Source organism: Anolis carolinensis, chromosome 3 (genome assembly GCF_035594765.1).
Source record: "Anolis carolinensis isolate JA03-04 chromosome 3, rAnoCar3.1.pri, whole genome shotgun sequence".
Classification (NCBI taxonomy): Eukaryota; Metazoa; Chordata; class Lepidosauria; order Squamata; family Dactyloidae; genus Anolis; species Anolis carolinensis.
Window position 1 is genome coordinate 288,332,869 of NC_085843.1, and position 140,035 is coordinate 288,472,903.

General features: G+C 50.8%; 6 protein-coding genes across 12 annotated transcripts; all 6 read left to right on the plus strand.

The window, feature by feature from the left end:
- Positions 1-1,597: 1,597 nt before the first annotated feature.
- Positions 1,598-14,421, plus strand: lsg1 (large 60S subunit nuclear export GTPase 1). 2 transcript variants are annotated; one of them, XM_062977561.1, is made up of 14 exons: positions 1,598-1,788; positions 4,897-5,023; positions 5,112-5,232; positions 5,445-5,531; positions 6,887-6,973; positions 8,154-8,214; positions 8,463-8,639; positions 9,360-9,758; positions 10,022-10,123; positions 10,436-10,578; positions 12,131-12,255; positions 12,492-12,571; positions 13,668-13,844; positions 14,060-14,421. In XM_062977561.1, exons 1-14 carry the CDS (start codon positions 1,681-1,683, stop codon positions 14,147-14,149), a joined length of 1,884 nt encoding a protein of 627 aa, XP_062833631.1. In that variant the 5' UTR covers positions 1,598-1,680; the 3' UTR covers positions 14,150-14,421. The 2 variants fall into 2 exon arrangements, with proteins under 2 accessions (XP_062833631.1, XP_062833630.1); XM_062977560.1 differs by having other exon boundaries at positions 1,601-1,788; positions 13,964-14,421.
- A 9,470-nt stretch (positions 14,422-23,891) lies between these two features.
- Positions 23,892-77,483, plus strand: atp13a3 (ATPase 13A3). Of its 6 annotated transcripts, none has more exons than XM_062977530.1 (33): positions 23,892-24,051; positions 41,560-41,663; positions 43,450-43,623; positions 45,354-45,542; positions 46,670-46,740; positions 47,805-47,885; positions 49,323-49,392; positions 50,284-50,418; positions 51,045-51,117; positions 51,546-51,677; positions 51,770-51,949; positions 52,042-52,199; positions 53,349-53,537; positions 55,392-55,453; positions 55,613-55,763; positions 58,643-58,759; positions 60,515-60,532; positions 60,651-60,804; positions 60,915-61,035; positions 61,826-61,950; positions 62,947-63,125; positions 64,240-64,374; positions 64,695-64,774; positions 65,776-65,818; positions 65,928-66,037; positions 67,179-67,275; positions 68,246-68,318; positions 68,506-68,689; positions 69,813-70,009; positions 70,393-70,481; positions 72,257-72,337; positions 74,167-74,283; positions 74,704-77,483. In XM_062977530.1, exons 2-33 carry the CDS (start codon positions 41,616-41,618, stop codon positions 74,902-74,904), a joined length of 3,834 nt encoding a protein of 1,277 aa, XP_062833600.1. In that variant the 5' UTR covers positions 23,892-24,051; positions 41,560-41,615; the 3' UTR covers positions 74,905-77,483. The 6 variants fall into 6 exon arrangements, with proteins under 6 accessions (XP_062833600.1, XP_062833601.1, XP_062833599.1 ...); XM_062977531.1 differs by having other exon boundaries at positions 23,904-24,051; positions 41,565-41,663; XM_062977527.1 differs by lacking the exon at positions 23,892-24,051 and adding an exon at positions 34,340-34,561 and having other exon boundaries at positions 41,565-41,663.
- An 18,204-nt stretch (positions 77,484-95,687) lies between these two features.
- On the plus strand, positions 95,688-103,082 carry LOC134298059 (leucine-rich repeat-containing protein 15-like). The gene is made up of 2 exons (XM_062977562.1): positions 95,688-95,767; positions 99,171-103,082. The coding sequence occupies exon 2, from the start codon at positions 99,176-99,178 to the stop codon at positions 100,997-100,999; it is 1,824 nt and encodes a 607-aa protein (XP_062833632.1). The 5' UTR covers positions 95,688-95,767; positions 99,171-99,175; the 3' UTR covers positions 101,000-103,082.
- Positions 103,083-106,662: 3,580 nt separating this feature from the next.
- Positions 106,663-110,836, plus strand: LOC100555566 (carboxypeptidase N subunit 2). Its single transcript, XM_016997643.2, has 2 exons — positions 106,663-107,073; positions 108,516-110,836. The coding sequence occupies exons 1-2, from the start codon at positions 107,023-107,025 to the stop codon at positions 110,187-110,189; spliced, it is 1,725 nt and encodes a 574-aa protein (XP_016853132.2). The 5' UTR covers positions 106,663-107,022; the 3' UTR covers positions 110,190-110,836.
- Positions 110,837-115,522: 4,686 nt separating this feature from the next.
- On the plus strand, positions 115,523-124,379 carry LOC103280897 (carboxypeptidase N subunit 2). Its single transcript, XM_008121231.3, has 2 exons — positions 115,523-115,660; positions 121,059-124,379. Exon 2 carries the CDS (start codon positions 121,142-121,144, stop codon positions 122,408-122,410), a length of 1,269 nt encoding a protein of 422 aa, XP_008119438.2. The 5' UTR covers positions 115,523-115,660; positions 121,059-121,141; the 3' UTR covers positions 122,411-124,379.
- A 2,370-nt stretch (positions 124,380-126,749) lies between these two features.
- On the plus strand, positions 126,750-131,956 carry LOC134298060 (uncharacterized). The gene is made up of 2 exons (XM_062977563.1): positions 126,750-128,378; positions 131,585-131,956. Exons 1-2 carry the CDS (start codon positions 126,750-126,752, stop codon positions 131,690-131,692), a joined length of 1,737 nt encoding a protein of 578 aa, XP_062833633.1. The 3' UTR covers positions 131,693-131,956.
- The last annotated feature ends 8,079 nt before the right edge of the window (positions 131,957-140,035 follow it).

The window sequence follows — 140,035 nt, forward strand, 5'->3', positions numbered from 1 at the left end:
GTTTCTTGTTTGAAGGCTAGCGATTTTAGTCGCCCTCCTCTGGATGCTTTCCAGCTTGTTGACAGAGGAGGGCGACTAAAATGATTAAGGGTCTGGAGAACAAGAATCCCTATGAGGAGAGGCTTAAAGAGCTGGGCATGTTTAGCCTGCAGAAGAGACGGCTGAGAGGAGACATGATGAGGGCCATGTACAAATACGTGAAGGGAAGTCAGAGGGAGGAGGGAGGGAGCTTGTTTTCTGCTGCCCTGCAGAATAGGACGCAAGGGAACAAGGGCTTCAAACTACAGGAAAGGAGATTCCACCTGAACATCAGGAAGAACTTCCTCACTGTGAGAAGGGCTGTTCAGCAGTGGAACTCTCTCCCCGGGGCCGTGGTGGAGGCTCCTTCTTTGGAGGCTTTTAAGCAGAGGCTGGATGGCCATCTGTCAGGAGTGCTTTGAATGCTTCTTAGCAGGGGGTTGGATTGGATGGCCCATGAGGTCTCTTCCAACTCTACGATTCTATGATTCTATGATGAAGGAGAACCCACCACGCAAAGGTTCCTCAGTGGCTTCTGCTTCGACTTCGTGATTTATATTCTGGAAATTATTGGCTTCTTTTCTCACCAGGCTTAACCCACAGCTTGGATCTCACTATCCAATGCGGCTCTAAATTGCTCGTTAACATCTCCAACAGACAAGAGTTCTTCCTCTGGGTTGTTCTATGTCTTTCGGGCTGTCTGGCCATGTTCCAGAAGTATTTTTCCTGACGTTTCGCCCACATCTATGGCAGGCATCCTCAGAGGTTGTGAGGCATGGATGAAATCGGCAAGGAAGGTAAATATCTATCTGTGGAGAGTCCAGGGTGTGACAAGAGTTCTTTGTCAGTTCATGGTTTCCTCCTTCCAACAGAAAGGAGGAAACCATGAAAATGAACAAAATCTGGCTACCAGTATTAAAAAACTCAAAAATCAGAACAGTAGATGGAAAGCAACACTCTGAGGACAGCGGAGCCCCAAGGACGGCTAATGACTCTGAACAAAGGATGCCCCCCAGGCAAGAGACAAACCTTTCCAATGCTAATCAGGGTGATTAACTGCAACATTCGCTCTGGCCTCCAACTGATAAGAGTTTTTCTCTCACCCTGGACTTTCCATAGATATATATAAACCTTCCTTGCTTAATTTCTCCATACCTCACAACCTCTGAGGATGCCTGCCATAGATATGGGCGAAACGTCAGGAGAGAATACTTCTGGAACATGGCCACACAGCCCCGAAAACATACAACAATCCTGTGATCCCAGCCATGGAAGCCTTCGACAACACAGTTCTTTCTTTCTCCCTCCCTGGACATCATTCCACAGGGATATATATAAACCCCACTTGCCTAGTTCCCAACAGACCTCGCAACCTCTGAGGATGCCTGCCATAGATGTGGGCGAAACGTCGGGAGAGAATGCTTCTGGAACATGGTAATCTCACCGCAACCTTGTGTTATGAAACACAGCCATGGCGAGGGTCGGGCGCCCCCTGGCGGGCACTTCGGGGCAGAAACTGAGTCCCGGGACTCAGGCGCACGAGGGAGCGATTCCGCCCGGAGCCTTAAGAGCGACGCACAGGACGCGCGCCCTCCGATTGGCCGAGCGGCTCCGCCGCCGCCGCGTGCTCCGGGAAAGCGGTCCCCTTCCTCGGGCAGCAACATGGGCAAGAAGAAGAGCGCGGCGTCGGCGGCGGGGCCGGGCCTGGGCAGGGCGCTCCTCCGGGAGCGGGGACAGGGCCGCGGGGGAAGGCGGGACGCCGCCGGATGGGTGAGAGAGCGGGCTCAGGCCTCGGCTTGGCTTCTGGGGCGGAGAAGACGGCAGGGAGCCCAGGCAAGGCCCCGCTTGGGCCCTCCCTCCTACCAGGGGTTTTGGACTCCAACTCCCATCATTCCTAACAGCCGGCAGGCTGTTAGGAATGATGGGAGTTGGAGTCCAAAACCCCTGGTAGGAGGGAGGGCCCAAGCGGGGCCTTGCCTGGGATCTGTGAGCTTAAGTTAGGAAGCAGGAGGCTGGATGGCCGTCTGTCGGGGCTGCTTTGAACGTGCTTTTCCTGCATGAAGGCAGAAAAGGGTTGGACTAGATGGCCCATATGGTCTCTCCCAACTTTATGACATGGCTTCAGTCCAGGTTGCTTGAGGCTTCCTCACTCAGAAGTGTTAACCCAGGTGTGCACAAACTTCCAGGTGGCCGTCCAGGTGTTTGGGGCTCCAAGTCCCAGAAGCCCCAATTGTCAGCTTATCCAGTGGTCAGGAATTCTGGGAGCTGATGTCCAAAATGCCTGGAGGGCTTCAGGTGGAAGAGACCTGCTCCTACCTGTGGCCAGAGATTCAGGGAGTTTAATAATAATAATAATAATAATAATAATAATAATAATAATACAGTAGAGTCTCACTTATCCAATGTAAATGGGCTGGCAGAATGTTGGATAAGCGAATATAATAATAATAATAATAATAAAACTTTATTTATACCCCGCCACCATCTCCCCAACAGGGACTCGGGGCGGCTAACATGGGGCCATGCCCAGAGTAATACAATATAACAAAATATAAAACAACATAACATAGCACCATTAAAAATTCAATAAATGCATATGTTGGATAATAAGGAGAGATTAAGGAAAAGCCTATTAAACATCATATTAGGTTATGATTTTACAAACTAAGCACCAAAACATCATGTTATACAACAAATTTGGCAGAAAAAGTAGTTCAATGTGCAGTAATGCTATGTAGTAATTACTGTATTTACGAATTTAGCACCAAAATATCACGATATATTGAAAACATTGACTACAAAAATGCGTTGGATAATCCAGAATGTTGGATAAGTGAGACTCTACTGTAATAATAAAACTTTATTTATATACCGCCCTATCTCCCGGATGGGATTCAGGGCGGTTTCCAATAATAAAAACAATAATAAATAATAATAATAAAACTTTATTTATACCCCGCCACCATCTCCCCAACGGGGACTCGGGGCGGCTTACATGGGGCCATGCCCAAGACAATACAATAAACCATAACATAATACAATTAAATAATACATTACATAAAATAAACAGTACAACATAAGATCAAAACAGCAATATAACACGAGCGGGCCCCATGAATACTACATTTAAAAACTAGATTAAAAATTAAAACTCTGGGTGAGAAAGGGATCAGAATAAAACCTCGAGGGACGGGACATCAGATAGTGAACCAGTCTAGAGGATAAATATCGGGGGGGAGTAGCATAGAACATTTACTCTCCGAAAGCACAACGGAAGAGCCATGTTTTTAAATCTTTCCTGAAGGCTAAAAGGGTGGGGGCTTGCCTGATTTCAATGGGCAGCGAGTTCCACAAGCGAGGGGCCACCGCAGAGAAGGCCCTCTCCCTTGTTCCTACAAGGCGAGCCTGAGATATAGGTAGTGGCGACAGGAGGGCCTCCCCCGATGATCGGAGAGGTCGGGCAGGTTTATGATAGGAGATACGGTCACGAAGGTAGGCGGGTCCCAAACCGTTTAGGGCTTTATAAATGATGGTCTGCACCTTGAATTGGGACCGGAAGATGAACGGCAGCCAGTGGAGCTCCTTAAACAGGGGAGTAGATCTCTCCCTGTAACTCGCCCCCGTTATTAGTCTGGCTGCCGAACGTTGGACCAGCTGTAACTTCCGGGCCGTCTTCAAGGGAAGCCCCACGTAGAGCGCATTACAGTAGTCCAGTCTAGAGGTAACTAAGGCATGCACCACCGTGGTCAAGTCAGACTTCACGAGGTATGGTCGCAGTTGGCGCACAAGTTTGAGTTGTGCAAAAGCCCTCCCGGCCACCGCCGACACCTGCGCTTCAAGCGTCAGCGCTGAATCCAGGAGGACCCCCAAACTGCGGACCTGTGATTTCAGGGGGAGTGCAACCCCGTCCAGCACAGGTTGCCACCCAATACCCCGATCCGACGAGCGACTGACCAGGAGGGCCTCTGTCTTGTCAAAAACAAGACAAACATTACATAACAAACATAATAACACATTATTAAGCAAAGTAAAAATACAATTATAGAAATAAATAACACTTACATGACCTGATCAAGGGGACGGGAACCATAAACCCAATATATTAAAATGTATCATTTTAAGTTAGAGAAATCTTGTGCAATATATTCAGGCCCAGAAATCAGTGGTATAATAATAAATTTATTTTTGAAGTCTAAAGCAGCTTGTGAGCCACAATTGTAAAACCCCAGTTCGGAAGATAGGCCACTTCCAAGAAACTGGAGGAAAAGGTTTGGTGATTGACCAGCCTTTCCTGCCTTCCTGTGGCAAACTCCATATAAACACCTGACAGGAACATACAAACATTCCTTTTGCAGGCTCTGAAGATTGCTTGTTGACTTTGTGCCATTTCTGAAGGGAAGAAAGGCCATTGATTGCTGTATCTTGATGTAGTTTATGAGACCCAACCTGCTTTGTTTCTCTCCTGTTTGGATTATGAATCTGACTCTCTGGTGCTTTGCTTGCGGGTAAACAGAGGAGGGGCATTTGCTGTGGAGTGGCCAGCTTTTCCACGCAAATAATAATAATAATAATAATAATAATAAGTTTATTTATATCCCACAACCATCTCCCCCAGAGGGGACTTGGGACAGCTCACAGAAATATCAGATACAAAACAAAACAATGTAAAGTACATCAATAAACAATAACATACATCAATTATAATATTTAAACATTAACCAAAAAATTGAAACACACTTACTAAAAACAGTGAGGTTATCATGGTAGATTAGCAAAGTGCACATTATAAGTAGCAAATCTGAGTGACTTGCCCTCAAGCCCAATGGGGTCCGTTGGCTTTAATGGCGGGAAGTGCAGCTGTGTGTCCTTCCTTTGCAGCTCCACACGAGTGACTTAAACGATGGCTACGACTGGGGGCGCCTCAACCTCCAGTCCGTCACGGAGCAGAACTCTCTGGATGAATTCCTGGCTACCGCGGAATTGGCAGGAACAGAGTTTGCGGCAGGTGAGCTATTGGCAAGGATGTCCTTCTCCACCTGGGGCACAAACCCAGCTTCCCACCGACATTTGTCGTTGTTTCTGTTGTTCTGCAGAGAAATTGAACATCAAGATAGTTTCTCCTGAGGCTCGGACTGGCCTGCTAACAGCAGAAGAGGCACAAAAGATCCAGGAGCTTCAGGAGCAACACAAGCAATTCCTCTGCATCCCACGGAGGTGAGTCTGGCAGCCCAGGCTCCTTCTGAGACTGCACGTTTTGTGTGACCACTGTGTTCTCCAGTATATTGGTCACGATAAACTTTACAAGTCCCTCTAATTCTTACCTCTCACGTTGGATGCATTGGCTGCTTTGCTAGCTGCTCTTTTGAGAACATCTGTAACCCTTTCCTGGCATGACATCCTTTTTGTTTTGCGCTTGGTTGCTCTAGGCCACACTGGAACAAGCAGACCAGCCCTGAAATGCTGAGCCAGGCGGAGAGGGACAGCTTCCTGGAGTGGAGGAGGCAGCTGGTTCGGTGAGTTTATTTATTTGGCCTTATTATTAATTATTATTGGCCTTATTTGGCCTTATTATTATTATTATTATTATTATTATTTATTTGGCCTTATTTATTATTTACCTGGTGGTTTATTTATTTGGCCTTGTGCTTCCTGGCCCACTGCAAGGGAGAGTGGCGTCTATCCATCCTTGATGAAACTGGGTCAGGATACAAGCCTGAGAGGTGCTGGCTCTGCAGAGATCCAGCATGCCTTGTGTCCAGGGGTGATCGTAGTCCTCCAACGTCAGGATAGCATTGATTGCCCACCTTGTGAGTGTAGGCTCCATAGGATGGAATGGTGAGCCTGAAGGAAACAAGTCTTGTGTTTTAGTCTTTTAGTAGAGACTTTGTACTAGCTCAATGGACATTCTTCTGTGGAGAGGAAAAAAGGCTGATTCAGTTACACGAACCGCCCCCCTCAAGACCTTGTTCCCCTCTGAAGAAAGAGAATTATTTTCAAGTGACTCTAAAAACCATCCAAGAGGAGTTCAGGCAGACATGGAGTGAATGTGACTTCACAATGGGGAGGGCCCTGTTCCTCCTTTCCTCCCTCTGTGGTGTGTTTGTGTGCGAGGTCGGGGTTCCAGGCGGGTGTCTTTGGAAGAGAGGGGCCAGCTCTTGAATTTATTTATTTATTTATTTACAGTATTTATATTCCGCCCTTCTCACCCCGAACGGGACTCAGGGCGGATCACAATGTACTTATATGGCAAACATTCAATGCCATTAGACAAACAACAGACAGACAGACACAGAGGCTGTTTAACTTCCCAGCTTCTGGCTTTATGAGGGTATGCTTGATTCCGGCCACAGGAGGAGCTGCTGCTTCATCATCCACTTTTTTGATGGAGTACTTCTTCATACGGTGTTGTAAATCAGTTAAATTAGCCTCCCCGCATAAGTGGTCCCTAAATTTTCCTACTTGACAGATGCAACTGTCTTTCGGGTTGCTTAGGTCAACAATGAGCAGGGCTATTTTTTATTTTAATGGTTGGGTGTTTACTCCAACATGGGCTGGCCTCGAACTCATGACTTCTTGGTCATAGTGACTTATTGCAGCTGGCTACTAACCAGCCTGCACCACAGCCCGGCCTCCAGCTGTGCCCAGTGGACTCTTCTCTTGTCTTAATGGAGGGACAGAGCCCTGCTCCACTGGACTATGATTGGTCCTGGTCCTGAATATTTTCCTTGCTGGGAGTTAAGGCAGTGCGGAATGTTTTAGAGAGAGAAGATAGAAGGCAGCGATGCAGGTCACAGCTCCTGGTGCAGTGGCGTCATGGTTGCTCATCAAATGCTCCATTGCTGAGGTTTCCCTCCCTTGTTTCTTCCAGGTTGGAGGAAGAACAGAAGCTCCTTTTGACTCCCTTTGAGCGAAATTTGGATTTTTGGCGCCAGCTGTGGCGGGTCTTGGAAAGAAGGTAATGCTCCGTGGCAGCTTTTGGTGTGCGGCTGTCCTTGCGCTGAGGCTGCTGTGGCTGCTCTTGCTGATGGAGGAGCTGCAGTGGGGTTTCCAGAGGCCCTGAGGGTCGGGCAGGAGGGACAGCAAGGAGAACGTGTTTTGAGGAGACCATGGCTGGCAGTGAAAGGACCTGGAGGGAAGAGCTCTGCATTCAAAAAGGTTAATGAGGGTTAAGTTTTGATGTCCACTTTCTGAAGGCTTTAGGTGTGCTACATTTGTTTCAAATTGTGAGTTGTTTTAAGTTCTATATTTGAGGGGGTCAGGTGAGTAGAATATAAACGTATAGATTGGTTGTAAAAATAACTTCGTAAGTAGAAAACTGGAGGGTCCTGGGAAGAAGGAGGACTCTGGGATTGCTGTGTCGCAGTGGACATCTCTCCCCATGTTGTACTCATTGCATATTATTATTGATGATGATGATGATGGTGCTAATTAATGTAGTACCCTCCTCTTCCTGCAACTTGAGGTGGGATACAACATCATTAAAACAACAGATAAGATGCTATTAAAAGACATACAACAAGATACAGAGTTAAAATACAAATTCAAATCCACTGATAAAGTGCAGATTACAATTCACAACTTAAAATTGACCGGGTCGGCCTCCTGCCGGAAGAGATGGGTGGTCAATTGTGTCTTAAATTCCAACAGGTAATCTCGCTGTGGGATCTTTTCCTTTGGCAGGTGGTTCCACAGTCTTGGGGTGTCTGATGCTGGGAGACGGTCGCCAGTTGGGTTCCGTCTGGTTGAAGTAAACATCCTTAAAAGGACCTCAGAGTCCGAGGGGGCCACGGGTTGTACGGGATGGAAGGCGGTCCTGTAGGGAACTTGGACCCCAATGCAGGGCTTTAAAGGTCAAAACCAACATTTTGCACTTTGCTTTGTACTTTGGCAGCCCGTGGAGTGGCATTAGGAAAGGGGTGATAGGCTCACTGTGGGACCAATCTGGCTGCAGCATTTTGACCTGATTGGAGTTTCCGAACTGGGTCCAGAGGGAGCCCAATGTAAAGTGCATTGCAGAAGTCCAGCCTTGAGGCTGCCTGTGTCGCTGCATTTGCTGCCCCAGAGGCTCTTTGCAGAAGCAGTGGCAAGGGAATGAATGAATGAACACAGGGCTACCTTTCCCTTTCCCTTTGCAGTGACGTTGTGGTCCAGATAGTGGATGCCCGGAACCCCCTCCTCTTCAGGTGCAGAGACCTGGTAGGTGTGGCCCCCGAGTGGGGTTTATGTGGGGCAGCGGCTTCACCGCAGGCACTGGAAGGCTTTTGGCCACCCCTCACCTAAACGCTGCCTTTAGGACAGATTTCCATTCTTTCTCCAGCCCCCTCTCCTTGGAAAAGCCATGGGGCTGAGTGGGGGTGGGCCTTGTGGGGGCTCCCCGCCACCTTCCCTTTCCCTGCTGGCACTTCCCTGCAGCCAGTGATGGCACTTGCTCTTGCCGCTTGTAGGAAAGCTACGCCAAGGAAATCAGCCCCGAGAAGGAGAACCTCATCCTGCTGAACAAGGCTGACCTGCTGAGCGAGGAGCAGCGCGCTGCCTGGGCCCAGTTCTTTGAAGAGGAGGGGGTCAGGGTGGTCTTCTGGTCGGCCCTGGCCGAGGGCAAAAGGCTGGCTGCGCTCTCTAAGGTAACCGGGGGGGGGGGGGGGTTGTCCCTTAGGCCAAGGATGGCACCGGCGGGGGTGGGGGAGGCGAGATTGGCACCTTCCTTGCAGGCAGTTCTCACTGGCTCTCCTATATAGTGACCCCCACCCCCACATACGCTTGCATCTGTAAAAAGTCATTCTAGGGTCTTAAGACTTCAGAACAGTTCAAGCCCATGTAATGATATGGTTGGCAGTTTCCCCCGAGAGCCCTCTAGTCCAAGCCTGCTAGTGCTGTTGCCGAAAACTATCCCTGAAAGGTGGGCCAGGCCACCTCTGTTCAAAACCTCCAGCAAAGGAGACCCCACAGCCTTCCAAGGTGCTCTTAGCACCGGGGTCTTCTTCCTCCCAGAACTGAACACGGCGGGACTCCTGCTTCCCTCGCCTGGGACACTGGACTCTGGTTGCCTCAAACTGTATTGGATTTTTTAAATTGCTGTCGCATGACACAGCTGACTGATGTGCAGCTTGAGCAGGCCTTGAAACACTGCACCCCTGCACATAGAGGGCACACCAGCCCTCAAATGCTCAAGCCCCCACTCTGGCCATTCCGTAGAAGTTCATTCACAGAATGGCAGCATTGTTCCCTCAGTCACTTGCTCAGACCAAGGTCTCTGGGTGAGAGGAACAGGTTGAAAAAGGCCCTGCATTTTGCCTCGGGGGAGCCGTGCCCCACAATATTTGTGTCCCGCTTTCTTTGTGCAGGGAACGGAGGCGGCGGAGGGATCAGAGAAGGAGGCTTCCTGGCCGGAGGAGGACCAGACCCCGAGCAGCCATTCCGAGAGTGACCCGGACTCTTCCTCAGCGCAAGAGGGCACCTCGGAGGAAGAGAGCGACGCTTACGAGGACTGCGAGGAGGACTTGGAGGGAGAGGAGGCCTGGCGGACGTGCTCCGAGGACGAGGGGGGCGGGGCCACAGGCGACGGGGCCTGGCGGAAGAACGGGATGGGGGGCCTTGAGACCCCCACAGGGCCGGCCCCCCCTCTGCAGTGCCCCCCCAGAAACAGCAGCCACTTAGTGCAGCGAGAGGAGCTCCTGCAGGTCTTCCGATCGGTCCATGAAGGGAAGAGGACCATCAGAGACGGGGAGGTGACCGTTGGGCTGGTGAGTCAAAGGGTGCCAGTCCAGCGGAACCAGCTTCCTTTATGGGCGCTGGCGGAGGGCGCCCCACATCTGCCTCCACATGGGGCCTGGGGGGCGTTGGGGGGCGGGGCTCAAGGTTCCCCTCAAAAGGGAGCAGATTGCAAGTAGGAGCTGGCCAAGGTCCCTGACCCCGCTACCTGTTCTGGCATGTCCTGGTCTGGCTGAGGAGAGGATGAGTGTTCCTCTCTCCCCCCTCCCTCTCCCCCTCCCTCCCTCCCTCTCAGGTGGGCTACCCCAATGTTGGAAAGAGCTCCACCATCAACACCATCCTGGGGAAGAAGAAGGTCTCCGTCTCGGCCACCCCGGGGCACACAAAGCACTTCCAGGTACGCCCAGGGTTGCAGGGCAGGCAGCTGGTGGGTCCTGTGTTGCTGCCAGGGTGCCCTCGCTGGCAAAGGGTGGCCAAGAGGGCCTGTGCCTCCCCAGTTAAGAGCAGCCTTTCTGCAAGAGCTGCTGTTCCCGGGCAGCAAGGCTGAATCCAGCTCATTTGGGGCAGTGATCACCCCTCCCCAGACCCCAGCTCGGACGCCCTCCGGGGTGAGGTATGCTGAGGAAAGGCCGGCCTTGCACAGAGGAGGTCCCAATGCAATGGCTCGGTGCCTGGAAGGTTCACCTTTAAGTTGTTGCTGTTGTTGCAGACGCTGTACGTGGAGCCCGGCCTGTGCCTGTGCGACTGTCCCGGCCTGGTGATGCCCTCGTTTGTCTCCACGAAGGCCGAGATGATTTGCAGCGGGATCCTGCCCATAGACCAGATGAGGGACCACGTCCCCCCGGTCTCCCTCATATCCTTTTCCTGGGCACATTCCTGTGGGGAGCAGGGCTCAGGTCAGGGGCCGGGCTGATCCTGATTATCCTTCGTGGCAGGGGGTCGGACTAGATGGCTCCTGTGGTCTCTTCCAGCTCTTCTATTCTATGATGATTCCATGATGCCTGCCTTCTTGCTCAGGGTTTGTCCAAGCCTGGCAGAGGGGGCCGAAGGGAGGGAAGGGAAGGGTGGCCAGGGATGCTCTAGCCGTGGAATCCTGCCCTGTCTGGACTGTCGATGGTCTGAGGTGTCCCTTCCATCTGCCTGTGTGTCTGTGTTCAATGCCTGTGGTGGAAAGCATTGATAGGGAGGGGCTGCCGCTTGCGTATGAGGATGAGGAGAGCTTGATGCAAGAGGGAAAGGGCGGTGGGTGCAGGAGGCAGGACCTCTGGAAGGGGCAGAAGCCAACCTGTGTCCTGGGAGGAAGGAGGGGGCGGAAAGGGTTTGCTTACACTGTCAGCTGCTTATTGGCCAAATGGAGAGGGCTGGCCTTCAGTGTTGAGGGCCTGGGAGCAAGGGTCAGGTCAGCTGGGCCAAGGGGATGTGGTGGTCGACATGGGAGAGGCCCATCAGAGTGGATGTGAGGGGAAGGGGTGGGTCTTCAAGGTGCCATGGAAAGCGCTGGAGAAGGGACCCCGGCCTTGGACATCCTGGGGACTTGGGGAGGTTGGACTGGAGGGAAAAGAGAATGTTGTATTGAGTGCAGGCTGCAGGGCTCAGTGCAGGCCATCATCTGGCGCTGGTTCACCCCGTGAAGGCTGGGCCTGCATTGCTTTGCCAGACAGGAATCTTGAAGCAGTTCGTGGAATCTTATAGCTGTACTTCAGACTGACTTAGGAAGTGGCGTGATGGGAGCCCTGGACCAGTGAGACCGTGTCTGTGTGGGTGGGCTGGGGGATACGGTGCTGGACCCAGGGAAGGGGGGCCAATGGGGGGCACTGGCCTCTTGCACCGGGTCTTGGGCCAGCCATTTCCGTAATCCTTCTTTTCAGCCCAGGGCTGCTGAAAAGCCTCCCGCCCCTGCCTTCCCCTGTGTGGACAGTCATGCAGGCCGCCCCATGGAGCTCTTTCAAGAAGTGCAAAGAAGAATATATAGGCAGGGAATGGGGTGGGATTTGACTCTGGCCACCCTCCTCAAGGCAGGCCCCTGGGTTCCTGCTGTGCCTGCAGTGCAAGTGCTTCGGCTGTGTGTCTGTTTGGGGAATGATCCAGAGCCCGCCCAGCTGTGGACTGGGTCAAGCCACGGGACCGTGCTTTCCAGGCCAAGAAGGGCTCTCCTTAGCGGCCCTTGCGCTGGGCTTCTCCCTGAATACCTGCAGATATCTAAAGCAGGCCCTGGTGCTTGGCCTTGTGTCTTGGGGGCTTCTGTGGGGATGGATGGAGGTGGGACTCATTGCAAACGGACCGTGGAGGGAAGAGGGGGGTTTGTCTGGTCTTGTGGAGCCCCCAATTCTCTCCTGTCTTGGGAAGTCCCCGGCTTGCCCTGATCACGTCCATAGACATCTTGGGTCCTTCCTTGACGCGCCAACGTCTGCCAGCGCATCCCCCGTTCTGTCCTGGAGGCAACTTACGGCATCAACATCGTCCGGCCCAGAGAAGGCGAGGAGCCTGACCGGCCACCCACCTCAGAGGAGCTGCTGACCGCCTACGGATGTGAGTGGCTGCCCGGCAAGGCCGGGGTGTGCATGTGTGCGGGCCCCGTCCCTTGGCCCTTGTTCCCTTAGCCCTCGAAAGGCCAAGCGTCTCTGCCTGTTTGGGGCTGAAGCTCCCCCTTTGGCCTGGAGAAGGGCAGGCGGCTCCCCTTTGACCCTGGAGAGTGTCCTTCTCTGATCTGCCTCTTCCTTCCTTTCTGCTGTCCTTCCCTCCCCACTGCCCTTCGCCGGCCACAGACATGAGGGGGTTCATGACTGACCACGGGCAGCCGGATCAGCCCCGCTCGGCTCGCTATGTGCTGAAGGACTACGTCACGGTAAGTGTCCAGGAGATTTCTGAGCATCGCAGCCGTGTTGACATGGTGATAAGATCCCTCCTGGCGCTGGATGGGAATGAAGAGGTGGTTCAGGCGAAGAGCGAGGGCCGCAGGGAAGAGCAGGGCAGGAAGCAGTGCCAGGACACAGCAACGGGGCCTCCTTGCCCTTCCCTCCATGTGCCCAGCCCAAGGATCGCTGCTCCATAGAATGACCATTGACCAGCCTGGAAACTCAATGGGGTACTGGGATGTCAGGGGCCACAATCCCTGGCCTTTGCCTGCGCTGCCTGGCTCTTCTGGGAGAGGAAGCCCAAAATGCACAAGAGACAAAGAGTGAGAAGGAGGAGGAGGAGGAGGGCTGGCGCATAAAGCCATGTCTTGGGTGGTTTAAAAGGATGTGGGTTTGGTTGTTGGACGCCCTGTGCCGGGTGAGCGGGGCCTCCCAAGGGAATTCTTAGGATCCTAGAGTTGGGAAGGACCCCCAGGGCTCTGCACCTCAGCCCCCTTCTGCCAGGCAGTATTACACAGTTGTGGACCTCTGAAGACAGCTGCCCAGCCTCTGCGTAAATGCCCCAGAGAAGGAGGCTCCTCCAGACCCTGAGGCAGAAGCATATTCCGCTGTGTGGACAGCCAGGGTGTGCTTCCTAATATTTAGAGGGAGTCATTTGATCTTGCAATTTGAGCCCCTTGATTGACTTCATTGCCTTTGGGTGGTCTAAAGGCAATGAAGTCGATCAAGGGGCTCAAACTGCAGCAAACAACCATTCTTCCTCCTCCTCCTCAGTGTGACCTTTCAGATGTTTAGCTCTCCTGCCCCTTCTCTCAGCCTTGTTTTCTCCAATCATAACATGGCCAGTTCCCTCAGCTGCATCTTGTGGACCAGGCGGTGGCTCTGGTTCCTTGTGCTGACTGTGGGAGGTGAGGAAGGAGGAGCAGGAGGCACGCAGGAGCTGCTCCTCCTCTGGTGGCTTTGCAGCTGGAGCCAATGAGATTATCTTCTGCTCCTGCTGCTTATGGCTTATGGAATGAGAGTTGGGGGGGGGGGAGTTGAGCTGGCAAAGGTGGCCCCCACCAACCCCTTGGCTGCCTTTTCCAGGGCAAGCTGCTTTACTGCCACCCGCCTCCCGGAACAGACGCCCAGGAGTTCCAGCGCTGGCACAAGAGAGGCAGCCCGGCCCCCAAGGCCCCTCCCCCCGAGACAAGGACACGGCCGGGCCGGAGCCAGAGGGCCACGCAGATGGACAATGGAGTGGACGCAGACTTCTTCCACCGGGTAAGGGCTCCCTGGGGGTTGGGAAGAGAGGGCCAGGTGTGCTGTGAAGCGCCCTGTTAGCGTGGTGGACTACCGCTCCCTTTGGGGCCCTGACCCCGCAATGCCTCTCCCCCCCCCAGGAGGAGATCCGTGCCTTCACGCGGGGCAGCCACTCGGCGCTGGGCTCCCAAGGAGGACTCTCCGGCCAGGGGGGACTGCCCCCCTCCAGCGCCAAGGACGGCGGCCCAGGGAAGCCCTGGAAGAAGCACGGCAACAGGAACAAGAAGGAGAAGCTCCGCCGCGTCACCAGGCACCTGCAGGCCTGAGAAGGTTGGACTCGTGGGCGAGCGGAGGAGCAGCGGGGCCGGTCCATCTGCCTCTGGGGAGCGCCCTGTTCAGTCGTGGCAGCCCCCTCCCTCCCTCCCTCCCTCTGCACCTCCTCCCTCCCATCCCTGGACTGCTCTGGGGGGGGGGGGGTTGGAGGCTGTGGCTCGGGGGTCCCCTTGGGCTCTGATCCAGGCCCTGGTCCAAGGAAGCTGCTGTGCAACGCAAGAGACCAATCATTACTCCCCCGGGGAATAAAGTTTTGTTACCTTTCTCTCTGCCCTCTTTTTCTCAGCCCATGCTTCCTGCCAGGCCTGCCCCCCTCCCCTGCCCCCTCCAGCCTGCCCCACAGCCTCCTCGTCCCTCTCCCCACAATGGTGGCCCTTGGAGCCCTGAGGACTGGCGGGTGGGCAGGTGAGCGGTGGTCTAGTTTCTGGGGACAGTAGTGATGCACCCGTTCCGTTCTGCAACAAGACCCACTTGCGCTCTGCTGCCAGTCCATGCCCAGCCTCCGGGCTGCCTGCTTCCTTGGCATGACTTGGGCGTTTGGAGGAGACCCCAGCAATCCCTTTGGCCTCTGCAGGTGGGCCAGGGGCAGCCATGGCACCCTTGAGGAGGGGCTGCTTCAGCCAAACGCCCACCGAAAGAGGGGCCCAGGCGGAGAGCACACTGGGGTCCCTGGGGGCAGGCAGCAGGGAGTTTTCTCTTGGGATCAATGGGCAAAAAGTCTGGAAATCTGTGGGAAAGTGCCTTTGAGGTTAATCCTTGTGCAAACCCCCCAGGCTGGAGAAATGCAATTCCACTGCCGCAACTGGGAATGAGCAACCAGTCCTTGTGCCTCTTTTCCAGTTGGGAAATAAATGTGTCTTTCCAGGGAGATCCTGCCCGCACGCCAGTTGCAGGGGAAATGTCTCATAAAGACAAGAAGGGATATTTTTGAGCGTTCCGAGGTCAGTTTGAAGCTACACTGAAAACAATGTTTGTTCAGAAATTGGTTTTAAATAGAAAAGATTTAGTCACCTCTTGTGAGATGTTCAGACCGATATCTGAGGAAGGAAAACCTGACTCGACAGGGGAGTCTTTGTGCTATCAGCGCCCATTGTTACTGCAATTGCCATGACCCAGCAGGCTTGTGAGGCCGTGATTGAATCCATCCCCTTGAGCAGTTTATCATGTCAAGGGCTGTTGATGAAATGCCAGAAGATGTTGGAGGCCAACTAGTCTCCCAGTTGCACTTTGAGAAGTTGGCTTTGCAAATGGATGAGTTGTGCTCACCAGGTAATGTAGCAGTTGGTACTGATGGCTTATGTTAGATGAATGACGGCAAACGCGAGGAAATGCTAAAGGAAAACAATGTTTGAAGAAGGAAAGAGATAGTTCAATGAGAATGACACCCCTCTGGAGAACCTTCTGGCATGTCTTGCTGCTTCTGTGACCGGGAGATACAGAGGATTTGCTGCACATTTGAAAGGTTTTGTGCTAGAAGTATTCTGTATCCAATGTGTAGTTCACTGACAACTGGCTTCAAAAACACTCACATTAGTCTCTACAGATTGTAATAAAAGCAGTAGATCACATGAGATGGACTGCAATTCAAGACGGCCTGTTTCCACGGCTTTGCGAGAACAATACCAGAGACTGCATGTTTATTATCACCGACAGAAGTGTGCTGTCTGCCCAAAGGGAACGGCGTTTCTCATTTTGTTGCTTTGTGGGACTCTCCTGAGACATGGGACGTGGTGTGACCTGTGTGGTCCCTTCAAGAAGCGCGACTTGTGAAGCAACAACCACAGGGCAAGCAGGGATGGCGACCTTTTCCAAGCAAGGAGAGAAGAGCAGGGTCCCCTGGAAAAGCCAAGCGGTGTGCCTCCAATGCCGGAAGATGGGAATTGGCCCCTCTTCCCTCTCTGCAGCACTTCAAGATGAACTGGAAGGTAACGTGGACCACGGGAAGCGGATCGATCGTGGTAAGGAGGCTTGTTTCTGGGATCTGCTGGACAGGGATGGTCTGGTTTGGGTGGTGGCTCCATTCCCGGTCAAGGCCTCAGGCATTTCTTTGCAAGAAGCGCTGATACAGCATCAGAGCAGACAGAATCGCCTTCGGTTGAGAAAAATTCCATTTTGGATCAGGAATACAATGTCTCAAAACTTTCCACTGCTTTGTGATAAAGCAACATTGTTTTCCATGGCATTTCCTGCTTTGTATTTAGTAGACTCGGGTTTCAGTCGTGTGAATTATTTACTCCGCCAAATGCAGAATCACCTTGAGAGAATGGACAGGTGGTCTTTGGTTTGCGCTCATAGCAATAGAACTGGATATAAAAGAAGCACAAAGGTTGTATTGATAGAGAAATAAAATAGAATGTTTTGTTTAATTATTGTATTTTGTATAAATTATAACGAATGTAACAAAACATAGTGACCCCTGCCCAGAGCAGGCCCTAGGTAATTTTCAAATGTAAGCGAACAGAATTTTGGCGCCCACCCCCCAAACCAATCACTGAAAAATAAAAGCATTGGATAAATGAAAATGTTGGATAATGAGGTATTAAGGAAAAGCCTATTAAACATCAAATTACATTAAGATTTTACAAATTAAGCACCAAAACATCATGTTTTAAAAGAAATCAACAGAAAAAGCAGCCTCGACTGCGCCCCCGTATGTTTTGCGCCCCAAGCGACCGCTTAATTCGCCTCATTGTTGGACCGGCTCTGCCCCTGCCATAGGTAGGATGGGGGGCCACAGGAGGGGAAAGGCTGCCTGAAACTATGATGCACTCTGACTCCCATCTGTTAATAAGCTTGCCATGCAGTTACCATGTCACAGCAGGCTGGCATTATATTCCCCTTACATATCGATCAGTAACATCAAACATACCACAGATATGCTATATTATTTAATTTTAAAACCAAATTCCTTTTTTAAAATGGCAGGACCTTGGTGAGGGTCCAGGTGGGGCCAACATCTGCAAGGACTGCATGGCTATTGAGATGTCTGCAGTGAATCCGGACTACGGGGGAAGGGGGTCAGCCAAGCGTCCAGTGCCCGTTGTTTGTGTTCCTTGGGGAGAGACCCAACAGGTTTGGGATGTCTGATTAGCTCCCTTTTCTTTAGGAAAAACAGTAGGGGATGGACGATGGAAAACACACCCGTTATTGGACAGATGAGAGAGCCGGGCCAGAACTAAGAAGGGATGTGCCCATGCCTTTGTGGCCACTGACCCCGTCCTGGAGGGTTGTGCCCGCCTCCCTCATCCTCTGGACGAGGCTCCAAATTTTTATTATTTATTTATGTCCATCATTCCTACCCCGCCCTTCTCACCTGAGGGGACTCAGGGCGGCTTACAAAACTGGCAAAGTGTGTTAAAGCACTGAGTTGCTGAACTGCAGACCGAAAGGTCGCAGGTTGAAATCCCGGGTGCAGAGTGAGCGCCCCCTGTTAGCTCCAGCTTCTGCCAACCTAAGAGTTCGAAAACATACCAATGTGAGTAGATCAATAGGTACCGCTCCGGCAGGAAGGTAACGGTACTCCATGCAGTCATGCCAGTGGCCACATGACCTTGGAGGTGTCTATGAGCAACGCCAGTTCTTCGGCTTAGAAATGGAGATGAGCACCAACCCCCAAAGTCAGACATGGCTGGACTTAATGTCAGGGGAAACCTTTACCTTACCATAATACAATAAATAGAACAGTTTAAACAGTACAAGGTGCTTATGTCAAATGGGTCCCATGTGGTCCTCCTTGCTACTGGTACCTGTCCTGCAGGGACTCTCTCTCTGTGTGTGTGTGTGTGTCTATGCACATGTGCATGCAGTGTGTGTGCAACTGAGATGCCCCCCCCCCCCTCGGCATCTTTTCTTTTCAAACAGGCCATAAAGGCCGGATAACATCTCTTTCCAAAGGGCAGGGCCCGCCTGGCTCTCAATGGGCCTTATCAGCTCTGCTCCGCGTTGGCCGTGGTCTGAGCCCCGCAAGGCCAGCCGGCCATCCACCCCCCCTCCCCAGTGGCCTCCGCAGCCTTGGCCATTGTGTCCTGAGGCAGGGCCCACCCGGAGGACAATGGGGCCGTGGGGAAGCCAGGGTGGGGCGCCCAGACCCCTGCCCCCTCCCTGTTCCCTTGCAGGCACACACATGCTGACCAGTAGCACCAGCAAGAGCCAGGCAGAGGGACCGTCCCCTGCACAGGGCCCAGTGGGACAATGGTGGCCGGAGGGGGCACAGGCTTCCTAGAAGACCCCCGCCCACCCGCCCGCTGCCGCCCGCCTGTCCTGCTCCGGCTGCTCTCGGGCTTCCTTCTGATAAGAGAGGGGCCGGAGCCAGAGGGAGGGCTGCTTCCAGGGAGACAATGCCCCCGACGGCCCCTCCGCCCTTTGCCCTCTATGGGGAGGAGGCTTTGGGGGGAGAGGGAGAGCAAGGCCCCCAAACACTGGGTCTGGGCTGGGGGGGGGGGGTGTCCCCCGAATCTCTTAAAAAGTGCCGCTTTACAGTCGGCAAAGCAACCAGGCCTTTCCTGCTCTCAAGCTTTACCCTTGAAAAACTAAAACAAGGTAGAAATACAGGGAACGGGGAGTTTGTTTGTTTGTTTATTTACTTATTTGCATCACTTTTACCCTGCTCTTCTCACCCGTAGGGACTCAGGGCGGCTTACAACAGTCGGCAATTTACATTGCCCAGAACACATTCAATAAAACAATAACAAAATCAATAAACATTACAATACCACATCAATTAAAAACTCTCTTAAAACATGAATTATAAAATTTTAAAATGCATATTTATTTCCCTGGGGTGCCTCCAAAATGGAGGGACAGGAGGGCTGCTTTTCTAGTTTCCCAGGCCGTGCCGGCCACACTTTTGGGGGGGGGGGGGTCTCATCATGGCCCGTAGTACCCTCTGCCCCGCAGCCTCCCTTTGCCCAGTCCTTACACCAGGAACTCTGTCCCAAGCCCTCCGTGTACGAGGCCGGTGCTGGCCGTGGGGCAGGGGAGGGTCCCGGGGGCTCACAGGGGGCAGGGGCCTGTCGCAAGGGGACGGCATCACAGCAGGGGCCGGAGGGGCAGCTGTGCTCTGGACTGGACAGACGGACGTGGTCAAGACCTCCAAGCCCTCACCTGCCTGCAGCCCCTGAGGCGGATGAAAGGACGGCCGGGGGAGCGGCCCCACAACTGAGAACCTTCCCTGTCGCCGGTTCAAAAGAGTTTCTGCACTGATCTGCTTGATAGAAATAAGAATAATGAAGGTACACCAGAGTTATTTTATTATTAGTATAATATTGTATTACATTATGATATTATTATAGATGTAGATGCTGGATGGCCATCTGTCGGGGGAGCTTCAATTGTGCCTTTTCTACATGTACATACAATATATTATTAGCATAGTATAATATAAACATTAAATTACTATATTGTACTATATCATTATATGGTAAGATTATTAGTAATATTACATTTAATATTATATACATATATAATTAACATATATTATTATCAGTATAATATTGTATGACATTATAATATTATTATAGATGTAGATGCTGGATGGCCATCTATTGGGGGAGCTTCGATTGTGCCTTTCCTGCATGTACATACAATATATTATTAGCATAGCACAATGTAAGCATTAAATTACTATATTGTACTATATCATTATATGGTAAGATTATTAGTAATATTACATTTAATATTATATACTGTATATACAGTAATTAACATTATTATATTATTATTAGTATAATACTGTATTACATTATAATATTATTATAGATGTAGATGCTGGATGGCCATCTGTTGGGGAAGCTTCGATGGTGCCTTTTCTACATGTACATACAATATATTATTAGCATAGCATAATATAAGCATTAAATCAATATATTGTACTATATCATTATATGATAGGATCATTAGTAATATTACATTTCATTATATATATATATATATATATATATATATATATGTAATTAACATAATTATATTATATTATTATTAGTATAATATTGTATTACATTATGATATTATTATAGATGTAGATGCTGGATGGCCATCTGTCGAGGGAGCTTCGATTGTGCCTTTTCTACATGTACATACAATATATTATTAGCATAGCATAATATAAGCATTAAATCAATATATTGTACTATATCATTATATGGTAAGATCATTAGTAATATTACATTTAATATTATATATATACAGTACAGTCTCACTGATATTTTGGTGCTAAATTCGTAAATACAGTAATTACTACATAGCATTACTGCGTTTTGAACTACTTTTTCTGTCAAATTTGTTGTAAAACGTGATGTTTTGGTGCTCAATTTGTAAAATCATAACCTATTTTGATGTTTAATAGGCTTTTTCTTAATCTCTCCTCATTATCCAACATATTTGCTTATCCAACGTTCTGCCGGCCCGTTTATGTTGGATAAGTGAGACTCTACTGTATATATATATATATACTAGCTGTGCCCGGCCACGCGTTGCTGTGGCTTTGTCTGGTGGTGTTGGTGAGAAATTGTTGAGCTAGTGGTGGTATTGAATGTGTGTTGTATGGTTGTCTTTATGTTTAGTATGCACACTGAAGTGGATTATACGGCAATGTGGAGTCAAGATAATCCAGTTCAAAGCAGATAATATAAGATTCTAAATGGGTTATATAGCTGTGTGGAAGAGCCTTGAGTCTACACTGCCATATAATCCAGTTAAAATCTGATAACCTGTGGAAGAGGCCTAAATGAGGCCTAACTGTGCCTGTCCCCTGGGCTGAGGAGGTCGCTAGGAGACCAAGTGGGCGGAGCTTAGCCTTCAAACTGGCAGCAATTGGATAAAAACAATTATTCCTCTCCCTCTAATTAGGAATTTATTTTTCTTTTCTTTTTGTTGTATCAACCTAGAGGCATGGATGAGGGGTTGTGATGTCAATTTTCGAGGTTGTGGGGTGTTTACTTTTGTTGTTTTGTCCGCTGTCCTGATGCCATCACTCTTTTATATATATAGACTAGCTGAGCCCGGCCACGCGTTGCTGTGGCAAAGTCTGGTGGTATGGGAAATAAAGTATTGAGGAATTGGTGGTAGTTAAGGAAAAGGGTCCCCTGGGCAGAGTGCGTTGCTAGGAGACCAAGTGAGCGGAGCTTAGCCTTTTAACTGGCAGCAATTGGATAAAAACAATTATTGCTCTCCCTCTAATTAGGACTTTATTTTTCTTTTCTTTTTGTTGTATCAACCTAGAGCCATGGATGAGGGGTTGTGCTGTCAATTTTTGAGGTTGTGGGGTGTTTACTTTTGTTGTTTTGTCCGCTGCCGTGATGCCATCACTCTTTTATATATATAGATAGTATAATTAACATATATTATTATTAGTATAATACTGTATTACATTATAATATTATTATAGATGTAGATGCTGGATGGCCATCTGTCGAGGGAGCTTCGATGGTGCCTTTCCTACATGTACATACAATATATTATTAGCATAGCACAATGTAAGCATTAAATTACTATATTGTACTATATCATTGTATGGTAAGATTATTAGTAATATTACATTATAATATTATTATAGATGTAGATGCTGGATGGCCATCTGTCGAGGGAGCTTCGATGGTGCCTTTCCTACATGTACATACAATATATTATTAGCATAGCACAATGTAAGCATTAAATTACTATATTGTACTATATCATTGTATGGTAAGATTATTAGTAATATTACATTATAATATTATTATAGATGTAGATGCTGGATGGCCATCTGTCGAGGGAGCTTCGAAGGTGCCTTTCCTACATGTACATACAATATATTATTAGCATAGCACAATGTAAGCATTAAATTACTATATTGTACTATATCATTGTATGGTAAGATTATTAGTAATATTACATTATAATATTATTATAGATGTAGATGCTGGATGGCCATCTGTCGAGGGAGCTTCGATGGTGCCTTTCCTACATGTACATACAATATATTATTAGCATAGCACAATGTAAGCATTAAATTACTATATTGTACTATATCATTGTATGGTAAGATTATTAGTAATATTACATTATAATATTATTATAGATGTAGATGCTGGATGGCCATCTGTCGAGGGAGCTTCGATGGTGCCTTTCCTACATGTACATACAATATATTATTAGCATAGCACAATGTAAGCATTAAATTACTATATTGTACTATATCATTGTATGGTAAGATTATTAGTAATATTACATTATAATATTATTATAGATGTAGATGCTGGATGGCCATCTGTCGAGGGAGCTTCGAAGGTGCCTTTCCTACATGTACATACAATATATTATTAGCATAGCACAATGTAAGCATTAAATTACTATATTGTACTATATCATTGTATGGTAAGATTATTAGTAATATTACATTATAATATTATTATAGATGTAGATGCTGGATGGCCATCTGTCGAGGGAGCTTCGATGGTGCCTTTCCTACATGTACATACAATATATTATTAGCATAGCACAATGTAAGCATTAAATTACTATATTGTACTATATCATTGTATGGTAAGATTATTAGTAATATTACATTATAATATTATTATAGATGTAGATGCTGGATGGCCATCTGTCGAGGGAGCTTCGATGGTGCCTTTCCTACATGTACATACAATATATTATTAGCATAGCACAATGTAAGCATTAAATTACTATACTGTACTATATCATTGTATGGTAAGATTATTAGTAATATTACATTATAATATTATTATAGATGTAGATGCTGGATGGCCATCTGTCGAGGGAGCTTCGATGGTGCCTTTCCTACATGTACATACAATATATTATTAGCATAGCACAATGTAAGCATTAAATTACTATATTGTACTATATCATTATATGGTAAGATTATTAGTAATATTACATTATAATATTATTATAGATGTAGATGCTGGATGGCCATCTGTCGAGGGAGCTTCGATGGTGCCTTTCCTACATGTACATACAATATATTATTAGCATAGCACAATGTAAGCATTAAATTACTCTATTGTACTATATCATTGTATGGTAAGATTATTAGTAATATTACATTATAATATTATTATAGATGTAGATGCTGGATGGCCATCTGTCGAGGGAGCTTCGATGGTGCCTTTCCTACATGTACATACAATATATTATTAGCATAGCACAATGTAAGCATTAAATTACTATACTGTACTATATCATTATATGGTAAGATTATTAGTAATATTACATTATAATATTATTATAGATGTAGATGCTGGATGGCCATCTGTCGAGGGAGCTTCGATGGTGCCTTTCCTACATGTACATACAATATATTATTAGCATAGCACAATGTAAGCATTAAATTACTATATTGTACTATATCATTGTATGGTAAGATTATTAGTAATATTACATTATAATATTATTATAGATGTAGATGCTGGATGGCCATCTGTCGAGGGAGCTTCGATGGTGCCTTTCCTACATGTACATACAATATATTATTAGCATAGCACAATGTAAGCATTAAATTACTATACTGTACTATATCATTATATGGTAAGATTATTAGTAATATTACATTATAATATTATTATAGATGTAGATGCTGGATGGCCATCTGTCGAGGGAGCTTCGATGGTGCCTTTCCTGGATGAAGGCAGAGAGAAGGGGGTTGGACTCTTCTGCGTTTCACCCCTCGTGACGTCTCTTTACCGCGCCGGCGGGGAGAGGGGGCGGGGCTACGGAGTGGGCGGGGCCAAGCGGGGCGCCCTGTCCGGCTTCTCCTCCTCCCGCGTGACGTCACTCCCCTGCGCCGGCAGAGAGAGAGGGCCGGGGTCCGCCGGTTGTCCGGGCGACGGCGGGGAGGGCGGCGAAGGCCCTGACGGAAAGGAGCGGAGGGAAAAGCGGAGGAGCCGGGACCCCGGTGAGGAGAAAGAAGGGCAGAAAGAGGGAGGGAGGAGGGAAAGACGAGCGGCCACGTGGCCAAAGGGCGGCGGGAGGAAGGCATGAGGAATATAATCTAGGCCTGGGCCAATTTGGGCCTTCCCTCCCTCCGGGTGTTTTGGACTCCAACTCCCACCATTCCTCACAGCCTCAGGCCCCTTCCTTTTGCCCCTCAGCCGCTTAAGCGGCTGAGGGGCAAAAGGAAAGGGCCTGAGGCTGTGAGGAATGGTGGGAGTTGGAGTCCAAAACCACTTAAGGGAGGGAGGGCCCAAGTTGGCCCAGGCGCCCTTTTCTACTGCTTGGGATAGGCCTCACTTGGAAACTAGGCCTCAATGGAGCCTTGGGTTCACTTGACAGGACAGAAGCGAGGTTGGCTTTAGCCTATAAAGCCCCAAATGGTGGTGCAATGGGTTAATAATAATAATAATATTATAATAATTTTATTTTTATATCCCACCTCCATCTCCCCGGGGGGATTCGGGGCAGCTTACATGGGGCCAAAGCCCGGGAAAATAAAATAACAAACATAAAACAACATAAAATAACAGAAACCCCCGTGCAAAAAAATAATAATTAAAAACTAACATAAAAGTAGTTTTGCCTGCCTGCATCAATAGGGGAATAGCGTCTAGATCCAGGGAAGTCCTGCTCCCCCTTATTCTATTCTGCCTTGGTCAGACCACTTTACCTGGAATCACACTGTGTCCAATTTTGGGCACCACAGTTGAAGGGAGATGTTGACAAGCTGGAAAGTGTCCAGAGGAGGGCGACTAAAATGATTAAGGGTTTGGAGAACAAGCCCTATGAGGAGCGGCTTAAAGAGCTGGGCATGTTTAGCCTGCAGAAGAGAAGGCTGAGAGGAGACATGATAGCCATGTACAAATACGTGAGGGGAAGTCATAGGGAGGAGGGAGGGAGCTTGTTTTCTGCTGCCCTGCAGACTAGGACACGGAACAATGGCTTCAAACTACAGGAAAGGAGATTCCACCTGAACATCAGGAAGAACTTCCTCACTGTGAGAAGGGCTGTTCGACAGTGGAACTCTCTCCCCGGGGCCGTGGTGGAGGCTCCTTCCTTGGAGGCTTTTAAGCAGAGGCTGGATGGCCATCTGTCGGGGGTGCTTTGAATGCGATTTCCTGCTTCTTAGCAGGGGGTTGGACTAGATGGCCCATGTGGTCTCTTCCAACTCTACTATTCTATGATTCTATGATTCTAAGTAAAATAACAGATCATTAGTAAAACAAGTTAAAACACAGCAATAGAATCATAAAAATGAACTGGGCAAAAGTGCGCTAAGTGAGTTTTGTATACAAGAGGTAGTTGAAAGGGCTATAAGATCACGGGAGAGCACCTTGAAGTGGGGATGAATAATAATAATAATAATATAATAATAATAATTTTATTTTTGTACCCCGCCACCATCTCCCCAGAGGGATTCAGGGCGGCTTACAGATATAAAACCAGCATACGGTAATATCAAATACAAAAACACACAGATAAATTTAAAAGGCATTAAAAAATCACGATCATTATAAAACCCTGTGTCTATATCGGCGAGATTAACAATGCAAAGATGCAACCGATCAAGAAGGAATCGCTGGTATGAAATTTATCATACAAATGGGCAGTACTTATCCAGAGGCCTGTGTGAAGAGCCAAGTTTTGTGCCAGGTGAACTGCTGACCCAAAGGTGGCATTGCTGACCTGAAAGTTAGCAGTCCGAATCCGCGAGACAGGGTGAGCTCTTGTCTGTCAGCTCTAGCTTGCGGGGACACAAGACAAGCCTCTCAGCAGAATGATGACACAGCCAGGCAATGTCCCCTGGGCAATGTCTCTGTACACGGCCAATTCTCTCACACCAGAAGCGACTTGCAGTATGGTTCCATGTAGCTTCTGACACAATAAGAAAAAAGCCCTTAACAGTTTGGGCCCAGCCTATTTGAGGAACTGTGTCTCCTCCTAATATAATAATAATAATAATAATAATAATAATAATAATATTATGGCTTTTTACTAGAACTTTTAATCTATGTTAATGTTATCAATATTTGTATGTATGTATTTTTATCCTTTACAATTTTATCTTGTAAATCGCATCTTGGATGGAGGGCGATTAATAAGTAATTAGATGATGATGATGATAATGTAATAATGTTTATTTATACCCTGCCTCCATCTCTCCTGAAGGGGACTCGGGGCGGCTTACAGATAATACCAGATAAAAACAATAACAATATACAATGTAGGTAAAGGTAAAGGTTTCCCCTGACGTTAAGTCCAGTCATGACCGACTCTGGGGGTTGATGCTCATCTCCATTTCTAAGCCGAAGAGCTGGCGTTGTCCATAGACACCTCCAAGGTCATGTGGCCATAGGCATGACTGCATGGAGCGCCATTACCTTCCCGCCGGGGCGGGTACCTATTGATCTACTCACATTGGCATGTTTTCGAACTGCTAGGTTGGCAGGAGCTGGAGCTAACAGCGGCCGCTCATGCTGCTCCTGGGTTTTGAACCTGGGACCTTTCGGTCTCCAGCTCAGTGCTTTAACACACTTCACCACCGGGGCTCCAATATACAATATACAATACATCAATAAACAAAAAACATACACAAATTATAAAATTTTAAACATTAACCTATAGAAATAAAAAAACACTTAATAAAATATGGAATTAAAAACAGCAAGGTTATGATAATAGACTAAGTAAAGTGCACATTATAAAAGTTGTACCAACCCACATCAGCCCTGAGATTATCAAGAGAGGCCCTCCTCTCAGTCCCACTGCCATCGCAAGTGCAGTTAGTGGGAACGAGAGAAAGGGCCTTGCTTCTCAGTGGTGGCTCCGCGGCTCTGGAACCCCCTCCCCAAAGAGGTGTGATCGGCCCTCTCGCTGCTGGCCTTTCGTGCACAGATCGAAACCTCCCTCTGGAAGCAGACCTTTCCAGATAACCCAAAATAAGAAATGACCAGGTTGCTACAGGAAAGGCATATCAATGAAGGCTATCTCGGACTGACGTTTATATAATCTAAAGAAGTGAAGCTTTAGGATTTTTAATACAATAGAGTCTCACTTATCCAAGCTTCACGCATCCAAGGTTCTCTATTATCCAAAGCAGTCTGTCTTTTAGTAGCCATTGTTTTTGTAGTAAATATTGTAATGTTTTGGTGCCAAATTCGTAAATACAGTAATTACTACATAACATTACTGTGTACTGCTTTTTCTGTCAATTTCTTGTAAAACATGGTGTTTTGGTGTTTAATTTGTAAAATCAGAATGTAATTCTATGTTTGATAGGCTTTTTTCTTAATCCCTTCTTATTATCCAAGATTTTCTCTTATCCAGTGTTCTGCCGGCCCATTTATCTTGGATAAGTGGCTCTACTGTATGTTTTTTATGGATGACCTCAGTGGCCTGAGGCCCAGGGAATATTAGTTGATAATGTTGTATTTACAGTATTAAGTTCGTTGTGTATTGTTTTTGTAATTGTGTTTATTTAATCAGTTATCAGTTAAGGAGCCGCAGTGGCGCAATGGGTTAAACTCTTGTGCTGTCTGAACTGGGTAACTGGGTAACTGACCTGAAGGTTAGCGGTTTGAATCCGTGAGAGGGGATGAGCTCCCGTCTGTCAGCTTTAGCTTGCGGGGACATGAGAGAAGCCTCCAAGCAACACATCCCCTGGGCAATGTCTCTGTAGGTGGCCAATTCTCTCACACCAGAAACGACTTTCAGTATGTTCTCAAGTCACTTCTGACATGACAGAAAAATCAGTTACTTTGCTGCTTTGAGTCCCACCCATGGGAGAAAAGCGGGAGAAAAATAAATAAATAATGATATTAGTAATAATAATTCCACCTGATCACAACTGTTCAGCAGTGGAACTCTCTGCTCTGGAGTCTGGTGGAGGCTCCTTCCTTGGAAACTTTTAAACAGAGGCTGGATGGCCATCGGTCGGGTGCTTTGATTGTGCTTTTCCTGCATGGCTCATGTGGTCTCTACCAACTCTGTTATTCTGATTCTATTATTCTAGGCTGCATCCAAGGAGGAAGGCCTATGGAAGGGGCTCCAGTCTCTGTTGTTGCTGCTCTGGGCAGATCTTCCCACCTAAAATAATGCAGCTCCCAGTGTTCTGGGCAAAACAAATATCAAGACAGACAAGTGGGAAGGGGTCCAGAGGAGGGCCCCTGAAAAGGCCTGCCTTCGGGAAGCCATGGGTCCCTTTGAGCTGGGTCTGTTTATCCTCTGTTTAAAAGCCTCCAAGGAGGGAGCCTCCACCAGACTCCAGGGCAGAGAGTTCCACTACTGAACAGCTCTTCTTACAGTCAGAATGTTCTTCCTAAGGTTCAGGTCAAATTTCCTTTTCTGAACCCATCCTGACAGTAGGAGCTGTTGTTTTCTTGGGGTCTGGCGGAGCCACCTTCCTTCTCAGGAAGCAGAGAAGGAAGGCCATCTCTCAGGAGGTCTTGGATGGTGCCTTCTTTCTCAGCAGAAGGGCACCCGGCTGGTCCTGGGGATCCCTCGCCTTCTGTGCCTCTGTGTATGCCTTCCTTCCTTCCTTCCTGGGCCAGACGCCAAGGGGTCCCTTCTGCAGAGGCCACCGAAATGGGAGGGGTCTGGTGCTAGAGGAAGGGAGGTCACAGCAGCAGGAGGGCCTGCCGTGGTTCTGCGTGTGAATTTATTTGTAAGTCAGAACAGGGACATAAGTCAGGACAAGTGTAACTCCAGCCAAATATAATTTTTTTTAGCTTTGGATAGCATAGGGAAGGGTGAACACCTCTGTATGGTTTCCTTTGCTGTCTGAGCCCCTGTTCAGAAGATTTCACCTCACTTCTGTCCCCTGAGAACTGGATTTTGGAAAATATGGCTTGTTATGGAAACAAAGATTGGTGATAAGGCGTCAGTGGAGACCCCTTGGCCCCTGATGATAACTTCTAGGAGTGGATTTCTTTTCCTTCAGAGGGGGAGTTTTCTCTCACTCCTGTTGTCTCAACCCCATTTTTAAATAGGAGTGGTCTCTAAGTTGGATGCTTGTAACTCAGGGACTGCCTGTAATTTGATCCCATGGCTCTGAGTCCTGGTCTCCAGGGCAGCAGAAAACAAGCCTGCTCCCTCTTCCTTATGGCAGCCTTTCAGGTATTCAAATATTTTGAGCTTAGCCTCTTTCCCTCTGGACTGTGATGCCCACTGCTGGCATTATTATTATTATTATTATTATTGTTGTTGTTGTTGTTGTTTTATTTATTTGTATCCCACTTTATCTCCCCAAAGAGGTTTCAAAGCGGCATCTCTGCAGCAGCCCCTTGGATCTCTCTAGCTGACCGGCAGGGCCACTGCACCTCACTCTGTCTTCCTCCTTGGCTGCCAGTAGCCCAAATGTGCGCTGAGGCTTTCCCCTGTTGGATGGAGCCGGGCCTCTCTCAGGGCTGGTCAGAAGGGAGCAAACTGTCCTGGGAAGGTGTCCACGTCTTGTGACCTCTTGAGGTTCCAAGGCAACTGCCGGCTCTAGAAGGGAAAGCGAGACCCAACAGTCTTACTTCAAGCATCATCATCTTACTGGCCCCAGAAGTGTCCACTTGAGGCTCCTGCTTTGCCGGACCCACGGCCACAGGCCTCAGAGGCTAGTCCTGCCTGCTTTGTGTATGTACGACTGAGACACAGAGGCTGCTTGCACTTTGCTCCACTAACAAACCGGAGACAATCGCCATGACATCATGGCTCAATGAATACCTGGAAATTTTACAAGTGTAGCCAGCCAGCAGCAGCTTCACAAAGCCCTCCTCCTCCTCTCAATGGCCGGTTTATCATTTCCCATCTTGAGCTTTCTGCTCATACTGCCAGCTTTTGTTCCAGCCTTGCGGTCCATTGTATCTAGCAAGCACCCATCTAAAACAGTATTTACATTTGCAGAAACTACATTCTTTCTGCAGTTATATATTTCATGGATTGCTCCCAGCTGTTCCCCTTTCCCTTGGTTTCTCGATCACGCCTCAGTCAACTATGTCTCGGTCTGAAGCAACTGCCTTGTGGAAGATTTCAGGGGATGGAAAAGGTTTTTCTCCCTGATCTTTGTCCGGCCTAATTTACTGGTGCACTCCTGCCTTCAAAACCACTGCCTCCTCTTCACCCCCCCCCCCCCCCCAAATAACTCAGTTTGAAGCCCTCCTGATCAGGTTTGTGAGACTTTTAGTCACCCGTCCCTGCAGCCAGCCCAGTCCGTTGCCAGAAGCCCTTCTTCATGAAACCTCAGGCAATGGGCCAGGAAGCCAAACTGGATCTAGTGGCATCATCTGCAGAACCAGTTCATAGAATCATAGAGTTGGAAGAGTCTGCATGGGCCATTTAGTCCACCCCCTTCTTCCATGCTGGAAAAGCACAATCAAAGCACCCCTGACAGATGGCCATCCAGCCATTTGTTTAAAAGCCTCCAAGGAAAGAGCTTTCCTTACACTCTGAAGCAGAGAGTTCCATGGCTGAGCAGCTCTTCTTACGGTCAAGAAGTTATTTCTAATGTTCAGGTGAAATCTCTTTTCTTGCCATTTGAACCCATGGCTCCACTGAGTCCTAGTCTCCAGGGCAGCAGAAAACAAGGCTTTCTTCCTCTTCCTTGGGACAACCTTTCAAATAGAGAAACACGGCGACCATGTTTCAGCCTTCTCTTCTGCAGGCCAAACAGACCCAGCTCTTTAAGCCTCTCCTCAGAGGGATTCATGGTCTCCAGACCTTTGACCCTTTTAGTCACCCTCCTCTGGACACCTTCCATCTTAGAGTCAATGTCTTTCTTGAATTGTGGGGCCCAGAAGTAGACACAGTATTATTCCAGGTGAGGTCTAAATAAGGCGGAATAAAGAGGCACCATGACTTCTTTCAATCTGGACACCACACCTATTTATGCAGGCCACAATCCCATTGGCTTTTTTAGCTGCTGCATCACACTCTTGGCTCATGTTCAGCTTGTTCCCCACGAAGACTCCAAGATCTTTGTCACATGGATTGTTGTCAAGCCAAGTGTCACCCATCCTGTTTCTGCATTTCGTTTTTTTTTTTGCCTAAGTGGGCTAGCTTACATTTGTCCTTTTTGAAATTCATCTTGTTAGTTTTGACCAATCAGCCCTCTACTCTGTTAAGGTCATTCCGAATTCTGACCCTGTCCTCTGGAGTATTGGCTCTCCCTCCTTGGAGTCATCTGCAAACTTGATCAGGAGGTCCTCTAGACCTTCATCCCAGTCATTCATAAAGATGCTGAACACTACTGGACCCAGGACCTAACTCTCCTTATGTCACTCTACTCGTCACTTCTTTCCAGGGTGACGAGGAGGAACCATTGGAGAGAAGCACTCTTTGAGTTCGCTCACTTCACAAATTCCCAGTCCAGCTCATGTTTTACTAGTTTATTTGCAAGAAGACCATGGGGGACCTTGTCAAATGCCTTCCTGAAATCCATCCCTTGTTCTTTCCCTTCTTGGTTCATGCCCATCAATTGGGAAGAGAGGTTAAATGACTGCCTGTGCATGAAGGCCCTTCATCCTGCTAGGCAGAGCCTGGTCGCCCCTTGTGCTCTGCTCTGCAGAGGCCTGAAAGGAAGGGGCAGCGGTCAGTGGGTGCCACAAGTCCGAGCAAGTTTGCTGTTTCCAGCCTATCATTGCTGCTTGACTGCCTGACTCGGTGACGGGTGAATGGGCTTTGATGACTCTGTACGTGGTTGTGGGAATCACCGCAGTTAAGAAAGTGGCTGTGTGTTTGACTCCGAGGGTGGCATCCTCCGGTGACTCATCCTGCCGCCTGCAGAGCGCTGCTGTTGCCCTTGGCTCAAGGTCAAGGCGGAACAGCGGCTGCCGCTGGCAAAGGCCTGCCTGGCCGCTCTCCTCTGGCCCCACTGGGACTGACCGCCACAGAGGAGGAGGAGGAGAGAGAGCCACGTTTGGCCCTGCCTCTTTTGCCAGTCTGTGGGCCAGGAGTCCACAGGGATGGCTGCTCCTTTTTCTACCTTTTGTGAAGGTTAGACAGAGCCAGGTTGGTTTGCCCTGCGTTGTGTTGCAGCCACGCTCTTGGACTTCTCTGCAGCTCTTGAGCCTCGGAGGGCCCTTCTGTGTGCTTGGAGAGGCTGGATAGATTCTCCTATATTCATAAGCCAGGCCGAGGGAGCAAAGCCTGGACTGCTGTCTGTCCATTTCTTTGAAGGAAGTCCCTGCGTGAAACATGCACACTACTCGGAGGACAGACCTCCATATCCCCCCGTGCCTCGATGGAGGGAAGTCCTAGCCCCACTATCTTCTTCTGCTTGGGTCAGACCTCACCTGGAATAACAACAACAACAACATTTTTGTATCCTGCCTCCATCTCCCCATGGGGACGCAGGGCAGCTTACACAGGGCCAAGCAAATACAATACATGTGGACTCAACAGCTTAAAACTTATAAAATAAAATAAAAACAGAAAATACAATATGATAGCAATAAAAACCAGTTTAAAACATAGGATAACAAGACAATAAAATAAATAAATAAAATAAAATGGTGGCGGTCTAGACAAAAGTGCAAACAATCTGTATTATAGTGCCATTTGAGGCATAGATGGACAAAGTACTCAATGTTCTCAACAAGAATTGGGTGAGGCTGGATTTCAAGTTTCTTCCAGGAGAGAATAATACAAAGTGTGAGATGTCATAAAGTTCGTTCAAGTTATGTTCATGGGGCTAGGTTATTTGAAAGCGTACTGGAAGAGCCAAGTTTTTAACTCTTTTTAAAACGATAGGGTGGGAGCTTGCCTGATCTCCCTAGGAAGGGATTTCCAGATCCAGGGGCCACTGCAGAGAAGGCCCGCTCCCTCGTCCCAACAAGTTGAGCTTGTGATGGTGGAAGCGAGAGAAGGGCCTCCCCGGATGAACAAAGAGATTGTGCAGGTTCGTAGGGGGAAACATGATCGCGAAGGTAGGCAGGTCCTGAACCATTTAGAGCTTTATAAGTAAGAACCTGCACCTTGAAGTGAGAGTGGGTTATAATTGGCAGCCAGTGGAGCTTCTTGAACAGGGGGGTTGACCGCTCCCTGTAATTCGCTCCCGTTAGCAGTCTGGCTGCTGATCGTTGGACCAATTGTAGTTTCCGGGCCATCTTCAAGGGCAGCCCCATGTAAAGTGCATTGTAATAATCCAATCTGGAGGTGACTTGGGCGTGGAGCAGCGTGGCCAAATCAGACTTCACAAGGTACAGCTGCAGCTTGCGCATGTGTTTTAGTGTCCCTGTGTCCAGTTCTGGGCAAAGCAGTTTGAGCTGGAAGGTGTCCAGAGAAGAGTGGCTAAAATGATAAAAGGTTTGGAAACCAAGTCCTGTGAGGAAGGGCCGATGGAGCTGAATATGTTTAGCTTGGAGGAGACAAGGCTGAGAAGAAGGGATACCAGAGCCAGGTTTCAGTATTGGAAAGGATGCAACATCGAGGAGGAGGAATGGGCCAGCTTGTGACTGGGACAGGGTGGAGCCATGGATTCAAATGGCAGGGAAAGCAATGTGAAGAGTGTCCTCACAGTCAGAGTTGTTTAGCAAATGGGACTAGATGGGCATCTGTTGGGAGTGCTTTGACTGTGTCTCTGTTCTTAACAGAAGGGGGCTGGACTGGATGGCCCTTGGTGCCTCTCCCTCCCTTACTGCCCCAGTCCTTCCACGTATTTCAGGTAAAGGTGATGCAGGTGTCCTCTCTGTGAAGCTGGCCGAGGCCGGTGACCCTTGTCCCCTGTCCCTTGTGTTGCCTTGGGCTTTGAGGCACAAGTGCGGACGCCAGGGGCCGGCCATGCGCTGCTCCTGCTGCTTCTGGGAGGTGTTTCTGGCCCTTCCTGGCCGGGCAGCTCCTCATGTTCAAGAATAGCTCTGCGGAGCAGGAGCAGAAGAGGCGGGCAATAAGCGCACTCCGTCTGTGAAGGGCTGGCGCCTCTTCCCCCTTTTTAGTGCCTGGCATTATGTGTTTACTCCGCTGTGAGCACAAAGACGCCCATTGTGTGCGCAAGGAAGGGCTGGTCTGCCCGGCAGCCCTCAAATGTTTTCTTCAGCCGAGGAGATAACATCAGGGCCCTGCCTGCACAGGGGGGCAGGGGCCGGGACCCCCGCATCCACACAAAGCCCCTGGAAGAATAGCGTGTGCTGCACCAGCCGCCTGGGGCCGCCACACATCCTCCCTCCAGCCCCATGCATGCGCGGGACCATTGTTCCCTTGGGGTGTTCTTTCCAAAAAAGAAACTCCGAGGTGAAGGGTGCCAAGTGCTCTTGAGATAAGGCCGCTCGAGCTGTTCTCTTAGTATTTTTTCAAAAAATAATAATATTGAGACAAAATAGTTCATTGGCAGGACTTCCGTGGCAGATAGGGTGCTGGCCATGGAGGCAATAAAAGGCAGCCCAGAGGAGGAGAAGGCGGAGGAGAAGGAAGAGGAGGAGGAGGAGAGGGAAGGAGAGGAAGGAGGAGAGCCCCGGGGCAGAAGCACAGCCGCTGGCCTCCTCTCAGGACAGGTGCCTTCACTGGGGGATCTGCTGGGGGGTGGGTGGTATGGGGCTGCAGGGGGACGTGACCCCAGCAAAATAGTGGGAGCAAGGCTTCCCTTCCTTGGGGGGAGGCACCGGGTTCCAAGCCTGCAAGTCCAAGAGGGAGGCTGATGGTGATGGCGGTCAGAGCTTGGTGGATTCTGGGTCTTGTGAGTGACCTGGCTGCACAGGCGGAAGCACCTCGCCAAAGTCGGGCAGCAGTGATGCTTCCAGAGAGATGTTCTTTGAGGAACTTTAGAGAAGGATTGAGATTTGTTTGCTTCTTTTTCACGTCAACCGCGATGGGGGCAAATCTCAGCTGCTAATTAGAGAAATATTATTAAAAGCAGAAATGTGGTTATAGGATACTGTCTAAAGAGAGTAGAACAATAAGGGGTAAAAATCAACAAATGAGCATGAGTTTCGTAGATTAGTTTCTGTAGTTTTGCGTATGTAGTATGCACATGTTAATGCAGGTATGTGCTAGGTTTGTGTATTTGCTTGATGTAGTTTTGTTGTCTGTTGTGACTAGTCAGATAGCTTTGTGGTTTTAGTGATATATAAAAATTAGCTTTTTTGTATCATTACTGATTTATGTTATGTTTTCTTTCTATTAATAAGAACAACAGTAATAATAATAATGATGATGATTATTATTATTTATACCCCGCCACCATTTCCCATAGGGACTCGGCGTTGCTGATTTATGAATAAAAACTAGAGACAAAAATGGAGCCAAATTGCTGAAGTCCAGCGGGTGGGTCATGGCTTTCTCCCAAAGTGCAGCCGCCTAGGAAAAAACTGATTCAGCCAGTTTTTGTTTTGATCTTCTATCTCCCTGGCTGCTAATTTCCGAGCTGAGAATTCTGTTTTCCAGAAACTTGTTACTTGTGAGTCTGCAGGAATATTAGGGATAGAATGAAACCATTTTTAATGACCAAGTGTTTTCTCCAGCAGATTATGAATGTTTAAGGAGAAATGACTAAAGGCATGTGAGGGTTGGAGAGAGAGAAGGGGACAAGAGAGCCATGTTAACCTATTTGAAGGGATCTCCCATTGAGGAGGAGGAAGGGACACACGTGCTTTCTGCTGCTCCAGAGACTAGGACTTAATGGAGCCATGGGTTCATATGACAGGAAAAGGGATTCCTCCTAAACATGGATGAGGAACTTCCCAACAAAGAGCTATTGGACCATAGAATCCGCTGCCTCCTTAGAGTCTGACGAAGCTTCCTTTGCTAGAGGATTTTAAACAGGGGCTGAATGGCCATCTATTAGGAGGGCTCGGGTGGCATCTTCCTTCCTGGAAGAAGGAGGATTGGATTGGATGGCCCTGGAGATCTCTTCCATTCTATGGATTTGTTGCCAGTGCCTCTTGAGTCTTGGAAGACGATGTTCTGACCCTTGTGCGTGAAAGTGGTCATGGTGGGGAGTGGCTCTATGGCAGTGGCTGTCTGGTTGCCCCCCAGGGAGCCTTGTTGTGCCCCTTCTCCGCTACCTCCCGGGCGGGCGTTTCCCCTGGTCTCCCACCTTTGGAGAAATTGGCCTCCTGCAACCCCTGAGCAGGTGGGTGTATCCTGACAGAGGCCCCCACTCCCTTAGGGCCTTTTGCCCTTTCTGGGTAATAACCTTTTCCATGTATTTGTGATAGAACCAATTAGAAAATGACATTTACAACCCAGGAACAAAAATCGCGTTACATAGTGTTATCTGTGTCAAGTGGCAAAAAGCCCAAACTTGCCCTCAACTTGTACAAGAAGTTGACTCTCGTACCCGAGAACACACAGTCCTCAGCGCCCCGTCTTTCCTCTGCTCTGGCTCGTTCTGCAGGTGGAGACCCCCCTCCGCCTTGGCTGTGCAGCCCCCTTGCTCTCTGTGTCTTTGAGGGTCTTTGCGGCCTCCGTGACCCTTCCTCTGGTGCTGCTTTGAACATAGGTGCCACTGAGCTACAGGCCATCTGTGGGATTGTGGGTCTGCCATTTCTCAGCCTATTCCCCGCTCAAGCAGATCTGACTGTTAGGAAGCGGTTGCTACTGCTAGGTGGATTTTAAGTGACTAAAGCCAAAGAATGCTCCTTACCCATGGTTCCTCTTCACCCTGGAAATAAGTGACAGTGGAGTGCCATTAGTGGTTCTGGTCAACATCTTTATTAATGACTTGGATGAAGATTTAGAGGGCATGTGTACCTATCAAGTTTGCAGATGACACCCAATTGGGAGAGAGAGCTAATCCTCAAGAGGATAAGATCAGAATTCAAAATGACCTTAACAGTTTAGAGAGCTGAATGGCCAAAACTAACACAAGGAGAAGTGTAGGATACTTGACTTAGGCAGAAAAGGTGAAATGCAAAGCTGCAGGATAGGTGACGCCTGGCTCCATGTGGGAAAGATCTTGGAATCTTCATGGGAAACATGCTGAACATGAGCCCATGGTGTGATGCTGTAGCTTTAAAAGCCCATGGGATTTTGGGCTGCATCCAAAGGTGTCTGTCTTGTGTCCAGATCGAGGGAAGAATTCATGGAGCCTCTCTCTTCTGTTATGGTCAGACCTCTTTACCTGGAATTACGCCAATTCCAGGCACCAATTCCAGGCACCACAGTTTAAAAGAGATATTGACAAGCTGGAGGGTTCTCCGAGGATGAGGACAATTAAAATATTTTTAACAAAGAAATTCATTGTGTCAGGAGTGACTTGAGAAACTGCAAGGCACTTCTGGTGTGAGATAATTGGCCGTCTGCAAGGAGGTGGTCCAGGGGACTCCCAGATGTTTTACCATCCTGTGGGAGGCTTCTCTCATGCCCAGAGGACGACGACTAAAATGATCAAGGGTCTGGAGAACAAGCCCTATGAGGAGCAGCTGAAAGAGCTGGGCATGTTTAACCTGCAGAAGAGAAGGCTGAGAGGAGACATGATAGCCATGTACAAATATGTGAGGGGAGGTCATAGGGAGGAGGGAGCAAGCTTGTTTGCTGCTGCCCTGGAGACTAGGACGCAATGGAACAATGGCTTCAAACTACAGGAAAGGAGATTCCGTCTGAACATCAGGAAGAACTTCCTCACTGTGAGAAGGGCTGTTCGGCAGTGGAACTCTCCCCCGGGCTGTGGTGGAATCCTTGGAGGCTTTTAAGCAGAAGCTGGATGACTATCTGTCAGGAGTGCTTTGAATGGGATTTCCTGCTTCTTGGCAAGGAGTTGGACTGGATGGCCCATGAGGTCTTTTCCTACTCTATGATTCTATGTCCCCGCATGGGAAGCTGGAGCTGACAAACGGGAGCTCACCCTGTTCCCCGGATTCGAACCGCTGAGCTTTTGGTCAGCAGTCCTGCCAGCACAAGGGTTGAAGCCATTGCGCCACTGGGGGATGAAAGGTCTGGAGGCCCCTTAAAGATCTGAGGATGTTTAGCCTGCAGAAGAGAAGGCTGAGAGGAGACATGAGGGGAGCCATGGATAAATACGTGAGAGGGTGTCATAAGGAAGAGGGAGGGGGCTTGTGTCCAGCTGCCCTAGCTGGATGGCCATCTGTCAGGGGAGCTTAGATTGTGCTTTTCCTGCATGGCTAGATGTCCCATGCGGTCTCCTCTAATTCTAGCATTCAATGAAAGCTGGCCAGGCACTTCTGTTTGAAGTCCTTCAGGGTTCCCCACCCTCTCTTGACAAACTCTTAACTATTTTAATTGTTTTATTATTTTATTGTATTATGATATACTGGTAGTGATACTGCCAGTTGTGTAAGCCGCCCCGAGTCCCCTGTGGAGAAGGGCGGGGTAGAAATATCAGAAATAAATAAATAATAAATTAAGAATAGAAGTGTTCTTTCTGGTGTTTGGGAGAATCTCTTTTCTTGCCTTTTCTGAGGCCCTGATGGTTGTGCCTTTCCTTTGTTATGGAAGGCCCCGTGCCCCGAGGGGAGGGAGAAAGGGGCAGGGAGGCGGCTGTTTTGCTAAGGTTTGTGAGAACTGGCCAGAGGCGCCTGGCCGGCCGCTTTCAGGGACAGAGCGCTGGGTGGACGGCGGACGCCCGCTGGGCTCCAGTCCCGCTTCGGAGCCCTTCCTTGTGTTCTCAAGTGGCTGCCCCAGAGAAAATGTTCAAGTATTCCACGTGCATTTCGCTCATGTGGTGCCTGTATTCCTGCGTGTGCATCGAAACCGCCTGAGCGCGGATGGGGCAGGAGGAGGGAGGGCACCAGAAGTTTCTCTGTATGTTCCTCAGAGCAGAGTGGAAAAGTATGCAACATGCTCATTTTGTGGCCTGGCGCCACAGTGGCTGAAAGGCGGCTGCATTTGAGTCTCTTTTGTGGAGAGATAAAATGGTGTATAAATGATAACACTGACAACAACAGTCATAATGTGGTTGCATGGCTCCCCTGAGGGCTCAGAGATGCCACTCATTCCCCATTCATCGTGGTCCGTTGAAACCACGAATCTGCTGGGGGGAGTTTGGAGGGTTTGGTGGTGCAGGCCATGCGCCCTGTGCGGGTGGGAGCCTGCTTTCCTCCTTGTCATCAGAGAAGTTATTGATATAAAGAGTTGGATGGACAGGATGTAGGTCGTTGATTTGTCTGGAAAATGAGCATGAAAACAAGTTTAGAAAGAGAAAAAATAAAAAAGAATTGGTTCAAGGTGACGTGGAAGCCGTTTATAAGATATACATATAAGTATGTGCCGAAGTAATAGCAAATTAAAAGCACCCTCAGATGAAATTTTGCCTCGATGATTAGTTTAACAAAGGCAAGGGGAGGAAAAAAGTCAGCTGTGGGCAGTTGAGTGGCTGGATCAGAGCCTGAAGGTTGTGCATAATGGGCCAGATGGGGCCGCTGAAGTGAAGATGGATCTCAGTAAGAAGGAGGCTGTGTGCATTGATGGCCCTTGGGTTTAGAAATTGAGTAACTTTCCTGTTTTGAGCGGTGCTGTGCGGTTAAACTACGAGTCCCCTCGGTCCCAAGTGGAGTAAGTGGACTCCTCAAAGTCCAGCAGAGTCTCCTTTCTTCCTTGTCTGGAAGTTTTTCAGCAGAGGCTGGCCATCTGTTGGGAGGGCTTGGACGGTGCCTTCCTGTCAGGCAGAAGGGTTGGACTGGGTGGCCCTTGGGGTCTCCTACAACTCCATGATCCTGTAAGAGGGTTTGGCCCCGGGTCTGACCCGCAGCAGAGGGGTGGCCTCACCAAGTAACGGACATAGCATACAACACACAATGCCCTCCCCAGGGTTGTTTTATTCGGGAATACAGAAAGAGCAGAAACAATACAAAGAAGGCAGACTTTTATAATATGTATTGCTTAATCTAAACAACTGCCTAACTCCCTACAACAGTGATGGCCAACCTATGACACGCGTGTCAGCACTGACACGCCTAGCCATTTTTGCTGACACACTGCCGCATGCAGACTGATTGGATGACTAATGTCTTTGTGGCCAAATTTGGTGTGATTTGGTCCAGTGGTTTTGTTGTTTACTCCATAGGAATTATGCACATTACATTCTATTATATTCTATATATATATATCATTCTATTATTATTCTATTATTATTGTAGTATATTATTATATTATTACTATTATATTATTATTATATTATTCATTATTCATGACTACATTGAAACTACAATAGAGAGAAATTAGCGTGGAAGCTGCAAGAGGTACCATAGATGTTTGTACATGGAAATAATGGTAGTAAAAGTTTTTGATTTATTAAATACAGTTATATATTACAATTATATATTTTTGTTATTTAAACTATACATATTGTGAAATTATGGTTTTTTTCTCGAAGTGACACACCACCCAAGTCATGCTAGGTTTTTTGGTGAATTTTGACACACCAAGCGCAAAAGGTTGCCCATCATTGTCCTACAACATACTACAAAAGTCAGTCATGCAAGCACACACAGCTACGTTGACATGCACGTCCTAATCTACAAATGCATAACTGCGGGGACAGTTCTACCAAGCGAACACTCCTTGCCTGTGGACTTTTGCCCCTTATTATCCTCCTCCCTGCAGATAATACCATATAGCCACCACCCTTCCCACTTTTAATAGCATTCCCCAGAGCTGGACCCCTTCAGCCTGCGGCCCTCCAGGTGTTGGGGCCTCCAGCCCCCAGAAGCCCCCATGGCTGGCTTGTGCCATGGTCAGGAGTCCAAAACACCCACAAGGTTGGAGAGGCCTCTCGGATGTGCTCCACTGCGGTTGTGAAGAGGTGATGCGCACACCCCAACCTTCCTTGAGGTTGGCCAAGGACTTCTCCTCCATCGGCACGCCCAGATTGTCCACCTTAGTGAGCTCACGGATCCTCGTTAGCCATTAAAAAGAAGTTTGCCCTGGTTTGCCTTGTTGAGAATGTGCATGAGCTCCCAGTGTGGAAATGCCTTTCTCGGTGTTTCTGTTTTTTAAACATTCTTGGACTTTGACCTGAGCCTGGAGGCCAGGATTCAGAGGCCTGCTCAGCTGTGGAAGCCCACTGGGTGGCCTTGGGCAGGTCACACTCTCTCAGCCCCAGAACAACCCCAAGAAAACCAGGCGATGGGCTTGCCTTAAGAGGGCCAGAGCTGCAGAGCAGTTTGAACGGTGGGCTGTGACTGGGGAGCAGGGCTAAAATCCTCGCTAGGTCATGGGAGTATATTGGGGGTCCTTGGGCAGGTCACACTCTCAGCCCCAGAGGAAGGCTAACACAAGGAAGACACTGTGATGGGTTCGCTTTGCGGCTGCCGTAAGTTGGACATGACTTGAAGGCACCCAGCAGCCGGTATAAGAGCCCCCAGTCCTTCTGTGTAAGACCATTTTAATGCAGATTTTACTTGTCAAACCAGCCGCCTCTTGAACACTGGAACTTTGCTGGTGGCAACCGGCACTGAAGCTGACATTTAGGATCATTTTATGCACATTGGGTTTGGGGATGCAGTGACACTCCAGGGCAACGTGGGAAGACAAATGGGCTGGCTGTCTATGTGCAAAGCGTGTCTTAGGGCTCCGTCTCCCCTCTTGTCTCCAGTGCAGGACCCTGCTGTGTCTGACGCCCGGGACACGGCCTGCTTTGCCCCACGGAAGATGGAGAACGAGGAGAAGGTCATCAACAAAGGCGAGGAGGACGAGATGGTAATTGCTCTGTGATCTCCCCCCCCCCATTATCCTGGGAAAGCGTCTCCCGCAGGAAGTGGTCAAGCAGGGAGGGACAGCAGGGCCAAGCCCTCATGACGCCGCTCTAATCAAACGCAGGCCGGAGGGCCAAGCCGAGGCCAGGGGCCTGTGTCCGCTCTCAGGCCTGAGGGCCTGGCCTCCCTGCAGCGCAGCCGCGTGGGCCCTTCTCCGTGTTGTTGTCCAGTCCCGTGTTCAGAGCTCCATCTGAGCAGCAGTGGCCTCCCCTCTGGCAGCGGATTGCACAAGCTCATCATGTGGAGAAGCACTTGAAATGCTAATCTGTTGGGGAGGCAGCAAAGGAAAGCAGCGGAAAATATTTGGGGCATCTCTGGAAAAGCGTGCCTGAAGGTGGTGGGACACCGTCATGCATGTTCAGGAGAGAGTGGGTGAAAAGAGGGGCCTTCTTCTGTCTTGCTATGTGCAGATCCGGGGGCAAGCAGCGGGAAGAGTGCAGGGAGTCTCCGCCTGATGAGGTCGTCCAGTTAGCTTCCAGAGAGAGGTGGGGATGGCTGTGGGTTGGATGGGTCCTAAACATGGAATAGGCAAAACGCAGAGAGAAGGGGCTCATAATGACCCTGTGGGGGGGGGGGGGGGAGGGCACATCCACAGGGTGCAAGGAGGCAGGAAGGGCAAGCAGGACAGCTGCGCTGCACAAATCAGTGCACAAATCTTCCCTTCATGCGGCTCTTGTGCTCTCTGCCCAGAGAGGGTCCCCCAACGCGTTGCTCTCTCAGGGTCAGGCTGAGCCCTCCCTGTTGCTCTGGAGGTGGTGGCAGTGGCTGTCTTTCATTGTGATGTGGCCCTGGTTGCCACTGGAGCTGGCACGAGGACAGTGATCCGCATCTGCCCCGGCACCTGCTCCGTGTTCCTTCCGCCCTTCCTGTCAGGCTGGACCCCCGCTGCGTCCGCTTCCTTGATGCCGTGCTACAAGTGCTGGTCAATACACCAGCCATGGTCCTGAAGCTTGGCTGCTTCCCTGCCAGATCTACACTCTTGTTTTCCTCGTTTGTCATTTAGATATTTAACTGGTGTTGGGTGCAGATTGCCAGGAAAGGCCAAATTGTCAGGTGCTTCCTGAATGGACAGGCCATCCTGCAACTGGGTTCTGGAGTGTGATCCTGGTGGAGGGGCCGATTGCTTTGTAAAGGTGACAAAGGGGGATGCCTCCATCTCTCCCGTCATCTGGGTCTTTGGGACCTCGGTTGGGATCCACAGCCACAGAGACCCATACGGGCCTTCTCCCCTCTCGCCAGAGCCATGGCTCTGGAATTTGCTGCTTTGCCCACCCCAGAGCCACTCTCTCTTGACACATCAATGGGACTGAATTTGTCTTCTGGTTTGGAAAGCATGCAACAACCTTTGCGATGCCTGCTCTGTTTGGGCTCTGAGAAATAAAAAATAGTTCAAGACTTGTCCTGACCTGTCAGTTTCCACCTCTGCATTTAAAACATACATCATATTGGTACAAATGGTTTTTAATGTGTTTTATTTATTTATTTATTTATTACATCACTTCTACCCCACCCTTCTCACCCATCAGGGGACTCAGGGCGGCTAATGTGTGTCTTTTTTAAAGGTGTGTTTTTGAATAGTCTTCTTTTTATCTATGGGGGTTACCAGAGTTGTACCCTGCTTTGAGGGGAGGTGGGTGGTGGTGGTGATGATGATGACGATGAAGCTGGTTCCAGGGTGCCCTGTCAAAGGTGCCATGGCGCCCCTCCCTGACTGACCTTCTTTCCTGCAGAAACTCTGTGGCTACAGCTTCTGCCGGTGGAGGCTGGCGCTGGTGGCGCTGGGGATGGTGCTGACGGGGGGCTTCCTGCTGCTGCTGCTCTACTGGATGCCCGAGTGGCGCGTGAAGGCCACGTGCAGGAGGGCCCCACTCCGAGGCTGCCAGGTGGTGCTCCTCAGGACCACGGTGAGCTCTGGGGACAAAGGGGGGCTGGGGGAGGGCGGGTCAAGCGTCTCAATCAGCAGATCCACACCAGCACAGTTCCTGAAAGACCAGTGTTATGAGTTTAGAAACATTTGGGTAGACAAGTCCGTTATAACCTGGCCCATATCCACATTAAAACTTGCCCTGTCACTTTATAGTTTGATTTCCGTTCAGATTTATCTTCCCTGCTTGTCGTGTCTATTTGATGGATGTTCTGTTCTGTAATAGACACTCCCTTCATCAGTTTGACTGTCGCCCAGACTGTGGTCCTATATTGGACCTTTTAACGCCTCGGATGATTGTTTAATATTTTAATTATGTCTATTTTAAATCATGACTTGTTAATTTGCTTTTTTAAATGCATTCTTTGATGTCTTAACTGTTGTTTTTATGACATTATATTATTGTATTGGGCTTGCCCCCGTGTGAGCCACTCCGAGTCCCCATTGGGGAGATGGAGGCGGCATACAAAAATAATAATAATAATAATAATAATAATAATTGTTGTTGTTGTTGTTGTATGACACAGCAAACAAGATAGATACGCTGGATTTTATTTCACAAAATAACAAGTTGAAGACTTCCCAAGTGTCTAGGACTGTGTGATGTATTTTCGGATGATGCGTGCAGATCCCAGTAGGGTAGCGTTTTGCAGTTGGCAGATCGTAATTATCATAATTAATTATTATTATTATTATTATTATTATTATTATTATTATTATTATTATTTAATTATTATTATTTTATTGTATGACACAGCAAACAAGATAGATATGCTGGATTTTTTATTAATTTATTATTATTATTATTATTATTATTATTATTTTATTATGACACAGCAAACAAGATAGATATGCTGGATTTCATATCACAAAATCACAAGTCGAACACTTCCCAAGTGTCTAGGACTGTGTGATGTATTTTCGGAAGATGCGCGCAGATCCCAGCAGGATTATATTATTGTTATTATTATTATTATTATTATTATTATTAATATATTAATATATTATTATATTTATTATTATTATTGTTGTTATTATTATTTGGTATCTGTAGCAGATTAGAACTCAGCATAGCCAGAGCTATAGATAAGCATATGGTAAGAGCTTAATTTTACTTTTGCAGGTGATAATAGCATATCTGATTTAAAAAAGTAGATAGACCAAAGAAAGTGACCGAAGTGGGTTGCTGTGAGTTTTCCGGGCTTTATGGCCATGTTCCAGCAGCATTGTCTCCTGACGTTTTACTGCTGGAACATGGTCACACAACCCAAAAAACTCACAGCAGCCGAGTGATTCTGACCACGAAAACCTTCGACAACACCAAGTGACCTAACTTGGGCAGAAGAGGCCCGAATGTTGACTCTTCATCTCTGTGTCTGAGGGTCCCCTCTCTTTCTTATTGCTCTAGATCAGGCATGGGCCAACTTTGGCCCTACCTCCGGGAGTTTTGGACTTCAACTCCCACCATTCCTCACAGCCTCAGGCCCTTTCCTTTTGCCCCTCAGCCGCTTAAGCGGCTGAGGGGCAAAAGGAAGGGGCCTGAGGCTGTGAGGAATGGTGGGAGTTGAAGTCCAAAACCCCTGGAGAGAGGGAGGGCCTAAGTTGGCCCATGCCTGCTCTAAATACAGGTACATCCCACAATGTTTGCCAATTTCTGCTTTACCTGAGGATGTGGGGGCCCATTTCTGAAACTCCTCCCTCTCCCCTAAGGATGAGTTCCAGACATGGTTTTGCGCGAAGGTGCGCACCGTGCTCTCTTTGGGGCTCCATCCACTGCAGACCCCAAAATACGCGCCGGAGAAGGTGGCCAACGGCTGCAGCGAACACCTGTACGTCACTCCCTCCGACGAGAGCAGGACCGACCTGGGCAGCAGCGGCCCCAAGGCCCACCTGCAGGAGGTACCGGTGGGGGGCCCAGGGGAAAGGAAGTGGGGCTTGTTATGGGGAAAAGACCCTCCCCCCCAATAATTTTGGGGTGCCTTCTCCCATAGAGGCCAAAGTGGAAACCAAGCCTTCATGACAGACCCCGTGGGTTAAAGTTGTATATACTAGTGGATTCATTTTGTATTGTGCTGTGTGTTTATTTTATGCATTGTTTTTAGCACTTTGTGCCACATACAAACCGCTGGGAGTCCCTTCGGGGAGATGGAGACAGAGTACAAAAATAAAGTTATTATTATTATAAAGCCCTTTATTTATTTGCTACATTTATATGCCGCCCTTCTCACCCCGAAGGGGACTCAGAGCGGCTTACAAATTAAATTTACATACAATATTATATTACAGTAGAGTCTCACTTATCCAACACTCGCTTATCCAACGTTCTGGATTATCCAACGCATTTTTGTGGTCAATGTTTTCAATACGTCGTGATATTTTGGTGCTAAATTCGTAAAAACAGTAATTACTACATAGCATTACTGCGTATTGAACTACTTTTTCTGTCAAATTTGTTGTCTAACATGATGTTTTGGTGCTTAATTTGTAAAATCATAACCTAATTTGATGTTTAATAGGCTTTTCCTTAATGTCTCCTTATTATCCAACATATTCGCTTATCCAGCGTTCTGCCGGCCCGTTTATGTTGGATAAGTGAGACTCTACTGTATTAGCATAGTACAATACTGGCAATAAATTACTATATTGTACTATATCATTATATGGTAATACTATTAGTAATATTACATGTAAAATATAATATATAATTAATATTTAATGTGTTATTAGTATTATATCGTATTACAGTATTATAATATCAATATTATATGTATATACAATATATTATAATTATTATAATGTTATAATGGGGGAGTGATGCTCCTCCAGTCTCCGTCTGGGCTGAACTGCATTGAGGGACTGGCCTCTGGTCAGGCAACCAGGCTTGCTGTTTCCAGGGCAGAGCGGCAATGAGGCTGCATGCCCTTTCTCACAAACCCCAGCAGCTTGGCGTGGATTTACCAAGAACACCAGCCATGGGACACGTTTGGCCGTGATCTAATTGCTTGTGTGTTTGTGTGCCTTCACAGATCCGGTGCTTCACCCACCACAGCATGAAGTATTTCTGGAATGATGCGGCCCAGAACTTTGGCCCCATAAAGTAAGCACTTGGTACCAAATTGGAATTTAAAGGAAGAAATGGATGCCCTGCCTTTTGTTTCTCTTCCTGAGTTTGAGGGGCTCGTAGAGTTGAGGGGGGGGGGGCTGCCTAGTCGCAGGAGCAGCTGTCTGGTATAGCAAGTGAAATAGACATTTATTTACTACTATTTATTTATTTACTACATTTATATCCCACTCTTCTCACCCCGAAGGGGACTCAGAGCAGCTTACAAATCAAATGAACATACAATATATTATTAGCATAGCACAATATAAGCATTAAATTACTATATTGTACTATATCATTATATGGCAATATTATTAGTAATTTTACATTTAATATATAATATACTAACTGTGCCCGGCCACGCGTTACTGTGGCGTTGTCTGGTGGTGTTGGTGAGAAATGGTTGAGGTAGTGGTGGTACTGAATGTCTGTTGTATGGTTGTTTTTATGTTTAGTATGCACACTGAAGTGGATTATATGGCAGTGTGGAGTCAAGATAATCCAGTTCAAAGCAGATAATATAAGATTCTAAATGGGTTATATAGCTGTGTGGAAGGGCCTTGAGTCTACACTGCCATATAATCCAGTTAAAATCTGATAATCTGTGGAAGAGGCCTAAGTGAGGCCTAACTGTGCCTGTCCCCTGGGCTGAGTAGGTTGCTAGGAGACCAAGTGGGCGGAGCTTAGCCTTCTAACTGGCAGCAATTGGATAAAAACTATTATTCCTCTCCCTGTAATTAGGACTTTATTTTTCTTTTCTTTTTGTTGTATCAACCTAGAGCCGTGAATGATGGGTTGTGTTGTCAAATTTCGAGGTTGGGGGGCCTGTAGTTTTGTTGTTTTGTCCGCTGCCCTGATGCCATCACTCTTTTATATATGTAGATAATTAATATTATTACATTGTATTATTAGTAGTATAATATTGTATTCCAACACGGAGCGTGAAGACCCAAGGAAGCCTGCTGTTCCTTACCTCAAAGGCAAAGGCAAAGGAATGGAGCCTTCTCTTCTGAGGCGTGTTTCCTCTAATATGCTCCCTCCCTCCCTCCCTCCCTCAGGGGCTTGGATGAGTCCACTTTCTGTTCGTCCATCCATAAGGAGCACAGCAGAGGGCTGACCAAGGGGATGCAGGATTACAGGTAGGTCATTTGGGGGGGACATGTTGAGCTCATGGGCTTATTAACAAAAGACCCTCCCCATGAATGTATAGCAGAGTAACTTATTAGCAGCAGCGTGACCCAGCGCCAGTAGCCCAAAGTGATAGAAAGAACAAAAACATACAGACCAATGCCAGCTCTTTCTTTGGAGGCTTTTCTTTGTAGCAAAATAATATGGTTGCACTATTTACAAGGAAGTTCTTTATACTTCCTTCTTTGCTTCCACGCTGGGCTTCTTTCTCATGCAGATAAACAGCTTTGCTCTCACAGAGCCTCCTCTCACAACGAACTTACACAGGAGCTTTACACACAGCAGCCTTCACACTGAAGATTCTCACACTGGGTCTCCTCACATTGGAGCCTACTAACACTGATTGAGGCCTACTCGCACTCATTGAGGCCTACTCACACACTAGGGCATACTAACAGGAACACCTGCTTATACTGAACTGCAGCTTTTGCTGAGTCATTGCATCCATTTAATCCTTTCAGTGCTTGACTCATATTTTTGTAATTAAAGATACTGGTGCTGCTCTTCCTCCTGGAAGCGGCCAAAGCCCCCAGCCACCCTTTCTAACACGTGGCGGTGGCAGAATCCTGCTCCAAGAGGGCTCTCCACATTCACCTGCCTTCTGCCTGTGTGCTCTGTATCCTCAAGCACAAATCTAGTCATTTAGTTTGAAGAATCAACCCAAAAATCCTGGGTCGGTTTCTCCAGGGGTCGATGTTAGTTCTGTGCCTTAAAGCTTACCAATACAGGGACCCTTTCCTTGAGTGGAGCGCAAGCGTAGCCCATCCTGCCGGAACCTCAAAGGGATTCTGACCCATTTGGAGAGTCACAACAAGCCTTTTAATGTCCTGGGTGGGAAAAAGTGGCGGCAGCCGGGGACAGCTGGCCTTTGGGTCAACATTGGTGCTTCCCTCTGAGGAATGACCCTCGCCTTATCCAAGGGTGCATCACAATCCATAATTGAGACCCCAATGCCTGTGGCTGTAATCCCCAGAGGCTTCGCTCCTGCCTTTTCTTCTTGACCTATGGATAAGCCAGCCCAGGTTTTTTGGGTTGATGTCCTTCTCTGGTTCTCTCACCTGGATTCCTCCCTCGGGATGAAGGCCACCCTCACCAGAGACCCTGGAGATAGAGCTTATGAGTTCTCAGGGGGGTGGGCAGGGTGCACGGCCCTTGCGGCCCCTTCCATCTCCGGGATCCTGGGCTCCTTGGAGTGTGGCCGTGGGGAGGGGTCTGCAGGGGGAGTGGTGGGGGTCCTGGCCATCTCCCCCCCCCGCTTCCCTGCCACCCTCCTCCTCAGGCTCCTTGTTACGGCTTGGCTTTGCTTGTCCCTCAGCAGGAAGGTAGTCGTAGCTCAGAGCCGGCAAACAACATGTAAATGCTTTTGTTTTCATCACCTTTTGATACAGAAAATTGTTCTATGGAGTAAATGAAATTGCCGTGAAAGTGCCTTCCATTTTTAAACTTTTGATTAAAGAGGTAAGGACCTTTTATTTGCGTGTGAGAGAGAGTGGGAGTGCGAATAGGGAGGGGGGGCCTTTGGCGCTTGGGGCCTGGGCTCTGCTGCTTGCGAAGAGGGCTGGCTGTGCTCCGGCCTGGGATCTGAGGGAGGGGTGTGAGCAGCGCAGCGCAAGGCAGCGGGGGGCTTTGGAGGGATTCCGCTGCCTTTCCCGCTTTGCGCCCCGGGGGCCCTTTTGGCACAGCAATATTTCCCCTTTGCATGATTTCCCTGCTGGCTACTTTTAATTGTTTTCCAGTTTTTGGTAGTGTTTTTTTGTTAAGGGTTGTGGCTGTTGTTTGTAAACTAACTCATTGTGAAAAGCTGTGTGTACATTTATCTATTTACTTATTTATTTATTTACAGCATTTATATTCCGCCCTTCTTTCTCACCCCGAAGGGGACTCAGGGCGGATCACATTACACATATAGGCAAACATTAAATGCCTTAACATAGAACAAAGACAAGACAAACATAGGCTCCGAGCGGGCCTCGAACTCATGACCTCCTGGTCAGAGTGATTCATTGCAGCTGGCTTGCTCTCCAGCCTGCGCCACAGAAATGAGAAATGCGTGGGTTTTAGCCACTTGAATGTGGGCTGCTGGGCGTTGCAGCGGGGCTCCTCCAGAAGGCAGCAGCAAGGCGGGGGGGGGGGCGCTCTGGGGCGGCTTTGGTGGGTCTGCTGCTTCCCCCACGGGAGGACCCTCACGGGCTGCTGCCCGAGGCGCTCTCTCAGGCCTCGCCCCCCCCCCCCGGGTGCTGCAAAGGGAGGGGGGGGAGCCGGCGCGCCCTCCGTCGGAAGGTCCATCTCCTGACCGGTTTTGTCTTTCTCTCTCTCTCCTGCCCCCCTCCCCCTCCGTCCGCCCCCCAGGTTCTCAATCCTTTTTACATTTTCCAGCTGTTCAGTGTGATCTTGTGGAGCACGGATGAATATTACTACTACGCAGCCGCCATTGTGGTCATGTCTCTGATATCCGTGGTGAGCTCCCTGTACACCATCCGGAAGGTAGGTCGTGGGTGCAGCTCCGGGCCTCGTTCCCCCTTCGTCTCCTCCCTCTCCCCCACAGGTGCCACCTTGCCTTTGCCTCTCTCATGGGCGGCAGGTGGGGTCTGTCTTCCCCACCCCTTGTCCTTAGAGTGACATCCCTTAAGCCCCTCCCACGGGAGGAAGCTGAGGCACACGCCCAGGATCCTAAAAGGCACCCTTGGCATCTTGATTCTGGCTGCCCCTGCCCCTGAGTGCCAGCCTGTAGTGGGATCAGAGTGCGGCAAGGGCCTACCATTCACAAGGCCACCATCCCTGCTGCTTGGGGGGAGGTGTCACCCAGAAAGAGTCCTGCTTCCAGTTCTGGTCTGGAGTCAGAGGTGGGGCTGACAAAGAGCAAGACGGACAACCCCCCAGAGGCATGCCTGGCACCGCTCCCCCCTCAGCATCACATCCCCAAGGGGAGGCTTTGCTCCGTGGGAGGAGGGTGACTCCCTCCCAACCACCTGAGAAAGAGTGCCTTTGTCCTGAACGTTGTTCCAGAGAGCTCTGCGGGGCAGGGGTGGCTAGTGGTCAGTGACCTCTTGTGCCGATCTGGCTGGTCAAGTGCGTCTCTTTCCTTCTCCTTCCCTCTGCCCTTCCCTCAGCAATACCGGATGCTCCATGACATGGTGGCTGCGCACAGCATCATCCGAGTGTCGGTCAGCAGAGCCAGTCAAGGTGAGCGAGGGGCAGCGAGGGGTGGGAGCGGTGGGGGTTCATCCGGAGGGAAAGTGGGCCCTTGGGGGCGTCTGTATGGAGTCCTTTGGAAATTGCAGTCCCTCCCAGGAAAGGGACACCCTCTGGCCCCTTCCGCACGCTGCATTGGGAAGACTGACCAGTCTCTTTCTGAGAGGATACGTGGGCATGAACCAGGCACTGCACATGAGAATGCACAGACACCAGCGTCAGGACACGTGGGCCTCCCTGCCTCCTCTCAGACCCCAGAACAGCAGTCCCTGTGGGTTTGGGGCACTCGGCTAACTCTGGCCGTGAGGCCCCACAAGGCCCTCCAGACTTCTGTTCTGTGCTCAAACTGGTTTTTTTAAAAAGTCGTGTCATCTGTGTGGGTCATTTTCCATATTTGAATACCTGGTTCTGCCCTCCAGGTGTGGAAGAGATCCTTTCCACGGACCTTGTGCCTGGCGACGTCATCGTGGTCCCTCTGAACGGGATGGTCATGCCCTGCGATGCGGTCCTGGTCAGCGGGACGTGCATCGTCAACGAGAGCATGCTGACTGGTGAGGGAATGGCGACTCCCCTTGGATGTCCGAGCCAGTGGCGTGGGCCTCGTGACCGGGAGTGACCGACCGACCTTCCTTCCTTCCTTCAGGCGAAAGTGTTCCGGTCACCAAGATCAACCTGCCCAACCCCTCGGACGACCCTCGGGCCGCGACGGATGAAGTGTACAGCCCCGAAGGGCACCGCCGGCACACGCTCTTCTGCGGCACCACCGTCATCCAGACCCGCTTCTACTCTGGGGAGGTCGTGAGGGCCGTCGTTGTCCGGACGGGTAAATCTGTGCGGAGGCATTGTGGCTGCAGGGGAGCCACTCCCCTCCCGCTCCCCTCCCTCAGCACCTGAACTCCCCTCCTTGCTCTCCAGGCTTCAGCACTTCCAAAGGGCAGCTCATCCGCTCCATCTTGTACCCAAAGCCCATGGACTTCAAGCTCTACCGCGACGCCTACATGTTCCTGCTCTGCCTGGTTGCAGTGGCAGCGGTGGGGTTCCTCTACACGGTGGTCATCAGCATCCTTCACCAGGTAGGGGTTCCCCAATCACATTCCTCTTCAAGCCCTGCAGCTGACAGGTTCCCTGGAGGCGGCCACTGCCGCTTGCCCTCCCCTTTGGGGCCTCTCCTGACCCTTGGGATCCAGCCTCTGTGCAGAGGGACAGGGAAGCTGCCCGGGAGGGATGTGCAAACCTTCTTCTTTGGCCGGACAGTAAAGAAGCCTTCTCTGGAGGTCTTGAAACAGAGGCTGGATGGCTGTCTGTCAAGAGGGCTTGGGTAGTGCATTCCTTCCTGGCAGAAGGGGGCTGGGGGCTGGGCTGGGTGGCCCTTGGGGTCCCCTTCAACTGCCCCTCCTCACAGCCTTTGCGCTGGGGCTGGGCTTGGCCTGAGAACAGCATGGCAGAGGCCTCAGAGCAGGTGCCAGTCGCCCTGCAGGGAAGGGGTAGCTTGCCCTTTCACTCCCTTGGGCTCGGGACCCCCTCCCTCACCACGAGAAATGGGCAGTGGATCCACGGAGGGTCCAGTTGACCTCCCGAAAGCACAAAATGCAAGGCACCGGTGCTCCTGAACCTCTAGTTCTATTTTCTCAGTGCTACACAGATTAGGATGGAGAGGGGCTGCGATCTGTTTAGAAGAGGGTGGGCAAAGGGTGACCTGCAGCTCATGTCTCTCCCCCCCTCCCCTCCCCCCCCCCCCCCCCCCCAGGCCCCATAGCTCTAACCTTTTTTTCTCCAGAATCCCTATACTTTCGGGATCATCAGAAATCTGGTCCTGAGAGCAGATCCTGACAGCCTTTCTCCCACTTTTGGTCAAACACAAAAATGAATGATAGAAAACGGTCCCGTGATGGTCCCGTGTGTCCGCTAGGGGGCGTGGGAGGTCTTTCCCGCATTCTGGGCCAGTTCAAGCCCCGGAGGGGCCTTCTTGCGACTCTGAAATTTCCTCCAAAATGTTTGTTGTTCTAGTTTTTTATGTGGAAGCAGCTGCCGCCCTCCAGCCCCTCTCCTAGGGGGTCAGTATTCACCCTCCATTTGCGGCCTCTGGAGTTCTCTGGGGACCCCTGGCTGGGGTTGGGGGCAGCCACACCCGCTGGCGAGGGCGGGGGACATGCTTGGCCCCTTCCCCTTCTTCCTGGGGGCCCCGGCACCCCTCCTGAGCTCTGTGCCTGGCGTGTGGGCAGGTTCCGGCCGAGATCATCGTCATCGAGTCCCTGGACATCATCACCATCACGGTCCCTCCGGCGCTCCCTGCGGCCATGACGGCGGGCATCGTCTACGCGCAGCGGAGGCTCAAGAGAGTGGGCATCTTCTGCATCAGCCCCCAGAGGATCAACATCTGCGGGCAGCTCAACCTGGTCTGCTTTGACAAGGTGCCCCCTCTTCCTCCTCTCTTTGTGGCGGGGGGAGGGCCTCTCGTGGCCCCCGATCTGGGGAGGGGCCAGTTTGTGGGCAGCAGGGGGGCCTTGGGGTGGCCTGTTTGGCCCACTGCCCTGCCCTCCCCAATGCAGGAAGCAGCAGGGGGCAGAGTTCAGGGTGACCATGGACAGGGGGTCAAATGCCCCCTCCCTTGAAGGTCCCTTAAGGCCACTGGTGGGCATGGAAGGCGGGCAGGGGCAGCCCTGATGAAGGGAGGGAAACTCTTTCTAAAATGTTGAGCTGGCTTTTAAGAAGAAGGTATTTAAGATCGAGTCAGACGGTGCTGTGATTTTAGCTTTAAATATGTTTTTAAGCAGTTTCATAGATATTAACTGCTAGTTTTTAGTAGCATTGCTGTTTAATTCTCTTTTAAAGTTTGTAAATTGGTGGATTTTAATTTCCCTGAAATGCTTTTAATGTCAGAAAAAAGCAGGGTTATAATAATAATAATAATAATAATAATACAGTAGAGTCTCACTTATCCAAGATTCGCTAATCCAAGGTTCTGGATTATCCAATGCATTTTTGTAGTCAATGTTTTCAATATATCGTGATATTTTGGTGCTAAATTCGTAAATACAGTAATTACAACATAACATCACTGCATATTGAGCTACTTTTTATGTCAAATTTGTTGTCTAACATGATGTTTTGGTGCTCAGTTTGTAAAATCATAACCTAATTTGATGTTTAATAGGCTTTTCCTTAATCCCTCCTTCTTATCCAAGATATTTGCTTATCCAAGGTTCTGCCGGCCCGTTTAGCTTGGATAGGTGAGACTCTACTGAAATAGTAACTAGGTTATTTATTTCGTGTCAAAAGCATTGTACGACAAATACATTTCAAAATGATGGGGGGGGGGGAAAGGAAATCACAGGCAACTAAATAGTTTTGGACCAAAAGCGGGCAACAGCAACCGCATTGTCCGTAGCTTTAAACAACTCCTCCTCCGTGCATGAGGCAGGGCATTGTGGGCAAGCATACATATGCGGAGTTGTTTGTTCAGCTCCACAGTCACACAAGGTGGAAGATTCCTCCAGGTAGTGCCATCTTGCCAGGTTCCCTTTTGATCTGCCCACTCCACTTCTGAGTCTGTTCAGGGACTTCCAAGTTGCCCATTCTTGGTTTGCCCCGGGAGGAAGGAAGACCCTCATGGGGGGCCATCCAGTTAGAATTGCCAGGTTTAGCTACCCAGAGGGACACCCTTGCTGTTGCTGGAGGAACATCAAGAGGAGTGGTGGTTCTCATGAAGCCCTTCCTTGATTTGGGTCTGGTGGGAGGAGGCTGATAGTCATGCAGTGGGTGGCTTTCACAGTGTTCGACCTTTTTTCTCTCACCGTTAGCAGCAACTTCTCGTCGCACGTCAGGAGGGGCAATGCCAGCTAACTTGTGGAGTTTATCTACAGGTGTCGGTTTAAGGCATCCTGTGATGATTCTGCATGTTTCGTTCAGTGCTATGTCCACCTGCTTTGCATGGGCAGACTTGTGCCAAACAGGACAGGCATACTCTGCAGTTGAGAAAGACAGGGCCAAGGCTGATGTTCTTATTACTTGTGGGTCTGCACCCCATGCGCTGCCAGTCAGTAACTAGGTAATTTGTGAGATTTCTGAGTTCAGTTTGCTTTTATTGTAACTGGTCTTTTAAATTCCGTTTATGAGCTCGTTCCACTAGAATGGAGGGTGGGCATTTTTCCACGGCTCTCCATCTTGGGAAGTTGGCACACCTGGGATGCTACAAACAACTCAGTGAAGCAACTAGAAACTGAGGCTTTTGCTTTTGAACTCCATTCCTTGCTCCCCATCACCAGACAGGAACCCTGACCGAAGACGGGCTCGACCTTTGGGGGATCCATCGGGTGGAGAACTCCAGGTAAGTCCCGGGAGACTTGGTCCACACGTGCATTTCCCCCTTTTCCAACCTGGGGCCATTGGTCTTTCCTGTGAAGAGTGGACATGACATGGCAGGGAATTAGCCTTGTAGAGGGTCTTGGGTGTTGTGTTCCATCGTCCACTTTCCCTCCTCCCACAGTTTCCTTCCGCCGGAGGAGCAGCCCTGCAGCCAGGCCCTGGTCAAGACTCCCTTTGTGGCCTGCATGGCCACCTGCCACTCCCTCACCAAGATCGAGGGGCTGCTCTCGGGGGACCCCCTCGACCTCAAGATGTTCGGAGCCACCGGATGGGTGAGTGGCCAGTGGCACCAGGCGGGAAGGAGGGGTCACGGAGCAAGGATGGACGGTCACTATAGCACAGGCATGGACCAACTTGGGCCCTCGTTTTGGACTTCAACTCCCACCATTCCTAACAGCCTCAGGCCCCTTCCTTTCTCCCCCCAGCCGCTTATGCGGCTGGGGGGAGAAAGGAAGGGGCCTGAGGCTGTTGGGAATGGTGGGAGTTGAAGTCCAAAACGTTTGGAGGGAGGGCTCTAGGAAAAAGAGGTGCCAAAAAGACAGCAGGCAAGCCCCACAGGGTTCCCCCCTTCCCCAATGGCCCTGTGTTTAAAAGGAGAATGCTTCTTAGCTTCCAACACAGAGTTCCAGGGTGTTGCACCTCAGGTAGTTTCACCTTTCTGAACACACCAGGCTGAACACAGATTGAAGTCTTTTATAGTTTATTAGGAAATAGGAAGTAAATAGTCCTTAAAAAGCAAAAGATTAAAAAGATCCAAAAGATTGTTGCAAACCAAGACTATAAAGAACGAGCTGTGCCCGGCCACGCGTTACTGTGGCGAAGTTTGGTGGTATGGGAAATAAAGTATTGAGGAATTGGTGGTAGTTAAGGTCAAGGGTAAAGGTTTTTCCCTGACATTAAGTCCAGTCGTGTCTGAGTCTGGGGGTTGGTGCTCATCTTGAGTCTACACTGCCATATAATCCAATTGAAATCAGATAATCTGTATTTTATAGGCAGTGTGGAAGAGGCCTGATTGAAGTGGCCCTGGGCTGAGTGGGTTGCTAGGAGACCAAGTGGGTGGAGCTTAGCCTTCTAACTGGCAGCAATTGGATAAAAACAATTATTCCTCTCCCTCTAATTAGGACTTTATTTTTCTTTTCTTTTTGTTGTATCAACCTAGAGGCGTGGATGAGGGGTTGTGCTGCCAAGTTTAGTGTTTCTGGGATGTCTAGTTTTGTTGTTTTGTCCTAGGCTGAAATTCCATTACCCTTTTATATAGATAATCCAAGAAACCCTTAGGCATAAAACAAGGTTCCATTAGTACATGAAATAGTCCCATGAACTTGAATACACAAAGCTGCAGGATAATCCGAGAAAACAAGAGCTGCTTCTAACTCAAACTTCTCTCAGCACACCCTTTAATATTCCCTGCATAGCATGAACACATTTCTTTGGCCTCTGACCTCTTTCTTGTTTGCTATTCTGACACTCCTGTGAACCCAAAATTCCAAACGGCCAGCTCTATCCAGAGATGCCGTTTCGTCAAGGCCAGACAGCTCATTAGCAGCAGCCTCTGTCTGCATGCTATCTAACTAAGAGCTATCCTCCCTTTGTACCTGGCTAGCTTCCGTATCAACTCCAATATCATCAACACCATTCCCACTCTGCCATTCAGGAACAGGGCATCAAAGCACCTTGGGATTTATCCAGACCCCTTTAGAGCCAGCTGGCAGCCATCATGCAGTCTTGCCGCTGCAAATTCCACAGTTTCAACCTGCAGTTTGCGGTTAATACATTTTTTTATTTATTGACTTTGTTTACATTACATTTTGTTTACCATATATATTGAAGTATAAGCCGACCCGAATATAAGCCGAGGCACCTAATTTTACCACAAAAAAACTGGGAAAACATTGACTCCAGTATAAGCCAAGGGTGGTAAAATTCAGAAATAAAAATAGAGACCAATAAATTTACATTAATTGAGGCATCAGTAGGTTAAATGTTTTTGAATATTTACATAAAGCTCAAATTTAAGATAAGACTGTCCAACTCTGATCAAATCATTATTCTCATCTTCTTCAATGTAAATATGCTTATGTATCCTTTTAATAATAATAGAGTAAAATAATACATGTAATAATAAATAATACAAGTAATAATAAATAGAGTAAAATAATGAATGCAATAATAATAATAATAAGATCAGAGTGAAATAATAAATGAATTATTAATAATAATAAAAATAGAGTAAAGTAAATGTAATAGTAGCAACAATAACACAGAAAAATAATAAATGTAATAATAGCAATAGTAATAGAGAAAAATAATCAATGTGCCATATATTCTCGAGTATAAACTGACCCAAATATAAGCCAACCAGGACCCTCTTAGCCAATCAGGCTAAGAAGGCTGAGAGGAGACATGATAAGCCGCCCTGAGTCCCCTCGGGTGAGAAGGGCGAGGTATAAATGTTGCAAATAAATAAATAAATGTACAAATACGTGAAGGGAAGTCATAGGGAGGAGGGGGCAGGCTTGTTTTCTGCTGCCCTGCAGACTAGGATGCGGAACAATGGCTTCAAACTACAGGAAAGGAAGGAGATTCCACCTGAACATCAGGAAGAACTTCCTCGCTGTGAGGGCTGTTTGGCAGTGGAACTCTCTGCCCCGGACTGTGGTGGAGGCTCCTTCTTTGGAGGCTTTTAAGCAGAGGCTGGATGGCCATCTGTCGGGGGTGCTTTGAACGTGATCTCCGGCTTCTTGGCAGGGGGTTGGACTGGATGGCCCGTGAGGTCTCTTCCAACTCTACTATTCTATGATTCTCACCCGACTTTAAGCTGAGGGGGCTTTTTCAGTCTTAAAAAAAGGGCTGAAAAACTAGGCTTATACTCGAGTATATACAGTACAGTACATTACAACCAGGATTCAGGGCATCTCACATATTAAGAGCTGAAACATGCAAAAAGTTCAGAGTAAAAATGATAAACCACTTTGGAGCACAGACTTCAAAATAATACAAAGCAAGTTTGCGTTGCTCTCTTCCTGAAGAAGGAGGGCCCGGGAGCCTTGGGGGGGGGGCACTGCTGGTGGGGCTGGTCCTGGGGCCGAGGGGAGCGCAGGCCGGTTTCCATGCGCCACTCACGCTCTGCCCGCACCCGCCTTTCCCGCAGATCCTGGAGGAAGCGACGGAGGAGGAGACCGCCCTCCACAACCAGATCATGCCCACCGTGGTCCGGCCGCCCAAGCAGCTCCTCCAGGAGCCCAAGCCTGCGGCCGACGCAGAGATGGTAAGTCGGAGCCCACAACCTTGCCATTGCATCTAACGCGCACCTTCATTTTCACAACCTTGAAACCAAAAAAAGTATTTGCTGGTGAATGTAATGCTCAGCAGCAAAAAGTGATTTTGTTATCATTGGGCCAAAAAAGGTGCGCATTACAGTTGTTTTCTGCTTATAATTCCAAAAGTGTTGGAACACCAAAGCTTTCTACAGTAGAAAATAAACATTGGGGTTTCTTGGTGCAATGAAAAGGCTTCCTTTCTGCTGCCCTGGAGACTAGGACGCAAAGGAACAAGAGCTTCAAACTGCAGGAAAAGGAAGGAGGTTCCACCTGAACATGAGGAAGAACTTCCTGACGTTGTGTGTGTGTGAGAGAGCTGTTCAGCAGTGGAACTCTCTGCTCCGGAGTGTGGCAGAGGCTCCTTCTTTGGAGGCTTTGAAGCAGAGGTTGGCTTTAAATGCAATTTGCCTGCTTCTTGGCAGAATGGGGCTGGGCTGGGTGGCCCTCCGGGTCTCTTCCAACTCTAGGGTTCTAGGATTCCATGGGTGCTCCTATGCTATTGAATGAATGCACTTATTTAACTTCCCTGTCTCAGTGCCATTGGGTCATGGGGGCTGTAGTTCGGGGTCATGGGGGCTGCCAAATAATGCTGATGCCCCACCAAACTACAAATCCCAGCACTGCATAGCATTAAACCATGGCCATTAAATGAGAGATGAGGTCCCTCAAAGAGGAGCATCTGAGGTAGCTTCTCCTTTTGCTTTGGCTTAGCACTGAAATAACCATATAATGCAAATCTAGTGCGCACCCTAATTTTGGGTGGGAAGGTCATTTAGCCAAAAAAGTTGAGCATTAGATTCAAGTATATAAGGCCTTTTAGCCCACGTTTCCTGGGAGAGCATGTCTTGGGTGGATCCAAAGGTTCAATGGTGTCACATAGCGGCAGGGGCGCAAAGGAAACCCCAGAGAGAGATGAAGGGAAGCCACAGCACTGGGCCGAGAGGTGTAACCTATGGAAGAGATCTAGCGAGGGGCCGTGGGTTGGAGACCAGGGTCCAGATTGTGGCTCAGGGGAACTTCTGTGCGTCCCACTCTCTCAGCCTCAGAGGAAGGCAAAGGCAAGCTATTGAATAGCTAAGAAACAGCTGGGAAACTGGAGAGTGGTGGCTTCAGTCCTGGACCTGGACTCCGGGTTCAGCTCAGCCCCGGCAGTGCACTTTCTGGCCTTGGAAAGTCACACTCTCTCAGCCCTGAGGGCAAAGAGATCTGGCTGAGAGGACCCCAGGAAGAGGGTGCCATAATGTGAGATGGGCCTAGGGCGCAAAGGGACCCACTGCAAGGTCAAGGGCCGGCTGGGTTTGGGGCTGAGCCGTACTTCATTGGGACAAAGGGTGGCAGTGGCCTGGCTGAGGGGCCCTCAGTGGCCCTCGGGGCCTGGAGAGTTCTCCTTCTGTTCCCGGGGAAGGAGCTTCTTCTTGCTCTTGGGGCTGAGCCACGAGGCCATGGGTGCCGTCCCCATTCAGCCTGCGCAACCCGAGGCTACAACGCCATTCTGGCTCACATGGGGAGGTGTTCTTGTGCAAAGTGCTGTGTGGGCGTCTGTTGGGGGTGCTTGGATTGTGTACCCTAACTGGACTGGATGCCCTGCATGGTCCCCTTCAGCCCTGTGTTTTCGGTGATGCTATGAACTGGGGAGGCGATGGGGAGGCCTTTCTGCCCCACACTGCCTCTCCCTCTGAGTCTCCTTTCCCCTCTCTCTGCAGGAGCTCTTTGAACTCTCGGTGAGTACCTTCTTCCCCCCCCCCCCTTGTGCCTCCTTCCTCAATTTCCCTGGTGCTTGACCTGACTGCCCCCCCCCTCCTCTTCCTCCTCCTCCGGCCGCCTCTGACCCTCCTCCAGGCCGGCTACGAGATCGGGATCGTGCGGCAGTTCCCCTTCTCCTCGGCTCTGCAGCGGATGTGTGTGGTGGCCAGGGCCCTGGGGCAGAAGCGCATGGACGCCTACGTGAAGGGGGCCCCGGAGGTGGTGGCCGGGCTCTGCAAGCAGGAAACAGGTGTGTGTGTGTGTGGGGGGGGGGATGGGGAGAGGGAGTGGAAGGAAACCGGGGAGGGGTGCTCAGGTGCCGCCTTTTGTGACCAACCTGTCCTCTTCTGCTCGTGCCAGTCCCCCGAGACTTCGAGCGCGTCTTGGAAGAATACACCAGGCAAGGCTTCCGGGTCATTGCTCTCGCCCATCGGAAGTTGGAGTCCAGGCTGACCTGGCACAAGGTCCTGAACGTGGGCAGGTGAGTTGGCGCCAGGGGCACCTGAGGGCCCACAAGGCACTTCCCGCAGCCCCCTGTCCACTCTGTGGGTTGGCCCCAGAGAACGGGGTCCTCGTGTGGCACCAGGAAGCAGGGGCCCCCTTTGACTCTCAGGGCTCTGCCTGTGAGACCCAGTCCACCTGACATCTCACCACGTCACTTTCGGCCCTTGTTTTGGGGAGGTTTTGAGGCGAGAGAGAGTCAGGAGGACAAGGGCCTGGCAAATGGGAGTGAAACTGCAACGTGGTTGAGTGGTTTTCTTCAGCCTGGGGCCATTTGTAGGTGGGAGGAGTTTTGTATGGGACGTTGAGCTCACTTTGAATGACTTCCTGAAAACTTCAGGGGTCAGGTTTTGCTTGACCTGCCGGACCCAGACCTTCGGGGTTGGGATGAATTCCTGGCGGCCTGATGGTGACCTGGTGGACGTCTCTGTCTGAGAGCCCAGGGGGAGTGTCCTGAGCTTTGGGAAGGGGAAGGGGCTTCCTTGTCCGCTTCCGCACAGACCCCTCCCGGTTGGTCAGTCCCCCGGCAGCACGCTGGGCCCCCTCTGCTCCATGGGGCTCCTTCCGTGGCCTCGCCTGCGGTGGGGCATCTCCTTTGGCCCCCGGCCTGCCTCCCTCTGAGCTCTCACTGAAGTTTCTCTGCCTGGTGTGCAGTAGTCCCCTGAGGGCCCTCCTTGCCCCACACTTCGCACCTGGACCCATCTTTGTGGGCTCAGGGCTGACTTCCCTCTGCGTGGCCATTTCCCTAAGAGAGCCCCTGTTCTCTGCAGAGACACCATTGAGGCCAACATGGACTTCCTGGGGCTCATCGTGATGCAGAACAAGCTCAAGCCGGAGACCCCCTCCGTCCTGGAAGACCTGCACAGGGCCAACATCCGCACCGTGATGGTCACAGGTCGGTGGAGGCGGGAAGGCCGAGTGGTCCCTGGGGAGGGGGCGGGGAGGGGGCTCTGGGAAGGACGGGTCAGGAAGGGGCTCCTCCCGGCCCTCCTTGGCATGATGCACCACAGGGACTGAAATCCTTGGCTAATGGGGCAAGTGGGGCAGCAAAAGGGGCCTCCACGCTGGGCATCACGGCCTTGGCAGGATTGTGGAGCCCAATGGGCACAGAGGCCTCCTGGCTTCCAGTCCCGGTCCTGCTGCGTTTAGCCTGCAAATTGTGTCCTTGGTTTTGGCCCGGCGTCCTGTGGGTCGGGGTGAATTCTTCATCTCAACCGTCAGCGGCATGAGGTCATTCGGTTTCCTTTGTCGGCCACAAACCGGAATCACGGGATCATGGAGTTGGAAGCGAGGAAGGCTATGATGGAATGGGGTTTGGTTTCCAGTTCCATGTGGCTTTGCATTCTGAAATGATTAGCAGGCAATATTGGGGGCTGCTTGTAATCCATGTAATCAGTTTTAATCCATGTTTTTATTAGTTCTTGTCATTTGTTTTTATTGGCTAATGTTTAAATTTTTATAATTGTGCATGTCTTTTGTCTATTGTTGTGTTTTATATTGCTATTGTTTTTATTCGGGCTTGGCCCCATGTAAGCCGCCCTGAGTCCTCTTTGGGGAGATAGAGGCGGGGTATAAAAATAAAGTTGTTATTATTATTATTATTATTATTATTATTAAACATTTGTACCCAGAGGTTGGCCAGGGCAGAATAGTCCCAGGCCACAAGGGAAGAGCGGTGCTGCTCCGTTTTGGGCTGGGGTTTGGGCCTGGGTTTCGGAGGGACAAAGAAGCCCCTCTTGACCTCTTTGGAGGCATCTGAGGGAAAGCAGGGGGGCAGGGGGGAAACTGGGGGGGTGGTCAGAACCCGTTTAGAGGAGAGTTCTGCTGGGCTCAATGGGGGGGGGGCATCCTGGCTGGCCTGACACCTCCCTCCCTTCTCTTCCCTCTTCAGGGGACAACCTGCTGACGGCCATCTCTGTGGCCAGGGACTGCGGCATGATCCGGCCCCAGGACAAGGTCATCGTGGCCGAGGGGCTGCCCCCCAGGGATGGGCAGCCGGCCAGGGTCAACTGGCATTATGCCGATGCCTTGCCCAGGGGCCCCGACCCCCCGCCCACCATCGACACAGAGGTCAGTCCTTGCAGGGCCTGCTGGCTTGGGAGCGGGGAGGGGGTGGGGGTAGTGGTGTGGGGCTCTGCACTGGCTCCCTCCCCTGCCGTAATGGAGGGTGGGGAGAAGAGGGGGGGGCTCTCATTTCCTTCCAGAGAAGGATGTGGAGCGGAAGGGGAGGGGCATGAATGGTGTCTGCATGGAAGTATCATCAAGCATTCTTGTTGTTGTTGTTGCTGCTGTTATTTCTAAAAAGAGACCCAAAGCGGCTAAAACTAAAAGCAACACAAGTATAAGCCTAGTTTTTCAGCCCTTTTTTAGTACTGAAAAAGCCCCCCTCGGCTTATGCTTGGGTGAGGGTTCTGGTCGGCTTATAGTCGAGTATATATGGGAAGGGTTGCCATGATCCTTCCTTGAAGTCCCGCTCCTTTCTCAATCCCTGGAGGGAGGAGGCAGAGGAGTGAGTGACCAGAGGACTGACCGTCTTGGCCTGGCTACTGCTGCTGCTGCCCAAATGCCCCCCCCCCCAGTCCTGCAGCAGTGTGAGGCACATGCTTCCTGTGTTGTGCCAAATGTTTCAGTCCTTAGTGGGCTATGAAGCTCGTCACATAAGCTGAGGATGAGCAACTGGGACAGCCGGGGGGGGGGGGGGGAGCTGCCATTCTCCTTTTCACGGGGGGCTTTTGCACAGATACCAGGCCCGGCTGCTGGTGGGCATGTCCTGCGCCTGGCAGGGGTTGGGCTGGATGGCCGTCTTTCAAGCAGAGGCCCTGCTGTGGGGCCCCCGCCTGCTTTCATCCCCTTAGGCCATACTGACTGGGGCTGAGGGGAGTTAGTGGGGGTCCAGGAGCCGCTGGAGGGGCTGCTGCCCTTTGGAGTCACTTGAGAGCATGAGGCCAAGATGGCTTGAGACGGAGCCCCGACCCCTGGGGCAGGCGTTTCCCTCCTGCTGGCCCTTTGTCTACCCCCCCCCTTGCCCCTTCCCGCCCCTCCTTCCGGCCAGAGGAGGACCCCCTGCTTTGACCCTGCGCTTCCTGCTTCCTCTGGGAAGGAAGTGAGCCAAGGCCAGGCTGCTTTCCTGAAGGAGAGCGGAGGGAGGCCCTGACCCGGCCGCTGTGCGTCCCCTTCCCTCCAGGACGTCCCCATCAAGACCGTGGCCCAGGGAGACGGCTTGGAGGACCTCCTTCCGGCGGCAGCCAGGTTCCACTTCGCCATGAACGGGAAGTCCTTCGCCGCCATCCAGGAGCACTTCCCGGATCTCGTCCCCAAGGTCCGTGCAGGGTTGGCTGGGAAGGAGGGAGGGAGGGAGGCCAGTGGGGCAGATGCCAGGAGGGGTGGGCAGGACTCGGGAAGGGGGGCAGCCAGGCAGGAACAGGTGGAGTGGCACCCCCCCCCCCCCCCCCACCCCAAATATCTGATGCCTCAGGTGCAGAAAGAGCAACAAAGCGGACTTGTTTGTTTCGCTCTCTGTGGAGAAAAACCCCAGAGATGTCTTGCTTCCTCCCAGGATGAGCGAGGTGGGGGGGTGTCTCCTGGGGGGCTTCTGGGGCTCCCCCCGGACTCTGCTAAGAGCTCTGCTGTGTCTTCCAGCTTGTGCTGCATGGCACGGTCTTTGCTCGCATGGCGCCGGACCAGAAAACCCAGCTGGTGGAGGCTTTGCAAAGCGTGGAGTAAGTATCTCCCCTCCTGCTGATTCTGCCGTCTGTCGGGTCAGGCGGTGCCCTCCTGCCGGCAGAGGGGGTTGGGATGGATGGCCCTTGGGATCTCTCCTGGCTGTGGGATCCAGTGCTTCTGCTCCGTTGGGCTTGCTGCCTTTGCCCTGGGCCACCTGGTCAAGCGTCCACTCCGAAATCTGGGGGTTTCAGTATTCATGAGGCAACGCTGTGGAGGGCGCTTTGCAGATAGGCGCTTTTCCAGCAAACTGCTGCCAGCACATTGAATCCCCTTTGTGGGGGGGCCAAAGAGGCCTCTGCTGCTCCTCTCCTGAGGCAGGCTGCCCCTCTGTGGGGATTGGTGGGGTCCTCACGTCTTGTGTTATGAGAAAAGGGGCAAGAACACTGCCCGGGTGCCCCTGGCTGCAGGTGGGAGCAACCTGCCCTTCTCTTTGGCAGAACATGGCCCCCCCCCCTCCCTCCTTTTCATGGCAATCATTCATACCCCCCCACCACCCCCCACCCCAAATGTGAGGCCCTGGAGGTGTGTTGTTTCTTGCTGGGAGGGCAATATTATTTCCACCTGAGACAACACTTCAGTAACTGGAATGTCCCAGAAATGTGCCGAAGTGCTGCTGATATTCTCTCTCCTTCTCCTGTGCGCACAGGCATGGCTCACCCCCCCCCCCCCCCCGGGGCTTGTGCATTGGGCTCAGGGCCTCCTCTCTGCTTGGCTGTGTTTTGCATTGCATTGCTCCCACCCATCAGCAGCATACAGGCCCGGGCCCCTTTGTCACCCCCTTTTCCTCACTCTCTGCTGGGGGCTCAAAGATGAAAGGCTGTGCCCTCCCTAATTACAGGCCTGGCTTCTCCTTCTCTCTCTCTCTCTCTGTCTCCTGGATCCACGTCTGCACCATTGTTCCCTGCTCTTTGGGAGGGGCTCAGGGGTGGGTGTGGGGCCAAGGGGGGTGAATGTGGGCCCTGACTGTCCCCTAACGAATGCCTTGTGCTTCTTGCAGCTACTACGTGGGCATGTGTGGCGACGGAGCCAACGACTGCGGGGTGAGTGCTGCTCCTTAGCGGCAGGCCGGTTCCCCTGGGGCCAAGACCCCGAGGACGAGAGTAATGCTCCCTCTTTTCTCCCCCTGTTTCTCCCTCCTGCGATCGCTAGGCCCTGAAGCGGGCGCACGGCGGGATTTCCCTCTCGGAGCTGGAGGCCTCCGTGGCGTCGCCCTTCACCTCCCGGACCCCCAGCATCGCCTGCGTCCCCAACCTGATCCGGTAGGGCCTCCTGAGCGCCTCCTGGGCCACCCCCAGGCCTTCCCTGCCCCAGAAAGAGGCCATTGGAGGCAGGAAAGCTTGATTACAGAAGCCGAGGCCCAGGCTGACACAGCAAGCCATTGCCAGACCTGGCAGCCTCTGAAAAGTTACAGGATTTAGTGTTGGCACATTGGAACATTTCCAGGGCATTCACCCCATTGCTCCCAAGGCCTCGTTCTCTACACTCTTTGTGATCTTTTTCCTCATTGTTCAAGCAGGCGAAACATGTCTCATTCCCCCATTTTGCAAAGGAAAGGCCTTGGATAGCGAGTTGCTCCCAAAGCAAATCTTCTGCTCTTCCTGTCCTGCGATCTGCAGGCGTCTCATTAGTGAACTTGCAGTTCGCATCAGCCCACAGCTTCTACCATCTACTCACATTCCCATGAGCAACGTATACCTTTGTGAAAGGCACATAGCCATGCAGCTAATGGTGAATAACACCGCGCTCTGCAACAGAGCTTTCCAAACTCTGTGTTGGGACACATGCGTGTGTCGGCTGTAGTGTGTAGTCATATCATCCAAACATCATGAGAAAGGATATACATCTTGGAAATGTATGTACGGTATTATCTTGCAAATGGTATATTTTTAAAAATAGATGAAAGGTTTTCATGAGATAGGTTGTGTTCCCGTACACGTTGTCATTACGATATTTTATTTATTTATTTTTTAAACTTATATGCCGCCACTCCCCTAGGGCTCAGGGCGGCTTACAAGAACAGGCTAAAATCAACAATTTAAATATGGGTGTCCGTGTCTCTTATTAGGGGCAGGCTTCATATCTGGTTTGCAGCTGTGCTGCAAAATGATGCATGTCTAAACAATGTGTCACCAACAAGGCCATGTTTGGAAAGCTCTGCTCTGTTCCAGGCTACATATTACCTCTCAGGCATGAAGCAACCATAGCATAGGACAGCATGAATGTGTACAGCATGGCAGAAGGCGTGTAGGTGTAGGACCCTGGCCGTTTCCTCCTGGAACGTGGCACTTCCTCTTCCGCAGAGGATGCTCCCGTGTGGGCCTGCGGGGCCTCTCCCTGCCTCTGGGCTCCGAGGGGCAAGTGGGGGGCACCTCTGGATTTGGCCTCGCTTTGTTTCCGCAGGGAGGGCCGCGCAGCTCTCATCACTTCCTTCTGCGTCTTCAAATTCATGGCTCTGTACAGCATCATCCAGTATGTCAGCGTCACCCTCCTCTACTCGGTGAGTGGTTTGCAAGCGGCCCTTTGCTGCAGAGTTAAACGTGGGTGGCATCTGCAAGGGCAGCAGGAGACCCTCCCCGGCCCCTCTCCCTCTTGTTGGCGCCGGCGCAAGGGGCTCCTGTTCTGATGTATAATGAGAGCCCAGTTGCATGCAGCAACACTGATGCCTCTGCCAGCCTTCTCTGCCTTTCTTGTGACACATGGTTTGTGTAGTAAATTCATAAGGAGAACTTCACTGCCTTGTTGAAGGAGGTCCCTACACCAGGCATGAGCCACCTTTGCTCTTTCCTCCGGGTGTTTTGGACTTCAACTCCCACAATTCCTAACAACTGGTAGTCTGTTTGTGGAAGTTGAAGTCCAAAACACCCGGAGGAAAGGCCGAAGATGGCCCATACCTGATCTACACATGCAAACTGACATTGTTTTTATTGCCATGGCTCAATACTATGGGGTACGGGAGTTATAGTTTGGTGAGTGGCATCAGTACTCTTGGGCAGAGAAGGCTACAAACCTTGTAATGCGTATACTCCCAGGATGCCCAGCATGGAGCCATGGCAGTGAATTAAGTGAGTGGCAGTGAGTGAAGTCAGATGCATCCCAGGTTGCCCCCTTTGCCCTCCTTGGCCTCTCAGTTCGGCCACAAAGGCTGGGAAGGAGAGGACAGAGCGGCATCCTCTTCAGGCCAGCCGGCCATCTCCATGGGCTCATGACCCCTTGGTTCAGTTCAGTGCAGTCCCTTTGACCCAGGCTTGCCACCCCCCCCCCCAATGCTACCCTCTGCCTTGTATGTGTTTGTTAACGTCTTTGTTTTAGATTTAGTTTTGCAGTATGTTGCAGTGTTTAGTCAGATAGCTGCTTAGCTTTAGTTATTTGTATCATGAAAATCTGCTTCGTTATTGTTATTATTTCTTTATATTTGAATTAAAATCAGTCTTAAAAACAAAGGTCACACATGGGCGCTTCCCTTCCAGATCCAGAGCAACCTGGGAGATTTCCAGTTCCTCTTCATTGACCTCGCCATCATCCTGGTGGTGGTCTTCACCAGTGAGTACTGCCCCCGCCCCTTCCGGCTGTTAGGAATGTGTGGGAGTTGAAGTCCAGAACACCTGGGGGCAATGCTGAAGTGGGCCGGTGCCTGGAGTAGACGTGGGCAAGTCTCGTGAGCCGATGGCTGCGAGGAAGGTGCGTCCCCTCTGCCTCATGGCTCTGCTGCCCTCCCCTCTTCCCGCAGTGAGCCTGAACCCGGCCTGGAAGGAGCTGGTGCCGCGCCGGCCGCCCTCCGGCCTCATTTCGGGGCCCCTGCTCTGCTCCGTCCTCTCCCAGATCCTCATCTCGCTCGGCTTCCAGACCCTGGGCTTCCTCTGGGTCCGGCGGCAGCCCTGGTACCAGCCCTGGACCCCTCTCCTCTCGGCAGAGTAAGTGGAACAAGGGGGTGCATGGTGGTCGTGTGCATGTGGGTGGGTGGGGGTCCTTTAGCAAGGCTTTGGCCTTCAGGTGGGGTTGGTGGAGCCCTCGTCCCAAGGGCCGTCCAAGGGGGCCTCCTTCTGTGTCCTTGCAACCGATCTACGGAGGATTCCAGCTCGTCGTTATGATATTCATATCATAGAATATATCAATATAATAATATTGTTATTGTTTATGTTAGGGTGTTTTAACACAGTTTTGGCTTTTTATGATGCTCTCAGTTTTATTTAATTTGTTTGTTTAAGTAAAATTAGGTTGTGTTATATTGTTGAATGTGTTTTTTGATGTATTCTCAGCATGGTTTTCCTTCCGGCAATGGAATGTTTGCCTATGTGTTGGAAACGGCCCAGAGTCCCTTCAGGGAGATAGATAGGGCGGTATACAAATAAAGTTGTTTATTGTTATTATTATTATTGTAGTGTAGGCTTGTTGTGAAACCGAGAGCCAGTGGGGCCACTTCTCGCCAGTTTTGAACTGCAGGCCCCTGTGTCTGGGTGTATGTGTATAGTGTTGGGTGGAGAAACGGAGCATGTGCAGAGTGACTCCACTTGGCTGTGAGCCGATCTTTGCTCTTCCTTCCCATTCCTTCCTTGGCACTTGGCTGATTGATCGGCTTTGTTTATATATCTCCTCCCAACACACAAGGGAGCCAAAGGCAATCAATACATGCAGAGATTTATCTTTTCAAAAGCATATTAAAATCCTCTTTAAAAACAGTCTCAAATTCCTCTTTGAGAACAAATAATCAAGGCAGAGCAATTTCCAACATCAAAGACCAGGTGGCACAACAAGGTTTTTGCTTCCCGCTGGGGAGAATATTGCTTGTTTTTAAAATAACGGGCCTGCTGTCCTAAATGCCTCGGAGGAAGGAGGGTGGCTTGAAAAGATGCAAGGGATCATTGTCCCTCTCAACCGGATGGGCCTCCTAATAAGTTCAGTGGACGTACAAGTGAAAATGGCCCTTTGGGGGGGATGATGCGGGAGGCACAGTCACAGTAACAACCACAGTAATGATCTCTTTGGTTGTACAGACGTTAAAAGCCGCCTCCCCTTTTACACCCTTGTGCCTTGCAGCCCGTGCGGCAGCGTGCCCGGCGTGCCCCTCCTGGCCAACGTGTCCTCGCAGGGCAATGCCACCCCCTCCCACGATGAGCACAACATCCGCAACTACGAGAACACCACCGTCTTCTTCATCTCCAGCTTCCAGTACCTGATCGTGGCCGTGGCCTTCTCCAAAGGGAGGCCCTTCCGCCAGCCCTCCCACAAGAACTGTACGTTCCCTCTGCTTGGCGGCAGCAGGGCATTGCTTTGGGGGCCGCCTTGGAAATGGTTGCCATCTTGGGCGTCCCCGGGAAAGAGGAGGGAAATGGGGAGGTGGCGGCCAGTGGGGAGTGGGGCCCTCTCCGCACCTGTCTCCTGCTTCCCGATGTGACGTCGGCAGGCCTTGGCCTCTGGGGAGGGTCGGAATCCCATGTTCCCGCCTGGCTGAAGGTGCCAGACTACGTGGCCTTTGGGGACCCCTTTGGATGCAGAGGGGGCCCCTGTGCTGCTGGGAGAAGGGTCTCCCGGGGCCTCTTGTGCCATTGGGTGGGACGTGGGTGGGAGAGAGAGCGTCAGAGCCCCCCTCCACATCTCTCGCTCTCTCTCCTTGCAGATCTTTTTGTGGTCTCGGTCACCATCCTGAGCGCCGTCATCCTCATCATCCTGCTGGGCCTGGTGGGCCCCATCGACACCTTCCTGGAGGTAAGGGGGAACAGGCCTGTAGTGGGGGGGGGGGGTGGTTAGGGGTTCAAACCCACCCTGAAAATTTTCAGGTTGAAAAATAACCTGGTTTGCTCATGAATTTTAACTGGTTAACCATATCCCCATGCTAAGTCTATGAGACTCACAAAATTAAGAGTCCCTCCAGGCACTATCTCAAGCAGATATTGACAGGTCTGAACCCGGGGGGGGGGTGGGGTGGGCGGGCGGGTCAGGGGTTCACCCCCCCCCCCACCCGAAATTTTCAAAACCCCTCCCGAAATTTTTTCTGGCTATGGCCCTGAGGGGGAAGGGGCCACGCTGGTGCTGTGCCCTCCCCTCCTCATGCCTGCCCCATCTTTGCTCCCCTATCTTTGTGGTTTGCTCCCTCCCACTGTCCAGAGCAAGCCCACTCCTCTCCTTCCTCCACCGCTCACCTCCGCCTTCGGGGCCTGAGTGGCCGTGCTTTGGGGCGTCTGGGGAGAATGGGGAAGAGGTGGCTGACACTGGGGGGGTCTCTGCCCAGGAGCCCAAAGCCCACTCCTCTCCAGGTGCAGGGGGTCCCTTCTGTGGGTGAGAGACCCTCTTGCAGGAAGACACCCCCAGCCCCTTTCCCTTCCTAACTGGGGAAGCAAGGGTTGCTGTTCTTTGGGGGCCCACCTCCTCCCCCCACTTCTAGTCCAGATCAGAGGCCTGGAGAGGGCTTGAGAAGCAGGCGCATACAAAGAACCCCCCCTCTCTCCCTCCCTCCCCCAACGAAGGAAGAATGCTGAAGGCACGAACCACAGACCACTAAGAGCACTCCAGAGGCCCGGCAGACACGTGTCTTTAATAAGAGGGGAATGAGTCATGTCTGCCCCTCAAGGAGCCCTCAAGGAGCCTCCTGCTGCCATATTCCTGCCTGGGATTGAGAGAGAGAGAGAGAGAGAGAGAGGTGCCTCTTTCTTGTTTGCTCTCTGACACTGCCCCCCCCCCCTTGAGTCTTTATGGGCAGGATCCCCTGATGCGTCCCCTCCAGCCCCCCACTTAGGCAGAAAAAGTGAAATGCAAAGAGACAGAAGGGGGGACAATGTCTGGCTCGACAGCAGGTTGCATGAAAGAGTCCTCGTGGAGAGGAAGGGTGATGTGAGCCAGCTGTCATGCAGCAGCTAAAAAAGCCCGTGGGATGTTGGCCTGTGTCAACAGGAGTTGAGTGCCTAAGTCCAGGGATGGAAGTCCTGCTCCCACTCTCTTCTCTTCTCTTCTCTTCTCTTCTCTTCTCTTCTCTTCTTCCTTGGTCAAACCACGTTACCTGGAATCCCACTGTGTCCCCTTCTGGGCACCGCAGTGGACGGGAGAGGTTGATTCTAAGCTGGGATGTGTCCAGGGGAGGGAGACTCAAAGGGTCAAGGGTCTGGAGAACAAGCCCTATGAGAAGCAGCTGGAAGAGCTGGGCAGGTTCAGAGAAGGCTGAGAGAGAGGAGACATGAGGAGGGCCAGGGATCAAGGTGGGAGGGGAAGTCACAGGGAGTAGGGAGAAAGAAGGCTTCCTTTCTGCTGCCCTGGAGACTAGGACGCCATGGAGCAACGGCCTCAAACTTCAGGAAAGGAAGGAGATTCCACCTGAACATGAGGAAGAATTTCCTCACTGTGAGAGAGAGATCTGTTCAGCAGTGGAACTCTCTCTCTCTCTGCCCCGGAGGGAATGTGGGGTTGCCTCTGGCGCATGTGGCGAAGGAAGGAAGGCTGCCCCCCCCCCACGCCCTTCTGTGTGTTGACGGTGTGCCTTTGTGTTGCAGCTGGTCTGCCTGCCCTCCCACTGGCGGGTCAACATCCTCCTCCTCGCCGTCGCCAACGCCTTCGTCTCCATCCTGGTGGAGGTGAGTGGAGGGTCTCTTCCGCGCAGAAGGCGGGCCTACAGTCGGGGCTGCGGGGGGGGGGGGCATTCGGGTTGAAGAGCTGTCCAGTCAAGCGCTTAAGGCTCCTCTTCTTGGGAATCAGACTCGGGTTCAGAAGAGTCGCCATCCCCACATTTTCTGGATCCTCCCCAAGGCCCTCGGTTGCCCTTATGGGGTCCCACAACCCCCATTTTGGGGAAAGGGTCTCTGCTGATGCTTTCTCTCTATTCCTTGTTGCAACGACAAGCCACATTTCCCAAAATCCCATTCTCACAGGGATAGAAAGTGAGGGAAAACCTTCTGAGCAGAGGCACAGACAGCAGAAGAAACCCCACAGGGTGTGTGTGTGTGTGTGTGTGTGTGTGTGTGTGTGTGTGTGTGTATATATATATATATATATATATATATATATATATATAATATTTTATACTGCTGCCCCCAGTTATTAAAGATGTTTTATTTAAAAGCTATCACCAGAGGTAAAGATGTTTATAATGCGGCCACCAGATGTTAAGGGGATTATCAAATCTTGCCACCACTATTGGAAGATATAGCCACTAGCTACTTAGAGAGGAGACTTTTTAAATTTTATTTTTCTTCTTTCTCCTTGTTTGCTTTAGATGGTAATATAGATGACAGAAGCTTAGATGGTAGAAAGAACAATAACACGTTTATTCAGGCACAAGCTTAATGGTTACAGTAACTTCTCTTTAGAGGCACTTGGACTAACCGTTGCAAAGCTATATTGAGGTGTTTCAAATTCCCTAAAATATCACTTCCTTCTCTACTGCTTTAAACTGCAGTCACCCTGTGAATTTCAATCACAGATTATCTGTTCCTTATCTGGAAACAGACTACTTTAAAATAAGCCAGCAAACTTATTTTAAACTGACTCAAATAAGCACTTGAATCTCCCTGATTCTTCAGCTGAGAATCAGTCTTAACTGTACCTCAGGAGGGCACAGACTACCTTAAAATAAATCACCAAATTATTTTAAATTGTCTCAAAATGACCAATTGAGTCTCCCTGATCCCCTTAACTTAGGATCGGTCTTCCCTGTGCTTCCACAGAGCACAGACTAACTGCTTTTTCTTCAAACCTGCACTTTTCCACCAAAACGGCAGTTGGCTCCGCCCACTTCTCCATGTCAACCAACTCATGAGTGCAGAGTAACTGAAATATTGACCCTTTTAAAACGCAATTAAACATGACATCTGTAAACTAAAAAATTCACACTTCGTTACACACATAAACAATCTTAATTAAAATAATTAAAAACAACAGAGTAAAAACATCATTAAAAACCCATCCAGCAACACCAACAACCAGTCAGCCAGGCCGTGGTGGGCCTGATCAGATTGGAGAGAGCAGGGCAAGGACTTGTGTAAAGGCAGGCTCTAGGGCCGGCCGGGCCGGGGGTAAAGGGCTGAGGAAACCCAATCAGTAAACGAGGGCTGGGCGGGTGTGAACAGGGACTAAAACCATCGCTCACCCAAAGGCACGCGGGAACATCCAGGGGTTCAAGTCCTTGCGGAAGGTGGGCAGAGTGGGGGATCATATCATCAAACCTACAGAACCTCTCCTGTTTGTAACTTTGGGGGTGCCTGTATTCTGAAAGTCCCTTCCTGGGAGCCCTCAGAGATTTTGCTAAATTGCAGTCCAAAAACCCATCTTTTGGGAAGGAAGGGAGGGTGGGATGAAGGCCTCCCCCTCACGTGGTCCTTTTCGGGGCTTCATCGGTGAGTGTGTGAGACGTGTTCTGAGTGACACCTGCCGTCTTCTTGGTTCCCCCCCCAACCGGACCGCGCAGAGCCTCCTCCTGGAGACGCTCCTCTGGAGGGTCCTCTTCAGCCGGGACAAGCAAGGGGAGCACCGCCTAGCGCCCTCCTCCTCCTCCTCTTCCTCCTCTTCCTCTCACCCGCCACAGGTTGGAACGCTGTGCTTTTCTCTCTCTCCTTCTTGCATGCTGCTGCGCATGTTGCTGCTGAGGCCCCTTGGGTTTTGCTCCTCTGCTGCGGGTGGGCATCTCCCAGTTCCTTCTCTCTCCTGTCCTGGCCCAGTTCCCAAATGCTTGGTCCTTGAGAGTCACCCCCCCCCCCCATGAGGTAGGATGGGCTGGGAGGGTCCCCAGGAGTCAGGCTCCTCCCCGGCTGAGTCGCATGCTGCAAGTGACAAGGATGGAGGGGCCGGTCCTTCCACGGCAGCCAGGCAGCTGCTTTGCATGCGTCGAGGGCCTGGCTGCGGGGTCCGGGGTGCCGTGCAGGCGAGGGGTGGGCTTCCCGCTGGCCCAGGGCCCCAAAGCGCCGCTTCCACCCTCCATGCTCTCTCTCTCTCTCTCTCTCCGTAGGAGACCCTGGGCCGGTGGCGCTGGTGCGCCCTCCCTGCGCTGCTGCGCTCCCGGCGGAAGCCCCCCAAGTCCAGGTACGCCCACTTGGCCCAGGAGCTGCTGGTGGACCCCGAGTGGCCCCCCAAACCCTCCACCACCACCGAGGCCAAGGCCCCCGGCCACCAGAACGGGTCCTCCTGCCACGTCATCACCGTCACGTAGCACACGCCGGCTCCCCTCCGCCCTCGGCTCCTGCGGCCTTCAAGGACCCGTCCCGAGCGTCTGGCCTGGACTGACCAGCCGCTTCCCTGTGGAGGGAGAACCCTTGGCGGCCCTTCGGTCTCTCTTTCCGTTGGATTCCCAGCCCTTCGCTCCCCCTTCGAGGCCCACGTCCAGGCTGCACTTTGGGACACACGGTTCTGGGCCAGAGGGAGCCTCGGCCGCATGGACACTCAGGAGCACCCTGCCTGGGGGTGGGCGAGGGGCCAGTCTGCTCTGCCCTTTGGAACTGGACACGGCGCTTCACCCCAAGTAACAGCAGGGCGGTCGGCGGCCAAAGCGAAGCCCGCTCTGTCCCTCCGGCTCTGTCCCCCCCTTTGCTCCCCCTTTGTCTGGGTGGGGCTCTGGGGGAGCCATGCTCAGGACCCCCTCCCTCCCTCCCTCCCTCTCTGTGGGGGGCACACACCCACCCCCTTGAAAGCCTCTCCGTGGGGGGTCTGCCAAGCGCACAGCCCTCTGGGCCAGCTCTCCTTGCCTCTTGGCCACCGGCTGTGCCTCTGAGGGAGGGGCCCCTTCGCCCACCCTTCTTGCTGGCTCTGCTGAAGGGTGCAAATGGGATGTGTGTGTGGGGGGGGGGGGCAAAGTCAGTGTGGGGGTGGGGTATGCATATCACGCGCAGCCTCTGCAGACTGCTGGGTCTGGATCTGAAGAGGGACCAAGCTCTGTAGGTCCACAAGGGGAGGGCGGGGGGGGGCCTATCCAGGGCTCTTGTTTTTTTTTGGGGGGAGGGGTCACAGTAGTGTAAGCACCAGCTGGTGGAGATGGGCAGAGGAGCCCCTGCCAAGAAGGCCCCACAAAGCGGCCACAAGCGTTCTCTCACTTTGTACCTCGATAGAAGGAGGGACTCGGCTGCCTTCCTTCTGCAGGAGATTGCAGAGCCCCCCCCCTTGCACAGCAATGCTATGGGGGGGGGGAAGGGGGGAGGAGGGATGGGGTCCCTACTTCTTTGGTGCCCCCATACCAGCCCCCACGGCCCCCTCCCCTGCTGCCCAGAACACCTGGCCAGAAAATCGACACCCATGAAGCTATGCACCCTGTGACCTCCACACTGTGACCCGCACAGCCCTGGGCCCCTTGCGCTGGCGCATGACCTGCCTTCCTGCGTGCGCCTGGGCCCAGACGCCGGCCTTGATGGGGCTCTATTGGGGGGGGGGGCTGTGGCCTTTCCCTCCCCACTCCCAAATCAGACGCACACAGAGCCCCCCCCCCCAAAATGCCAGAGCTGGGCCAGTTGTGTCCCTCCAGGCCCTGCCCAGCTCTGCCCCCCCCCCCGTGGCCTTTGACCCTGAGTGGGCCTGACGGGCACCTTGCCTTTGGCGGGACCCCCACTCACTCCCTTGGAACGCATGAGGTTGGGGGGGGTCCAGCGCTTGACCGGGGCCCCTCTGCCTGACCGCGGCCCCCTCCCCTTGACCACTGGGGTCCCCGTTAAATTATTCGCCTCCTTCCGACCCCCAGTTCCCCAAACGTTCTCCTTCGGGCATGTTGGGATTGTAAATACGGCCGGTGGAATATTGTTACTACTATTATAAATATAATTTTAAGATATTTTTTATTATTTATGTGCATCCGCAAAGGACTGGCGTGCTCGAGGAAGGAGCCGCGGTTAAATTATACTTTTTTAAAATGAAGAGCCAGATTTTTTTTAGAGGATCGTCTGTCTGTCTGTCCCTCAGGGTTGTTTTCTCAAGAGCTCCGCCTCCCCCTCGTGGCCCCAAAGCAGGTCGTGGCCCTTGTGGGACCGGGGTCTGGGGGGGGGTATGTGGACCGGCCCCTCCCTCTCTGGCCTTTGGGGCCACGCGTCCTACTGACAGGTATTTATGCGCAGCAAGGGATGGGATGCCATGCGCTGACGCGATGCCCGGTGGTCGGGGGCCGGTCGCGCAGGGGCATCCGTTGCCTGTTGCAGTTTTTAAAGCGGAAGATTTAACGAAATTGCACTTGGTTTTTTCCCTAATTTATGAGAAATATTTCTTAACGAACTAGAGCGTGTGGGAGGGGATTGTGCTGAGGGTTTCTCTCTGCCTGGATGCGTCAATCTACTGTCGGGTTAATCTACTGTACTCTGCCGCGGATGAGCTCACCCATGTGTGTATATAAAGGACCCCTCTGACTCCGGAGGGGAGGGCTTTTCCGGCTCTTGCTGCAGGGACCCCCGCCCACCCCAACCCCCCCTCCCCCCCCCCAGGACTTTGCAAACCGGGCTTCTTCTCCTTCTCCTTCGTGACTTCATCCCTCAAAACTCCAAGTTGCGAAAGCCAAGCGTCCGTCAAGGGCTCCTCGGTGGCTCCTAATTGCTAGTTTGATGCCATATAATGGCAGCTTTGGGAAAACGGTTCCCCATAAAGGCTGAAACCTTTGGGGGCGATTACGTAATTCCGCCGCCAGCTCCTCGGGCAAAGTCCCACCGCGGAGTCAGGGGCCCCGGGGGCTGCGGAAACTCCTCCGTGGAACACATTTTGCTGCTTTTATAATGGTACCCGGTTGTAATAAAGGCCTTTCTATGTCATTACGAGAAACAAGACTTGTAAAGTTATTAATCTTCCTTTGTTTATTATTTATTTATTTATTTACTTACAGTATTTATATTCCGCCCTTCTTTCTCACCCTGAAGGGGACTCAGGGCAGATCACATTATATACATAATGTGGCAAACATTCAATGCCCATAAACACATTAAACAGAGACAGACAGACTCAGAGGCAATTTAACCTTCTTCTCCTGAGGGGATGTTCGATTCTGGCCACAGGGGGGAGCAGCTGCTCCATCATTCACTCTGACGGCACTTCCTCATTCCAACGTTATAAATTAGTTAAACTTGCCTCCCCACTTTTAAAAGTGGTACCTTATTTCCTAACTGATATGTGCAACTATCTTTCGGGTTGCTAGGTCAGCAACGAGCAGGGGCTATTTTTAATTTTTAATTGATGGGTGCTCACCTCGCCACGGGCTGGCCTCGAACTCATGACCTCATGGTCAGAGTGATTTATTGCAGCAGGCTGCTCACCAGCCTGCGCCACAGCCCGGCCTGATGATGAGCATGATGATGATGCTCACTCCCTGCACCCCTGGGCCTTGGCAGGAGGCCGCTTGGTCCCTTCTCTCTCCTTCAGGGAATCGGAATCTCAGACCTGGAGGGACCCCCAAAGGCCATCCAGTCCAGCCCCCTTCTTTCTGCCAGGCAGGAAGGCACCATCCAAGCCCTCCCAACAGAAGGCCATCCAGCCTCTGATGAAAAGCTTCCAGAGAAGGAAAGAAACTCGGCCGCACTCCCAGGGAGAAGTGGGTTCCTCTCTCAACAGCTTTGGCTGCTGTGAAGTTCTTCCTAATGTTGAGGAGGAATCTCCTTTGCAGCTGGAACCCATCGCTCTTTTCTGTCCCGGTCCCAAGAGCAGCAGGAAACAAGCCTGAGATTCAGCTAAAGGGAGGGAGGAGACGATTTAAAAATAAGGGTTTGGAATCGCCACCAAAGGTGGGCAAAATACTGCTCATGTGGGCTTTGAAAAACCCAGCAGAGCTGGCTGAAGAATTACAACAACAACAGTGAATTACAGCATATAAACAGATGCAGGCAAACATTCAATGCCTTCTTACAATGAAATACAATGAGACACACAAATGCACAGACCAAGGCAAAGGCTTCCTCTTTCCTTCCCGGCTCTGTCGGCAGTGCTCATCTCTGGCTCTGGAGAGGCACTTTTCTCCATTTCCAAGCCGAGGAGCCTGCGTTGTCCGTAGACACCTCCTGGTCATGTGGCCAGCATGACTCCTTGGAGTGTCTTCCCGCCGAAGCAGTACCTATCTAATCACATTTACATATTTTCGAACTGCTAGGTTGGCAGGAGCCAGGGCCAACAGTGCGAGCTCACCCCTTCACAGGCTGGCAGTTCAGCAGCACAAGGGTTTAACCTGTTGCGCCACTGTGGTCCCAAATGCTGAAGGGGAGGGAAGAAGGGGAGAATGGCAGGGAAATTTATTTATTTATTTACAGCATTTATATTCCGCCCTTCTTTCTCACCCCGAAGGGGACTCAGGGCAGATCACATTACACATATAGGCAAACATTCAATGCCTTTAACATAGAACAAAGACAAGACAAACACAGGCTCCGAGCGGGCCTCGAACTCATGACCTCCTGGTCAGAGTGATTCATTGCAGCTGGTTGCAGTTGGCTTGCTCTCCAGCCTGCGCCACAGCCCGGGCTGTGAAGGGGGGTTGGAAATGGCTCCGTGTGCAAAGGTTCAGGGCCAACGAGAGACGGAGGCCAGGAGGCCAGCAAAGGGACACTGCAAGCAGCGTCTCCGGCCAGAGAGAGTGGCCCTCGCCCTCCTTCCCTTCCCCTCCCCAACCAGCATGGCCATTCGGGGAGACTATGGGCCCAGAGAAAGCATACCGGACCCATGGCTCACTCGGGAAAGGCCCATTTGGGGCCATGGCGGCCTTGTTCCCCAAAGAGCCATATCCCATACAGGTGGCTGTGTGTTTTGAGGCCGGTGGAACGGATTGAAATGGTGCTGCCGGCAACAAAGGCCCTCTTGGCCTGGGAGGGATGCGGAGTCCGGTGGGAATCCCTGCACTAATTATTCAGAAAGCCCAGGCCATCTTCCCCAGCAGCCTCTTTCTTGCCATTGGCAATGGCCTCTTTCCCAGACTGACTGCCCTGATCAGGCAAAGCAAAGCAAAGCAAAGCAAAGCAAAGCAAAGCAAAGCAAAGCAAAGCAAAGCAAAGCAAAGAAGAAGCAGACGTTGACATGTTGGGCTGTGCTGCCATGTCCCTCCTTTTCTAGTCACCAAACACCTCCACAGTCTCTAATCAGACACTGGAAGCAAGATCGTTCCATGGGTTTGTTTTCTCAAATCTTCCTCCCGAGTGAAGCAAAGTAAAAGTGCCACATAATACTGAGACACATCTTAACTTTATAGTCACAACCGTGAGCATGCAAACGTCAGGCTATTTTCTCCGATTTGTGCTTCATCCCTATCTCTTCCTTTGTTCCCAGCGTTCTCCAAGTAGGTCCACCCAGAGTAAGAATAAGAATCCATGGTTGCAAAAGGGATGCCATGGTGTGCACTGTGCTGGGTGTGCATTGTACATCTGTCTCGTGCTGTGTCCCCTTCCACACCTGAGGCTTTGTGTCACTCGCCATTCGGCACAGAGTCACTACTTGGTCCTCTGTGTGTGGCAATGACACCAGAGATCCCAAATGCCCAGATCGCCTGATGTTTTCCAAAGGGAAATGCATACATGCATGGGTCCCCAATGTTTGCCTGCAAGGAGGGCCTCATTCCTGTTGGAAGAGCTGTTAAGCTCTAATCACCCTCTTTATGAGGTAAATTCCCATTAAAATAGCAGAGTAAAGAATTGCAGCAGCGTGAGACTTACGGGTGTGCGTTTGGAAGGCCTCTGTGTATTCAGGAAGGCAAAAGGGATGCCAAGTTAGCTTTAAAGTTTAAAAGCATTTATTGAGGTAAAAAGAAATTCATTGAAGGATAGAAAAGGTTAGGACCTATCTAGCTAGTCTATCCTGTTCTAATACACATAGAGGGATTGAAATAACAAAGCTCTAGATAAGCTACATCTTGACTAATAGAGGACAGAGGTGCGTCCTCTCTGGAACAAAGCAGGAAGCTGGAATGGCGACCAAGCCTTGGGGTCGCTTCTTCTCTAGGGCCATAAACATTCCAAAGGACCAAATTGGGGAAGTTACGTCAAAGCCCTGGGAGAGATCACATTTCTAGGAACATCAAAGGGTGGGCTGACCTAAATAGAATGGGAAGCAGGAAACAATGGTGAATCCTATCTAGGCATGCTTTGGAAACGGGGAAAGGATTCCTTCAATCTAACTCTATCATCTATCTGACTACATTTAGACTTGAGTAGTCCAGGATGAATCCCAACAATTCCCTCGATCTCTCTCAGTGTGTGTCTGGCTCCCTTCCTGCCGTTCATTCCCCAGGGTCCCCGTGGGTCACTGCCCGGCTTTGGGAAAGCGCCCTGTGTGCGAGGCTCCCCTCCCGCTTTGTCAAACACGAGCCCTGCTGCAACACGACAAGGGAGGAGAGGCCAGTCCCTGGAAGATGTTTATTCTCCTCCTAAGCAGCTCCAGATGTTCTCCAAAGAGTTCCAGATTGGCCAAGAGCCTTTGGCGGTGCTTTCTTTGGCGGTGGCGTAGACACAGATTAAGTGTGCTATGTGTGCATGTGTGTATCCAGACCCTTCCAGTCTTCTGGTCCAGGCCAGGCCTGGGCAAACTTGGGTCCTCCCTCCAGGTGTTTTGGACTCCAACTCCCACAATTCCTAACAGCCTACCAGCTGCTAGGAATTGTGGGAGTTGGAGTCCAAAACACCTGGAGGGAGGGCCCAAGTTTGCCCATGCCTGTTCCAGGTTCATGAAACGAAGGGTCAGGAGGACAGGTTCAGGGGTCATGCTCCTGGTGAGGGGGTCAAGGCCAGATTGGGGGTCACTCCCGGCCAGGCAAAGAAAGCACAAAAGGCTCTTTCCATCTTCTGCTTTCCGATTTTGAGGGGACCAGAAAAGGTAAATCTGTTTGCCCCACCTTCATTGGAAGCACCTGGAAGAAGGGACCTCCTCGCCGCCTTCATCTCTTCTTTGGGACTGGAAGACCCACACTTTGCACATCTTCTGAAACCCCTCGAGGGGGGCAGGTTGAGCTGCATCACCAAGCGCATGGAGTGTGGAGCCCTCTTCTTAGAGTGGGTCCCTCACCTGGATCAGATGCTCCTTCAGAGTTTGGACAAGATCCCGGGACGGTCTCTGGGCCCCCGCAGACACAGGACCTGGGCAAACCCTCTGCCCCTCAAGGAGACCCCCAGGTTCCTTCCTTCCTCTCCGTCCTTCACAGGTCCAGCCTGTTGGGAGTTCATTTTTCTTTAGGGATTGGTCGCTTTTTTGGGAAAGTATGGAGACTAAAACTGTATTGTCGAAGGCTATCACAGCCAGAATTATTGGAGTGTTGTGTGGTGTTCGGGCCATATGGCCAACGTGTTCTAGCAGCAATTTCTTCTGACGTTTTGCCTGCATCTGTGGCTACTGGTATCTGTCAGAGAAACTAAACTGTGAGGATGAACCGGCCAGGGAGCAAAGCGGCAGACGGAGCGTGTCTCAGCTTCTGCCTGTTGTTTTCCCGCGTCCCCTTTTCACTCCAAAACCAAGCCAGGCCGGCAGTTGTAGCTTGCAAACTTACAAGTTTGCTAAAGATTTTGCATTGCCCTGCACATAGGCAACCTTAAAGGATGAAAAGATTAGGCAGAGCCCTCTTTCTTAACTCGCCATCCTTTGTTGGAGGAGCAAGGCATGTCTGGAGATTAGAGAAGGGTCAGGAAGAGAGCGGTCAGCAGAGAGGCAGGACAGGGACTGGGGGGGGGGCAGGGGGTGTTGGCTAAGACCAAAGGCTCCAGGGAAGCAGCCAGGCCGGACGGCCTCCTTGCAAGGCATTTATGATCATGCATTTCAAAGGATAGCGAGAGCAGATGTGGGGGCTTCGGAGGGGAGGAATAAACAGAAGGATTTGACATGCACGACATCCTGTTCCATCGAAACTCCCTGCCGCTTTAATAGCCGGAGAGTCAGGGAGGGGGAGGCTGGGATTTTCTAGCAGAGGCCAGGGATGAGCCGCCAGTGTCCAGGTCCAGAAAGGGGAGGACAAGGCCCAGTCCTCTGTCAGAGTAATTCGCAGCGCAGCAGTAGTTGGATGGAATTAGTGGAACGCACAACAAAGAGACATCCAGAGACGTTAGTAAAACTATATACAAAGTTTTACTGTAAGCAGTAATAATCAAGACAAACAGAATTGCAGACGAACACAGGATTTGACTCTCAGCAGACAGCACTCAACACAACACAGAACTGAACTGAACTGATGCAATCAGCAATGCACACACACTTGTGTCTGGACACTCCCTGGTTCCAGGCACACATCAAGGACATCACAGCTTCTTAGTAATTTACTCTTTACAGACTATAGTACATTCTGGATGATGCAATCAGTATGCAATACAGGCAAGACACAAATTTCATTTAAACACTATCAATACACAAATCCCACATTAACATCCTCCTCCATGGCTGCTGTTGTACAAAGTTCCGGGTCCTCCTGATGTGCTAGAGCTCCCAGTCGACCCACACAAACGTGCACAGGTTGGAAGCAATTCAGCAATGGCCGGAGCGGACACTGCGGGAGAGCACTTCCTGAACCCAGCATGTTTTCCAAGTACAAGTATGTGAACGATATAGAGAACACATTGCACGCATCTGAGAACATGAGAGACAGAGACGGTTGGTGCCGTTCCAGGATCTGCAGTCTCATTGGTTCAAAAGTTCATTCATTTACAGTTTGTGATTGCCGCATCGCGTGGAATAAACGGCCATGGGTTGCACTTGGAGATGCCTGTCTCTGGATGAGAGACTGGGAAACAATGTGCGGCTGGGGCAGGGAGACAAAGGGGGCTGAGGGGCCGATCCCTGGGCACATCAATGGATGCTTCTCATGGGATGGATTCCCGGATTGGGACAATGAGTGGCAGGATTGTACAGTCATTGGTGACCACGTGGGCCACCCAGTGCATTGATGGGTGCCGGGATTAGGACAGAAGGGTGAGGAGGCGGCTTCATGGGCTTATGACTCAGTCAGACCTGGGCCTTTTGTGACATGTAGTGCACTCACTTAGTGCGTGAACGGGCAAGGCTTGGGAATGAAGATTTGGAGGTGTCCTTTGGGGAATTCCAGGGTGTGGACCGGGGGGCCTCCTTGGGTCCTCCATCTGGGCCCTGATGGTGATCCTGACCTGGGAGTATTTTCCTAGTAACAACCTCTAGAGTTCAGTTTGCCAAAGCATGTCATGTATAGAACCGTATTTCTTGGCTTATAAGATACCATCAATTCTAAGACGCATACACATTTCAATACCACCAACAGGACAAAAAGTAATAGAAATATGCCTTGCACCCACAATTCTAAAACACACCCTTTTTGAGAGATAGTTATCTGGGAAGGGAATCGAAGGCATACAGCATTCAATCCCAACTCCAGCATTTCCCGGTGGTGCTGAACTCCCCAACATGGCTGGGGGGTTTCCTTTTTGTTGTCCCATCTGGGTCGCCAATCCTGTGAGCCAGAAAAACCATCCACCGGGTTGTTCTTGAACGTTTCCTCACTCTTTATAGACTTCATGCCATGTTATATTTCAGAACCTGGAGTGAAACCTTGGGAGTTGTAGTTTTTTGCACCATCTTTAATCTTCTCTGCCCAAGAGTGCTGGTCCTCATCAAACGACAACTCCCAGGGTTCCACAGCACTGAGGCATGGCAGGCAAAGTAGTCTGAAACTGCTTTAACCCTGCAGTGCAGATGCGTCCTGGGGTTCACCTGCATTCCAATCCCCATTCACCCCTGGAACCCCCCCCTTGGAGGGCCTTGGACAACTCACACTCTCTCAGCCTCAAAGGGAGGCAATGGAGACCGGCTTCCTCTTATGAAGAGGCCATGTCTCAAGACAGAGAGGACAAGGCTTCGCTCCAGAAGATATTCCAGCGCCATTTATCCAGGAAAAGGGTGTCTGGCTTTCTTCAGGGAACGTTAAACGATGCCGGGAGGGAGCGGAGGAATGCACGCGGATGAATAATTACAAGCAAGATATGAACTGAAGAGACGCAAATGTTTAACATCCCCCAAAGAATGCCATGCAAACCATTCCCAGATGAAGCATGTCGGGCTGTGATTAACTTATCTAGGAATGAAAGCCATTTCTGTGTGTTCTGAGACCCTGTCCTTCTCATCAGAGTCTTCCCAGGGCTTTTGATGTCTTCTGTCTTGAGGCTATGAAGTCCTTCGGGGCTTTGGGGCCACCCCGCCTCAAGGGCCACCCGCTCCCCTCCCACATGTGGAAGGTCTGCTCGAGCCATCCATCTTACCATAGAATCATAGAATCCTAGAGCTGGAGGGGACCCCCAAAGGCCATCTAGTCCAACCTCCTTCTGCTGTGCAAGAACACACAATCAAAGCCTTCTCGACAGATGACCACCCAGAAGGAGACTTGACTAGACTCCCAAACATGCCTCCTCCCTTGGCCCCATTGCATCCTCATGGGCCTTGTGCCCTCTCCTGCAATGCCCTGCTGTGTCCATCTGTCCTGCCCAGGATTCATCCTTCTGGAGAGAGTCCGGATGGCGGTGATTGGCAGGCGCTGCCAGGTGGGTCCTTGCAAGGAAGGCGGCCTTCCGGTCCAGGAATCCTTCTTGCTCTGGCTTCCTTTCTTTGGGCTGCTTTCCTTGGGCCGCATTTCAACTTGGCAGAGATAACTGGGTTTTTTGGGGGTTTATTTATGCTTCATGGCAGGCCATCTGGAAGGCTTGTTTGCTGAGGATGATGAACAACCGTTAACAAATACATCACCGGATTGGAGGAAACGGGGAGCCAAGGAAAGGCCTGGGAAAGGCAGTGCATGTGCTCAGCAAACAACAACTTCCTCTTGATGGGATTTCTGGAAATGGGCATCTATCTCTGATCCACGCAGCCGGCCCAGGGAGCCTCGCGGGGCCACCGAGTGGAGCGCCATTTCCCTGCCAAGAAGGAAGCCAGACGGCCATGAGCTTCAGCGTCTGCGGTGCGGATCCCGGGAAGCGCGTTCTTTCTGCCTCTTAATCCCAGGATGGATCTGGGGCTTCACCTGCATCCACACCAGGCATGGGCAAACTTCGCCCCTCCAGGTGTTTTGGACTCCAGCTCCCACAATTCCTAACAGGTTCCCAAGGAGGGCCAAAGTTTGCCCATGCCTGATCTACAGTGTACAGCGAATGCATTTTGGCACCGCAGTGGCGCAGTGGGTTAAAGCCTTGTGACTTGAAGGTAGGGTTGCTGACCTGAAGGCTGCCAGGTTCAAATCCAACCCAGGGAGAGCACGGATGAGCTCCCTCTGTCAGCTCCAGCTCCATGCGGAGACATGAGAGAAGCCTCCCACAAGGATGGTAAAAACATCAAAAACATCTGGGCAATGTCCCCTGGGCAAAGTCCTTGCAGACGGCCAATTCTCTCACACCAGCAGCGACTTGCAGTTTCTCAAGTTGCTCCTGACATGGGAAAAAAACACACACACACAGCATGGCTCAATGTGCAGAATCCTGGGAGCTGCCATTTGAAGAGCCGCTAGTGCTTTGCCAGAGAAGGCGAAAGAGCCATGGGAGATGTAGTTTTACAAGATCTTGGATGCAGTTTGACTCCACTTTCACTGCCAGGGCTCAATGCTGTGGAATCCTGGGGGTGTCGTTCAATGAGGCAGTTGCGCTTTGGCAGAAAGGGTGAAAGAGCGATGGGAGATGTAGTTTGAGAAGGTCTTGGATGCAGTTTGACTCCACTTGGATGCAGTTTGACTCCACTGCTATGGAGTCATACATTGAGCCCTGGCAGTTAAAGCGGGGCCAAGCTGTGTTCATTCTATAATGTAGACGCACCCTTAGGAAGAGCTCCCGCTCTGCTCATCAAGGCCCCTGGGAGGGAACAACCTGCCACACCTCCCTCCTTGCAATGGCCTCCCTCGTCTGCTCCTTGGCGCTGGCTGTGACCCTGCCCTAGTTGGAAGGTCCTTCTGGAGGTTCCTAGAATTGGAAAGGACCTCAGAGGCCACCCAGTCCAGCCCCCTTCTGCCAAGCAGGAAGACACAGTCAAAGCCCTCCCGACAGATGGCCAGACAGATTCTGCTTCAAAACCTCTAGAGAAGGCAGGAGAAACTCTACCAGACTCCAAGGCAGCAGATACCATTGCCAATAAGTTCTTACGGTCAGGAGGTTCTTCCTAATGTTTAGGTAGAATTTCTTCAGGGTTTTCCATGGCCCCACGAGGCTCAAAGGACCATCAAGCAGGACATTATTTATTTATTTATTTATTTATTTATTTATTATTTTTACAACATTTCTATCCCGCCCTTCTCACCCAAGGGGTCTCAGGGCGGCTTACAACAACCGGCAAAATTCAATGCCAAACAGATCAATAAAACAGCAACAACACATTTAAGACCATTAACAACTATTCATAAAATACAACACATAAAATACATAAAATACGTTAGTCAGCTAAAACATATAGTTACTTAAAACCACTTTTTCAAGGAGATAAGAGGGGCCTTTCCATAGGACTCTTGTTCGCCCCTTCTCTGCTCCTCTTTTGGGTAAAAATCTTGTTATTTAGATAGATTACGTAAAAGGGCCGGAGATTCTTAAGCCAAGTCTAGATGGTCATCTGTTGGGAGGGCTTTGATAGTGTCTTTCTGCCTCGTAGAAAGGGGTTGGATGTCCCTTGGGGTCTCTTTCAACTCTAAGATTCCATGAAGTGGATGTGGCTGCATTTTATCTATTCTTGTGTCCTTTCAATAGTTTTAAATCTTCCAAATTAGAGGCATTTTCACATTATAGCAAGACCATCCTTTCTTTAGTTGCCATGCATTTCAATATTGAGAACCTCCTTGAATGCCTTGTTCAGAGAAAGGTGGGATATAAACAAAACAGAAACATGTGGGTGGCTTTCCAAATCAGGGAATTCCATGCCCTTTGGAGATATTGTTTGGGATCCGGTTGGTGTTATTGTCTGCATGGAAGCCCTTTGACCTTGTGGTGGTTCCTTTTTTTTTGGCGGTTGAGTAACATCCTCTTTCAGTCCAAAGTTGTGCAAACGGAGTAGACGCGTGTCATTCTCTATTCATGGAAGAGCTGAATGGGCAGCTGAATCACCCTCAAAAGGGTCAACCAGAGGCCCCCTCCCCTGGCTTGGGAAGCTTCAGAAAAAGGACCAAGGCCAGATCTTGATCCTGTCTGTGTCCCTCAATGTCCCTTGTGCACCAATGTGAGCTTTACAGGGTTTTCTCAGGAGACTCAGGGGTGGTTTGGCCGTTCCTTCCTCCGAAATGGTACCTGGGATTCCTGGGTGCTCTCCCATCCGAGTCCTGACCAGGGCTGACCCTGCTGGGCATTCCAAGATCATGCCTTTGAGGAGCTGAGGCTTCAATGCGGTGTAGAGATCTCCCACGAAGAGGAATCTGTCCCCCTCCAAGGCAGCCTCTTCCCCATTCGTCCTAGATCTTGGGTGTTGTGTTAATCCCTGAACGGTTAGACTCAATTTAACCTTCTCTGGGGGAGATTCCACCAAAATGCAGCAGAGTAGCAAAAGCAAAAGCTTTCAAATGCAACAGTTACTTACACGGGGTGAGCAAAGAGAAGCCTTTCAACTTAGGATGGCAATCGATTGCAGAGTCTCAGTAAAAGTTAAAAAAAACCACACATTTATTCAGGTAAAAAGAATTCCATTGTAGATAGAAAGGCTTGGGAGCTGTCTAGTCTACTCTAGACTGGTTTCTAAGGAAAAATAAGAAAAGGAAAAATAACAAACATCTAAATAGTTACATCTTGCCAGGAGAGATGGCAGGACGTGTTGTTAGCTAGAAGAACAAAGGGAGAAGAGAGAACCAAAATGGTTCCAACCTCATGGTCCAGTTTATTGGGGCCATAAAAGACATTCTGACCAATGGGAAGTTAGTGTCCCTGGAGATTCACATTTCTACTAACTTCAAAGTAAGGGATGTGACGTACACAGGAGAGAGTGAAACACAGAGACGCCTGTCTAGGCCTGCTTTGGAAACAGGGAAAGGATTCCCTCCATCTAACTCTATCATCTATCTGACTACATCTAGACTTGAGTAGTCCAGGGTGATTCCCAACATCGGGGTCCGTTCCTGGCAAGCCTCACCCAAAGGGGCCGATTGAGACAGACAGGCAGAGACCAAGAGGGTTGGGTCAGAGATCGCCTTTGTTGCTTCGATGGCCAAAGGAGAATCCCAGACCTGACAGGCAAACACTGTTTACAAATAGCAGTCTTTTGTGGACTTTCCAAAGAAAACGCATTGTTCTGTTTGGTACTAATTACAATCTGCTGTTACACTACTTCGATACACATGCATTGTTGCCATGTTTGCAGCATGTAATTGGCAGATTAAGTATGGTGGGAAGTGTAATGAAGTTTTAATTGGAGGGAAACTTGCTGTGCCTGAGTCCGTCCCCTTTAGGCTGAAGATGGGGAAATGGGTCCCAGTTTGGGGACAATGGAGGCACTGGTTACTCTCAGGGTGAAATAGTCTCGGGGAGTGGGGTCTCCTTGCTCCCTTGATGAAACAATGGGGAGCGTAGCTGCAAAGATGGGCTTCAGGGTGGAATTAATTGTGCCCTGGATGATGGGTTGCCGTCTGATTGTCCAGCTGCATTCTGATCTCATGGCTGAGTGTGCCGATGGGGAAGCGCTACCAAAGTTAGGTAAGGTTGTTGTATGTTTTCCAGGCAGTATGGCCATGTTCCAGAAGCATTCTCTCCTGACATTTCGCCCACATCTATGGCAGGCATCCTCAGAGGACCTTGGTAAATAGAGACACCTCATTGAAGCTGATCAGCATGTCATTGGTGCTGAGCTTGAGGCTGCTGATGTTTTCTATGAAGTGGGCTGAGTCCTTGATGTAGTGCGTAGTGAGACCCATATGGGTTTGTAGTGAGCCCAACATGGCCATATGGAGCTCACATCAAGGCCTTCCAGCCATTAGGAATGGTGGGAGTTGCAGTCTAAAACCTCATTGTCCCATGCCTGCATTATTGACACCACGCATGCCGACAGCGTTCAGTGGGATCTGTGCCCAGGGACCTCCGTCTCTTGCAGGCGCAGAGGGCAGGGGAGGAGGGGGCCGGGACGCAGGGTCCTCTCGATGGGAGATGCCTTGGCCTTGGCCACGTCCGCAGGGACGAAGGGAGGGAGGGTCCTGCCAGTGCTGCCTGCTCTTGCTTTGGCCGTCACTCACAGCTGGAACAAATGTACAGAGGCAGCGGTGGGAGCAGCAGCAGCAGCTCTCATGGCTGGTTTCTATTTTTGTTCCCATTTTTGTGTGATTAATATGTCCCAGGAGGAGGTGCTTGGGAGGGGAGAGGCTTGTGTTCCTCTTTCTGGGCCTAAAGGATCGTGGCCCCCTCCCTCCCTCCACCCCCACAATATAACGGATTTGCTCTTGGATGAGCATGGGGACGAAGCGCCAAGAATAAAGAGAGCGGAGTCTTCTCCTTTCCTTCTGGCAAGCGAGAGGGAGAGAGCGGAAACAGAGCCGTGGACTCGGCCAGGGACACTCCTTGCTCTCCAGGCCAAAGAAGATGGCGGGCAGGAGGCCCAGGGCTTCATCAGAGCATAACAAAGTTGGAAGAGAGCACATGGGCCATCCAGTCCAACCCTCTCCTGCCTTGTAGGAATAGCACCATCAAAGCCCCCCTGGCAGATGCTCACCCATACGCTTCGGGTCCAACCTGTCTTCGAGACCGCATCTCCTTCTATGAACCGTCATGGGCATTGAGATCTGCTGGGAGGCCCGTCTCTCAGTCCCACCACCATCTCCAATACGGTTGGTGGGCATGTGGGAGAGAGACTTCTCTGTGGTGGCTCCCTGGCTCTGGAATACCCTCCCAAAAGAGATGAGACTAGCCCACGCCCTTCAAGCCTTTCAGGAGAGTTTCAAAACATGCCCCTTCAGGCAGGCCTTTGACCCTGTGTGTGTACTCTGACCACCTTGATGACCGCTTCAATTGGGCTGATTCACACTTTGTTATTGAAGATAGCCAGCTTATTCACAGGTTCCACAGCATTTTAGGAAATTTTATAATTCTTACAATTTTTACTGGGATTTTACATGTGTTGTTGTTTTCTATAGTCATGTCAGGTATTTATACTTGTGTATTGTTGTTCCTCTGCAGCACTTGCAGTGCTTCTGGGGGACACCCCGAGTCCCCTGGGGAGATGGTGGAGGGAGGGGAACAAATAAAGATTTCTTATTCTTATTCTTATTCTTATCCAGGCTCCGTTTAAAAGCCTCCAAGCAGAGCCGGCCCAAGGTAATTTTGAAGTGTAAGCGAACACAATTTTGCCCCCCCCCCCCTCCAAACCAATCACAGAAAAAAAAAACATTTGCCACTGCCGCAAATGCCGCGGCCGCCCATCTTGTTCTTCCTAGGCTCGGCGAGATGGGCGGGGCGCCCTCTCCAACCACTGCGCATGCGCCATGCGGCCACTTGGCACATGCACAGTGTTCAGAGAGGGCGCCTTGCCCATCTTGCTCTTTCTTGGCTCAGCGGGGCCGCCGCCTGCCTTGGGATTGGTCTCCAGAGGCCCCGCCAGGCCGTGGAGGCAGGAAGGCCTCTTACCTGCCGCCAGGGCCTCTGGTAACCCATCTCAAGGCAGGCGAGCTGAGCCGAGGAAGAGTGAGATGGGTGGGTCGCCGGAGGCCCTGGCAGCAGGTAAGAGGCCTTCTTGCCTCCACGGCCGCGGCCTGAGCGGAGGTGCCTCAACAGCGCCCCGTAGGTGATGGTGTCTTAAGCAGGTGCATTACTCGACTTACGATTGAACCACCTCTGCCTCCAAGGAAGGAGCTTCCACCAGACTCCTGAGGCAGTGAATTCCACTACTGAACAGTTCTTACAGTCAGGAAATTCTTTCTCATGTTCATGTGGAACCTCCTTCTCTGTCATTTGAACCCATGGAAGGGGTGGAGGGATGGGTACTAGGGGCCAAGCTCCAAGGCAAAAGGGGGGATTGGGTCAAAGCCAGAGCCTGAAGTGCCAAGAGGCAACCCCTGGTCAATCCTGCACTTGGGTGCCACGCTAACTGCCATGGGTCCATCCCGCTGCGCACTGGTACTTTTAGTTCCATGGTGTATTTAAAGTGGGGAATGTAGTGCTGTAATTGCCACATGGATGCAACATGGGACTTGCAGTTTCAGAGGGGTATGAGACTTCTCAGCCAGAGAGATCTAGTGCCTACCCAAAGTACAAATCCCAGGATTCCATGAACTGGAGCAATGCCATTAAAGTGTTGTAATTGGGCACTTGATTTGCAGAGACAAGACTCGATGCTAATGCAGCTGCCTGCCCATGTTTTGCCATTCCTGCCACCTCAGCTGAACCCCTCGATCCAGCCGCTGGTCCCAATAAGAGATCAATGCCAACGCTGATGCCTTCTCCATGGATTTGTGCTTCTGATGAGACAAGCGATAAGATGGAGGCCATGGAGCCGGAATCCTTTCATGCCAGACTGCATTTGGAGTGGCCAGTTTCCCCAACAGAAACATGAACAGAGAGGCAATTTGGGAAAGCCAACACAAGGGGTGCCTGTGGGCTTCTGAGGCACAATCGTGAATTTCCCCCAAAGCCTAACTCCAGACACAGAGTTGGTTGACCATTGGACGGCTGGAGAGGCAAAGGGAGGCCACAGGGAGGCCACTCGGCCCATGCTCAGAGGCCCTCTCCTTGTTGTGGACGATGGCCAGAGCCTGGCAGCTGAGGGGTGGACTCAAGCAGGGCAGAAAAGGGGGGTGGACCGGATGTCCCTTGGAGGTCCCTTCCAGCGCTTTGGGTCTGTGAGCCCACGCTTCTCATGTGTACCCAGAATTTGTGTTTCTGTATTGGGGGACTCAGAAGTGATGGGTGATTGACACTTGCAAATCTGATGTCAAGCAACAGGGAAGTCATTGCTTGGGTCCTCTTTCCCCCATTTTCGAAGATGGAGACAAAACTTGCCTTCTTCTAGTCTCTTTGGAACTTCTCCTGTTCTCCAGGAATTCTCAGGGAAGGCGGTCAGGGGGCTTGAATTGAATTCTGACAGTTCTTTTAATGCCCTTGGGCGTAGTTTGCCTGCTCCTTCAATCCATTTAGATTAGCCAGATAATCCCTGTGCTCTTCTGTCCCTGCTCCATTTCCCCCAAATAAGCACCATTTTCCTTTCGGGAGAAGACAGGGCAAAGAATGTGTTGAGCAATTCTGCTTTTTTCAGCCTCCTGTTAGCATTTCATCACTTTCTCCATTCACGGCTGTATCATATCCTTGTTCTTCATTTTGCTGCAGCCGTAACAACAACAACCAAAAGCCCCCTTGGCATTGTTTCGCTTCCCTGTCATCCCTGAGTTGATCTTGACTGGCCTTCCCACTGACATGATCATGACATGATTCACAGGAAAAGAGGAAAAGGCTGGGAAAGCGTGAGGCATCAGGAAGAGGGAGAGACGGGAAATTTCCCATCTAGAGGGTCACCAAAAGTTGAAGTTCACTTGATAGCAAGTATCATGAGGTTTTTCATTGTTGTACTAAGCCACCTTGGGTAAACAGAGGCTGGATGGCCATCTGCCGGGGGTGCTCTGAATGCGATTTCCTGCTTCTTGGCAGGGGGTTGGACTGGATGGCCCATGAGGTCTCTTCTAACTCTACTATTCTATGATTCTATGAGGCAACAAGTAAACAAAGAGACAAACAAGGCCCTGCAGAGAGCGATGGCCTCCCCTCACAAGCCATGGCCAGGCAATGGCTGCCTCCAGAGTGAAGGTCTGACGTGACCGGAGGGAAGATTTGGGGTGAATATCAGAAGGAACGTCTTGATGGCGGTGTGGGCAGTTGGGGACTGGACCCCATGATGCCCAGACAGGGGCAGGGTCTCCTCCTGTCTCTGGAGTTCTCCAAAAAAGAGTGGACATCTCCCTCTGGCCAGGGTTTGCTTATGTGCGTGTGTGTTGCTTAGATGGAGATCCTGCACCGAAGGAGGTGGTGGTGCCGGGTTCAAGGCTGGGCTTGATGCCCTCTTGGGACCCTTCCAGCTCTAGGCTCTAAGGTACTGTGTTCGGGAAATAGCTCTGCCTCTGGACTAGAATCATAGAATCATAGAATAGTAGAGTTGGAAGAGACCTCATGGGCCATCCAGTCCAACCCCCGACAGATGGCCATCCAGCCTCTGCTTAAAAGCCTCCAAAGAAGGAGCCTCCACCACAGCCCGGGGGAGAGAGAGAGTTCCACTGCCGAACAGCCCTCACAGTGAGGAAGTTCTTTTTAATGTTCATAGAATCATAGAATCATAGAATCGTAGAGTTGGAAGAGACCTCACGGACCATCTACTCCAACTCCCTGCAAGAAGCAGGAAAATCTCATTCAAAGCACTCCTGACAGATGGCCATCCAGCCTCTGCTTAAAAGCCTCCAAAGAAGGAGTCTCCACCACAGTCCGGGGCAGAGAGTTCCTCTGCTAAACAGCCCTTCTCACCGTGAGGAAGTTCTTCCTGATGTTCAGGTGGAATCTCCTTCCTTTCCTGTAGTTTGAAGCCCTTGTTCCCTTGCGTCCTAGTCTGCAGGGCAGTAGAAAGGAAGCTCCCTCCCTCTTCCCTATGACTTCCCTTCACGTATTTGTACATGGCTATCATGTCTCCTCTCAGCCTTCTCTTCTGCAGGCTAAACATGCCCAGCTCTTTAAGCCGCTCCTCATAGGGATTCTTGTTCTCCAGACCCTTGATCATTTTAGTTTCCCTCCTCTGGACGCTTTCCAGCTTGTCCACATCTCCCTTCAATTGTGCTTCAATTTGACTCTGCTTCAAATGCTCCAATGACCGCCATAGGCCACGGGACTCTTCTGGTGCCAGGGGAGAGTGGACAGGCTGCCAGCGAAAGAGGCTGCTCAGAGGATTCTGGGAGTTATGGTTCACCTTTGGGGCTGTGTATATCTCTCAGAAACAATCAATATGGTTTGCACACCCTTTGCCTGCAATCCCAAAAGCCGACATTCTCCAAAACCTAAATGTGGCCACTTGTGGGGCCTGAGGCAGCTGCCCCTTGGCTTCCTTCCCGATGGCTCAGTGGACACAAACCGGCCCTCATGAACAAAGCTAATGGAAATATTGCACAATTTCACCCCCAGACTCTGCGTATAAAGGGTGTTCACCCTTCTCTATGCCATCCAAAGGGTGTGTGTGTGTATTATTCTTTTAAGTTACATACACACACACACATGCTGTATACATATTACACTAGAACAATCTATCCAAACAACTGGAAAGGAATATTGAAAGAGTACTTGATTTGAGAAGAACTCAGTTAGTGTTGACATGGATTGGATCAAGGCTCTTGCACAAGGTCTGATGGATGACTGGCATATATATTCAGCGTTGCACTGTGTTAAATCTTTTATATATTGTATTTTAATGTTATTTAACTATTTTAACTGTTTTATTATTTTATTGTATTATGATATACTGGTATTGATCCTGCCAGTTGTGTAAGCCGCCCTGAGTCCCCTCGGGGGGAAGGGCGGGGTAGAAATATCAGAAATAAATAAAATAAATAAATAAGATATGACAACACGTTTTGACCTGGGATGACCAAAAGGATCTACAGTATCTGCTTTCCTATAGAGGACATTCTGAATTTTTTTTAAAAAATTAGATGATGTGTATAATAATACTTGTGTGGAAGATATGGATGGAACAACTATATCACACACACGCACACATACACAGAGAGAAATATATATGTTTATATCCATATGTTTATCTAACTCTAATCTACTACTTACCAGAGCTCCACAACTCCCACCCCCTTTTTGACTTTTATCTTTTTGTGTGTGTCTGAACAATATTTTATGTCTGTCTGTCCGTCCGTCCGTCCGTCCGTCCATCCATCCATCCATCCATCCATCCATCCATCCATCTATCTATCTCTCGGTACAATAATAAAAGCTATTATCGGACCAAAAACTTTGGCTCGAGAGAGTGCCACTTGAGAAACGTTTCTTGCCCCCCCCCCCCCCCCGCCTCCCCTTGAGCCCCTCCCCCCCCCCCCCCCGCTCTTCTTCCCTTTCGCTGATTCGCTGCTTTTGGGAGTTTAAATACCGGGAGGAGAGAAGGCGCTCCGAGCAGAACCCGCGCCCCAGACCGGACCCGACCCGACCCAGCCCCGCTCCGGACCCAAGACGGTGAGCCCCCCCTCCTGCCCCCCCCTTTCCGCGGGTGGGGCCCTCCAACCCCAAACAGGCCGCAGGCGGGAGGGAGGGAGGGGGCGCGCCCACCGGAGCCACGTCCGAATCCCTGAAGGATGGGTGCCTCATGTAGGGGAGGGGCCGCTTGTGCCCTGTCCGGTGAGGGTTTTCAGCTGGGTGGCCGTCTGTCGGGAGGGGTCGGGCTGTGCCTTCTTGGAGGCAGAAGGGGCCCGGGCTGGATGTCCTCCGGGGTGCCCTCCGACGCTCGCCCCCGACCTCCCCCCTCGGTCCAAGGCAGCCCAGGAGCCCCCAGGGAAACGGGGCCAAACACAAGGAGACTCAGAGTAGTCCACCCTGCTCCTGCCCCCTCCATGGGCTGGTCCTGGGGTCATGTCCTGGCCCTGGTGAGCCCCCCTGCCCCGCTCTGTGGTGCCCGGCCAGGGTGACCTCACTGCCTGCAAATGTGCTGCGGACAGCAGTCCTGCTTGGGAGCCGGGGCTTCTCCCTGCCAAGGCCCAGGGCAGGCTTCCCGTGGCCACAAAGCCCTCTGACCACCAGATTCCCTCAGAGTTTCCATTGGGGCTGGAAATGCTCTCCCCCTCCTCCTCCTTCTTAGTCTCCTTGTGTTTCCACTCTTTGCCCTCAAATATTCAGCCAGCAGGCGCCAAGAGGACAGGATGGAGGAGGAGGAGGAGAAGGAGGCCTAGCTAGGCTTCAGCAGCCCCCTCCCCATATCAAGGGAACCATGGGGAGGGCTCTGGCCATGGACTGCCCACAGGTGAGGCAGAGAGAGAGGCCTGGGCTGGGAAGGAGCCCCCTCCTCGGAGCGGAAGAGCCTTGTGTTGTGGTGATATCTGAGCCGTTAGAGTCAATGTTATCCTCTCTGGGGGAGATTCCACCAAAATGCAGCAGAGTAGCAAAAGCAAAGCTTTCAAATGCAACAGTTACTTACACGGGGTGAGCAAGAGAAGCCTTTGACCATTTAGGATTGCAATGGACTGCAGAGTCTCAATAAAAGTTCAAAAAGTATTTATTCAGGTAAAAATAACTCCATGGTAGATAGAAAGGCTTGGGAGCTGTCTAGTCTACGCTAGACTGGTTTCTAAGGGAAAATAAGAAAGGAAAAATAACAAACATCTAAATAGTTACATCTTGCCAGGAGAGATGGCAGGACGTGTTGTTAGCTTGAAGAACAAAGGGAGAAGAGAGAACCAAAAATGGTTCCAACGTCATGGTCCAGTTTATTGGGGCCATAAAAGACATTCTGACCAATGAGAAGTTAGTGTCCCTAAAGATTCACATTTCTACTAACTTCAAAGTAAGTGATGTGACTTACACAGGATAGAGTGAAACACAGTGAAGCCTGTCTAGGCATGCTTTGGAAACAGGGAAAGGATTCCCTCCATCTAACTCTATCATCTATCTGACTACATTTAGACTTGAGTAGTCCAGGGTGATTCCCAACACCTTGCCTTCTTGGCTTCTTGCAGAACAACAGGAGGCTCGAAAGAGGACACACAGAGAAAGGGGGCTGTGCCTCCCAGACCAGGCCGCAGTGGCTTTTGCACAAACTCCCCGAGAGCAGGTTTATCAGGCAGCCCAACAGTCACACACTCCACACACCCATGGTCGCACATGGTGCCCAGCGGAGCAGCTCTTTAGCAGTGATAAGGCTTCAAAAGACCCCCAGTGCCCCCTGGTCCTTCTGCCAGCACTTGCGATCTCCTCTCACCTGGAAAGAGGCCATGAAAGGGATCTCGGAGGCTTGGGAGAACACAGGTGGGACAGGAGTCAATAGGGTGACGTAGGAGCTGTAAAAGCCAATGTAATTCTGGGCTGCATCAGGAGGAGTTTGTTGCCTAGATGCAGGAAAGTCCTCGTCCCGCTCTCTTCTGCTTTGGTCAGGGCTCTTCACCTGGAATTGCAGCCCTGAGTCTAGTTCTGGGCAACGTAGTTCAAGAAGAAGATGGAGAGGACGGAAGGGAGTCCGGGAAGGGCCACCCAAGTGATCACAGGTCTGGAAGCCATGCGTCCTTATGAGGAATTCCTTAGGGAGTTGGGTGTTTAGCGTGGAGGAGAGAAGGTTCAGAGAAGAGGACAGGAAAGCCAGGTTTAAACACTGTAAAGGATGTCCCTTGGACGAGGGGCTCCATTTATTTTCTGCTGCTCACAACGGCCCTCTCCTCTCTACCTGGTCCTTGCCAGCAGGCCTCTCTTTCTCTTACACGAACACACAAACCAGAGAGTTTCTGGGCTAAATCGGTGGAGAGCCTCGTAGAACCGCAGCAGACCGGCCGGCTGCCACGAAGTGGGGTGTGGCTGGTGGGGCGTCAACAGGCTCAGATGTCAGTGGCATGAAGCACGGCTGAGGGAGAAATGGCGCATCTGCTGCGTTTGTGCCACTCCCCATCCGTTACACCAGGCACGGGCAAACCATTCCTAACAGCCCCAGGCCCCTTCCTTTCCCCCCCTCAGCTGCTAAAGCCGGAGGGTAAGCTCTCCTTTTCATGGAGCCTGAGAGGCCACCCAGCCCACTTTGGCCAGGCAGGAAGACACAGTGCAGGCCCTCCTGACAAGACAGCCACCCAGCCTCTGCTTAAGAACATTTGGAGGACTCTGAGGCAGCAGTGGGTTCCTTCTTTGAAAAGCTCTTACTTTCAGGAAGTTCTTCCTCACGTTTAGATGGCACCTCTTTTCCTGGTATTTGAATCCACTGCTCCAGTGTGTCCCAACCTCTGGAGGAGTTCAAAACAAGTCTATTCCTTCTTCAATGGGGCAGCCATTCAAATATTGAAACATGGCTGTCATGTCCTCTTCTCTCGGCTTTCTCTGTGATTCACGACTTCCAAGGCCTTTGACCTTTTATGGACACTTTCCAGCTTGTCCGTATCCTTCTTGAATGGTGGTGCCCTGAAATGGACACCGTATTATTCCATGTGAGGATCGGACCAAAGCGGAAGAGAGTGGGACTTCCTTGGGTCTAAGACCCTGAGCTCCTTTTGATGGCACCAGAAGTGCATTGGCCTTTGTAGCTGCTGCTGCATCACATTCCTGGCTCATGTTCAGCTTTGTGCTCCACTAAAATTACTCAATCTATTTCCCTGTTGTCATTTTTTTCTGCCTAAGTGTAGTACCAAATTAATTGTTGAAATTGTGTTAATTTTGGCTCAGCTCTCTAACCCAGACATGGGCCAACCTCAGCCCTCCAGGTGTTTTGACTTCAACTCCCGCAATTCCGAACCTGGAGGGCCAAGGTTGGCCCATGCCTGCTCTAGCCCATTGAGGCCGTTTTGTCTTCCGGGGTGTCCACCTGCACTTGGGTCGGCATGCCCTGTACCTGCCCTGTTTCAAGGCCCCTGCTTCCTTCCTTCCTTCCTTCCTTCCTTCTTCCCTCCTGCAGGCCCCATGGACACGCTCCGCCTCCGCCCCGGCTGCCCGGTGGCCCTGCCCCTCCTGGCGGGGTCCGTGGCCCTCCTCCTGCTGCTCGGCCCGGCGGGGGCCCAGTGCCCGGCGCAGTGCTCCTGCTCCCGCGCGGCCCAGGTGGAGTGCTCCGGCCCCAGCATCTCGGAGATGCCGCTCCCGCTGCCGGGCGACACCATGAGCCTGCAGGTGGTGAACACGCAGGTGGCGGAGCTGGGGGAGGCCGCCTTCGGGAACGCCTCGGCGCTGATCGCGGTGCGGATGGAGAAGAACGGCCTCTGGCGGCTGAGCCCCGGGGCCTTCCTGCACCTGTCCTCCCTGCGCTACCTGAGCCTGGCCAGCAACCGCATCCGGGAGCTGCCCTTGGAGGCCTTCCAGAGCCTGGGCCGCCTGGAGTCCCTGCTGCTCTCGGGGAACCAGCTCCAGCGCCTGCACCCGGCCCACTTCACCCAGCTGGCCCACCTCAAGGAGCTCCAGCTGCAGGGCAACCAGCTGCAGGCCGTGCACCCGGGCGCCTTCGACCAGCTGACCTCCCTGGCCCGGCTCAACCTGGGCAAGAACCGCCTGGCCCGCCTCCCTCCCCGGCTCTTTGCGCAGCTGCACCGGCTCCAGGTCCTGCGCCTCTACGAGAACCAGCTGGCCGAGGTCCCGCCCCGGGCCTTCGAGGCCCTGGCCGAGCTGCAGGAGCTGGGCCTGCACCAGAACCGCCTCCGGCAGCTGCCCCCGGGACTCTTTGCCCACAACCGCAAGCTCCAGAAGCTCTTCCTCTCCCACAACCGGATCGAGGCCCTTCCGGAGGGCCTGCTCCTGGACCTGCCAGAGCTCTCCCGGCTCTCCTTGTTCGGCAACGCCCTGCGGGAGCTGCCCCGGGGCACCTTTGGCCCGATGCCCGGCCTGAGGGAGCTCTGGCTCTACGACAACCAGCTGACCGCCTTGACTGACCACGCCTTGGCCAACCTGACCCAGCTGCAGCTCCTGGTCCTGAGCCGCAACCGGCTGCGCTCCGTGGCGCCCTCCGCACTGGCCGGCCTGGGCAGCCTCCTGGAGGTCTCCCTCCACACCAACCAGCTGACCTCGCTGGACACGGAGACCTTCAGGGGGCTGGACAAGCTGCAGAACGTCTCCCTGCAGAACAACCGGATCGAGTCCCTCCCGGGGGGCCTCTTCCACCACAACCCCAGCCTGATGACTGTCCAGCTGCAGAACAACTCCCTGCAGACCCTCCCCGGGGGCCTCTTTGACCGGCTGCCCCACTTGCACGAGGTCAAGCTGCACGACAACCCCTGGCGCTGTGATGGGGAGATCAGTGGCCTGCACGCCTGGATGCGGAGGAACAGGGCCCTCCTCGGGGGCAGCCCCCCGCTCTGCGCCTCCCCTCCCCAGTTGGAGGGGCAGCCCATTTGGGAGGCATTATTTGGTCCCGAGGTCACTGAGGTCATTGATATTACTGATGTCACTGAGGTCACGGAGGGGTGGACCCCCACCCCAGGCCAGACGGACAGCCCTTCTTGGGAGGGCCGGCCAGAGACCACGGTGGCGCCCATCCACCTCCAGCCCTCTTTGGACAGTGAGCCTGGCAGCGCAGACTCCTCCTCCGAGCCGGAGACCCCGGGACCGGCCACTTTGCTCCCCAGCCCTGGCAGCCCTGGCCCTTCGGAGGCCGAGGGGGGCATTTGGGGCCTGACCCGCACCCAGACCGGGGTGGTGGTCACCTGCATTGTGGTGGGCTGCGCCTTGCTCCTGGGCTCGCTGGCCGCAATGGCCTACTACAGCTACCAAAGGAAGGACTCGGGCCACGCCAAAGTGTAAAGGAGGCTCAGAGGAGCTCTCAGAGACTCATTTGACACTGGTGGCAGTGGGAATCCATATCTCTTTTGCATCCCTTCTTCCAGAAACTGACCCACAGGACTCAGTGGGCACCCAGTTTGCCGCCTTTCCTGCTGGCATGGGACGAATCTGGGGCATATGTGGGGTGGATGTGGCTGCAGATTCTCTCCCCATGCACAGCTCTTCTCGATCTTCTGCACACATCTTGCAAGCGGGGGGCCTGGAAGGCTTCGAATCACATAATAATGGAGTTGGAAGAGACCACAACTCCCTCTGCATTCTGCAGTCAGGAAAGTACAACTCAGTATAAATGGTTTCCGTGCTGTGGGGAGTTTCCATGGCTGACCTCTATAGAGAAGAACCCCCCTTTGAGTGACAGCTGACCTTGGAGTGGAGGTTGTCCTTGGGGAGGGGGCTTCGGCCTGCAGCAGATGCACCAACGCTTCTGAGGCTCTGGCTGCACAACCCCTGGAGCAGCATGGGGGGCTCTTGGGTGCCTCCATCTTTCAGTGCTTTTCTGGCAATACATTTTTGGAAGGACTGCAGCCCAGCACAGGGGAAAGGAAGCCCAGGATGCCCTTCTGCATAGCTTTCCAGAGGGAAGGTGGCCTCTTTCCAGAGCATCAGTTAGGGAGGGGGCTGCTCTGTGCATTGCCCTGGCATCGGCACAAGAACTAGCAGGACCCATCATGGGGGCAGGGGATGCACTCGCGGGTCATCTGGAGGGGAACCCCATGGGTCATTTAGACCCTCCACAGCCACACGTGGGCATGTGGCCATCAACACAGAAGAGTGTTGGGAATGGTTGGGCCGTTAAGCTCTAATCACCCTCTTTATGAGATAAATTCCCATTAAAATAGCAGAGTAAAAATTGCAGCAACAGTGAGACTTACTCGGTGTGAGTTTTGGAAGGCCTCTGTGTCATCAGGAAGGCAAAGGGATGCAAAGTTAGCTTTAAAGTTTAAAAGCATTTATTGAGGTAAAAAGAAATCCATTGATGGATAGAAAAGGTTTGGACCTAACTATCTAATCTATCCTGTTCTAATAAACATAGACGGATTAAAATAACAAAGCTCCAGATAGCTACATCTTGACTAATAGAGGACAGAGGTGCGTCCTCTCTGGAACAAAGCAGGAAGCTGGAATGGCGACCAAGCCTCGTGGGTCGCTTCTTCTCTAGGGCCATAAACATTCCAAAGGCCAAATTGGGGAAGTTAGTCAAAGCCCTAGGAGACACATTTCTAGAAACATCAAAGGGTGGGCTGACCTAAATAGGATGGGAAGCAGGAAACAATGGTGAATCCTATCTAGGCATGCTTTGGAAACGGGGAAAGGATTCCCTCAATCTAACTCTATCATCTATCTGACTACTTTTAGACTTTAGTCCAGGATGATTCCCAACAAAGAGTCCCCTCCCTTGGAAGCCCCCTCCCTCCCAGACCCAGTTTAGGAGAGTTGCCCCAGATGGGTTGAAACCCAAGATGCTCTTGCCTCCAAGTGCCAGCTTTTGAACCCGAGGCTCCTAGAGCTGGAAGAGACCTCGAGGGCCACCCAGCCCCACCCCTTCTGCCTTGCAGGGATACACCACCAAAGCCCTCCAGATCGATGCCCTTCCAGCCTCCTAGAGAAGGAGGTTGAACTGGACTCTAGACTCTGATGCAGGATTTTCCCATGGTTGAATGCCTCAAACCGTCAGGATGTTCTTTCTGATGTAGACTGAATCCCTCTTCCTGCTGTTTGAATCCATGGCTCGGGACTAGTGTGTGTGTGTGTGTGTGTGGGGGGGGTCCCCACGGTGGGAGGGGGGTTAAGGGGCCTGCTTTGCTCCCTGGTTGGGTCTCGGGCACCCCATGTGCCCCCTGCAATGGGGAAAAGAAGCTTCCTGCCCCTGCCTGAGAAGAGGCCCCCCACGGCAGGACTTGGGCCGGGTCCACTGCAGGAAGGCTGTGTGCTGCGTTGAAGCCAATGCTCCTTTGGGTCCGGCCGGCAGCCTTTGAGCAAAGCCAAGTGTCGGCACAGTTATGAAAGCCTTCAACAGGAAACTATGCAACCGTACAAACCGAAACCTCTCTCCGTGTGTCTTTTCTTTGGGTTTTCTTTTCCTTGCTTCTCCCTGGTGCCGCTCTCCTCCCTTTGCCATAACGGTAGCCCCGGGCCTGGCCAGGGATGGTGGAGGCAGTGGGGGGGGGGGGGGGCTGCTTGGCATCCCTCTCCCTTTGGCCAACGTTTCCAGTTCCCCCTCCCTCTCAGACAAAACACTCCCGGGCTCCTTTGGGGACACAAGAGTCCTTGGAAGCAGGAGCGGCTCTTGGAACATCTGCGGAATCTATTTAAACCTGCGGCGATGTTGCCAGGCCCTGTTTTATCCCCAGCCAAGTTCTGTGAGCAGCAGAATATGACAGAGGATGGCAAAGAGGGAGGGAGGGGGGAGGGAGGTGCATTTAGAGCCAGGGAGCCATGCAGAAGGAGGGGGCTCCCTAGGGACATCTAGTCCAACCCTCGGCCAGGGCCAAGACAGGCACATCCGAAGCATCTCTTGTAGGGACTATGATCCAGCCTCTGCTGTGAAGAGCGCACAGCCATCTATCCAGAGAGTCCTTTCCATGCTCTTCCCCAGAGTTCACTCACAAGCCCAGGCCAGGCGCTCACGGTGGACTAAAAGGCTCCCCTGTATTGCCCAGTGAGCTTCCCAGGTAAGCCTCCTGCGTGACCCCAGATGTGGCCATCCTCCACCAGACTCCATCTATTGCGAAGCCCATCATCCTCTCTGTCAGTGTGCCAGTGAGAAGTACGCTCCTGTTTCAGCACTACTGGAGCATTTCCCTCTTGCCTCTCTGCCTGCCACAAGCCCTGCAGAAATTTATTTATTTATTATTTATTTACTACATTTATATCCCGGCCTTCTCACCCCGAAGGGGACTCAGAGCGGCTTACAAATTGTATTTCCATACAATTCATATTATTAGCATAGTATAATACTAGCATTAAATTACTACATTGTACTATATCAGTATATTGTAAAATTATTAGTAATATTACATTTAATGTATAATATATAATTAATATTATTTCACTGTATTATTATCAGTATTATATCTTAATACATTATAATATTATCAATATTATGTTATCCACAAGAGGTCTATTGTTTATATACAAAATATACAGAAATGTGCAAGAGAACACTTTGAAGGCATGAAACACACACATACAATGTTTTGAAGAGAGGACAAGAAACCCTTACAATGTAGTTTCAAAAGCACAGGGAGGTAAGCCAACCCGCTGTCCTTCAAGAGGATCAAAGCCCTCTCTGCCTTTGCGAGGCAGGCTGCTCTGGCCACGGGTGCTGAAGACGGCAGGGTCCCTTGTGCCCATGGAGGCCAAAGAAGGGCAGGGCTGACCGTGAGGGTTTCAGCAGGTGCTGCTCCCTGTGCAAGAAACCGCTGCTGAAATGCCCTCGTCTACACAACCATGATAGAGTCCTAGAGCTGGGAAAGAGGCCACATGGGCCATCTAGCCCAACCCCCTTCTGCCATGCAGGAAAAGCAGAAAGTACAATGGACAGGAATGCTACTCTCTCTCCCGACTTGGCCCAGTCAAGTGTTAGTAGCCCCTGGGCACCCACTGGCCCTACGCTTTGTGCAGCCTCTCCAAGGACTGCCTGGTCCCTCTGCTCTCAATGGTAGGAATAGACCTCGAAATCCATCCAGTCCAATCCCTTTCTGCTCTTGCTATGCAGGAAGACCCGATCAAAGCCCTCCTGGCTGATGGCCACACCGAGGCTGGGCTGCCCTCTGTTGGGAGAGCTGGAAAGGTGCGCTGTCCCTTCAGAAGAAAGCTCTAGTCCACCCTCGCCCTTCTTTGCTCCCTCTTCAAGGCCACGTTCACTGATCTTACACAGTCCTTCTGTAAGCAGATCAAAATGGCAAAGCAACACAAACACACTGCTTTTGTCCCTCTGCCCCTGAATCTGGCCCATAAGAGGAACTCTGGTCATGGAGGCAGGCAGATACAAGTCTGCCACATTTCAAACACGTTTTCTGCCTTTATCCACAAGGATTTTATAAACACATGCATCTGAGCATGTGCAGAGTGTTTTACAACCCATACAGGGCTGGCATCTGCTCTGCTTCTCCTCCTCATGTGGGTTTACAAAGAATGTGCCATGTGGGCAGAGCCCGGCATCTCCTCTCCGCAGGCTGGCACATTACAGCCCAGTGGCCGATGCCTTTCAAGGGCCTGGTGCCACTGGTCCAGTTACCAACCTCAGTGGAAAAGAAGCCCAAAGTGGAACGGGCCATTTTGGACAGAAACCGCCAGGTGGCAGCAGAAGGCCCTGAAATGCCTGGCTCACCTGCAGGAGGCCCTGGGGGGGCAAGGGGGGGGGGGCTCCTAGCTTTCTCCCAGATTGCGAACAATGGCCCTGGGACCCCTAAATACATATTGAATTTATTTATTTATTTACAGTATTTATATTCCACCCTTCTTTCTCACCCCGAAGGAAACTCAGGGCGGATCACATTGTACACAAATAAGGCAAACATTCAATGCCATATAACATAGAACAGAGACAGACGCAGAGGCAATTTAAACCACCTCCAGCTTCCTGCGGGTATGCTTGATTCCGGTCTCAAGGGGAGCAGCTGCTTCATCATCCACTGTGATGGCAACTTCTTCATTCCAACGGTGGCTGGGTGATTTTTATGGTGTCATAAATTAGCCTCCCCACATATAAGTGGTACCTAAATTTCCTACTTGATAGATACAACTATCTTTCAGGTTGCTTAGGTCAACAACGAGCTCACCCTGCCATGGGCTGGCCTCGAACTCATGACCTCTTGGTCAGAGTGATTTATTGCAGCTGGCTGCTAACCAGCCTGAGCCACAGCCCAGCCCGATTCCTACACCACTTTCCTCATCCTGGGGTGGGGGTGGGGGCTCAAAGCAGTGAACAACATAATAAATGTCAAAGATTCAATGCTAACACACACACACACACATATATGGTAAAGGTTTTGCCCTGACGATAAGTCCAGTCGTGCCTGACTCTGGGTGTTGGTGCTCATCTCCATTTCTAAGCTGAAGAGCCGGCATTGTCCGTAGACACCTCCAAGGTCATGTGGCCAATGGCAGGACCTTCCAACCAGAGCAGTACCTATTGATCTACTCACATTTGCATGTTTTCGAACCACTAGGTTAGCAGAAGCTGGGACTAACAGCGGGAGCTCACCCCACTCCCTGGATTCGAACCTGCAACCTTTCGGTCCACAAGTTCAGTAGCTCAGAGCTTTAACATGCTGCACCACTGGGGATTCCATATACAGTAGAGTCTCACTTATCCAACACAAACCTAACTTCAAAGTTTCATTATCCTCATGCTTCATCACTGTAATTGTATGAGCCCCCGGTGGTGCAGTGGGTTAAAACCTTGTGCTGGCAGGACTGCTGACTTGGAGGTTGGGTTACTGACCTGAAGGTTGCCGGTTCAAATACAACCTAGGGCGAGTGCGGATGAGCTCCCTCTGTCAGCTCCAGCTCCATATGGGGACATGAGAGAAGCTTGCCACGAGGATTGTAAAAACATCAAAAGCTAGGCAACGTCCCTGCTGACAGCCAATTCTCTCAAACCAGTTTCTCAATTGCTCCTGACATAAGAAAAAAACCCCAAAAACCTGTAACTGTGACTCAGCATTTACAATACTTTTATCTTGAGAATAGGTTAGTATATTTTCAAACTCCGACACCCACCCCCAACATTGATGCCTTTGCCAATGGCAGTGTCTGTGCCTATGCACACGTGTGATCTCTTGGGACGTGTGTCCAGTGGCAGCTGCCCTCCGGCGGTCACTCCCACCTGCTTTACGCCCAGGCCCCTCTGCAGCTGCCAGCCCTTGCCTGGAGTCTCTGCCTCTGATCGGCCGGAAGCAGCAGGTGGGCAAAGCACGGCCGGTCAGTGACTCCGTGCCGCAGATGGTAAACACCACTGGACAAGGGGCCCGGCCGACATGGACGAGGACAGCACGATGGCGCTTCCGGGGAGCCCTGCTGCATGGAGGGTAAGGGTCCAGCAGGGACCCCAAAGGGGAGGGAAGCAAAGCTATTATTATTACCTATGTTTAATTAGGTAAGGGCCCCTGGTGGTGCGGTGTGTTAAGGTGCTGAGCGGCTGAACTTGCAGACCAAAAGGTCATGGGTTCGAGTCCGGGGAGTGGAATGAGCACCCGCTGTTAGCCCCAGCTCCTGCCAACCTAGCAGTTCGAAAACATGCCACTGTGAGTAGATCAATAGGTACCGCTCCGGTGGGAAGGTAACAGCACTCCATGCAGTCATGCCAGTGGCCACATGACCTTGGAGGTGTCTACGGACAACGCTGGCTCTTTGGCTTAGAAATGGAGATGATCACCAACACCCAGAGTCGGACACGACTGGACTTAACGTCAGGGAAAACCTTTACCTTTACCTTACCTATGTTTATTTATCCTCCTCTTTTTCTCTCTACAAGGAGACTAAGCAGCTAAGCAAAGCCAAGCCAAGCCAAGCAGGGGGGCTCTCCAGCCAAGCAAGGGCTTGTAGGGAAGGGGGGCTCTCCTGGGGGGACTGTGCAGAAAATATTTGAAATTTAAGAAGCCCCTCCTAATATGGGAAACGACCCAGCCTTTAATTCTTAGCATTCTGCAGAATGGAGAAAAGAAGTTCCTGGGCAAAAGGCAATATGAGCAGGAATGGATAACTTTGTGTATTTACGTAAAAGCTCTGTTGACTGGCTATGACAAACAGCATTGCATCATTAATGCATCAAGAAATTAACATAAAAGTAGGTGTGAATATTTGTATCTAATGATGGCTCTTTTTTCCTTTATCTGATTTGTATCAGCCCGGGCTGTGGCGCAGGCTGGTGAGCAGCCAGCTGCAACAAATCACTCTGACCAAGAGGTCATGAGTTCGAGGCCAGTCTCTGTCTTTGTTCTATGAATGTTTGCCTTATATGTGTAATGTGATCTGCCCTGAGTCCCCTTCGGGGTGAAAAAGAAGGGCGGAATATAAATACTGTAATTAATTAAAAGTCTTTCCCCCTCTAATTGGTCTGTAGTAGTCAATAGAAAATAATGTCTTACCAAAGTCCTTCCAGGCTTCTTTGCCCCCATTGAGAAAACCACTTTATCCTCTTGGCATAATTTTCCAAAATGGGACCCAATGGGTCATCCAGACTCACCATCTTTTTATCAAATAGGAATGTAAAATCAGGATGTTTGGCCCAAGAGACACAAGCGGACCTTGGGCTGGCTCTTGTACCGAGCACGAAACACGCCTGTGGCCGTTGCCTGCAGGCTGAGCTCTGTAGGCCAAAAGGACGCATTGTACACAATGGCTACCCGTGACCTCTGACCCAGGCTTCCATGGCCCCTTCCCAGCCTGGCTCCCCCTCCACTTCCACCCAAGGGCCTCGATATTGACCGACTGCGCGACTGACGTGCTTGTGCCTTCCCTTCCCTTGCAGGGCAGAGGGACCCCCGGGGGCCAGGCCCGCCCCCTCCGGCCGCCCCTGCTGCTCTGGCTGCTCCTTGCCCAGCTGCCCAGCGCGGCCCCCTCCTGCCCGGAGTCCTGCCAGTGCTTTGGGAACACCACCGTCTTCTGCTCCGAGGAGTGCCTTGACCACATCCCGGAGGGGATCCCGGCCAACGCCTCGCAGCTCTTCTTCGTGGAGACCTCCCTGGAGACCCTCCTGAGCGGGGCCTTTGCCAACGGAACCAGTAGCAATGCCGCCCTCCGCAAACTGGTCTTCCTCTGCAGCCCCCTCCGCTCCCTGGGCGAGGGGGCCTTTGCGGGACTGACCGGCCTCCGGGAGCTGGCCATCTCCTCCAGCCAGCTGACCGGGCTGCGTGCGGAGAGTTTCCATGGCCTGGGCCGCCTGAGGGTGCTCTCGGTCCAGTTCAGCCCCGTGGAGACCCTGGAGGAGGAGGCCTTCCGCCACAGCCCGGCCCTGCGGGAGCTCCTCCTTCGAGGCAACCGCATCAGGGCCCTCCTTCCAGGCCTCTTCCGCCCCATCGGAGGCCTGGAGACCCTCTCTCTGTCCCAGAACAGCCTCCCCAACCTGCCGGAGGGGGTCTTTGACTCTCTACCTCACCTGCGGGTGCTGCGGCTGAGCGACAACAACCTGTCCTGCCTCCCCGTCGGGGTCTTCCACCACCAGGTTGATCTCAGGGAGCTCCACCTGGATGGGAATGCCCTGGCTGAGCTCCCTGCGGGGGTCTTCTCCCAGCAGACCCACCTGAGGAGGCTCCACCTCCAACACAACGCCCTCCGGGAGCTGCCGCCTGCCCTTTTCTCCTCAATGGCCAACCTGACCTTCTTGCTCCTGGACGGCAACCGGCTGAAGGAGCTGCCGGAGGGGCTCTTCCTCGGGACCCCCAGCCTGGTGGAGCTCTCTCTGGCCCACAACCAGCTGGAGACCCTCCCAGAGGGGCTCTTTGGCACGCTGCTCCCAAACCTGTCCGTCCTGACACTGTCCCACAACCACCTCCACAGCTTGCCCACCGGCCTCTTCCAGGGGCTGCAGGACCTCACGCGGCTGCAGCTGGGCCACAACAACCTCACTGGGCTTCCTCGGGAGTTGCTGGCCAACCTCAGCAACTTGGAGGTCTTGGACCTGTCGCACAACCAGCTGGCGACCGTTCCGGAGGGCATCTTTGATTCCAGCTTTGCCCTCTTCTACATATCTCTGAGGGGCAACCCCTGGGCCTGCGACTGCCACCTGCTCTACCTGGCCGACTGGCTCCAGTATGCCGACGACTTGGTCAATGCGCACGCACTCTGTGGGAGCCCGACTCACCTCAAGGGGCTCAGCCTCCCGGGGGTCAAGAAAGAGCAGCTGGTGTGCCCCCGGCGCCCTCCTGGACCTGTCCGCTGCCGGGTGGAGGCCCAGGACCCCTCTGGGGAAGAAGAGGCCAGCGCCCTGCCCCACTGCGCCTACCAGGACCCAGAGGGAGCCCTCCGCCTGACCTGTGGGCCAGACGCCTGCCAACAGCTCAGGGTCACCCTTCCTGCGGCCAAGGGCACTGGGCAGCACCTGAGTGGGAACTGGACACTGGGCTCCGGCTGTGGGACACTGAGGGTCCAGGTCTCAGTGACCATTGAGAAGGAGGAGCCCGTTCATGGGAGGGAGGCCCCGTAAGCACGCTCGGGGCAACCGTCCTCTTCCAAGGGCCACTGCCGCCAGCAGGCCAAACATTCAAGACAACTCCTTTGTCGCAGAGGACCACAGCTCACAACAATGGCCAAGTGAGGGGAAACACCCCCCCCCCCCCCAGAATGAAGTCACAGCCCCTCATTCATGACGAAGGCACCTCCCTGTCTCTGCCCCTGTTCCGAGTGTCCCTCTGAAATGTATGGGGAGTGTGTGTGTCTAGGCAGGATTCCTGGAGGGCCAAATGACTGCCCGCATCCCCTTGCCCTTTTTTTGGGGGGGGGGGGTGGCATTTGCAGGGATAAGACATTGAACCCTCCTCCCACAAAGACTTTTTGACCTCTGCCAACTTCTTGTTGACTTGTGGTTCTGCAAACAAAGGAATCCTCTGCTGTGCTTTTAAACCTTTTTGTGTCCTGCTGTCATTTTGATCTCATTGCCTTTTGTGTTGGGATTTGTGCGCCTGGTGTTGAAATCGAGCTAGAATTTGGAGGGTCTTGCCCAAGGGGAGAGAGAGAGCCCATAGACCCACCAAAGGAAAAAGGGTCCGATACCCTGGCGAGAAAAGAGAGCCTCTATGATAAGAATTCCCCTTTCAATTTCCCAAATAAATCTCACCAGAAAGTTGAAGCAAACGCCACTGAGTTGTTTATTGCGATCTAGCTGGAAAGGATGTCAAACCTCGATCATTCGTCAAGCAGACATGCCATACAATGCCTGGGCTGTGGTGCAGGCTGGTGAGCAGCCAGCTGCAGCCAGCTGCAACAAATCACCAAGAGGGTATGAGTTCGAGGCCAGCTCAGAGCCTGCGTTTGTCTCTGTCTTTGTTCTATGTTAAGGTATTGAATGTTTGCCTTATACGTGTAATGTGATCCGCCCTGAGTCCCCTTCGGGGTGAGAAGGGCGGAATATAAATACTGTAATTTATTTATTTTATTTTACAATGCATTACAGTACATTTTATAGTAAAAAACAGGGCGGTCAACTTTGAATTTCCCGCTCCTCCCCCCCTCTGCTGGCTTCACGCCAATTGGCCGTCGTCATCAGCTGGAAAGGAGGCGTGAACGCCTCGGCCAATCAGAAAGCCAGCGCCGCTTCAGCCTTTCGGCCAATCAAGACAAAGGAGGCGGTCCAAGCAGGAGACAAAGGACCAGGAATGGAATTTTGAGTGGATTGCATGGCTTGATGTGTGTCTGGCAGTTGGTGATAACACCCCCCCCCCCCCCCCCCCGCCCCGAGGTCCTCAAGCCAGCTAGATATTATTTCCGATTGTGTGAATAGTCTGACGTGGCTGTCAGGATCCAGTTTTTCTAAAGACTGGATATGAAAACAATTAGGCGAGATCTTGATGACAGTTTCGGCCAGGGTGTGGAGATTAAGGAAGAAGCAGTTTGGGACAATCCTAGCTTTCCGAAGGTGGACTGTCCCTTCACTGGAATGTGAAAAGATCACCGGGGTCACTTCCTCCAGTGGCCTTGCTCCGATGCCTGGAGGGGTCCCCATTGTTCTTGTTCACGCAAGGAGTTTCTGATGGAGTCCTTTGGTTAAGTGATTATTTACCCTCAGAAGTGAGGAGGCTTCCCTGAGGGCTGGGGGTGCTGGGGTGTCGGGTTCTCTTCTCCCAGTTGTGCTATGGGTAAGTCTTCCACCAGAAGAAAGCACCAAGACACACGCTGGTGGATTCCAACAGGTTTTTATTGTACAGAATACCAGAACCTTCTCTTTGGCCCATTTATATAGGGGCTCTCACATACCAGAGGGTAATTGAGGTTTTATGGCTGGCCCGTTTTATGGCTGGCATCTGTTCTTTGTCAGCCGACCAGAGATGTCAAAGTTTGGAGATCATGACATGGGGTCACGCCAGGTTGGCATTTCATATTTCACAGTTCATGTAGGGGACACGGGGAAAGGGAGACATATGAGGGATACATTCATGAAGGAGTAAATCATATCAACCCACCCCTCCCACCAGAATGTCCAGGATAAATTCATATACCATATGGGACAACATGGGGTCCGGGGGAGAAAAGGATCCAGTAGGTTTCCAAATGGCTTGGCAAAGTGGGACAAAGTCCGGAAAAAGGGGGGGGGGGGGTTGATGAAGGCTCTGATCGTAGCCTGGGGCATAAGAGGACTTCTCAATGAGCCCATCAAGTTTATCATGGAGTCCGGATTCCTTTGGCAGCGAGAAACTAACGGCAAAAGGCAGCGCAGTGGCGGTGGAGTCACGGATGACAATCAGCTGTTCTTCCCTTAAATTTGATTCCTTGGAGTAAAAAGTTATTACCCAAAGCATAGGGGTCCAAAGTGCAGAAAGTGAGATAGCAGTTAGTCTTAGAATTAATCTAGGAAGATATGATGCCAAAATGGTGCCGATCCATTGACCCGTGGATTCTGGGTCCAATGAATCTTCAGTAACCAAGGCTCAAGGGAACTCAATTCAGGCTTCCTGGGGCTTGGGAAAGGAAAGGTTTGTGTGTTTGGGGGGGGGGGGGGGGGGCTAGCATTAGTGAAGAGACACAGTATGGCTAGGAAAGGGAAAGAGTCAGTGAAGAGACACATAGTATCAGTAGGAGGGAAGAAAGTTAAAATGATACTTTTTATTTAGGATTAGTTACAATGCTAGGGTTGGAGAGAGAAGCAGAGAAAAAGGCAATCCAGGCTCGTTGAAGCTGCTGCTGGGTGCACATTTCATGGTTGCTGGCTCAACAGGGCTTTCCAGATCCATGGGACTCCCTGCTGCAGGTCAGATTAGATTGACTGAATATACACAACAACAATTTTTCCATGGGCAGGTTTGCTATCTGTGCTGGGGCTGCCAGCTGGGCTGCATCGCCTTCCTGGGGATTTTGGGGCCAAAATCTGAAACCAGCAGTGTTGCGGGCGGGGGGGGGGGGGGGGGAAGCAGACCCCAAATAGCTTCTGGAACCACTTCTGGTCCAGAAGTGACCCCCTCCCTCCCAAAGCTGAACACAAGCCTAGCTTGGCGAGACCTGGCTTGGAAACAGTTCATGCAAAAGGGTTCTAGGGATCTACACTGCCATATAATCCAGATTATCAAAGATGATCGTCCAGATTACCGTATCTGCTTTGAACTGGATTACATGAGTCTACAGTGCCATATAATCCAGTTCAAAACAGATATTCTGGATTTTAAATGGCAGTGCAGATGGGACCTTAGAGGTCCACAAGCGGAACGTGAGGCCACAGTGTGACGCGGGCAGCGAAAAGGGCTGCTTCCATCTAGTTAATGCCCAGATCGTGGGCAGGTGCAGTCCCACTCTCTTCTGTTTTGGTCAGCTGGAATGGCCTTGTGTCCAGTTCCAGGCAGGGCAATTCAAAGAGGGTATGCAAAAGATAGGATGTGTCCAGAGAAGGGTCACAAAATGGACAAAGGCCTGGAAGCCAGACATTCTTAGGAGGAGCAGCTGAGGGAGCGGATGGTATTTAGCTTGGAGAAGGGAAAGTGGAGAGGAGACATAAAAGCCCTGTTTAGATACCTGAAAGGAGAGCACATTCAAGGCGGAGCAGGCTCGTTTTCTGCTGCTCTGGAGATTAGAATCCTAGAATCCTAGAGTTGGAAGAGATCTCGTGGGCCATCCAGTCCAACACCCTTTTGATAAGAAGTCAAGGTAGACCGAAAAAACAGACAGACTGGGAAATGGTCAAAAATTATTTGAAGGAAGAAGAACATAATGTGTTTATTTAACAGAAGATAAGGTCTATAAAGCAACAAAGAATGTAAATAGAAGGCAGTATGTAATATAGAGACTCCAGACAGAGTCGGTTGAGGAAAAGATTACGAAATTGTATTCATATAAGATACTGTGTAAAAGATGGAAGTCATTTTAAAAGAAATGTATTTTATTTTTTATTTTTTTCTCTTTTCTTTCTTTCTTTTTTTCTCTCCTTCCTTCCTCTATCTCTTGGTTAGTTTTGTTCCAGCGCGGTTTTCGATTTTATTTTTCCTGTTCGGGATCATGGACATTAATGTTGGTTTTCTCACTCCTCTTCTTCTCCCCTTCCCCCCCCCCCCCCACTCAATTTATGCTATACTTCGATTCTATTGTAATTTTATGTTGAAAGCATCAATAAAAATTGATTTACAAAAAGATAAGAAGCAGGAAAATCGCATTCCAGGAACCTGTGAGAGATGCCCCCCCCCCCAGCCTCTGCTTCAAAGCCTCCGAAGAAGGAGCCTCCTCCACCACACTCCCTCTGAGGCAGAGAGTTCCACTGCTGAACAGCTCTCTCAAAGTGAGGAAGTTCTTCCTGATGTTCAGGTGGAATCTCCTTTCTTTCCTGTAGTTTGAAGCCCTTGTTCCTTGTTGGGAGGGCTTTGATGGTGTCTCCCTGCCTAGCAGAAGGGGCTGGACTGCGTGGTCTTTTGGGGTCTGTGTTTATGATTCTACAATTCTTTGGGGCTCCTAACAACAACAACAACAACAACAACAACAACTTTATTTTTATACCCCGTCTCCATCTCCCCGAAGGGACTTGAAAACCTGGCTCTTCACACAGGCCTTTGGATAAGGTCTGCCCACCTTCATGATAACTCTTGTCTCCTGTGACCATTTCCCCATTGAATGCACCTTAATTTGATATAGCCACAGGGTTTCACTTCCCAAGTTATCCTCTTACTAATCTGTAGCACTTTGTCACCTACTTTGGGTTTGAAATTTATACGGCGCACTTTATTCAGTCTATTTTTAACTTGTGCTTTAATTATGTTATTAAGTCTGCTATTTTACTTGTATATGTAAATGTCTGTTTTATGATTGCACATGTCTTTGTACATTTTACGTGTTTTATATTGTTACTGTTTTTATCTAGGTTTGACCCTTGTAAGCCACCCTGAGTCCCTCCGGGGAGATGGAGGCGGGGTATAAATAAAGTATTATTATTTGAAACACAACAAGATGAGTCCACAGCAGACACTCGGCTGGCTGTTGTATTGGACCACTTGTCAGACCCTTCCCAAGTGTCTAGGACTGTGTGATTTATTATTATTATTATTATTATTATTATTATTATTATTATTATTATTATTACATGGGGCCAAGCCCAGATAAAACAATAACAATGTAAAGCGCATCAAATAAAGAAAAGACATGCGCAGTTATAAAATTTAAACATTAACATATACAGATAAAACAGCAAACTTAATAAAACATGATTGAAACACAGAAAGGTTATAAAAGATGGACTGGGTAAAGTGCACCGTATGAATTTTGTAAATTCACCGTATGAATGTTGTAAACAGCACACCCTCCTTGGGATCAGGGCCGGGAGTCGGGTGTTATCTCTCTGAGCAGGCCTGCACCCTTGGGTGCCTCCCGCAAGAGGGGGGGGTCTGCGCTCTGCATATCTTCCCTGAACCCGGTCCCGGCGGAAGAGAGGGATGGTCCCCAAGATAAGCCCCCAAGGGCTCAGTCGGCTGTACGAGGCCACCTGGGCAGGTAAGTCTGCGGCTGCTCCTTGGGCATCTTGGGCCCCCTGAGAGAGCGCCCCTCCCCTTCTCCTGCCCTCCCCATCTTCAAAGATTATATTAGGTCACCCTTCTGCCAACCTAGCAGTTCGAAAACATGCCAATGTGAGTAGATCAATAGGTACCGCTCCTATTGGCAGGAAAGTAACAGCGCTCCATGCAGTCATGCCGGACACATGACCTTGGAGATGTCTATGGACAACGCTGGTTCTTCGGCTTAGGAATGGAGATGAGCACCAACCCCCCAGAGTCGGTCACGACTGGACTTAACTTCAGGGGAAACTTTTACCTTTTACCTTGTATTCCATATGTAAATTTTACAAGCGCGCGCACACACATATATACTGTATATACTAGAGTAAGCTGAGTTTTTCAGCCCATTTTTTAGGGCTGAAAAAGCCCCCCTCAGCTTATACTCGAGTGAGGCTCCTGGCTGGCTTATATTTGGGTCGTCTTATACTTGAGTATATAAGTAATCAGAGTTGGACAGTACAGTAGAGTCTCACTTATCCAACATGAACGGGCTGGCAGAATGTTGGGTAAGTGAATATGTTAGATAATAAGGAGGGATGATTAAGGAAAAGCCTATTAAACATCAAATTAGGTTATGATTTTACTAATTAAGCACAAAAACATCATGTTTAACAACAAATTTGAGAGAAAAAGTAGTTCAATACGCAGTAATGTTATGTTGTAATTACTGTATTTACAAATTTAGTACCAAAACATCACAATGTATTGAAAACATTGACTACAAAAACATTAACTAAAAGGCAGACTGCGTTGGAAAATCCAGAACATTGGATAAGCAAATGTTGGATAAGTGAGACTCTACTGTATTATATTATTGAAATCTCATTATCTTAAATTACAGTTTTATGTAAATATTCAAAAACATTTAATCTAATGATGCCTCCATTAATGTAATTTTATTGGTATCTATCTTTATTTTTGAAATTTACTAGTAGCTGCTGCATTTCACACTTTCGCCTTATACTCGGGTCAATAAGTTTTCCCAGTTTTTTTGTGGTAAGATTAGGTGCCTCGGCTTATATTCGGGTCGGCTTCTACTTGAGTATATACGGTATATATTGCTCGTTAAGAGCTTTGATAGGACAAAGTAGTGTAAAAGACTCTATTCTGGTGTAGGGCCGGGACGTTTTCCTTCAAATAGGAGACACGTGTGTTCCACATCAGATAGAGATATACATGCACCAAGGGGGGGGGGGGGGTGTGTGTGCAGGTGGGAGAATGGCCTGCGTCTGTGCCTGGGTGGCAGCCACTGGGCTCAGTTGCCCCAGGGCCGGTTCCTCCAGGGGTGTGCCCCCTTGTTGCCCCCTTGTTGCCCCCCGAGCCTTTCTGCCCTTGCTTCCCTCTGAGGATGCCTGCCATAGATGTGGGTAAAACGTCAGGAGAGAATGCTTCTGGAACATGGCCATATAGCCCAGAAAACATACAACAACCCCAAGGGCCTTCTTATCAGGGAGAACAGCTGGGCAAAGGGACTAATCTCCCAAAGAGCTCCAAGGGTTTTCCTCTTGGGGGGCCTTCAGAAAGAGGATCTGGATGGGGTGCTGTGTGGTTTCCGGGCTCCATGGCCAAGGTGTCCCAGCAGCATTTTCTCCTGTGGCTGGCATCTTTATTTATTTATTTATTTATTTATTTACAGTATTTATATTCTGCCCTTCCTTCTCACCCCAAAGGTGACTCAGGGTGGATCACACTGTACACATATAAGGCAAACATTCCATGCCATATAACAGGGGTCCCCAAACTTTTTTAACAGGGGGCCAATTCACGGTCCCTCAGACCGTTGGAGGGCCAGATTATAGTTTTTGAAAAAAAACTATGAACAAATTCCTATGCACACTGCACATATCTTATTTTGAAGTAAAAAACAAAACAAAAAGGGAACAAATACAGCCTCAATGTTAATCATCATCATCATTATCATCATTGTCATCGTCATCATAAAAATAATAGAAGGTTGGAAGAGACCCCTTGGGATATCTACTCCAACCCCCTTCTGCTTTTGTGCACCACACCATAATCGAAGCACTGCTGACAGATAGACACCCAATGACAACAACAACACCATAATAAACATGGTTGGAAGAGACCCCTTGGGCCATATAGTCCAACCCCTTTCTCCCTTTGTGAACCAAAACATAAAGCACCCCTGACCAACAATGGCAATAATAATAATAATAATAATAATAATAATAATAATAATAATAATAATAATTCAGGATTGGAAGAAATTGCTAGCCTTCAAGAAAAATGAATCCATGACAGGGCCGCAAAGGAGGGAGTCTACGTGGCAAGATAAAACGGAAGGTCTCTACCTTTTGCCACAGGCATGCCTCCATTGTTGTTTTGACTCCTCCGTCCCAGGTGAGGGAGGAGGCGGAAAAGGAGCGTGCAAGGCGAGCGAGGAGGCAGGAAAGGCGCGCACCTTTCCCTCCTCCCTCGCCCCGTGCAGGCCTTCGTCAGCAGCGGCGGCGGGAAAGATGCCTGCGGGGCGAGGGAGGAAAGGCGCATGCCTTTTTCTCGCCCCGTGCATCCCTTTCTCGGCGGCAGCGGGAAAGGTGTGTGCGGGACGAGGAAAAGGCACGAGCCTTTCTCTCTTCTCTCACCCCGTGCGCACCTTTCCCGCTGCTTTCCTCAGCGCCAGCAGCGGGAAAGCTGCCCGCGAGGTGAGGGAGGAAAGGCACACACCTTTCCCTCGCCCCGTGCGGCTCTTTTTCAGTGGAGGCAGCGGGAAAGGTGCGTGCAGGGCAAAGAAAAGGCGTGCACCTTTCTTTCCTCCCTCACCCCGCGCGCACCTTTCCCACTGCTTCCCTTGGCGGGGGCAGCTGGAAAACTGCCCGTGGGGCGAGGGCTGAAAGGCGCATGCTTTTTCCTCGCCCCATGCGGCCCTTCCTCGGCGGCAGCGGCCAGAAAGGTGCCCGTGAGGAGAGGTTGACAAGAAATGTGTGCACCTTTTCCTCCTTCTCCACACCACATGCACCTTTCTTGACGGAGGAGGGAGCCACCCACTGCGGGGGCCGGATAAATGGCTCCGATGGGCCGCATGTGGCCCGCGGGCCTTAGTTTGGGGACCCCTGCCATATAACATAGAACAGAGACAGAGACAGACGCAGAGGCAATTTAAACCTTCTCCGGCTTCCAGCTTCCTGAGGGTACACTGATTCCGGCCACAGGGGGAGAAGCTGCTTCATCATCCACTGCGACAGCACTTCCTCATTCCAACAGTGGCTGGATTATTTTTATGGTTTCGTAAATTAGCCTCCCCACATATAAGTGGTACCTAAATTTCCTACTTGATAGATGCAACTATCTTTCGGGTTGCTTACGTCAGCAACGAGCAGGGGCTATATTTTATTTTTATTTGTTGGGTGCTCACCCCGCCACAGGCTGGCCTTGAACTCATGACCTCTTGGTCAGAGTGAATTATTGCAGCTGGCTGCTAACCAGCCTGCGCCACAGCCCGACCCCAATCTTTAGAGGATCTGATGGTGGTCAAGCAAGTGGAGTATATACATACCTGTGGAATAATGTCCAGGGTGGGAGGAAAGGCCATTGCCTGTGAAACAGGTGCAATTAGCAAGCTGGATTTGTTGAGTGGGATCCACCCATTAGCATGTAACCATGAGGAGAGCATACTCATGAGTGAGGGCACCTGCATAGAAGTAGCCTGCCCTTGGCTCCCTTTGAATTGTTTGCTGCCTAGAGACATCCTTGGTCTGGGTGGTGCCCACTAGCCCTTGATGGATGCTTTAACTGGCCTTCAGCAGCAGCAGGGGGTTAGACTGGATGGCCTCTGGGTGACCCTTTCAATTCTAGGATTCTGTAAATTTTGGGGAACTTGGTTGCACGGTGGTTCAGCAGGGAACCAATGGCCGAGGGACAGCTTAGGGTCACTGTAACGAAGTGTGTGATTTTATTTTGATTAATGGATAATATGTTTATTTGATTTTGTTTAAACAGTCAGGTTTGGTTAAGTTTAAAATGGTGAGTATTAGAGCTGATAATACCAGGAGGTAACCAGCTCAGCATTAGAAGACAGGTTACCATGCCAACGGGGGCGGAGCCAACCGCCGTTTGGAAAGGAAAAGGGGGAATGTTTTAAAACCCAGTTTCAGTCTGTGATTTCCAGTCACAGGGAAAGGACTGATTCTCAAGTGGAGGATCAGGGTGGCTCAAATGAGGGAATTTGAATCAATTCTAAAATAAGGTGACTTATTTTAGGGAGTCTGTGATTTTTAGTCACAGGAGAAAAACTGGTTCCAAGGTTAAGGAAACCAGGGAGGCAGACCTCTAGTAGAGCCAGACTAAGCAAGTTGGGTTACTTGTTTAGGACTAGTTGTGGAGGCTGTGGAGAAGGGAAATTAATCCCAGTGGATCTAAGAGATCAGTGTTTAGTTTAGTCCTGAGAGAAGGAAATATTTTGAAAGTTGTAACACCTCAAATCCAATTGTAACCATTAATCTAAGTGCCTTTAAAAAGTTATAGAAACCATTAAGCTCTGTACATGCAATAAACTTGTTTTGATTTTTATTCCATCTAAGTCTCTGTCACAATCATATACTAAGTTAAGCAACATCACCATCTAAAGTAAAATAAACAAAGAAAGCATAAAAAGAATAAGTGCCATCTGCCTGACATCTCCTCCATTGGTGGCAGCGAAGAAGATAGTTAAAACATAGAATAATATAATTAAAATCATCATCAAGACATTTTTATAATTGGTGGTAACTGTGTGTGGTGGGATCAAAAGGGATTCATCTCTGTCACACACCAGTACAGTCACCTTCTCTGGGCCCCTTCAGAAACTGCTTGGCCAGCTCCCTGCTGCTAGAGGTGCTTGAGACCAGATCTGCACAACATGCAGCCCAGGAGCTGGATGCGACCCTCACAAGGCTTTGCTGCAGCCCACTGAGGCTCTAAGCTTTCAAGAAGGCCACCCACAGCACTACAGCAGAGAAGCAATTGGAACCCATCATTGCCCCCTCCATGTGTTTTGCTTCTATGCATAACAGAAACCTACCTGCAGCTCTAAGAGGTTTCGCCTGTGTTACTTTTGCCCCCTTACTACTTCCAGGTTGTGCAGGCCTTCTTTAGATGGAGATCCTGCATCCATTTGGAGGGCTGGACTCCATGGCGTCCGGGGATCCTTCCAGCTCTAGGATTCCATAGAGCAGGAACACAGTCTCAGGCAACATCCAGAGGAGCTCACGGGGCATTTACAGGCGACCTGGTGCAATCAGACACCTGTGTCCTCAGAAGCAAATCCTCCTGCGTTTGGCATGGGGCATTCTTCCAAGGAAGGGAACCCTGAGATCTGTGGTCATTTTCTTTCCTACCAGGTTTCCTACCAGACCTCCATGGACTGAGATAGTCAAGAGAGAGGCCCAACCTGAGCCAAGCCAAGGGGGCTCTGTGGTGAGAGATGCTCTTCCTTCCTTCCAGCATGTCCCCCATCCTCCTCCTCCTCTTCTTCCTCCTCTTCGCCAGCAGCAAAGGCCAGACTCCCTGCAGTGGCGCTGGGACGCATGACTGCCCAAAGCCCGGCGAAGATGTCTACACCAAAACCAGGGACATCACGGAGATCCCCAAGACCCCCGACCCCAGCATTACAAAGATGTTCTTTATACAAACCAGCCTCACTGAAATCCCTGCGGGGGCCTTCCAGAGTAGGCCCAACCTGGTGACCCTGGAGTTCATAGACAACAAGATCCGGACGGTGGAGGCCGGAGCCTTTGACGGCCTGGAGAAACTGGAGGAAATGGAAATGTCCGGGGCCCAGTTGGGGAGTTTGCCCGTTGACACCTTCCGGGACTTGCCTCGCTTGAAGAAGCTCAACTTGAAGAACTCCCAGATCACCTGGCTGGAGAAGGGCCTCTTTGACCACCTTGGGAACCTGGAGGAGATGTACCTGCACATGAACAGGATCCCTTCCCTTCCCGATGGGGTTTTTGATGAGCTTCCAAAACTCAGCTCTCTACACTTGGCTGACAACAGGATTTCCAGGATCCTGAGGGACACCTTCAGGCCCCTGACCCAGCTGAAGACCCTCCGGCTGCAGAAGAACCAGCTCAGCAGCCTGTCAGAGGGAAGCCTGGACAGCCAGCACAGCCTGACGGAGCTCAACCTCGCCAGCAACAAGATCCGGACCCTCCCACCTCACCTGCTGAGGAATCTGTCCAACCTGGAAAAGCTTTTCCTGGAGAAGAACCAGATCAATTTTCTCCCCAATGTGATGTTCTTCGGGTTGCGGAAGCTGAAGCAGCTGAACCTGGCTTCTAACCAGCTGAAAGTCCTCCCTGCTCAGATGTTTGGAGAGCTGCCTCAGCTCTCTGACCTGGACCTGAGCAAGAACTGGATCTCCTCTGTGGAGGGCCTGGTGCCGTCTTCTCTGCCACGAATGGCCACCCTCAAGCTCAACCAGAACCGCCTGGAGAACATCCCAGAAGGTCTCTTTGATAACTTTGAGAATCTGACCTCGGTGTATCTTGGTGGGAACCCATGGCGGTGTGACTGCCACCTTCACGCCTTTCTCCAGTGGGTCAGAGGTCACCCCAAAAAAGTGAAGGATGCCTCCAAGGTAATGTGTGCGAGCCCCGATGATCTCTCTGGGAAAGCAATCGGGTTTCTGACGGAGGAACAACTGATCTGCTTGACCACTAGGCCCCCTTCCACCATCATGGGAACCACATGACTGACAACTGCCACTACTGCCAGGAAAGCCACCACACCTCCAGCAGCCACTGAGAAATTCCCCACAGCTGATGTTACTACAACTACCACCCCCGAGTCCACTGCTGCCAAGGCTCCCACCACAACCCCTGAAATCCCCACCAGCCCAGAGGGTCCTGCCACAACTCCATTGATTGTCCTCACCTCAGAAAGTCCCATCGAAACCTCACGGATCGTGACTACCAGAAGGACTTCTCCTGATACCACCACCAGCAGGAGAGAGACACCAACTCCAGAGATCACCACCACCCACTCAGCTATGTCCACAGAGACACAGCCTCAGACTACTGTGAAGGCTTCAAGCACAACTTCTGAATCCATCACAACCACAACCATGACCCCCACAGTTGACTGGACGGTCAGTGAGGCTCCCTCCACAAGCTTTGAAATCAGCACTGCAGGGCCTCCCACTTCAGTCAAGAAACACTCCGAAACCACCAGAGAGATTTCTGATGTAGTCTCTGAGTCCATCACAACCACAACTCCCCAAATCACCTCAATCACAACAGATGTCCCACCTACAACCCCTCGAGTCACAAGCATCAGGATTATTCAAAGCACAGTCAATGAGTTTAGCACAGATCAGACTTGGACACCATGGATGACCACAGAAACATTAACTGGCTCCAACCCCTCAACTACCACTGTGCCAGTTGTCACCAAGGCCACCACGGCACCCACAGTGGATCCTAATACTCCCACAAGTAGCCCTGAAACAACCAGCACATCTCCATCCCAGGGGGAGACCTTCCTTTCTGTGGGCACCACTGCAATGTTCTCCAACGCTAGTTCACCCTCTGACTGTCCCTCTGCACCCTCCTCTCCTGCAGACCGAAGCCCCTCCCAGACCCCCACCACACCATCTTCAGTGGTCACACTGGCAGATACCTCTCTCTTTATGGACACGGCCACGATGCCCTCCCTTCACTCCACAACCAACAGCACCTGGAGCTTCCCTGTTTCCCTCCTCCCAGTGACAAGAACTTCTCCCCAGAGCTTTGGGGTCCCTGGGCCCCAATCCCAGAGCAAAGGCTGGGGCTTCTTCCTGAGCACCAATTACCATTACTGCTGGATAGCATGCATGATGTACTCCTCTATGCTTTGCATTGAGATCTGCTGCACGGTTGCCTTGGCCACGTTTGTGTACACGCTGCACAGGGCCACAAGTGCCCAAGAGGCCCTGCCGGGTTCTGTGAGGCTGGTGAACATCAGGCGCAGGAAGGAGAAGCTCTGAAGGGCTTCAGGGAGCAGGAAAGGAGGCCCCTTCACCTCCCTGCCCACGTCATAGGCTGGCCTCATAGGAACACCCAGTGCTCTGACCACTGTTCACCACTATCGTTGACCACTTCCTCTGGAGCTGAAGGGGTGGCTCTCACACCAGGAAAGTGGCCACTCCCACTTTGACCAGCTGGCCAGACTGCTTTAATTCTACAGCATGGATGCATCCAAGGAGACAACTGGTCAAGAGAAGACAGAGAGTGGTACTTCCAGTGCAACAGTGTATACCCAGCATCCACTCTGGCTCGAGAAACAGAAAGTGGCGGGATAAGGCCCACACCTCCTCTCTCTCCTTCATCTCTGCAAATCCCCAGAGGTGAGGCCCAAGTGGGGCATGGACCTCAACGCTCCCCCAATTTTAATTGTTTTGATTTGAAACAGAGGATGGTTCTACACAGCCGTTTAATCCAAGTCAAGATACGGATGACAGAAGCGTTTCATTGCAAAGTGCCTACACAGGCGCCCCAGGAACCGGCTGGGGTCTAGGACAGGGGCCGTGAAAATCTGCTGTTTGTGATCCATCTGAAACCAGGGTTTTTTTCTTCCTTAACAAATCTGGTGGGATGCTCTGATGCTTACACTTGTGAATTATTCCTGTTTCTTCTTTCCTTGTTTCTCCTTTCCTAATAAATGAGGTTCTCATCAAAAAATAATAGCCCCCATTAACATTTCTGTCCAATTTCCAAAAGTGGGGTTCAGCAGTGCAATTACAGATGTGCAGTCTAGACTTACGGATATGTCTCTTTGCATTCAGACTACGTGGTCTTAGTGTAACCCATTTGTTACACCACCATTTGTCCCTCCACATTTGCAGTCTTGACTTGGTATGGATTTGATTCAAATCTCCCCTCTAGGAATCTCTAGGTCCTCCAGTGCGATTCTGTGGTCAGTTTCCAGTGGAATTAAACCACTGAGTCATGCTGGAAGACCTAGAAATCCCCAGGAAGGTATTCTCCCAGGATAAGAAAATAGCGACTCATGTATTTGCAGTTTTTCACATTCACAGGGGTCCTGTGAGAGATGAAGGCGAAGGCCACCCTCATTGCACCTGGATCAGAAGGTTCAGCAATCTTTCTCATGTTGGAGATCAACCACATCATGCACAAGTTTATAGACCTCATTAAGGAAGAAGCAGACAGATGACTTAGCTGGTAGGGAAGCCCTTCCTGGACTGAGCTCTGTGCTTGCCTGTCTCTCTGTATTCTCTCCTCCTCTTTCGTTATGAGTTATATTCTCAGGCTTCACCTATTTGTTTGAAAGGTCCTTGGAGCTCCCGGTCAGTATGCTGCAGTCTTTGAGCCTTTCCTTTTGTTCCTCTTAGTTGGAAGATGGCGATATCATGGTGATTCTCCACTTAGAGATAGTTAGATTGTTAGACTATTAACTTTCCTACCTAGATGTGCAGTTCTTTTCAATAAACTTGTAACGTGAAGGCTGGTGCTGCTGCTCGTTTGGTTAAGCTCGTTGGCTGTTCTGCCACGCGGATGCCTTCTGCTGCCTGAATCATCTGCTGTGCTTTGCTTTTAAATGCTTCTTCTTTTGGGGGAAATTTCCCTAACATTTCACTCAAACTAGCCGCTGGCTCTTAAGGTGGGTTCCTGCCCCCCGGGGGGGGGGCAGAAGGGGGGGTTTGTCTGGAAGACCTTTCTTAGTTCTGGAGACAGAGAACCACGTAGCGGATGCAGGGACATGAAGGACACAATGGCACATACCACAGTCCTGCACGGGACGCTGTGCCTGCTCTTCTCCCTCCCTTCACTGTGCTGCCTGGTGGGATCCAGTGGCATCTCCTTCCTTCTTTGGAGGATTAAAGCAGAGGCTGGATGGCCATCTCTTGGGAGGGATTGGATTGTGCCTACCTTCATGGCAGAAGGGGCTTGGACTGAATGTTGGAAGAAATCTCAAGAGTCACCAAGACCAAGCACCTTCTGCCATAGAGGAAGACGCAGTCCAGGCCCTCCCAGTGGATGGCTCCACAGTCACGTACGGACCCACCTTGGAAGACAATGAGACTCATGGGCTGCGGGTGATCACCTATGACCTCATGAACTGGGGAACTAGGGGTGTCTCTACACTGCAGAATTGATGTAGTTTGTCGGCACTTTAAGTGCCATGGCTCAATGCTATGGAATCCAGGGAGCTGTAGTTTCACCAGGTCTTCAGCCTTCTCTGCCAAAAAGGGCTGGAGCCTCACCAAATCGTACCCCCCAGGCCCCACAGCAGAGCCATTGCAAAGTGGCGTCAAACAGTATTACCTTCACAGTGTAGATGCACCCAAAGGCAGGAGGAAAGGTCCTGCCAAAGTCAAGGTGAGCAGAATCATAGAATCTTAGAGTTGGAAGAGACCTATAGAGACCTAGTAGGCCATCCAGTCTAACCCCATTCTGCAAAGAAGCAGGAAAAGCGCATTCAAAGCACCCCCGACAGATGGCCATCCAGCCTCTGCTTCAAAGCCTCCAAAGAACAAGCCTCCATCACAGATGGCCACATGAACAGTACGGTCCACACTGCTGGTCCAGGCTAGATACTGTGGTGACTGACTGTTCATAGATGGAGCCCTTCTTCAAGGAACACACTGCTCTTGGGAGGGAGTGGGCGGGTGTCATGCAGCCAGATCCCAGGGCTGAATTTCCAAGCCCTGAATCTGACTTCATAACATAAACATGCGAGCACCTGGCGGGAGAAGATAAAATGAGCCTGGGAACTCAGGGGTGAAAGTATAAACAATTATAATTGCTGTAGTGTGGGGGGGATAGAAACCTTGGTGGAAATGTGATCCAGAAGGTGGGGTTTGATGATGATATTTGCGTGTGATATTACGTTGCATCAGAAGTGATAAAATTAGATGTATGTAAACATTAGGTCATTCTCGACTTTTCCAAAGTCATGTATTCTTCAATAAAGATTGTGTTTGAGAGCAGCTGTCTTTGATCTGCGTTCAGACTGGTCCTTTGAAGTAAGCCTGACATTAAAGTCGAGAATCCCATTTCTCACCCTCCTGCGGAATTCGCAGTGAAGTGATAATGAGCGAGGAAGAAGATCAAAGCCCAAATGAGGCAGAGAGGCCTTTGCAAGGGGCCCGGCCGAAGAGAGAAGAGACGCTGCAAGCCATAGCTTCCTCTACGGGGTACCCCAAGCCGAACGGCGTGACCCAGAGAATTCCCAGGCTCGGAAGAGGCGTCTCTGCGGCTGCAGAAACCAGCTGGGGATCTGGAGGAAGTATGCCGGAGACCGTGGCCCTGCGGTTATCCATCCTGGAAACTAATTTATCCAGGTTGTCGGAGACCGTGGGGAGATTGGTGCCATTATTGGAAGAGAATCTCCAGAAGGAGGCCAGCCGATATGGCGCCGAGAGAGAACCAAGCAAAGAAGGAGATTGGAGCCAGAGGGGCCAGCGGGCGTCAACGCAGAGCCCCGTGGCGGCAAGGGACGAGGGAGATGAGGAATACTGGCAGGAGCTGCAGTTCCGGGACAGCATGGCGCGAGAAGTGGAGCGTCAGCGAGCCCTGGGGACCCTGAGGCCGCCGTCTCCAACAGAGCTCCCAACCCCCCGAATGGGCGTCGGGGTGGAAAGGCCACTGGGGCCAGGGATCGGGTCCAGTGGATTCGCAGACGAAGGCGGAGAGGAGCGGGGGGTCCAGGAAGAGGAGGAGGAGGAGCCGTACGACGAGGAAAGGCGAGATGAGGGGGCTACAGCTAGGCCAGTATGCGGATGGGCGGAAGAGCCGACAGCGGCGGCAGACTTCCAGGAGCCGCGCAGAATGACCACCGGAGTGGGGCGCGGCGTGTTCCAAGGAGCCGCCCGAGGAAACCTGATGCAACCCTTCCCCATGCCGCCCAGACAAAATCAAAGGGCTGCAGAATGGATGCCTAGAAGGGAAGATCTCAAGCTGGAATACGGAGGGGAATCAGATGAACTGAACTTTTTTCTAATTAGCATTAGAGGATACATGGAAGACAACGCACACACATTTCCCTCCGAAGCAAGCAGGGTTCGAGCCATCGGCAACACACTAAAGCGAGGAGCGGCCAGCTGGTATGTGCAATTGCATGCCAGACACGACCCATGCCTGAGGTCAGTGCCCCGCTTCCTCGCCGCACTGGAGAACCGGTTCAGAGACCGGCTAGAGCAATTGAGGGCTCGAGACCAGCTGAAAGGAATAAAACAGAGGGACAAAACGGTGCCCGAGTACGCAGAGGAATTCCTCCACCTCGCGGAAAGGGTACCGGAGTGGTCTGAAGTAACCAAAGTGGAACTATTTAAAGAGGGACTACGCCCCGAGATTTTCAGCTGGGCAGCGCACAGAGACGACCCCGAGACGCTCCAGGGATGGATTCAACTAGCGGGGCGCGTCGAATCCACCCTGGCCCAAGTAAAGCGCTTCAGGAGCAGCAGCAGCCAGCAAAGACCGGTGGCGAGAGGTCGAGGAGAAACGAGGAAGCAAGAAAGACCCGGAGGGAGGCCGGGGATTCCCTCCAGAGGAGACGACAACAAACCTAAACCGGGATGCTTTGTATGTGGGAAGACGGGCCACCGAGCAGCGGAATGCTGGGCCCGGAAGGGGGAGCCGCCAAAAGCCCCAAAGCCCAAGCCAGCAACCGGGAGGCGTGCGGAGGAGGAGGTGCAGGCCCCAGAATCGTCGGAAAGATTGGTGAGTCGGGACAAACGCATGATAGTAGTACCAATTTGCCTCTCGGGGCTAGAAAATCGGGCCACCTGCAAGGCGTTTGTAGACTGCGGGTGTTCTAGGAACATTATAACCCCAGAATTAGCAGGAGCGCTGAAATGCCAGCAGATGGCACTTGACTCCCCAATTGCATTTTCGCAGCTAGATGGATCAGTCGCTGCTGGGGAAGTATCTACAAAGGAATTACGGGGAGTTCCATGCAAAATAGGCAAATGGGGAGGAAGAATATCCTTTGTGATAGCCACATACCATGTAATATTGGGGATACCATGGCTCGAACAAGCAAATCCTGAAGTAGATTGGAGAGGAAAAAGCTTAGCATTTAAAGAACAGCAGATGCAATGGGAGATAAGCAAAATTGCAGAAGAGGAGGACGAGGAAGACGAAGCAGGGGAAATAGACCCACAGCTATTGCCACCTGAATACAGAGACTTTGCGGATGTTTTCAATCAGAAAGAGGCCAGTAAATTGCCTCCCAAAAGAAACATAGAAGTAGGGATTGAAATAACCCCAGGAGCAGACTTACCAAAACCAAAAGTGTATCCCATGTCTGTGCAAGAGAAGGAGGAATTGAGAAAATACATTGATAAAAACCTGGCTCGAGGCTTCATTAAGCCATCTAATTCTCCTCTCGGGGCTCCAGTGTTATTTAGGAGAAAGAAAGACAATTCCCTAAGATTGTGCATTGATTATCGAAATTTAAACGCAATTACCAAGGACAATAAATACCCTATGCCCTTAGTCAAGGATTTAATTACCGTATTGAAGAAAGGGAGCATATTTACTAAACTGGATTTAATTGAAGCGTATCATAAATTAAGGATCAAACCGGAGGATACTTGGAAAACCGCATTTTCCTGCGCATTCGGCCATTTTGAATACGAAATTTTGCCTTTCGGGTTAAAAAATGGAAGCGGCTGCTTTATGCAGCTTATAAATGAAATACTACACCCGTTATTGTACAGAGGGGTGTTCATATTCCTTGATGATATCTTGATCATTTCTGAAGATAAGGAAAAGCACGTAAAATTGGTCCGGGAAGTTTTGCAGAGACTAAGAGAAGCAAAGCTGTACGCAAAACTGTCCAAATGTGAATTTAATAAAACTCAAATTGACTTTCTGGGATATCGGATGTCTCCAGAAGGGTTAGCTATGGATCCAGCTAAAGTAGCAGATGTGAAAGAATGGGGAGTGCCTCAAACAAGGAGGCAATTACAATCATTTCTGGGGTTTGCGAATTTTTACAGACCCTTCATAAAAGGCTTTGCACAAATAACCGCACCCCTTACAGAACTTTTAAAAACAAAAGGGAAAGGGGAGACAGCAAAAGTGAAAGCTCCCGGCGCCAAACTGAGTTGGACGCCAGAATGCCAAAAGGCATTCGAGACCTTAAAAGAATGCTTCACTGAAGGACCCATCCTAAAACACCCTGATATCAGGAGCCCTTTCATAATCCATTGCGATGCCTCAGACTGTGCGTACGGGGCAGTGCTATTGCAAAAGGATCAAAATGGGAACTTAAAACCCTGTGGATATTTGTCACGGAAGTTCAGCGAAACTGAAAAAAGTTGGCCAATATGGGAAAAAGAGGCATTAGCCATATTAAAAGCCTTAGAATGCTGGCGACACTTCCTCGAAGGAAGCGGAATCCCATTCGAAATTTGGTCTGACCATAAGAATCTCCAGTATTTAAAGTCTCCTAGAAAATTGTCCCCCAAACAAATCAGATGGGCGCAATACTTCAGCAGATTCGATTTCCAATTAAAGTTTTTTCAAGGGAAACAGAATGTCTTGGCAGATGCTCTTTCACGCATGCCTCAACACGAAGGCCTAACCACAGCAAAGGAGGGGACAATATTCTCTGACAAACAATGGGGCTTAGCTGTCAGGACAAGAGCACAAACCCAAAAGGAGGACACGGTTTTTGTCGAACTCGGCGGGGAAGATAACTGGGGAAATGAACTAAAACAGTCTTATAAAGGAGATCAATGGATCGCGTCCAACGCAGAAAAGGGGGACCAGAAGGGGGGATTTTGGTTTGTAAACAAGAAACTGTATATCCCAGCAATATTAAGGATTAAGATTCTGCATCGTTTTCACAACAACCAGAGCGCTGGTCATACAGGAATTACCAAAACAACAAAGGCAATAGCAAAACATTGTTGGTGGCCAGGAATGAGGAAGGACATAAAGAATCATGTTGTCCAATGTGATGATTGTGCCAGAAATAAATCGGGAGGAGGGAAGCCTATGGGATTGTTACAGACAGTGGCGGAACCTACCAGGCCTTGGGAATGTGTAGCTATGGACTTTGTGGGAGAACTGCCAGTCAGCAAAGGACATCGTTATATTTGGACAGTATTAGACCTGTTTTCTAAACAGGCCCACTTTATAGCACTGACGAAGCTACCATCGGCTGAGAAACTAGCTGAATTGTACATAAACCATATTTACAAATTACATGGATGTCCAAGTAGGGTAGTCAGTGACAGAGGAGTACAATTCACAGCAAAATTTTGGGAAAAATTCTTGGAAATGCTGGGAGCAGAAAGGAGTTTAAGTTCTGCTTTTCACCCCATGACAAACGGGGCAGTAGAACGTACTCAGCAAACGCTTGGGCAGTTCCTTCGAATGTACTCTAACATGAGACAAAATGACTGGTCTAGGTGGTTGGCGTTTGCGGAACTAGCCTTTAATTCAACTATACATTCAGCAACAAATAAAACCCCCTTTGAAGTAGTCTACGGGTATGAAATACAACCTTTACCCCAATTGCCGAGGTGGACAGAAAATGAAGGAACAGAGGCAGGGAAATGGAAAACGCAAATGATGGAATGTTGGAATCAAGTGACTGCATCGTTAAAAGAAGCACACAAAAAGTATAAAACGTTCGCAGACAGAAAGAGGGTGGAAGGCGATAAATTAGATAAAGGAGATCTAGTGTGGTTAAGTACCCAAAACATCAAATTGGGGTTACCTTCAAGAAAACTGGGCCCCAAATATATTGGACCATTCAGAATACAGGGTGTTATCAATGAAGTGACTTTCCAATTGGCATTGCCAAAAAGTTTAGGGAAAATACACCCAGTCTTCCATCGCAGCTTGCTGAAAAAATATATGGGGACTTTAGACAAAATGGACCCATAGAGTTATTGTTTGATTTGTTTCAGGACTATGGTGAAAGAAGAACCGAAGAGGAGGACGAAGAAAACGGGGGCGCCATGTCATGCAGCCAGATCCCAGGGCTGAATTTCCAAGCCCTGAATCTGACTTCATAACATAAACATGCGAGCACCTGGCGGGAGAAGATAAAATGAGCCTGGGAACTCAGGGGTGAAAGTATAAACAATTATAATTGCTGTAGTGTGGGGGGGATAGAAACCTTGGTGGAAATGTGATCCAGAAGGTGGGGTTTGATGATGATATTTGCGTGTGATATTACGTTGCATCAGAAGTGATAAAATTAGATGTATGTAAACATTAGGTCATTCTCGACTTTTCCAAAGTCATGTATTCTTCAATAAAGATTGTGTTTGAGAGCAGCTGTCTTTGATCTGCGTTCAGACTGGTCCTTTGAAGTAAGCCTGACAGGCGGGTAGGTGGGGGCCACATACGAATTACACGGAAGACGGGCCTCCAGGTGTCGCTGGGTTCATAGAATCATAGAATCATAGAGTTGGAAGAGACCTCACGGGCCATCCAGTCCAACCCCATTCTGCCAAGAAGCAGGAAATTGCATTCAAAGCACCCCCGACAGATGGCTATCCAGCCTCTGTTTAAAAGCCTCCAAAGAAGGAGCCTCCACCACGGCCCGGGACAGAGAGTTCCACTGCCGAACAGCCCTTCTCACAGCGAGGAAGTTCTTCCTGATGTTCAGACGGAATCTCCTTTCCTGTCGATTGGGTTGGGGTTCCTATCAGCCCACGAGAGAGAGAGAGAGAGAGAGACGTAGGGCTGGGAGTGGCATTCCAGCAAGGTCTGTCCTGGTGTCCAGTCTGAATGCTGGGTATGGCTCTGGAGACCAGGGTTCGAATCCCTGCTCAGCCACAGAGATGCACATAAGTCACACTCTCTCAGCCTCCGTGGAAGGCAAAGGCCCAAGAAGACCCTGGAATGCTGCGTGACCCCCCAGAAGGAGACCTTCTTCTTTGCCTGGGGGCATTGCACTGAGCCCACCCCAAACCGCCCATAGAAGGACCAGAGGACCTGGCCCATCCCCCATCAGATTGCTTTGACTATTCTCTCTCTCTCTCTCTCTCTCCCACAGTGCAAGGGCGCCCCCCAATGTCAGAAAGAAGAATTTCACAGAAAGAATTGTTTACTCTTGGCGGGTTGGAAGGGCGGCTGTCTGAAATGCAGCCCGAGGCCTTGTGCAAACTGACTTGCAGGGGGTCCTGTGGCACCTTCGAGGCCCAAAGAGAGAAGCAAAGGGGTGGATTATCAGCAGCCCTACCCTGGGGCTCCTTCTTCAGCTTCCGACTCTTACTTAGTCTCTGAGGTGCTACATGCTCCCTGCAGCCTGAGATGCCAGGCGCTGTACACGCCCGCCTCGGACTTTGCTCTTGTTTGCGCGCAGCTCTTGCAGGCCACACACCAGCCATTGACCTTCTGCCTTAAACAAAGTTGCCAGCTTTTCCCTAGAATCCTCGGGTTGGAAGAGGCCCCCAGCCCCCCCCCCCCCCCCCAGTCCAGCCCCCTTTAGCCTTTCAGGAACACACCTTCCAGGCTCTCCCAACAGATGGCCATCCAGCCTCAGTGTATAAACCTCATGGAATCCTAGCGTTGGGAGAGACCCCAGGGGTTTTTTATTGTGTCAGAAGTGACTTAAGAATATACTGCAAGTCGCTTCTGGTGTGAGAGAATTGGCTGTCTACAGAGACATTACCCAGGATGTGTTACAAAGAGGCTTTCTGCATATGGGTGGGCCTTCACACACAGCCCTGCTCCTTCAGGGGCATCAAGATCTTTTTGGAGGCGCCCCACCCCTTGCACTTGGGGAGGGGCGATAGATGTCTTTCATTTAGTCTCGGGAATACTCCAAGACCCCTTTGCAGGCTGATATGCCAGGTTAACACAGCTGGGTCTGCAACAACCTCAAAGAGTTTTTGTGCAAGTGGCCGGCAGGGGGCGCCAGAGGATCACTGATAACTGATTGATAACGGAGGGAGAAAAGTGAAAAGTGGAGGCAGGGACAGGCTTTGTATTGCAAGGTGCAAAGATTCCTACAGAAAATGTTTCCTTCTTGGGAGGAAAGCGAGGACCAACCTCAATGACAAAAGAGTGAAGAGCAGAGACATCACACTGCCAACGAAGGTCCGCATAGTGATAGGGACCATAAGCCAGAAAATAATAAACTTTTGCCTATGTAGCTTTGCCTCTGCATATGCCCCTCCCTTCCTGTGAGCTGGTGCCTTTCTCCAGAAAGTTCTAAAGAGAGAAGAAAGCTCAGAGTAAACAAGTGAGGTCACAGGTATCATTTATGCCAAGTAGGTGTGGAAGGTGAGGAAGACCCTCAGCCATTGGTCAATTTTAGATAAGTCAAAGGTATATATATTTTGTTTGCTACGCACATGTTGCGAGGGCCATTTGCATGGTATGGACCCACTAAAGTGGGTGCCTATGGCTGTTTGCCTTCTCATCAGCTGTGATAACAATAAAAGGCTTGTTTTATTGCTCTCTTGGAATTATCTCCTTTACTTTCCCTCCAGGCCAGTCTCCAACACCCATAGTAATCTATGGGTGCGAGAGAGAGCTTGACCATCAGGAAGGCTGAACGAAGGAAGGAAGGGAGATGCTTGTGAATGATGGTGTTGGAGGGAAATCCTGAGAGTGTCTTGGACCGCAAGAACTAGTCCATCCTCTGGGAAAGAAAGCTCACTGGAGGGAAGGATATGAGAGGGAGTTGAAGTCCAAAGCACCTGGAGGGAGGGAGGGAGGGCCCAAGTTGGCCCATTATTACTTTATTTATTTTATTTCATACATTTGTATTCCGTCCTTCTCAGCCCCGGGAAGGGGGGTGGGCATGGACAGACCCAGGGTGGCTTCACAACCGGCAGTCATTCATTAGATGCCAAGAGCAAACAGTTATAAAAATAATTACAATTAAAACAGATAAAAGAAACATCAATTATAAAATCATCATTTAAAAATAGCACAGGTCTAAGTCATGGTCCATTTATGTTTATTATCAGTCACATCAATCATTCTTATTATTCGGCCACACCTGGTGCAGAGTAGGATGCGGAAGCCAGAAGAGCCAATGCCGTTCTAGGCGGCATCCAAGTCTTGTGTCTGGACTGAAGGAAGCCTCAGTCGCTTCTCTTATTTATTTATTTATTTATTTATTTACAGTATTTATATTCCGCCCTTCTTTCTCACCCTGAAGGAGACTCGGGGCGGATCACATTGTACACATATAAGGCAAACATTCAGTGCCATATAACATAGAGCAGAGACAGAGACAGACGCAGAGGCAATTTAAACCTTCTCCAGCTTCCAGCTTCCTGAGGGTATGCTTGATTCCGGCCACAGGGGGAGCAGCTGCTTCATCATCCACTGTGACAGCAACTTCCTCATTCCAATGGCGGCTGGGTGATTTTTATGGTGTCGGAAATTAGCCTCCCCACATATAAGTGGTACCTAAATTTCCTACTTGATAGATGCAACTATCTTTCGGGTTGCTTACGTCAGCAACGAGCAGGGGCTATATTTTATTTTTATTTGTTGGGTGCTCACCCCGCCACAGGCTGGCCTCAAACTCATGACCTCTTGGTCAGAGTGATTTATTGCAGCTGGCTGCTAACCAGCCTGCGCCACTGCCCGGCTTTGGTCAGGCCTTGCCCGGAATAATGACGTTGCGTCCAGTTCTGGGAAAAGCAATTCAAGAAGGAGGAGGACAAGCGGGAAGGCGTCCAGAGAAGGGCCACCAAAACGGCAAAAGACATGGAAGCCAAGAATCGGTCTGAGGAGCAGCTGAGGGATCTGTGGACATTTAGCTTGGAGAAAAGAGGAGACACGAGAGCCATGCATGTGCTGGGACCTGACATAGTGCTCCATGAGCATCCTTCTGTGTGTGTGTGGCTCCTCTTCTGTTCCCTGCTGCTCAGAAGGCATTATTTATTCATTTATTTATTTCCAATATTTCTACCCCGCCCTTGTCCCCGAGGGGACTCAGGTAGGATCACTACCAGTACATCATAATACAATAAAATCAGAATAAAACAGTTAAAATAATGAAATAACATAGTAAAATACAATATGTAAAAATTTAACACAATGCAACACCAAATATATATACCAATCATCCATCAGACCTTGTGCAAAAGCCTTAATCCAATCCATGTCAATGCTAACTGAGTTCATTCATTAAACGCTTGCGTGCATAGCCAGGTCTTCAGCTTCTTCCTGAACCCCAAAAGGGATGGAGCCTGCCGGATGTCACTGGGGAGGGAGTTCCACAGCCGAGGGAGGAGCCGCCACCGAGAAGGCCCTGTCTCTCGTCCCCACCAGCCGTGTTTGTGAGGCCGGTGGGATCGAGAGCAGGGCCTCCCCGGATGATCTTAAGGTTCTCGTGGGCTCATAGGAGGAGATGCGTTCAGATAGGTAAATTGGACCAGAACCGTTTAGGGCTTTGTAGGTCAAAACCAGCACTTTAAATTGGGCTCGGTAGCATATTGGCAGCCAGTGGAGCTGGCTTAGCGGGGGGTTGTGCGCTCCCTGTAAGCCGCCCCAGTTATTAATCATCTCCATGTGCCCCATGCACAGAGGGAGTCACAGAGCCATGGGAGCCTAACGTTCGCTCGGCGCTGGCTGGAAACGGCCTGGAAATCTCTCAGGTGGGCTGCCTGCCCCCCCCCCCCCCCGCCCACCCTCTCCAATGGCCCCAATGGCACGCTCCTCTCCCGTCATCATCGTGTGTCGGCCTGCCTGAGACGCCCAGGAATGGCTGGAGCCTCCTCAGCATCTGGAAGAAGCGCTGGACCAACCTGAGGGCTGGGGAGGGAGGAAGGGAGGGAGGGGGGAGCAGCTGTGTGTGTGTGTGTGGGGGGGGGCAGCCTTCTAGCAACAGGTAATGAGAGCCAGCTGGGAGGCCGGAAGGGGCGCCAGACTTGGCACCTCATCCATCTTCCTAAGTGGTTCCCGGTAAACGGCGAGGGAGGCAAGGCAAGGCCTGGTGCCCCATTGGGGAGGGGTCTTCGGCCTCTCAGAGCCTGGGGGGATCCCTGAGCTGGGAGGGGGATTAACACCACATAATCACCTCCTCCAACCCTGGGGGGGGGGTGCATTCCAGAGCTCTTCCACCCCATCCTTCCTTCCTCCCTCCCGTGGGCTGTGGGGTCTTGTCTCCTCTTTCTTGGGTGGCTGAAGGGACAGGATCGCCAGCATAGGCTCATAGGCACTATATCCAAAACCCAAGCCTCTCCAACAGATGGTCATCCACCCTCTGCTTAAAACCCCACAGAGAAGGAGAATCAGACAGCAGTGGGTTCCACCAGCAAACGGGAGGACATTGTCTTTCCTGCAGTTTGGATCCATTGGCCCATTGAGTCTCCAGAGCAGCAGTAAATGCCACGGGTCTGCCCCTTCCTCCTCAATGGCGCATCAATTCACATACGTAAATATGGCTCCCATGTCCCCTTCTCTCAGCCTTCTTCTCTCCAAGCGAAACATCCCCACTTCATAGAGCTTGTCTTCCAGGCCTTTGACCCTTTTGGTGGCCCTTCTCTGGACACCTTCTAGCTTGTCCATCTCCTTCTTGCCCAGAACTGGACACAAGGTTATTTCAGGTGAGGAAGTCTACTAATGCAGAATAGAGTGGAACCAGGACTTCCCTCAGTCCAGACACTATGCTCCTATTGATGCAGTCTGGAATTGCACTGGGTTTTGGGGGACTTGAAATGAGACATTGAGTGTCGTGGTGGGATCCCAATGCTTGGCCCCTCCAGGTCGAATCCAACTCATGGTGATCTCCACTAAGGGGTTTTTGGGACAGATTCTTCAAAGAACTCCCAAAAGCACCCCTTCCTGGAGTGGGGAGTGAGGAATGTCACAGCAGCTAAATGTGGATGATGGGCCTCTAGCCTGATAACAGAGCAGCCAGGAGTGGACAGGGCTTGGGCGGGCTTCAAACACTCCTCTGCTGGACTCCCACTCTGGCCAACCCATGAACACACTTCCATAAAGGGCTGCACGCATCCCTGTGGCCTTTTATGGCCCCAATAAACTGGACCATGAGGTTGGAACCATTTTGGTTCTCTCTTCTCTTTTGTTCTTCTAGCTAACAAGAAGCATCTTGCTGTCTCTCCTGGCAAGATGTAACTATTTAGATGTTTGTTATTTTTCCTTTCTTATTTTTCCTTAGAAACCAGTCTAGAGTAGACTAGACAGCTCCCAAGCCTTTCTATCTACCATGGAATTCTTTTTACCTGAATAAATACTTTTTGAACTTTTATTGAGACTCTGCACTCCATTGCCATCCTAAGTTGAAAGGCTTCTCTTTGCTCGCCCCGTGTAAGTAACTGTTGCATTTGAAAGCTTTTGCTTTGCCACTCTGCTGCATTTTGGTGGAATCTCCCCCAGAGAGGGTTGAACTGAGTCTAACAGCTCAGAGATGACCACAACACAGCCATCCAAGATCCCACTCGTGAAAGGTCCTGTTAGGATGCCATGCGTCTCCCATAATCTGGCTGCATGTGGGCCATGCAAGAGCGAGAAGGAGAGAACGTGTGGCAGGGAGCAGTAGAAGATTTGGCAGCTCCAAATGGCCTTCCAAGGCTGGATGGAACCTGGTGCCTGGCGGGTATTTAGACCATGCCCATTTGCAAATTCCCAGGGAGAGGCCAAGGGTCAGCGGAGCCACAATGGGGTGTTCCCTGCCACGCTGTGTCTCCATCTCTCGGCCTTAATCAAGTCATCCCAGCAGGCCGCCCATGCTCATGTCAAGGAGGAAATGGCTGGACAAATGCCCAGCAGCAGGGACTGAATGTTCTCCTGATGGATGGATGACAAGCCCTGGCCGCTTTCCTTCATGAGGCCAGAGACCAGGAGGACGATGCTGCTCCAAGCTCTCCATAAACAGGCACAAAAGGCACCGGTTGAGGAGACCCTGCTCAGGGAAACCCCAGTTTCTGGTGTGCAATTCTGCCTTCTCTAGGCGTAAATATACCACATGGAATAAGGATTCGGATAAACCTTTACCCCCCAAATAGAGTCGTGGACACCCAGTGCTTGGAATGAGAAGGACGCATCCATCATCTCTGAGACTGTACTGTTTGGAGCCCAGATGGACCCAGAGTGTTGATAAAGAGATAGAAAAGGATCACCATCAGAAGTAACAAAGTGCTGTGAAACACAACCAGAAACTGAGCTTTTTTCAGGGCCTTGGAGGGTGGGACACAATTACAGCTAAAATCCCCTCCCTCTTGAACGCAGAAGACGTGATGACAGAAAGGCAGTTTCCCATGCAGGCCGTTCTGTGCCAGGAGAGGGGACCCCACTTGCTCCCACATGATTCCGAGATCAAGATGTGCAGCGCTTTGTCTTGGGCCCTTTGCCCTCAGCATTCCTCCCTCCTTTTGCAAGGCAGAAGTTGTGTGTCGTCCTTCTTTCTCTCCTTCCCGCCCTGCAAAGGCTTTCCAGCAAATTATTTCTGTAAGATCTGGGCAGCTCCGGAGACAAAAGCCCAGGTATGGTGCCTCGGCATGCGCCTGACCTTTCCCATCCCCGGACAAATGCGTCCCTGGCGAGGGAACGCGGCACAAAGGGCCCCTTGGAGCCGGTGGCCGGAGCGCTGACCTTGCCGTCCGGGGCGACCTGCTGCTCGGCCACAATGGAGAAGAAAGGGCCGCCGGAGGAGGAGCATCATGCGCCTGGCCGTTGTGTCTCCCTCCATTATGACTTCTGAAAGGGAGATGATAAAGAGGCAAGGCGCAGAAAAGGAAGGGACGGGTACATCTCATAAGACCCCAACCCATGAGTAGGGAGATGTCAACATCTGTGCTTCCTCTGCCACAGCTGTGAGGACAACTCTATGGAAACCTTCAAAAAAGTGAAGTGTGGGGAGATGAAGGGGGGCTCCACTAAGACTCCCCCCATCCGAAACTGGCGGGTGGGTTGGGGGAGCAAGAAGTGCTGGGATTCATCCTGGACTACTCAAGTCTAAATGTAGTCAGATAGATGATAGAGTTAGATTGAGGGAATCCTTTCTCTGTTTCCAAAGCATGCTTAGACAGGCTTTACTGTGTTTCACTCTATCCTGTTTACGTCACATCCCTTACTTTGAAGTTAGTAGAAATGAGAATCTCCAGGGACACTAACTTCTCATTGGTCAGAATGTTTTATGGCCCCAATAGACTGGACCATTTTGGTTCTTTCTCTTCTCCCTTTGTTCTTCTAGCTAACAAGCAGCATCTTGCTGTCTCTTCTGGCAAGATATAACTATTTAGATGTTTGTTATTTTTCCTTTCTTATTTTTCCTTAGAAACCAGTCTAGAGTAGACTAGACAGCTCCCAAGCCTTTCTATCTACAATGGAATTCTTTTTACCTAAATAAATGCTTTTTGAATTTTTACTGAGACTCTGCACTCCATTGCCATCCTAAGCTGACCCAGTCTACTTTTACA

What these genes read in the sequence shown, in the direction of transcription:
- lsg1 (XM_062977560.1), top strand. Translation starts at nt 1,681, where the DNA reads ATGGGCAAGAAGAAGAGCGCGGCGTCGGCGGCGGGGCCGGGCCTGGGC. An exon ending in TCTTCAGGTGCAGAGACCTG is followed by an intron (nt 8,215 to 8,462) that starts GTAGGTGTGGCC and finishes TGCCGCTTGTAG; the next exon opens with GAAAGCTACGCCAAGGAAAT. An exon ending in GGCACACAAAGCACTTCCAG is followed by an intron (nt 10,124 to 10,435) that starts GTACGCCCAGGG and finishes CTGTTGTTGCAG; the next exon opens with ACGCTGTACGTGGAGCCCGG.
- atp13a3 (XM_062977527.1), top strand. Translation starts at nt 34,430, where the DNA reads ATGGAGGCAATAAAAGGCAGCCCAGAGGAGGAGAAGGCGGAGGAGAAG. An exon ending in CCAAGGCCCACCTGCAGGAG is followed by an intron (nt 45,543 to 46,669) that starts GTACCGGTGGGG and finishes GTGCCTTCACAG; the next exon opens with ATCCGGTGCTTCACCCACCA. An exon ending in GCTCTGCAAGCAGGAAACAG is followed by an intron (nt 60,805 to 60,914) that starts GTGTGTGTGTGT and finishes TGCTCGTGCCAG; the next exon opens with TCCCCCGAGACTTCGAGCGC.
- LOC134298059 (XM_062977562.1), top strand. Translation starts at nt 99,176, where the DNA reads ATGGACACGCTCCGCCTCCGCCCCGGCTGCCCGGTGGCCCTGCCCCTC.
- LOC100555566 (XM_016997643.2), top strand. Translation starts at nt 107,023, where the DNA reads ATGGACGAGGACAGCACGATGGCGCTTCCGGGGAGCCCTGCTGCATGG. An exon ending in GGAGCCCTGCTGCATGGAGG is followed by an intron (nt 107,074 to 108,515) that starts GTAAGGGTCCAG and finishes CTTCCCTTGCAG; the next exon opens with GGCAGAGGGACCCCCGGGGG.
- LOC103280897 (XM_008121231.3), top strand. Translation starts at nt 121,142, where the DNA reads ATGCTCTTCCTTCCTTCCAGCATGTCCCCCATCCTCCTCCTCCTCTTC.
- LOC134298060 (XM_062977563.1), top strand. Translation starts at nt 126,750, where the DNA reads ATGAGCGAGGAAGAAGATCAAAGCCCAAATGAGGCAGAGAGGCCTTTG. An exon ending in CAGAATCGTCGGAAAGATTG is followed by an intron (nt 128,379 to 131,584) that starts GTGAGTCGGGAC and finishes GATTTGTTTCAG; the next exon opens with GACTATGGTGAAAGAAGAAC.